Genomic DNA, 144,179 nt, shown 5'->3' with positions numbered 1-144,179 from the left:
AACTTTGTACAGTGAGGTGGGTGCACAATGACATGTGACAGAGCTATGCTTCAGCCTAGAGTGGCTTGCTTGTATTCACCCCGGTTGGCATTTTTCCGATTTTGTTGCCTTACAACCTGGAATTAAAGTAGATTTTTCGGGGGTTTGTATTTCGGGGGTTTGTTTTTCGGGGGTTTCATTCCTAATTTGATTTACACAACATGCCTACCACTTTGAAGATGCAAAATATTTTTTATTGTGAAACAAACAAGAAATAAGACAAAAAAAAATGAAAACTTGAGCGTGCATAACTATTCACCCCCCCAAAGTCAATACTTTGTAGAGCCACCGTTTGCAGCAATTACAGCTGCAAGTCTCTTGGGGCATGTCTCTATAAGCTTGGCACATGTAGCCACTGGGATTTTTGCCCATTGTTCAAGGCAAAACTGCTCCAGCTCCTTCAAGTTGGATGGGTTCTGCTGGTATACAGCAATCTTTAAGTCATACCACAGATTCTCAATTGGATTGAGGTCTGGGCTTTGACTAGGCCATTCCAAGACATTTAAATGATTCCCCTTAAATCACTCGAGTGTTGCTTTAGCAGTATGCTGGAAGGTGAACTTCCGTCCCAGTCTCAAATCTCTTGAAGACTGAAACAGGTTTCCCTCAAGAATTTCCCTGTATTTAGCACCATCCATCATTCCTTCAATTCTGACCAGTTTCCCAGTCCCTGCCGATGAAAAACATACCCACAGCATGATGCTGCCACCACCATGCTTCACTGTGGGGATGGGATTCTCGAGGTGATGAGAGGTGTTGGGTTTGTGCCAGACGTAGCGTTTTCCTTGATGGCCAAAAATGTTAATTTTAGTCTCATCTAACCAGAGAACCTTCTTCCATATGTTTGGGCAGTCTCCAATATGCCTTTTGGCGAACACCAAACATGTTTGCTTATTTTTTTCTTTAAGCAATAAAGCCCAGCTCTGTGGAGTGTACGGCTTAAAGTGGTCCTATGGACAGATACTCCAATCTCCGCTGTGGAGCTTTGCCGCTCCTTCAGGGTTATCTTTGGTCTCTTTGTTGCCTCTCTGATTAATGCCTTCCTTGCCTGGTCTGTGAGTTTTGGTGGTTGGCCCTCTCTTGGCAGGTTTGTTGTGACGCCATATTCTTTCCATTTTTTAATAATGGATTTAATGGTGATCCGTGGGATGTTCAAAGTTTTCAGATATTTTTTTATAACCCAACCTTGATCTGTACTTCTCCACAAATTTGTCTCTGATTTGTTTGGAGAGCTCCTTGGTCTTCATGGTGCTGCTTGCTTGGTGGTGCCCCTTGCTTAGTGGTGTTGCAGACTCTGGGGCCTTTCAGAACAGGTGTATATATACTGAGATCATGTGACAGATCATGTGACACTTAGATTGCAGAACAGGTGGCCTGTTTGGCCCTGTCCGGGGGTTTCATCGGATGGGGCCACAGTGTCTCCTGACCCCTTCTGTCTCAGCCTCCAGTATTTATGCTGCAGTAGTTTATGTGTCGGGGGGCTAGGGTCAGTCTGTTACATCTGGAGTATTTCTCTTGTCTTATCCGGTGTCCTGTGTGAATTTAAATATGCTCTCTCTAATTCTCTCTTTCTCTGTTTCTTTCTTTCTTTCTTTCTTTCTTTCTTTCTTTCTTTCTCTCTCTCAGAGGACCTGAGCAGTAGGACCTTGCCTCAGGACTACCTGGCATGATGACTCCTTGCTGTCCCCAGTCCACCTGGCCGTGCTGCAGCTCCAGTTTCAACTGTTCTGCCTGCGGCTATGGAACCCTGACGTGTTCACCGGACCTGCTACCTGTCCTAGACCTGGTGGAACCCTGACCTGTTCACCGGACGTGCTACCTGTCCCAGACCTGCTGTTTTCAACTCTCTAGAGACAGCAGGAGAGAGAGACTCTCAAAGATTGGCTATGAAAAAGCCAACTGACACTTACTCTTGAGTTTATGTCTTGTTGCACCCTCGACAACTACTATGATTATTATTATTTGACCATGCTGGTCATTTATGAACATTTCAACATCTTGGCCATGTGCTGTTATAATCTCCACCCGGCACAGCCAGAAGAGGACTGGCCACCCCTCATAGCCTGGTTCCTCTCTAGGTTTCTTCCTAGGTTTTGGCCTTTCTAGGGAGTTTTTCCTAGCCACCGTGCTTCTACACCTGCATTGCTTGATGTTTGGGGTTTTAGGCTGGGTTTCTTTACAGCACTTTGAGATATCAGCTGATGTAAGAAGGGCTATATAAATACATTTGATTTGATTTGACTGTTTTTTAACTAATTATGTGGCTCTGAAGCAGATCTTATTTAGGGGCTTCATAGCAAAGGGGGTGAATATATACAGTTGAAGTCGGAAGTTTACATACACCTTAGCCAAATACATTTAAACTCCATTTTTCACAATTCCTGACATTTAATCCTTGTAACATTCCCTGTCTTAGGTCAGTTAAGATCACCACTTCATTTTAAGAATGTGAAATGACAGAATAATAGTAGATAGAATGATTTATTTCAGCTTTTATTTCTTTCATCACATTCCCAGTGGGTCAGAAGTTTACATATACTCAATTAGTATTTGGTAGCATTGCCTTTAAATTGTTTAACTTGGATCAAACGTTTCAGGTAGCCTTCCACAAGCTTCCCACAATAAATTGGGTACATTTTGGCCCATTCCTCCTGACAGTTTTCAGTTCTGCCCACAAATGTTATATAGGATTGAGGTCAGGGCTTTGTGATGGCTACACCAATAACTTGACTGTGTTGTCCTTAAGCCATTTTGCCACAACTTTGGAAGTATGCTTGGGTTCATTGTCCATTTGGAAGACCCATTTGCGACCAAGCTTTAACTTCCTGACTGATGTCTTGAGTTGTTGCTTCAATATATCCACATACTTTTCCTGCTTCATGATGCCATCTATTTTGTGAAGTGCACCAGTCCCTCCTGCAGCAAAGCACCCCCACAACATGATGCTGCCACCCCCGTGCTTCACGGTTGGGATGGTGTTCTTTGGCTTGCAAGCCTCCCCCTTTTCCTCCAAACTTAACGATGGTCATTATGGCCAAACAGTTCTATTTTTGTTTCATCAGACCAGAGGACATTTCTCCAAAAAGTACGATATTTGTCCCCATGTGCAGTTGCAAACCGCAGTCTGGCTTTTTCATGGCGGTTTTGGAGCAGTGGCTTCTTCCTTGCTGAGCGGCCTTTCAGGTTATGTCGATATAGGACTCGTTTTACTGTGGATATAGATACTTCCTCCATATACCTGTTTCCTCCAGCATCTTCACAAGGTCCTTTGCTGTTGTTCTGGGATTGATCTGCACTTTTTGCACCAATGTACGTTCATCTCTAGGAGACAGAACGCATCTCCTTCCTGAGCGGTATGATGACTGCGTGGTCCCATGGTGTTTATACTTGCGTACTATTGTTTGTACAGATGAACGTGGTACCTTCAGGTGTTTGGAATTTGCTACCAAGGATGAACCAGACTTGTGGAGGTCTACAATTTATTTCTGAGCTCTTGGCTGATTTCTTTTGATTTTCCCATGATGTCAAGCAAAGAGGCGCTGAGTTTGAAGGTAGGGCTTTAAATACATCCATAGGTACACCTCCAATTGACTCAAATGATGTCAATTAGCCTATCAGAAGCTTCTAAAGCCATGACATCATTTTCTGGAGTTTTCCATGCTGTTTCAAGGCACTGTCAATTTAGTGTATGTAAACGTCTGACCCACTAGAATTGTGATACAGCAAATTATCAGTGAAATAATCTGTCTGTAAGAAATTGTTGGAAAATGACTTGTGTCATGCACAAAGTAGATGTCCTAACCGACTTGCCAAAACTATAGTTTGTTAACAAGAAATTTGTGGAGGGGTTGAAAAACGAGTTTTAATGACTCCAACCTAAGTGTTTGTAAACCTCCGACTTCAACTGTATACACGCACCACTTTTCCGTTTTTTATTTTTTAGAATTTTTTGAAACAAGTAATTTTTTTCATTTCACTTCACCAATTTGGACTATTTTGTGTATGTTCATTACATGAAATCCAAATAAAAATCCATTTAAATTACAGGTTGTAATGCAACAAATTAGGAAAAATGCCAAGGAGGGTGAATACTTTTGTAAGGTGCTGTATGCAATATTGTTATCAGATTGTTGTCAAAGACATTCAACGGCATCAGGACAAAAAAACACATATGCTACGACTCACTTCTGTAGGTAAAAATTGTCCTACAGTGTATGTATGGAGAGCTAGTTCTAGACCACGAAATTAGATACATAGATGAGACTCGTAGTTATAGTGAGAAAAAGTCAGAAAGTAGTTACAGTGCATTCGGGAAGTATTCAGACCCCTTGCCTTTTTCCACATTTTGTTACATTCCAGCCTTATTCTAAAATTGATCAAATACATTTTTCCCTCATCAATCTACACACAGATCCCCATAATGACAAAGTGAAAACAAGTTTTTAGAAATTGTAGCAAATGCATTACAATTTTTAAACAGAAATACCTTATTTACATACAGTACCAGCCAAATAGTATTTTTGCTATTTCCACATTTTACAATAATAGTGAAGACATCAAAACTATGAAATACCACATATGAAATAATATAGTAACCAAAAAAGTATTAAACAAAACAAAATATATATATATAAGTAGCCACCCTTTGCCTTGATGACAGCTTTGCACACTCTCGGCAACCAGCTTCACCTGGAATGCTTTTCCAACCGTTTTGAAGGAGTTCCCACATATTCTGAGCACTTGTTGCCTGCTTTTCCTTCACTCTGCTGTCAAACTCATCCCAAACCATCTCAATTGGGTTGAGGTCGGGTGATTGTGGAGGCCAGATCATCTGATTCAGCACTCCATCCCTCTCCTTCTTGGTCAAATAGCCCTTACACGGCCTAGAGTTTGGTCATTGTCCTGTTGAAAAACAAATGATAGTCCTAACTAAGCGCAAACCAGATGGGATGGCGTATCGCTGCAGAATTATATGGTAGCTATGCTGGTTAAGTGTGCCTGACAGTGTCACCAGCAAAGCACCCCCACACCATCAATCCTCCTCCTCCATGCTTCACAGTGGGAACCACACATGCAGAGATCATATGTTCACCTACTCTGCATCTCACAAAGACACTGCGGTTGGAACCAAAAATCTCAAATTTGGACTCATCAGACCAAAAGACAGATTTCCACCGGTGGGACCTTTCAACTGTGGGACCTTATATAGTCAGTTGTGTGCCTTTTCAAATCATGTCCAATCAGTTGAATTTACCACAGGTGGACTCCAATGAAGTAGTAGAAACATCTCAAGGATGATCAATGGAAACAGGATGCACCTCAGCTCAATTTTGATGCTCATAGCAAAGGGTCTGAATACTTACGTAAATAAGGTATTTCTCTTTTTCTTTTTTTTTGCAAAAATGTCTAAAAACCTGTTTTTGCTTTGTCATTATGGGGTATTGTGTGTAGATTGATGAGGTAAACAAATAATTTAATACATTTTAGAATAAGGCTGTAACGTAATAAAATGTGTAAAAGTCAATGGGTCTGAATTCTTTTGAATGCCCTGTACATAACACACAGTCAATAGCTAAAGACAGTGCTATTCAAGAAGTCTCACCGGGAATGTGTGGTAAAATTCCCTGCTCAAAATAAACAGCATTCTCAATCACAATTGTCGTCAAATTAACAGTCAAAAGAGGAGCACTGTCCCTGTTTGAATACTCTTACAATGCATGCCTCTTTCCTATCTTCCTTGTAGTAATTACTGATCTATAATGTAGTGACTTTAGTAAACACCTAACAACTTCATCAAGAGGTTCTGATCTTTTGGTGTAAATGCTAAGGTGTTGGACTGACCATCGCAATAACCTGGGTGTGTGTCCTTGTTGGGGCTTGAATACTTTGATAGGTGTGAGCAAAGCTTCCACCTTATGTCACCAATCATATATCAGATCAGTGATTACATCAAGGAAGGGAAGAAAGAAGGATACTCTTCAAGACTATTCCAACAGGGCCTGTAGTTTAATGTAAACAGTCCTATCTGCCCACGGCCCTGGAGATGATGTTACCCAGTCTGTCCGTCTGGGACACGTGCTGGGACGAAACGGAGCAACTAAATTTAACAAGTGGGTCAGCTTAGTCCAGTGGAGAGAGGGAGAGATTCTGCTGTAGGCGGCTAAACACAGCTGTGCAGAGCTCTTTATTCGGGACATCCTGTACTGTCCTGTCCTGTTCTGTGTTGTCTGGGCCCTAAAGGCATGTCCTAAATCTCTCTCACCCCCTCAAAAATCCTTGCTTTAGATTTAGCCAGGGGTATGAAGTTTGTGAGGCTCTTGGCCAGACGGGGTTTTCAACTCTGCTCCTGGAGGGCTACTGGAGTTTTTTGTTTCAGTCCGTCACTAACACACCTGATTCAAATAATCAACCTATCAGGTTTTCAGTTTGTGACTGTGTTTTAGGTGCATTCGGACGACGCAGGGCCAATTGTGTGCCGCCCTATGGGACTCCCAATCACAGCTGGATGTGATTCAGCCTGGATTCGAACCAAGGACTGTAATACCACCTCTTGCACTGAGATGCAGTGCCTTAGACAGCTGCGCCACTCAGGAGCCCAGTTGTCACAGGGAGGGGAATGATTGTCTGCTGATTTAGCTGAAAGTCAAACCCTGTTGAACCCTGTTGTAGAGACTGTAAATGAGTGGTGTGGAACATACCAGATGGACCAATTCTTCATCCACTTTACCATAATATTTTACATAAGCCAGTCCTATGCGATTGTATTGAATAGCGATTTTATAACTTCCATGTCCTCAAAGCATACTCAACATTCTGGACTCATTTATATACTATATATACAAAAGTATGTGGACACCCGTTCAAATGAGTGGATTCGGCTATTTCAGCCACACCTGTTGTTGACAGGTGTATAAAATTGAGCACACAGCCATGCAATCTCCATAGAAAACATTGGCAGCAGAATGGCCTGACTGAAGAGCTCAGTTTGTAAAATTTCTGCCCTGCTAGAGCTGCCTCAGTCAACTGTAAGTGCTGTTATTGTGAAGTTCAAACATCCAGGAGCAACAACGGCTCAGCCGCGAAGTGGTAGGCTACACAAGCTCACAGAATGGGAGCGCTATCGTCCGTAGCTTCATGAAATGGATTTCCATGGCCGAACAGCCACACACGAGCCTAAAATCACCATGCGCAATGCCAAGCGTCGGCTAGAGTGGCACAAAACTCACCGCCATTGGACTCTGGAGCAGTGGAAACATGTTCTCTAGAGTGATGAATCACGCTTCACCATCTGGCAGTCCGACGGACTAATCTAGGTTTGGCGGATGCCAGGAAAATGTTACTTCCCCCAATGCATAGTGCCAACTGTAAAGTTTGGTGGAGGAGGAATAATGGTCTGAGGCTGTTGTTCATGGTTCATGCTAGGTCCCTTAGTTCCAGTGAAGGGAAATCTTAATGCTACAGCATACAATGACATTCTAGACTATTCTCAGCTTCCAACTTTGTGGCAACAGTTTGGGGAAGGCCCTTTCCTGTTTCAGCATGACAATGCCCCTGTGCACAAAGCGAGGTCCATACAGAAATGTTTTGTTGAGATCGGTGTGGAAGAACTTGACTGGCCTGACCTCAACCCCATCGAACACCTTTGGGATGAATTGGAACACCGTCTGCGAGCCAGGCCTAATTACCCAACATCAGTGCCCGACATCACTAATGCTTTTGTGCTTAATGGAAACAAGTCCCCGCAGAAATGTTCCAACATCTAATGGAAAGCCTTTCCAGAGAGTGAAGGCTGTTATAGCAGCAAATGTGATATGTCACATAGTCGAATGCGTCACAGACTAACATTTTGGAGAGATGTTTGAGGAAGTTATATGTTGAAGCATTAAAAAGCCACAGGAGTTTCAAACCCCACAATAGTGTTGTTGGTGGTGTCTGCCTGTCTATCTATGGGCCTGCATGTTTGTGTGTGCGTACCTGTGCGTGTGTGCCAGTCTACAGTACTCTCTGTCCTAACCATGATTTTTTTGTCAAAGGCTTTCATGGCGCGTGCCATGTCCAGACCACAGAAGTCCCCTCTTCCCCTGTCTGTCTCTCACAAAACCTGTTTATTTTTTAATTCCCACCCATTTGAGCCACAGGAGGCTGTAGAACAATGTTGGTGGTATCAACATGTTACTGATCCTCTATTGGCACAAGGGCCAAGGCCTTATCGCACAACAGCCCCTTCCACTCGAATACTCAGCCTGGCCTCTGAGCCATACAAAACATACTTACATATTTCTAAGCACCAAGATGTATGGTACTACCTACTGTACTAATGGTATACAAAAGGGATATTGGCTGTCCCCAAAGGAGAACCCTTTTGGGTTCCATCTAGGTAGCCTAGCAATTAAGAGCATTGGACCAGTAACCGAAAGTTAGCTGGTTTGAATCCCTTAGCCGATTAGGTGAATAAACTGTTGATGTGCCCTTGAGCAAGACACTTAACTCTAATTGCTCCTGTAAGTCGGTCTGGATAAGAGTGTCTTCTAAATGAAAAATGATTGTATTTTTTACAAATGTAGAACCCTTTGTGGAAAGGGAACCCTTTTAGGTTCTAGATAGCATATTATTTTTCTAAATGTGTAGTTACTTTAGACAGAAACAAAAGTAGGGAGGTGGGTCGGGGCGGATGGGTTGGCGTAATCCGCGACTGTCTGGCAATCCAAAGGTTGCGTTTTCGAGTCGCATCGGGGGACAACTGTAGCATTTTAGCTAACCTTTCCCTTAACCCTTATTCTAAACTTAATCCAATTCACCTAACCTGCTACGTAAATTCACCTAACCTATGTCGTTTTAGTTCTCCTAACCTTTTACGTAATATTATCCTAACCTTTGTTGTTAGTTCCCCGAACCACCAAGGTACATTTTCTCCATAAATCTCTTTTTTTTTGTGCAACAAGCAACCTGGTCTTAGAGAAAGACGTGTAATAGTATTCGTCCTCCAAGATGTATGATACTATACGTCATAAACATTTTATGATATTGTATGACTGTTATTCCTATCATAATGTAACCAAACATAATGTAATATATCATACTAAATGGAATGTCACAGAATAATACGAATTGCCCTGAGACCACATTGGAATACTATACAAACGGTTCTGCAGTGGAAGATACCAATCAAGAGGCAGGTAAAGGGGTGAATCCTAAGTGCCACTCAAGTCAATTTTTCTCTTAGTTATGCATTGACGTCAAAGGGAGAGTAAGTACAAATTTGACTTAAGTGAAAGTTGGGATTCGCCCTCTTTAGCCTTTACTGGTATGCTAAACTCCCCTCTCTATAAAGTCATCATAGATCAGCTCTTGGCCCAATAGTGATTGGTCAAAACGGAGGATATGGGCTTATTGGTGAACATATGAATGGTATTACTCATACATCACTTCAACAAATTAATGTAAAACATATACAGTTCCTTCAGAAGGTATTCATACCCATTGATTTATTCCACATTTTGTTGTTACAGCCTCAATTCAAAATGCATTAAATGAATTTAAATTATCACCCATGTACACACACACACACATACCACATAATGACAAAGTGAAAACATGTTTTTAGATTTTTTTAGCTAATTGATTGAAATTCTAATAAACATCTCATTTACATAACTATTTCACACCCCTGAGTCAATACATGTTAGAATCACCTTTGACAGTCTTTCTGCATAAGTTTATTAGAGCTTTTCACATCTGGATTGTACAATTTTTGCACATTGTTCTTTTAAAATTCTTCAAGCTCTGTCAAGTTGGTTGTTGGTCATGGCCAGACAGCCATTTTCAAGTCTTGCCATGGATTTTCAAGAAGATTTAAGTCAAAACTTTAACTAGGTCCCTCAGGAACATTCAATGTCATCTTAGCAAGCAACTCCAGTGTATATTTGTGCTTTAGGTTATTGTCCTGCTGAAAGGTGAATTCGTCTCCCAGTGTCTGGTGGAAAGCAGACTGAAAAAGGTTTTCCTCTAGAACTTTGCCTGTGCTTAGCTCCATTGCATTTATTTTGATCCTATCCCAGTCCTTAACGATTACAAGCATACCCATAACATGATGCAGACACCACTATGCGTGAAAATATGGAGTGGTACTCATTAAAGTATTGGATTTACCCCAAACATAACACTTTGCATTCAGGACAAAAAGTTAATTGCTTAGTCACATTTTGTTCAGTATTATTTTATTGCCTTGTTGCAAACAGGATGCATGTTTTGGAATATTTTTAAGAATACTTCCTTTTTACTCTGTCAATTAGGTTAGTATTGTGGAGTAACTACAGTGTTGTTGATCCATCCTCAGTTTTCTCCTATCACAGCCATTAAATTCTGTACTGGTTTTAAAGTCACAATTGTCCTCATGGTGAAATCCCTGAGCAGTTTCCTTCCTCTCCAGCAATTGAGTTAGGAAGGGTGCCTGTACCTGTGTAGTGACTGGGTGTATTGATACACCATCCAAAGTGCAATTAATAACTTCACCATGCTGAAAGGGATATTCAATGTCTGTTTTTCTTTTTACTTACCCATCTACCAATAGATGCCCTTCTTTGCAAGGCGTTGGAAAATCTAACTGGTCTTTGTGTTTGAATCTGTGTTTGAAATTCACTGCTTGACTGAGGGACCTTACAGATAATCGTACGTGTGGGGTACAGAGATGAGGTAGTGATTCAGAAATCATGTTAAACACTATTATTGCACACAGAGTGAGTCCATGCAACTAATTATGTGACTTGTTAAAGATGCACTATGCAGAAATCCCTTTGGCCATTTCCTGGTTGCTAAAATTCTAATAGTTCGCATAATTTCAGTTTATGTGAAAAAATAAGCAAGTATAGTGTAGAGAATCATTGTAAAACCGCTGTGGAATATCTTTTCTATTATGAAAAATATTGTGTTTTCAGCTGGTGTACAAAAACAAAAGTAAATGTCGCAAAAACAAAACTTGAGAATGTGAAGCATAGAAATAGCACTCATAGAACAGATCTACCACTTCTTATACTTGCTTTAAATGAGAACTACAGATCTATAGCACATTTCTATGAGAATTTTGTCAGGTCGCCAAAAACGTTAAATATTGTAGCATTAAGCAACGTTCTACTCCTGGACTTATTTAGGCTTGCAATAACAAAGGGGTTGAATACTTATTCACTCAAGACATTTACTCTTTTCCATTTGAAATAATTTGTAAACATTTGTGTGTATGCCTGTGACAGAAAATCTCAATTTAATCAATTTTAAAGGTGGAAAAGGTCAAGGGGTGTGAATACTTTTTTACAATGCAAGTTTACATGGAAGCTTCCGTGTGCCACAGTACTATTATATCAGACACACGTTCTACAACTGTTATGACCTGCTGTGAGCAGTGGCGGTTCTAGACCATTTCAACTGGGGGGGCCAAGCTGGGGCCAGTTGTAGTGTTAGAGGGGCCAGTTACATTAGACGTTATTGTTGTCATATCGTTTTCTTTACTGCATTGCAGGCATTAGCAGGCAAAAGACCATGTTCATAATCATTTGTGTTCCGCGTTGCCACTGTCTAATAACGGATGTAAAAAAAAGAACGATAGCAAAAATCAGTTATGTAAAAATTATTTCATACTCCACATTTAGGGGGGCCACAAGGGGGTCCAAAGTTGTTGTCACAGGGGCACTGGCTGTGAGTGACAGGTGTTTTGTCACTTTCATAACAGTGCAGTGTAGCCTCTATATTGGGTGGCTTTACTGTACATCCCCTGATCTAACATGCTTCTCCTGCAGGGTATTTCATATGTGAGAACGTTACAGCCCTAGTAAGAGTGGGAACTTGAAACTCCCTACTCTAATTCCATTGTATTTATTCCCCTTCAGGTAAAGTATTTACTGTATGTATGGCCTGTATGCAACCCATACAAAAGCATACAGCGTGTAACCAACTGTAACCAATGTGTGCAGAGGTGGATGTGTGTGGTTGTGGTCCGTTAGTGTGTGTTATGCAAGCTTGTAAGTCTCATTGTTTCCATGAGTATGTGGGTTGGTGTACATGTGAAGATGTGTATGTCAGTATATCCATTGACATGTCTGCACATGCGTTTGTGAGAGTGTTTGCATTCCTACTGCGAGGGGGGTGGGGTGTGTATTCAACTACGTGTCACTGACATCACTGCGACCCAGACGATCTACTCAGCTGTCCTATACCTGCTTTTTGACCCTCTCTCACTCTCTTTCTCTCTGCAGCTCCATGGGGATAGCAAGATCCACTCTCACCCCTCCCCTCTCTCCTTTTCAAATACGGTTACGTATCTCTAGCGCTCGCTCTCTCCCCCTCCCATCCCTTCCTATAGCCCATGTTAAATTTCACGCTGTACACCGGCACGTTCCCGTTAAAGACTGCCCCTCTGTTTTATAGGCAACTCTCGCTTCCTGTTTTATCTCTCAGCTGTACACAGTCAAAGCTCTCTCTCTTCCCGACCTCTATTTTCACCCTTCTGAGTGCTGCTGAGTCATTAGCTTTCTCAACCAATTTCGTAAAAAAATTAAAATAAAAAAGAGCGGAAGATAGAATAGTTAATAAAATGGTGTGAACTCATTGACTCCTATGGTTTGTGGCAGTTTGTCTGATGAAAAAAATTGTAATTTGAATTAGAATGAAGAACAAAAAAAATATATTGCTTAAAAAGACAAATGCTTTCCCAAGCGAATTCTGATTACTTTACTGACTGATCAGACAATGTGAAAGTAGTTGCAATGCATATATCAAAATCAAAATCAAATCAAATTTATTTTTATATAGCCCTTCGTACATCAGCTGATATTCTCAAAGTGCTGTACAGAAACCCAGCCTAAAACCCCAAACAGCAAGCAAAGCATGTGAAAGAAGCACGGTGGCTAGGAAAAACTCCCTAGGAAAAACTCCCTAGAAAGGCCAAAAACCTAGGAAGAAACCTAGAGAGGAACCAGGCTATGAGGGGTGGCCAGTCCTCTTCTGGCTGTGCAGGGTGGATATTAAAACAGAACATGGTCAAAATGTTAAAATGTTAAAATGTTCATAAATGACCAGCATGGTCAAATAATAATAATCATAGTAGTTGTCGAGGGTGCAACAAGCACGTCCGGTGAACAGGTCAGGGTTCCATAGCCGCAGGCAGAACAGTTGAAACTGGAGCAGCAGCACGGCCAGGTGGACTGGGGACAGCAAGGAGTCATCATACCAGGTAGTCCTGAGGCATGGTCCTAGGGCTCAGGTCCTCCGAGAGAAAGACAGAAAGAGAGAAAGAGAGAATTAGAGAGAGCATATTTAAATACACACAGGACACCGGATAAGACAAGAGAAATACTCCAGATGTAACAGACTGACCCTAGCCCCCCGACACATAAACTACTGCAGCATAAATACTGGAGGCTGAGACAGGAGGGATCAGAAGACACTGTGGCCCCATCCGATGATACCCCCGGACAGGGCCAAACAGGCAGGATATAACCCCACCCACTTTGCCAAAGCACAGCCCCCACACCACTAGAGGGATGTCTCCAACCACCAACTTACCGTCCTAAGACAAGGCCGAGTATAGCCCACAACGATCTCCGCCATGGCACAACCCAAGGGGGGGGGGGGGGGGGGGGGCGCCAACCCAGACAGGAAGACCACGTCAGTGACTCAACCCACTCAAGTGACGCACCCCTCCCATGGACGGCATGGAAGAACACCAGTAGGCCAGTGACTCAGCCTCTGTAAAAGGGTTAGAGGCAGAGAATCCCAGTGGAAAGAGGGGAACCGGCAAGGCAGAGACAGCAAGGGCGGTTCGTTGCTCCAGCCTTTCCGTTCACCTTCACACTCCTGGGCCAGACTATACTTAATCATAGGACCTACTGAAGAGATAAGTCTTCAGTAAAGACTTAAAGGTTGAGACTGAGTCTGCGTCTCTCACATTGGTAGGCAGACCATTCCATAAAAATGGAGCTCTATAGGAGAAAGCCCTACCTCCAGCCGTTTGCTTAGAAATTCTAGGGACAATTAGGAGGCCTGCGTCTTGTGACCGTAGCGTACGTGTAGGTATGTACGGCAGGACCAAATCGGAAAGATAGGTAGGAGCAAGCCCATGTAATGCTTTGTAGGTTAGCAGTAAAACCTTGAAATCAGCCCTTGCCTTAACAGGAAGCCAGTGTAGGGAGGCTAACACTGGAGTAATATGATCAAATTTTTTGGTTCTAGTCAGGATTCTAGCAGCCGTATTTAGCACTAACTGAAGTTTATTTAGTGCTTTATCCGGGTAGCCGGAAAGTAGAGCATTGCAGTAGTCCAGCCTAGAAGTAACAAAAGCATGGATTAATTTTTCTGCGTCATTTTTGGACAGAAAATTTCTGATTTTTGCAATGTTACGTAGATGGAAAAAAGCTGTCCTTGAAACAGTCTTGATATGTTCTTCAAAAGAGAGATCAGGGTCCAGAGTAACGCCGAGGTCCTTCACAGTTTTATTTGAGACGACTGTACAACCATCCAGATTAATTGTCAGATTCAACAGAAGATCTCTTTGTTTCTTGGGACCTAGAACAAGCATCTCTGTTTTGTCCGAGTTTAAAAGTAGAAAGTTTGCAGCCATCCACTTCTTTATGTCTGAAACACAGGCTTCTAGCGAGGGCAATTTTGGGGCTTCACCATGTTTCATTGAAATGTACAGCTGTGTGTCGTCTGCATAGCAGTGAAATTTAACATTATGTTTTCGAATGACATCCCCAAGAGGTAAAATATATAGTGAAAACAATAGTGGTCCTAAAACGGAACCTTGAGGAACACCGAAATTTACAATTGATTTGTCAGAGGACAAACCATTCACAGAGACAAACTGATATCTTTCCGACAGATAAGATCTAAACCAGGCCAGAACTTGTCCATGTAGACCAATTTGGGTTTCCAATCTCTCCAAAAGAATGTGGTGATCGATGGTATCAAAAGCGGCACTAAGATCTAGGAGCACGAGGACAGATGCAGAGCCTCGGTCTGACGTCATTAAAAGGTCATTTACCACCTTCACAAGTGCAGTCTCAGTGCTATGATGGGGTCTAAAACCAGACTGAAGCGTTTCGTATACATTGTTTGTCTTCAGGAAGGCAGTCAGTTGCTGTGCAACAGCTTTTTCTAAAATTTTGGAGAGGAATGGAAGATTCGATATAGGCCGATAGTTTTTTATAATTTCTGGATCAAGATTCGGCTTTTTCAAGAGAGGCTTTATTACTGCCACTTTTAGTGAGCTTGGTACACATCCGGTGGATAGAGAGCCGTTTATTATGTTCAACATAGGAGGGCCAAGCACAGGAAGCAGCTCTTTCAGTAGTTTAGTTGGAATAGGGTCCAGTATGCAGCTTGAGGGTTTGGAGGCCATGATTATTTTCATCATTGCGTCAAGAGATATAGTACTAAAACACTTTAGTATCTCCCTTGATCCTAGGTCCTGGCAGAGTTGTGCAGACTCAGGACAATGGAGCTTTGGAGGAATACCCAGATTTAAAGAGGAGTCTGTAATTTGCTTTCTAATGATCATGATCTTTTCCTCAAAGAAGTTCATAAATTTATTACTGCTGAAGTGAAAGCCATCCTCCATTTGCGAAGGCTGCTTTTTAGTTAGCTTTGCGACAGTATCAAAAAGAAATTTCGGATTGTTCTTATTTTCCTCAATTAAGTTGGAAAAATAGGATGATCGAGCAGCAGTAAGGGCTCTTCGATACTGCACGGCACTGTCTTTCCAAGCCAGTCGGAAGACCTCCAGTTTGGTGTGGCGCCATTTCCGTTCCAATTTTCTGGAAGCTTGCTTCAGAGCTCGTGTATTTTCTGTATACCAGGGAGCTAGTTTCTTATGACAGATGTTTTTAGTTTTTAGGGGTGCAACTGCATCTAGGGTATTGCGCAAGGTTAAATTGAGTTCCTCGGTTAGGTGGTTAACTGATTTTTGTCCTCTGACGTCCTTGGGTAGGCAGAGGCAGTCTGGAAGGGCATCAAGGAATCTTTGGGTTGTCTGAGAATTTATAGCACGACTTTTAATGCTCCTTGGTTGGGGTCTGAGCAGATTATTTGTTGCAATTGCAAACGTAATAAAATGGTGGTCCGATAGTCCAGGATTATGAGGAAAAACATTTAGATCCACAACATTTATTCCATGGGACAAAACTAGGTCCAGAGTATGACTGTGGCAGTGAGTAGGTCCAGAGACATGTTGGACAAAACCCACTGAGTCGATGATGGCTCCGAAAGCCTTTTGGAGTGGGTCTGTGGACTTTTCCATGTGAATGTTAAAGTCACCAAAAATTAGAATATTATCTGCTATGACTACAAGATCCGATAGGAATTCAGGGAACTCAGTGAGGAACACTGCATATGGCCCAGGAGGCCTATAAACAGTAGCTATAAAAAGTGAGTGAGTAGGCTGCATAGATTTCATGACTAGAAGCTCAAAAGACGAAAACGTCATTGTTGTTTTTTTTTTTGTAAATTGAAATTTGCTATCGTAAATGTTAGCAACACCTCCGCCTTTGCCGGATGCACGGGGGGTATGGTCACTAATGTAACCTGGGGGTGAGGCCTCATTTAACACAGTAAATTCATCAGGCTTAAGCCATGTTTCAGTCAGGCCAATCACATCAAGATTATTATCAGTGATTAGTTCATTGACTATAACTGCCTTGGAAGTGAGGGATCTAACATTAAGTAACCCAATTTTGAGATGTGAGGTATCACAATCTCTTTCAATAATGGCAGGAATGGAGGAGGTCTTTATACTAGTGAGATTGCTAAAGCGAACACCGCCATTTTTAATTTTGCCCAACCTAGATCGAGGCACAGACACGGTCTCAATGGGGGAAGCTGAGCTGACTACACTGACTGTGCTAGTGGCAGACTCCACTAAGCTGGCAGGCTGGCTAACAGCCTGCTGCCTGGCCTGCACCCTATTTCATTGTGGAGCTAGAGGAGTTAGAGCCCTGTCTATGTTCGTAGATAAGATGAGAGCACCCCTCCAGCTAGGATGGAGTCCGTCACTCCTCAACAGGCCAGGCTTGGTCCTGTTTGTGGGTGAGTCCCAGAAAGAGGGCCAATTATCTACAAATTCTATCTTTTGGGAGGGGCAGAAAACAGTTTTCAACCAGCGATTGAGTTGTGAGACTCTGCTGTAGAGCTCATCACTCCCCCTAACTGGGAGGGGGCCAGAGACAATTAATCGATGCCGACACATCTTTCTAGCTGATTTACACGCTGAAGCTATGTTGCGCTTGGTGACCTCTGACTGTTTCATCCTAACATCGTTGGTGCCGACGTGGATAACAATATCTCTATACTCTCTACACTCGCCAGTTTTAGCTTTAGCCAGCACCGTCTTTAGATTAGCCTTAACGTCGGTAGCCCTGCCCCCTGGTAAACAGTGTATGATCGCTGGATGATTAGTTTTAAGTCTAATACTGCGGGTAATGGAGTCGCCAATGACTAGGGTTTTCAATTTGTCAGAGCTAATGGTGGGAGCCGTCGGCGTCTCAGACCCCACAACGGGAGGAGTAGAGACCAGAGAAGTCTCGGCCTCCGACTCCGACTCGCTTAATGGGGAGAACCGGTTGAAAGTTTCTGTCGGCTGAATAAGCGACACCGGTTGAGCATTCCTACAGCGTTTCCCTCCAGAAGCCATGAGAAAGATGTCCGGCTGCGGGGACCGTGCGAGGGGGTTTATACTAACGTTACTATCTGTACTTACTGGTGGCACAGACGCTGTTTCATCCTTTCCTACACTGAAATTACCCTTGCCTAACGATCGCGTCTGAAGCTGGGCTTGCAGCACAGCTATCCTTGCCGTAAGGCGATCGTTCTCCTGTATATTATAAATACAACGACTGCAATTAGAAGGCATCATGTTAATGTTACTTAGCTTCGGCTGTTTGAAGTCCTGACGAACCATGTCCAGATAAAACCTCCGGGGATGAATGAAAAAAGTTGAGTGAGGAAAAAAGTTGAGTGAGGGAAAAAGTAAAAATATACGGTAATGAAAAAGTAAAAAACCGTCAGGTATCAAAGTAAGATCGGCAACAAAAACGCACAGCAGCGTAAACAAGTCTGCAAGTTGTGACCGGAAACAGGAAGTATACTGTATGTATATCATACGCTGTTGTGTTATGCATCTCTATAGCCTACACTGTATATAGACACAGGTGACACAGAGGGAAATAAACTATTGCACCTGGTGAAAACATGCAAACCTGTGACACACAACTCCAGATGTCAGTTTCTCGCCCTACAACTTCTGTGGCTTCTGTACTGTTGACCGAACTGCAGTTGCTTTGTGACCACAATATTTATTTAATGTTGTACTCCTAGCAAGGTGTTTTAGGTAGAACTGAACTTGAACAGGACAAAATATACAGCAGCAGCTGTCTACATGATCTTAGAAATCCATCCCATATTGAACATAAATTAAGAATCCTCCCCAAATCCCTTTTTAAAAGCAACTTTTTGGGTGACCGACCAAATTCACATAGAAGTGTGTGTTATAGATCTGTCATTCATTGAAAGCAAGTCTAAGAAGTAGACCTGTTCTAAGTTCTCTATTCATATGCTTCCCGTTCTTAAGTTTTGTTTTTACGTCTTTATTTCGGTTTTGTACACAAGCTTCAAAAAGCTGAAAATACAATCTTTTTGGATATTGAAAATATATTTCACAGCGGTTTAGATTGTACAATGATTCACTACACTATAGATTGCCTAATTTCAGTTTGTGACAAAACAAGCCAACTATTAGAATTTTAGCAACCAGGAAATGGCTGAGCGATTTCTGCATAGTGCACCTGTAACCCGTTGAATGTAATCTCCTTTGTAAAGACATGTCACAGAAAACCACAATTTGACAATAGAATACCATAATTCTTCTAATCATATAATTAAATTGCACCACCACATAAATTGTAAAATTCCAAAGTATTACAAATAACTTTAAAAAAAGAATAATACCAACGGCTGCCCCATAACATGATGCATTAGTCTGTAATATCCCTGACAAGTGTATTCGGTGCTTTTGGACATGACGCTTTCTCGCCAGTCTTCCTATCGAGTCATTACCATGTCAGAGCTGCTGTGGTCTAAACATTAACTACCCCAGCCCTCTCTTCCTTCCCTGTTGAATGTCTCCCTCCCTCAATCCCCTTTAGCTCTATTTCACAGCCCCCGCCACCCTGCTGCGCCTCTCAAATCTCCCCCTCATCATCCCCGCTCCATATACAATACTCTCAATACATCGTGTACCCAGCTGAACATGGGAACATGAGACAGTGACACATTGTCTGCTGAGTGTGTGCACTCGTGTGTCTCATATACATTCTCAGAGACAGTGCGAGCCGGTTAGCATGTTCCAGGGTAATAGTGTGATAATAGCGCTCTACCTATGGGGCCAATTAGGGGAGTTCGGCAAGGTTCCCCACTACCCCAGTTCCTATTCTAATCTAAATAATACAGGTCAGACAGACAATAGGGCTGAGGAGAGGGAGGTCAAAGGTAGTCTGGTAGGCTTTCATTGGGTTTAGTTTTTTTACACTTACTGGGGGGTGGAAGTGACCTATGATCTGAGATAGGGTTAGTTCTCATTGTGACTAATTACTTTACTCTCATTCCTCTTATTCTCACCAGGGTGTCCTACCCCCTCTGGAACAAGCTTGAGACTGGATGCCGGTGGATGAAGATGTTTCCCGTCAATGTGAACTCTCTGGTTCAAGGAAAGTGGTGAATATGGCCCTTGGCTGTTCCTAGACGTAAATGTAGCTAAATGGCGCGGCTGTGAATATTGAGCTATACAGTACAGTCAACAGTTCAAGACGTCAGATAATATATCCCTATTGGAGACGTTTCAGTCAAAACTTCACAGGGATGAACCATGTTTACAACCGTGCCCCCTACATGACTATAAAAAAAAACATTAAGAACACCTGCTTTTTCCATGACAGACTGACCAGGTGAAAGCTATGATCCCTTATTGATGTCACTTGTTAAAACCACTTAAATCAGTGTAGATGAAGGAGAGGAGACAGGTTAGATAAGGATTTATTGAGACATGGATTGTGTATGTGTGACATTGAGGGTAAATGGGGAAGACAAACTATTTAAGTGCCTTTGAATGGGGTATGGTATTAGGTGCCTTTCAAATCACCCACGTGGGTATATGCTCCTAAAAACCAATGAGGAGATGGGAGAGTGTGTTAAACGTCACAAATAGAACCAAGTTCTATTTTAGCACCTGGCTATGCAGATGCTCGCGAGCAGTGTGGGAGCAATGATTGAATAACACGTGTGTGTACATTTATTTTGCAACGCGAGGGGTGTGGTCACCATGTTAGTGCATTATAATGGTGATATCGATGTGAACAGCTTCAGTTGTTAGTAAAAGTAGTCACATTTAATTGAATTCATACTGTATTTCGCTATTTCATGTAGTAGGCCATGTATGATGCAAATATATAGAGCTGTCCATGATGCTGAAGTTAAGAGATCAATGTACCATGAATGAGGAAGCCTATGATCGCCAACAGTCCACGTCAACATGGGTATGCAGACCTATGTTGTGCATTTTATTACGGGTTTGAAATGCTCTATAACAATGGGAATTCTAATTCTAAGCCCATCCATTGTATAAGTTGCATTTTTACATCTCAATAATAAAGGCTGTTGGCACCTCCATGAAAAAAAAAAAAAAAAAAAAAAACGGATTTGTTTTGGCGCTGATGCGTCTGTCTTTAGTGTTTGCAGTAATAAAGACTTTTAAAAAAAGTAGTTACAAGACTCTTTGGTACAATTATAATGTATTTAGTGTTCTTTACACTATTCCAAATGGTCCGATTTTTTTAAATATTGTATGCTTCTACAACTAAGTCAAATGTCTTCCATACATCGGACTTCCCCTTTCCTTCCTGCGCAACCACTAAACATTAAAGTTTATTTTCACGTCCTCCGCATCCATTATGCTATCACGTGTGTTACGGTGTAGGAGTTTGTTATAACAAATGTATTGATGTGATTATGATATGCTATACAGTAGGTCAGGCCCTATTGGTCACATGCATGCGATACATGTGCTATGTAAAAAGAGCAAGGGTTTAGGCAATGTTTTTCCAAAACAAACGAGGGATTTCGGTAACTTAAATGTTCAGTGAGAGAAAAAACAAGAAACTAGAAATTACTAATTATGTTGCCGCTTCAGCACCACAGACAGCGCAAAAACACTGTTGCTATGCTATGGTCCCTGGTCACCACAGCAGGGAGGAGAGGGAGAGAACGTGCGGCAGTCACACAGGGACTCTGCACATTTTGTTTTTTTAACACAGTCTGGCAAGTATGAGCCTGGCCCAAAATCAATGGCAGTCAGGCTCCCTCAAGTCATTTGTGTCTTAATTGTTTTATCAACACTGTGCTTAAAATATCAGGCAAGCTCAGTGCATATACTGTAGTTGATTTGATTAAAACACGCTGTTTTTATAAGCCTATGGAAAAATGCATATTTAAAAAATGTATTGGTCGAAAGAAAAGACAACTCTCGGTCGACCAAAACAGGGACAGCCCTAGTCCCTACCTTGTAGGCTCACCCAGTATCAAAGGCTTGGTTTGGCAATCTCGAAATGTCATTAAACTTTTTGGTGTTTTGAAACAGAGGTCTCTTTTCATTCATCAGATGGCTGCTGCACAGTTTGTACATACAGTATATAATACACAGTGTTCTTTTAGAGGAATACAATGGTGTTAGGGTAGTGAGGGATAATCCTTGAGGGAAAACAGCCGCTCTGATCGAAAGGATTATTAACGGCTGTGGGAAACAAGTTTGTCCATTTGGGCTTCTACTAAATATACAGTGACAGGGGATGGCAGCAGTAAAACCAATATATAGGCATCACAGTCTGATGCAGATCAGTTGTGCTCAGATGAGCACCAGACTAACAGAGACAGTTGGGGGCTCGATTAAGCTGGTTGACAGACAGCAAACATAATAGCTGGCACTGTCAGAGATGCTGACAACTACAATCATTTATTACATTTTTAAGACTAGGACCAAATTGGTCAGAATAGTTCTCAAATTGGGAGTAGCAAAAAAATCTATCACACCATCTAATATAATGTATGCCATTTATGAGATGCTTTTATCCGAAGTGACTTAGTCATGTGTGCAGGAATTGACTTTGGATCCCAGGAATTGGTTCCAGGAATTTAACCCACTATTGTAGCGTTGCTAGCGCCATTATCTACCAATAGAGCTGCAAAGGATCACTTCTCTACTGTTGTGCCATGAACTGGGTGGTTACTAAGTGGGGTTCAACCAGTTCATAAAAGGATCATCACTGCCTGGTATGGTAAGTGCTCGGCCTCCGACTGCAAGGCACTACAGAGGGTAGTGCATACGGCCCAGTACATCACCAGGGCCAAGCTTCCAGCCATCCAGAACCTCTACACCAGGCGGTGTCAGAGGAAGGCCCTAAAAATTGTCAAAGACTCTAGCCACCCGAGTCATAGTAGACTGTTCTCTCTGCTACTGCACGGCAAGTGGTACCGGGGCACCAAGTCTAGGACCAAGAGGCTTCTAAACAGCTTCTACCCCCAAGCCATAAGACTCCTGAACAACTAATCAAATGGCTACCCAGACAATTTGCATTGCCCCCCCCCCCCCCCTTTTTTTTTTTTTTACACCGCTGCTACTCTGTTATCTAATAACAACCTACATATTACCTCAATACCAGTGCCCCCGCACATTGACAATGTACCGGTATCCCCTGTATCTAGCCCCACAATTGTCATTTACCGCTGATCTAAATTATTTGTTATTCTTCACTTCACTTCTTAAAACTGCATTGTTGGTTAAGGGCTTGTAAGTAAGCATTTCACTAAGGTCTACTACACCTGTTGTATTCGGCGCATGTGACAAATACAATTTGATTTAAAGACTGCTAGCAGAGGTTGGTTGGAGGCCACTGTACAAGAACAGAAGTATTTGTTGGAGTAGATTACAAAAGCTACTTTTATCATGTCTAATGAGTGAATTGGGTTGATGATATTAAAACCAAACAAAGACTTGTATTTTGGATCATTTATTTCAAGAGAAACAGAAGTTGTCAAACATTATTTACAGCAAAAAAACAATACTTTGCTAAAACACAATGCTCCAGTCAGCTTCTTGAACAACAGAAAGCTCATATTTTATATGACATTGTAAAGACACGTACTGTATGAACACTAACATAATGTGATGAAAGAAAGTAGTAGTTCAGGAGAATAAAGCAGAGCAGAAATGCTGTGGTTCCTTACGCAATGTGTACAGTGAGAAGGTTGCATAGAGTGTTGGATTTTAAGTGGAATGAAGACGGTAATTTAACCTACACGCCAACATCTTCACTACTCCAACAAGATACGATGTCATGAATGAACAAGTAGGTGGCAGAAAGAGCTTCGTTGTGGCGGTGCTTCGACATTAAAGTAGGGTGGTCATGTGACAGTTGATGTTGCTATGTTGTTTAAATGGAGCGCTCACATACTTGATTACACTGTGAAAAAGGTCAGAGGTTACAAGAGGTTCTCCAGGTAACAAACTGGTCCAGTCGGTAAAGCTGAGTATGAGGAATCCTGGTTAATGTACAGGCTGTAACATTAAAACAGAGGTATCAAAGAGAGAGGTGTGTTACTCAAAAACATTTCTAAAAAGGCAAAAGCCAAATATTTTCTGCAGCTAAGCTTTAAGAAAGTATTCAAAATGTCAAAACGGCAATAAAAGTAGCTAAATGAAAAATCACATCGAGAAGCTTTTGAGGAGTTTGACCTGTGAGGTTGGATTATGGTAAAGAGAAACAAACAGTCTCAGGTCTAAAGCTTTGCAAATGCAACACAGGTCTAGACTGAAAACAGTTTAGAATGAATCTACTGAAACGATCTAGTGAAAGACAACTGTCAGAGAAGTAGAAGACTGCGGTAGGACCGGACTAGCAAATACAGATCGAGTTTGTCAATAGCTGTAAACTAAAAAAAGGTAAAAACAGGATGCTACACTAGGCTAATAAATAAAGAGAATGGATTGTCTCGACCGTGATGGGGCAGCACAAGCTGCTGTCTCAAATGAATCCTGGAAGCACGTTTACGAGTCAATCAGCAACTACCGTGCTCACTTCAAACAAAACAAAAGCTAGTAATTAGACAGTGGACAATATGCCCAATATACTGCGGTTCAACTCTTTGTTGAATAGTCCACATTCAGCAATCAAGAATGAGCTTTTGTAATGATCCAGCCCTGGTTTTAGACCGTCAACCATTACCTGAGGGGGTAAAAAGAAGAAAAAAATGAAAGAGACTTCATAATCCAGAAGGTAGCCTCCTCAAAGTGTAGTGTTTGAGAAACGTTGACGACAACTATCTGAGGGGGGGGGGGTTGTGTACATCTGGGGTGTATAATACCTGTCCATTCAACTGCGATTCCCCCACACCACCCACCCACACACACACACACACACACACACACACACACACACACACACACACACACACACACACACACACACACACACACACACACACACACACACACACACACACACACACACACCTCTTGTTTACCGTGTGAAGTGAAACAACTAAAACCGACTCAATGGTAAGCAAGGAACATGGCACCATGCATTATTCACTGAAAAGTTACATGACACAAATGGGCAAGAACACAGACAGGAAACCAACTGATGGCTCAACATGTAATACAGAGCATTACTGTGTACTGAACATGACATTCTGCCAGTTTGGAGACACTTTCATTAAGAGAAGAGGTTTCAGCTAGGCAGTTCTGGTGGGCTAAAGTGGACCCATTTTGGAAAGGTGTTTCTAACCTCGTCTTGGTCTTACTTGGGGAACTATTACCAATCCCATACAGACTTCCTAAACGGAAGTACCTCCACAACAGATATTCAATAACCACTCAAATCACAAAGATCAGATGATATTGATTCCAACTGTCCTTTCGATCCCATTCCATAGCATTATTTACACAATTTAATGGCTAATTTTATTCTAACAGTATCCAAAGTCAAATAAGTAAATGAGTTTTAAAAAAAGCACTCAAAAGGTTCCCGCTTTTCCCTTAACTGGCATTAGACTGCAAAGTGAGTCTGAGTAGCTAGAATACAATTCACTTGGTTAGGGTCCTGAATCTTCATGCACATCTCACATTGAAACCATAAAATGCTCACTTTAATAAATTCTTGTAGAAAATATGACTGTCAAGTTCAAAAACAATGGTACGTGACATACAATATACACGTCTAAGACTTCATAGTAATTACTAGCTACCCAGTCAAAAGTTGGGAGTTAATAATATAATCAATTTAGATTTAGCCCAATATTACATTGTGACACCAGTGTCCAAAACTCTTGGGACAATTTGGTTAAAGCAATGCCCCTAAAACCATTTTATAATCTCATATATAGAGAGAAACAGTTCTGTCTTCAAATGCACAACATATTATCAACTGATATAGGCCTGCTACCAGGGACAAATTATATTCTGCATCAAAACAGTTTTTTTTATAAAAATATGTTTTTTTTTTGTGAATCAAATGAGTTACCCCTCCATTTGATGAAGGTAAAATAAGGCACAAGGGTGTAGAGGGAGGAAAACAGGGGTGTTGATGCAGCTTGGTTGATACTAGGTCTGAGTCCACATTGAGGATGGGGAACTGCTTACCCAACCACCCAATAAAAAGGGCCTAACCCACCATTCTTAATTGTCTGTATAATAAAGTTGTATTGAATTTAATTCCCATTCCCAGTATACAAGTCATAGAGATCCTATTAAATTACTAGCGGGGCTATGTCATAAACTCTCAAAGTTACAGAATGGGGTGAAAATAGCAACCATATTGGCCAAACCAGTCTAATTGGAATGGATGGCAGTAGAGGAATAATCCTGATTTTACTTATCAAATGGCTTTTATCTTCCTGCATATCAGAAATTGTGTAATAGACTTGTCAACGTAAAATATAGTCATAATTATAAATGCCATTTAGGTTTAATAGCAATTTTCTGTATCAATAGCCTTTAAAAACAGACCATAAGTTTTCTTGGAAAGCTGGGAGTGCTATTATATGATACGATATCAGTCAATACCTGTTGCATTTACAACTTGTCTGAGTCCTATCATCAATTTCAGCCAGTGTATGGCTGTGGATTGACTGCATTGTATGAATGGAATATCGGCGTTTATAAACTGGGTAGTTCGAGCCCTGAATGCTGATTGACTGACAGCCGTGGTATATCAGACGGTAAACCACGGGTACAACAAAACTTACATTTTTAATGCTCTAATTACATTGGTAACCAGTGTATAATAGCAATAAGGTACCTCAGGGGTTTGTGGTACATGGCCAATATATCATGGCTAAGGGATGTGTCCAGGCACTTCGCGTTGCGTTGTGACTAAGAGCAGCCCTTAGTCGTGGTATATTGGCCATATACCTCACCTCTTCGAGCCTTATTGCTAAAATAGACCCAATTGTTATTAGAACCCAGCCCATCACAACCCAGCCCGCCTGAGGGGAAAACAACCTGTGGTTACCCCATTGGCTCACAGCAAATACTTGGCCTTTTCCAAACACAATTTTATTTTTGTCTGCTAGCTTCAGTCAATTACATTTAAGCAAAGTACACATCTAAAGATGACTTTTCAACATTGCCTGCTCCTGAGTGTTCTCACTACTTAATATTGTAGGGCTTCCCGCAAGCCCCTTTTCATGACGATGCTAGCAGCCACATGACCTTATGTCATTACATAATTACCTTGCAGGAGGGCTTCATTACTGATGAATGTGTTTGTTTTTTAATGACTGTCTTTCTGCTCGCATTTTGATGTGTATTTTCTGTAACTTATGTAATTCAGGGCTCATCTGTAAAGAGACCCGTGTCTCAGTATGACTCCGTGATAATATAAAGGTTACATAAATAGAGTGAGCGCTAGGTAGCTACCGACTGGAACATTAAGCTAGCCAAGACCAACAACACAAACAAACAGACGATACAGCTACAAGTAGTGAGTGGTGCTAAACAGACTATACTGAACAAGTTCAATGTCTTACCTGTGATGAAATGTTTTCCACACACAGATACATGTAGCCTACCTGGACACTGGGTCCCCACATTTCCCACGCCGAATAGCCTGAAGCCTCAGGGCTCCATTTCCCTACGTGGGAGCGTTACTAACCGTAGGCCGGGATTTCAGATCTGGTTACATGTACATTGAACAACACAGCAGCTTTTCGGCCATAGGAAAAACAAAGTTTGCTCCTTTACACTGGGGGGGGGGGGGTTGGAGAAGGATGTTTGTGGGGCGTGGTCGAGGGTAATTCCTTATTATTACATGAATAGATTCAGACTATTGGCAGTTAAATTATTCCAGAAATGTTTTTTAAAAAAATGGGTCTAAATCTGGCTGGCTAGCTAATAAACAGACAGTGCAGATACGTTATTGTATCGGCACTGTATGTTTGTCAGCAGTACAGTTAAATTCTATTTTCAGAATATCGTATCATAGTACTGGCAATCCATGGTTAACCAACTCCCTGACCAAAATGTATGACATTTATCCCATCATAAGGTTCATGTCCATCCTAGTACTAATTCTAAGTCCCTTCTTCTACATTATTATCATCGGTCATTTTAGGAATACTTTTTAAACCTCTTGGATAGAGGGTCCACAGCGCAACATGTTAGCCTCTCCAGTCCATACATGACAGATTATCCATTCATACTAGCCTGTGGCCCCATCCAACAACACGTCAACATTGGAGGAGAAGGAAGAACCCGTCCATAACCGGACCAAAGAAAAAACAAAAACATTGAGAAAAAAATGTATTTTGAAGACCAGCATATCAAATATAAATATAACTTAATGATTACTCCTTCGGGCCATTTCAAACCAGGTGTGCAAGGGAGCACTGTTCTGGCATAGCTGACCATCATACATTGGTGAATGTCTTTCGGGCTTTTTGGTGACAACCTTCCAAATTTAAAATAGAAGATGCGGGGAGAGAACCTGACTTTCCATACGACTTGATTGCATAGCTTCTCCTATGATGGTGTCCTGATTTTTGAAGTGCGGACCTCAATCACAGAGGTTTTACAGTTCAGAGATGATCAGAGTCCCTTTTTCCACCTCTGTATAGACTTGGGGTCCCACATTGAGTTCGTAAACATCTGGAGAGAGGGGAGAAAATAAGATGGTTGAATGTCAGCCAATATGAAATTAGAGGCTTACAGGTTATTAGTATCATTTTTCTTTAGGCAGTGCTATTAGTGTAGTGTGGAACTCCAGTGCATTTCACTGAACCAGCAAACAATATCTGTGCATACAAAATGAAGCCTATAGAATTGTGCCAATATGCAAGACCTTTCAGATGTGCATGATTGGTGGGATTCATTATGCGACCCCGACTGGCATGTCTGATGTCACGGATTGTTTCATGGTATAAATACCCTCAGGTTCACTACAACAAATTCTTTACGGTGGTCTCCACTGGGGCAGTCTACACAACCCCATTAAATCGCCCCTCTTATGCAGCAACCACTGCAGCGCCTGAGGTTCCTCAAGCAAAAGGGCCCCTTTCCTTCGTTAACCCTGCTCTCAGCTGCTGTAAGGGCCCTACAGCAGCTGACAAGGACAGGCTAAATGCCAGCCATTATTGATTGCTCTTAAGCTCGGCGGTGGTGGCCGACTTCACCTCCCACTCTAAGTCATGTGCAGGCTTGTTGAGGAGGATGCACGCTGCCATGAACCAGGGTCACGGTCCTTAGGACAAGCAACAGAAAATGCTTTCAAATGTTTTTCAACAAAAAAACAGAAGTGCGTTTCTTATTGAACAAGTTACACCAGTTCCTGTGCGGTTTCTTCTGTTTAGAGCCGAATGAACACGAGCCAGCTGAAAGGTCCTGTCCAGACTCTGGGTGGGAGACACCTACTCTGAGCACAGGGCCATTTAAAGACTGCTGAAACAACCTCCCCCATGCCACTAGCATGCTTCCCATACCGCCACTCAAACATGTAAGATTGCATAACTACAAAGACTCTTGCAACCTTTTGCCATTTTAGGCACCCAATTGAACCCCCCCCCCCCCCCCCCTTTTTTACACTAAGTGTCAAATTGAATCAAACAAATCCAAAGTCTAATGTTTTAAATTAGCTAACCTATTGTTGGTTTGATTGTTGTTGGTCTGGAAAAAGGGGTGCACAGTTTGCTAGAACCCGAGGCAAACATCACATGAACAAGAGGGGCTGCAGGGTGAAACTGAGCCACATTGTAATTCTTCAACCATCCCACTACGTGTTGCGTAACATGCTCCCCCAAAAGGGCTACCTTGTTAAAACCAGTAGAGACTGGTATCTTCAGTGGAGACGTGGGGGAAGAGGGCTTCCTCTAAGTCCGGGATACATGCAACTCTTTACCATTCGAGTTTAGGAAAATAACATTCATATTTTTACGAGTGGTTGTGTTAACCAAACCCATGCATGACCCTCGCTGGCTGGGTGTGAATAGAGTTGAAAAACAGTGGTAAATTTGGTTTGGTAGCACTGAACAATTCGTGTAGCTTTTACACAGAAAGCACTTCACTTGTACTCTATTAAAGATTGATACGATGATTTATGCAAGTAGGCCTAAGAATGCAGATGCCAACATGGGTCTATGCCGAATAACGGGGCTGTAAGCAACAGGTTGACCGCTACATTTTACACCATAGAATTACATGGGAAATCAAAGGAGTCACTTCCTAATAAACCAGTAAGTTCCCGTCTCATTTAAGCTTCTCTTTAGATACTCAACTAATTGGAATTATTCATGCTCCTGCATTTGAAAAGGCTGAAAAGCCTGAGTCCACCCACCACTGCCAGACAAGTTCAGTAATTATATGACAACAAGGCGTGACAGATAACATTTCACTCTTACGGCGTCAGTATGGTTCAGTTAGGCTGGCGGCTACCCGAACGAGTGTGGTCGCATACTCACTTAAAAGGACATTCTCTTGAAAAACGAGAAAAAAGAAGAAATAGTACTGTTCGTCCATTCTGAGATGCCGCAGCAAGTATACACTTTCTCCAAGAAATAACTCGAGAAATCTGTCATTCATTTGGACGTTTTTGCCAAGGAGATCTTAGTTGGATGTAAAAAAGCACAATTAAGATGTTTGGTGCAGTATTTCTAAATGATTTTTTTTTGCATGAAAACAAGTCGTCTCCCGTTGACTGAAAGACTTTACTGAAGTATCCCTACTGTTGACCAACCACTGGCGAAAGGGCGTAGACCTCGGTTAGCATGATGAAAAAATGTGCCCCCAAACAGCCGAAAAAAAAAAAAAAACTTACTGAAGCCCAAAACGAACAAAAACGTCACAAAATGTCATAATGTATGCACAAACTCTTTCAGCTGGGAAGCATACAGATGCCTTTACCCTCTCCAGAGAAAAAGAGAGGGGGATAGAGAGAAAAATGCAGGCAGGCCTCGTTCAGCATAGCAATTAAAACCAGGAGGGGAGTCTGGTCCTCACCAAAACCGGTTATAACTAGCTTTGTACAAACCACAACCGCACCATAGAAAAGCATTAAATAGAGCTTAAGGAATGGAAAGCGCAACAGAGAAACTGACACACTTATGCAATGCCCAAACTGACACCGAGGTTAGCTGTGCCTGTGTGTTTGATTTCAGGTTTGGGAGGAATTCATCTCAAGTAATTCACTCATCTTAAGTGATTAAATACTAGCGTGAGTTGAGGATTTGTGGGAAGGTGGTGGTGGTTTATGGCTTGGTTGAGGTTGGCAAAGTGTGTGGATCTTTGAGACTCTCAGTGAAGCTACCGCAGTGACACTTATCTAAAATGATCATAGTGGAAAACATCCTTGAGAGCAAGCTCAACTGCTTTTCGCGACAACATTAACTGATCATGCATCTCTCATCCATCAATTAGAGTTTAAAAGGCTCCAACCATAATCAGCAGAACAACGCTGAAAGACAGAGCTTCAGAAATAAGTGTTTGACAAAATAAAGTGATTTAAACCAAACATGGCACCAAAGAGCACTGATATGGTTGAGACTCACTACTCTATGCCTACGCAGAACCCTAGCACTGCCATAGCACTGGCGACCAGACAGTGATATAGACAGAGTCTAAGGCAACACGAGACTAGACCCTGAGGGGTGCGTACAAAAGCAGATCCATTAGAGTCAATTACATCACCAGCCAACCGTGCTGTTTGACTGGGGGCAGAGGAGCAGAAAGGCAAAGGCCCTCCAGTTATTACAGTGACACAGCAAAGGGGGTGGGGGGTGTAGCCAAAGAACAATGCCGAGGTGTGGATGTGCACAAAAAAATAAAATAAAAAAAATAAAATAGTTCCTAGTATTACTAGCACAACCAGGTGATTCGACTATCAGCTTTCATGGAAACCTGACTTTCCATACGACCTGTGAAGCTCACAACAAATTTATCTTTGGGTTGTTAACCCAAGTTTCAGGCAGGTTTCCTTAAAGACCCTTTCATTACAAGGGTCTTTAATCATTTTTACAACCCCTATTACTCAGTTCAACACACCCCGTTACATAACTAATCCAAAATGCTCTCATTCTTCAACACCCACCCTTTTCTCACCCAAAATCCGATATAAAAAAAAAAGTGCCCTCCTGCTGGCATTTCTCAGTCAACTCTAATATTGTGTTTAGCTTTTGCTGACTTCAGTCATCCCCACCCTCCCACTCCCTGACCAGTTTCCCCTGATAGCAAGCCTCTATCCATAGAGTAAGACACGCCCACAGAACACATATAGTACATACTGTACCATACAGCCAAACCACTGCGTTAAAACTATTTCCATAGAGACCATAGTAAAGTGTGTGAGCGAGTTCAAGTTTCAACACGTTCTTCTGCTCGCCTAAAGTGTACTGTGTGCCCTGGGCAAGTTTTGAACTAGACTCTGTATGGGACCCATACACCGCACATAAAAATACTTATGTAAAGCACTAGAGTCAGTGCTCCTTGTTGATGTCACGGACTTAGTTAAAACACATTCATTAGACAAGCCTTTTACGTGACATGTCACTTTGCACCATGTGCAGTACACTCTAAATCCCCCAGTTCATACAAAATCCTACTACAGTATTTACATCGTCAAAACATTATTTAAAAAGCTAATGCGCATTGGTCTGGTTTATCTGGGTACAGAGGCAGACAGACACACAGGCTGGCAGGCAGGTAGAGACACAGAGGACAAAATGTTCCAAACGTGAGCCTCAGTAAGCCCCCACCGAGAAGGAGCAGCAGCCTCATTGTCTACCAGTGGGAGAGGGGTGGTGGAGCGAGGGAGGGAGAATGGAGAGTGGAGGGCTCCTGAACCCTGCATCAGACTGGCAGCTGAAGTCTGTGCTGCTATCCAGAGGTGGGAGGGTGGGGGACGCTAACACTAACCATGGACTGCTCTCAGAGTGCGCAAGTGTAGTGTGTGTGTGTGTACACAACAACAGCGATGGAGGATGCCCACAGCAGTGGTTGGTGGAGTTGGTACTGGACTGAGATGATGATCTCACCTTCAGTTCTGCATAATCCTCTTGCACTAACTTGAGAGCAGTGAAAGGATTAGTATTTAACACAGGATTAACCCCCCATTTTCACCCCCTCTGGTTCAGAGCGACAGATTGGACGGTGCAGATGTAAAAGCACGGTGGCTAGGAAAAACTTTACAAAAAGGCAGGAACCTAGGAAGAAATCTAGAGAAGAGCCAGGCTCTGAGGGGTGGCCAGTCCTCTTCTGGCTGTGCCGGATGGAGATAAGAGTACATGGGCATTAAGGCCAGATCGTTCAAGATCTTCAAACGTTCATAGATCATCATAGATGACCAGCAGGGTCAAATAATAAGCAGTGGTTATAGAGGGTGCAACAGCACCTCAGGAGTAAATGTCAGTTTGAGTGGGCACAGATCAAGTATTTTAAAGAAGACAAAAAAGCAACTATTTGAACACTGGTGCCTTATGCCCAACCACACAGTCACTGGGAGTCATCCACTGAGATATAACAAGTCTTAATAGTCTCTTAGAGAAACAAGGTGAGGACAACCCCGGCCCAAAGACTGACATGGCACAATGCCCTACGAGGAATTAATCAGCCTACCAGGAAATGACCATATGTCATGATAAAAAAAAACAGGATTTAAGGAAGGAACAAGGTATAGTCCGCAGGGCAATGAGTTCAGGCCAACCCGTGGTGTTGAAAAAGTGAACATGGGTGGGGTGTGATGTAGTGTACCTGACAGGTAAGGCAAAGGGCGTCTGTCACTCAATTTAGCCCAGGAATAATAGGGCTTGTTTACAGATACCATCTCTCTCACAGAGGAGGAGGAAGGGCTGGGTTTGGCTGGGCTGGGTTTGCCTTGGGAAAGGTGATGAGCCCAGCTGATCTGCTCATCTACAGGCATACAAAGTGCTAAACTAAAGGCCCCTGCGGTGATGATCTGTCAGAGTAGGAGAGTGTTATGAAAGAATGAAAAGTGGGCCAGAGAGAGAGGGGGGAGGGGTGGAGTTTGGACGGGTACTGGCAACTTTACAGGGTACATTTTGGCCCTTGGGCAAGTAGCATGGTTTTGATTAAAGCCAGAGAGCAAAAGAGAGCGAGAAAGAGGGTGAGGGGTTGGCTGAATAAGCAGACAAACAACGAGTGGTAAGAGACTGAGCTAGGGGTCTCTAGTTACCTGTCTGGACTCTGCATGTTCGTATTTGAAAACGGCAGACAGCGCATCAAGGCATTACCAGCCTACTAGTCCCTCTCCTACTCCTGTGTTGCTGTGCTGGCTGACTGAACAGAGAAGGGAGGCCAAAGCCTCTACTGAGTCAAAAACAGTTTACCTCAGATTAAAGTCAATCTGGCAGTGAGGAGAATAGCTCATGTTTTCCCATGGTAGAAGTTCTCAGAAAGTGACTTTTTAGACTTGAATGCCAAAACATTCAGGAGCTTGAGGTTCTCCAACTTTACCCATTTTGCATTCCCTACCCTACCATGAGACATCCAGGTCTTCATCACTGAAATAGATAAACGGTTGAGTTTGATATACATTTGAAAGTTTACAAACAGGGTTGTCAAACTGTTTTATTGAAGAACAATAATCTGATGTGTACCAGCTAAATTGCAAGGGTCTGAAGGGATAGGTCCATCCTATAAATTATATTTCTATGATCAGAATGACACCCACCCTGAATTCAAGAGTATAGCATGTCTCAACCGATGACGGGCACAACAAACACTTCAGATTATGTAAAATAGGGTCTAAACTACAACATTTGTGAAAATGAGACAAATATGAGTTTACGCATTTTAAGATCAATGACGTTGAACTTAACTTTATTTCATGAAATCATAGAATAGTTTGACAACCCTGTTTGCAAGCTTTCAAAGTATATAAAATTCTACATTTATCAATTTCAGTGATGAAGACATGGATGTGTCATGGTAGCGTGTGGTATGGAAAATGGGTCAACTTCAAGCACCTCTATGTTTTGGCATTCAGGTCCAAAAAGTTACTTGGGCAAACATTAGGGCCAGGTGAGACCAGTATCGCGATACTCGTTAGTATCATGGCAAGGAAACAAAACACGGAGCGAATTTAACTTCTTCAGGACAACAGCCCTAATGTTATAAACATCAGTATGTTGTTATCGAGAGTCACATTTATGGGGGAGTATGCTTCATGATTAACGACTCATGGTGTAACCATAACATACAGGAACTGAAGTCCTTCTGTTCACCTGACCTAGAATTACTTAATCAAATGCCGACCATATTATCTCCCAAGAGAATTCTCTTCAGTTATCGTCACAGCTGTGTATATACCCCCTCAAGCAGATACCCTGACGGCCCTCAAGGAAATTCACTGGACTCTATGTAAACTGGAAACCATATATCCTGAGGCAGCATTTATTGTAGCTGGAGATTTTAACAAAGCAAATTTGAGAACAAGGCTACCTAAATTCTATCAGCATATTGATTGCAACATGGGCAATATACTGGACCACTGCTACTCTAACTTCCGCGACGGATACGCGGCATTCCCTCGCCCTCCCATCGGCAAATCCGACCACTACTCCATCTCGCTACTACCGTCCTATAGGCAAAACTCAAACAGGATGTACACGTGACTATAACCATTCAACGCTGGTCTGACCAATCTGAATCCTCGCTGGTCTGACCAATCTGAATCCTCGCTTCAAGATTTTTTTAATCACACGGACTGGGAAATGTTCCAGGAAGCTTCAGAGAATCGATGTATGCTGACTCAATGAGTGAGTTTATAAGGAAGTGCATTGGAGATGTTGTACCCACTGTGACTAATAAAACATACCCAGACCAAAAACCACAGATGGCGGCATTCGCACAAAAATTAAAGTGCGAACCACCGCATTTAACCTCTTACATCTAGACGTTCCACTAGCGGAACACCTGCTCCAATATCCAATGATGGGCGTGGCGCGAATTACAAATTCCTCTAAAATCCGAAAACTTCCATTTTTCAAACATATGACTATTTTACAGCATTTTAAAGACAAGACTCTCGTTAATCTAACCACACTGTCCGATTTCAAAAAGGCTTTACAGCGAAAGCAAAACATTAGATTATGTCAGCAGAGTACCCAGCCAGAAATAATCAGACACCCATTTTTCAAGCTAGCATATAATGTCACAAAAAACAAAACCACAGCTAAATGCAGCACTAACCTTTGATGATCTTCATCAGATGACAACCCTAGGACATTATGTTATACAATGCATGCATGTTTTGTTCAATCAAGTTCATATTTATATCAAAAAACAGCTTTTTACATTAGCATGTGACGTTCAGAACTAGCATACCCCCCGCAAACATCCGGTGAATTTACTAAATTACTCACGATAAACGTTCACAAAAAACATAACAATTATTTTAAGAATTATAGATACAGAACTCCTCTATGCACTCGATATGTCCGATTTTAAAATAGCTTTTCGGTGAAAGCACATTTTGCAATATTCTCAGTAGATAGCCCAGCCATCACGGCTAGCCATTTAGACACCGACCAAGTTTAGCCCTGATCAAACTCCGATTTACTATTACAAAAGTTTCATTACCTTTGTTGTCTTCGTCAGAATGCACTCCCAGGACTGCTACTTCAATAACAAATGTTGGTTTGGTCCAAAATAATCCATCGTTATATACGAATAGCGGCGTTTTGTTCGTGCGTTCCAGACACTATCCGAAATGGTAAATCAGGGTCGCGAGCATGGCGCAATTCGTGACAAAAGATTTCTAAATATTCCATTACCGTACTTCGAAGCATGTCAACCGCTGTTTAAAATCCATTTTTATGCCATTTTTCTCGTAAAAAAGCGATAATATTCCGACCGGGAATCTCCGTTTAGCTAAACAGAGGAAAGTAAACAAAGCTTTCGGTCGACGCGGGCACGAGCCTGAGTCTCACAGTACTGTAACCAGCCACTACCCAAACGCGCTACTTTGTTTCAACCAGAGCCTGCAAAGCCACGATTCAGCATTTTGCCGCCTTCTGAGAGTCCATGTGAGCCGTAGAAAGTGTCACGTAAGAGCAGAGATCCCCTGTAATTGATAGAGATAATCAACAAGGCCAAGAAATGGTCAGACAGGGTACTTCCTGTACAGAATCTTCTCAGGTTTTGGCCTGCCAAATGAGTTATGTTATACTCACAGACACCATTCAAACAGTTTTAGAAACTTTGGAGTGTTTTCTATCCAAAGCTAATAATTATATGCATATTCTAGTTTCTGGGCAGGAGTACTAATCAGATTAAATCGGGTACGTTTTTTATCCATCCGTGAAAATACTGCCCCCTAGCCATAACAGGTTAACCATGGAAAGAGGATTGGGAATATGGCCGAATACACAGTGTAGTTATTCCCGCCGCAAGGCAATTAAACAAGCGAAATGTCGGTATAGGGACAAAGTGGAGTTGCAATTCAACGGCTCAGACACGAAACATATGCGGCTGGGTTTACAGGCAATTACGGACTACAAAAAGAAAACCAGCCACGTCACGGACAGACGTATTGCTTCCAGACAAACGAAACACCTTTGCCCGCTTTGAGGATAATACAGTGCCACCGACACGGCCCGCTAACAAGGACCACGGGGCCCCCCCCCCCTCTCCTTCTCCGTGGCCGACGTGAGCATGACAGTTAAACGACCTAACCCTTGCAAGGCTGCCGGCCAAAACGGCATCCCTAACCGCGTCCTCAGAGCACGCGCAGACCAGCTGGCTGCTGTGTTTACAGACATATTCAAATCGCTCCCTATCCCAGTCTGCTGTCCCCACATGCTTCAAGATGGCCACCAAGACAAAGGTAACTGAACTAAATAACTAATGCCCCGTAGCACTCACTTCTGTCATCATAAAGTGCTTTGAGAGACTAGTCAAGGATCATATCACCTCCACCTTACCTGCCACCCTAGACCCACTTCCGTTTGCATACTGCCTCAACAGGTCCACAGACGATGCAATCACCAACACACTGCCCCCTGTCCCATCTGGACAAGAGGAATACCTACGTAAGAATGCTGTTCATTGACTACAGCTCAGAATTTAACACCATAGTACCCTCCAAGCTCATCATTAAAAGCTGGAGGTCCTGGGTCCCAACCCCACCCTGTGCAATTGAGTCCTGGACTTTCTGAAGGGCCGACCCCAGGTGGTGAAGGTAGGAAACAATACCTCAAAAGTGGGGCCCTACAAGGGTGCGTGCTCAGCCCCCTCTTGTACTCCCTGTTCACCCATGACTGCGTGGCCAAGCACGCCTCCAACTCAATCATCAAGTTGGCAGACGACACAACATTAGTGGGCTTGATTACCAACAACGACGAGACAGCCTACAGGGAGGAGGCGTGGTGTCAGGAAAACAACCTCTCACTCAACGTCAACAAAACAAAGGAGATGATCGTGGACTTCAGGAAACAGCAGAGGGAGCACCCCCCTACACACACATCGAAGGGACAGTAGTGGAGCTAGTGGTTTTAAGTTCCTCGGCATACACGTCACAGACAAACTGAAATGGTCCACCCACAAAGACAGTGTGGTGAAGAACCAACAGCACATCTTCAATCTCAGGAGGCTGAAGAAAATGGGCTTGTCACCTAAAACCCTGACAAACTTTTACAGATGCACAATTGAGAGCATCCTGTCGGGCTGTATCACCGTCTAGTACAGCAACTGCACCGCCCTCAACTGCAAGGCTCGCCAGAGGGTGGTGCGGTCTGCACAACGCATCACCTGGGACAAACTACCTGCCCTACAGGACACCTACAGCACCCGATGTCACAGGAAGACCAAAAAGATCATCAAGGACAACAACCACCTGAGTCACTGCCTGTTCACCCCACTACCATCCAGAAGGCGAGGTCAGTACAGGTGTAGCAAAGCTGAGACAGAGAGACAGAATCTGTTTTTCAATCTCAAGGCCATCAGACTGCTAAACAGCAATCACTAACTCAGAGAAGCTGCTGCCTACACAGAGACTCACTAGTCAGTTTGAACTAAACACTTTAATAATGTTTACATATCTTACATTATTCATCTCATACGTACAGTTGAAGTTAGAAGTTTCCATACACTTAGGGGTTGGAGTCATTAAAACTTGTTTTACAACCACTCCAAATTTCTTGTTAACAAACTCTAGTTTTGGCAAGTCGAAGAGGACATCTACTTTGTGCATGACACAAGTGATTTGTCCAACAATTGTTTACAGACAGATTATTTCACTGCATCACAATTCCAGTGGGTCAGAAGTTTACATACACTAAGTTGACTGTGCCTTTAAACAGCTTGGGAAATCATGTCATGGCTTTAGAAGCTTCTGATTGACTCAAATTATGTAAATTAGCCTATTGGAGGTGTACCTGTGGATGTATTTCAAGGCCTACCTTCAAACTTAGTGCCGCTTTACTTGACATCATGGGAAAATCAAAAAGAAATCAGCCAAGACCTCAGAAAAAAAATGGTTCATCCTTGGGAGCTTTTTCCAAACGCCTGGAGGTATCACACTCATCTGTAAGCAAGTATAAACACCATGGGACCACACAGCCGTCATACCGCTCAGGAAGGCGACACGTTCTGTCTCCTAGAGATTAACGTACTTTGGTGCGAAAAGCGCAAATCAATCCCAGAACAACAGCAAAGGACCTTGTGAAGATGCTGGAGGAAACAGGTACAAACGTATCTATATCCACAGTAAAATGAGTCCTATATCGACATAACCTGAAAGGCCGCTCAGCAAGGAAGAAGCCACTGCTCCAAAACCGCCATAAAAAAGCCAGACTACGGTTTGCAACTGCACATGGGGACAAAGATCGTACTTTTTGGAGAAATGTCCTCTGGTCTGATGAAACAAAAATAGAACTGTTTGGTCATAATGACCATCGTTATGTTGAGGAAAAAGGGGGAGGCTTGCAAGCCGAGGAACATCATCCCAACCGTGAAGTACAGAGGGGGCAGCATCATGCTGTGGGGGTGCTTTGCTGCAGGAGACTGGTGCACTTCACAAAATAGATGGCATCATGAGGCATGAAAATTAGGTGGATATATTGAAGCAACATCTCAAGACATCAGTCAGGAAGTTAAAGCTTGGTCGCAAATGGGTCTTCCAAATGAACAATGACCCCAAGCATACTTCCAAAGTTGTGGCAAAATGGCTTAAGGACAACAAAGTCAAGGTATTGGAGTGGTCATCACAAAGCCCTGACCTCAAACCTATCGAAAATTTGTGGGCAGAAGTGAAAGCATGTGCAAGCAAGGAGGCCTACAATCCTGACTCAGTTGCACCAGCCCTGTCAGGAGAAATTGGCCAAAATTCACCCAACTTATTGTAGAAAGCTTGTGGAAGGCTACCCGAAACGTTTGATCCAAGTTAAACAATTTAAAGGCAAAGCTACCAAATACTAATTGAGTGTATGTAAACTTCCGACTTCAACTGTATATACTGCACCTTATACCATCTATTGCATCTTGCCTATGCCACTCGGCCATCGCTCATCCATATATTTATATGTACATATTCTTATTCCATCCCTTTAGATTTTTGTGGATTCAGTAGTTGTTGGGGAATTGTTAGATTACTTGTTAGATATTACTGCACTGACCAATACAATTTGATTAGATTTATGCATTCATTTTCCAGGCTATAGCACATGTTTTACATACAGCAGGTTTTTAAAAAGTCCAAAGACTTGTCTCCGTCGTGGTTTCATATTTGCCATGGGGAGAAAAAAAAAGTGATACTGGTATCGTCACAGCCCTAGCAAACATGTATGAAAGGTCTTGTTCAAATCAAAAGGGGTCCAGTCAGAAAGTGATTGAAATCATATGGAACAACCCATGTCGTCCATGTGAGGAAAACCTACCTGGTAAAAAAGCAGACCCTTCTCTTACTGGCCATGGTTTGGAAAGGGGAATGGGAGGGGAGCGGTGTCACGCTGCACACGTGACTAGGTTCACCAGCACCTCCAGTTGGAAGGCGTCGGGCCGGTCCAGGGGGTTGACCGCAAGCATGTCCTGCAGAAGCTTCTTCACCCCCTCAGACATGGTGCTGCGTGTCTTCTGCGGGATGTGGAGCACCATCTTGGGGTTCCCCAGGAGCGCCTCACCCACTGGCACAATCTCAGTGCCCCGACGCACGTAGGTGCCCAGCAGCTCGCGCTTGGACTCGGCATCGATGAAGGTGATCCGCTCCAGCATGGCCCAGATGATGATGCCCAGGGCAAAGATGTCTGCCTTGGCCGTGTAGTGGCCCTCCCACACCTCAGGTGCCATGAAAAAGTCTGAGCCACATGTTGACGACAACCAGAACTTGTTCACGTTGTTTCCGCCGCCTCCAGCTTTGGGGTGCTCATTGCCGTCTTTGCCCAAGCCTGCGCAGACCTTGCTGAGGCCGAAGTCAGCCACTTTGAGCACAGGCAACCCTGACTTCTGGGAGATGAGGATGTTGTCGGGCTTGAGGTCACGGTGCACAATGTTGTTCTGGTGCAGGAAGGCCACGGCACTGGTCAGCTGGCGCATGAAGCTCTTGTTGGTGCGCGGATCGGGCCGTCGCGAAAGGATGTACTGGTTCAGGTCCCCGCCCTCGCAGAACTCCATGATGAACCACAGGTAGCACGGCTCCTCCGGGTAGCCCAGAATTCGCTCACCTAGGGAAAGAGACAGACAAAACAGCATTTAAGAGTGGCAAAACCAATGGAACCTCGCCAATCTTAAAGGCTGTCATCTTGGCCGCAGACTAAATCTGGATGTTTTAAAGCCAATTTCCTGCAATTCTACGCATTTTGCCATGACTTATGCCATCTGAGTGCCTCAAACATTATAAAATCAATGGAGGCCCATTGCCATGTTTTTAATTTTAGATTCTGTCTAGCTCCTTTATCTTTTCTACATACTTTATATCAGGTTTTAGTCGTTTAAGTTTGCACAATAAAAAAAAATAAAAAAAATGTAAGTATATATTTTGGACAGTCGGCAAAGAATATAGGAGTCCCGTTTGTTTTCATAGCCATCATTGCACATGATGTGGAAAGGGGGTTTCCACATCATGTGCAATGATGGCTATGAAAACAAACGGGACTTGTTTCTCAAATAAACTGTGGCAATCTACACACATGAACATTGCGCTGTTGCACACAGCCTAATCATCAATGCACAGATCTTGGCTAGGGTCTCTGGGACTGTGTCCAAAGAGCACAGCTAATCTGTCTGTGCCCCACAATGTTCCCAGAATTTCTCATCTACAATGTTTGTTTGGTTAGGGTCATTTCTGTTAATAATAATAATAATAATAATAATATTATTGAAAACATTATTACTACTACGACGGTCTTACTGTTGTCATCGTAGTAGTTGGACACGTTTGCAGAGCTCACAACCTAGGCTACACTTGTGAGAAAAAACAAGTTGGTTTATTTCATTCCATTTACTAGTTGTCAATTTATTCATTGTCTTCTGTTTGGAGCGCGCCTGTCAATCTTGAGTAAGAACACTCACCTGATTACGCATATAGAAGTAGGACTAGTCTACCAGGCCTTCGGGAAAATGTAGGTCTATAAGTGTGCCCATTTGGGGATCTGATAAGACAATCAGAAATCGTAACTCACCGTCTCTGTTGAGCTTCTTAAAGAAAAATGTTTCTTCGCCTCAAACAGCAAGTAAACATCAATTGAGAAAGGCTATATTGAGGAACTATTGTCAATTTGAAAAATCTTCCCAGCTTTCTTTGTTTCGATTACCACTCAGCATGAAAGGGGGAAGAAAAAAATGTAATGCTCTGATCCAGTGGAATCGTGATAAAATAGGCCTACCTGATTACTTCTTAGCCCCTGTGCAAAATAGCCTACAGCTGTGTCTTTATGGAGCTCAATGGCAGGGGAAACTAACGCCGCAGAATATTTTATACAAACTTATACGTTTTCTAGCACGAGCTTCGGGTCGGACCAAGTTAATGCAATAGTCCATACAATGTTTCAAGTTCCTTGCAGACAGGCCATGCATAGCCAATGTGATTTATAGGATATTTATTTTCCTCAGGATATTTTCTACCTGCAGGCTGCAATGTTTTTATTTGTTGGCTTTATGTAGGCTATTTTTACATATTGGCAATGGCAATAGAAATAACATTTTCATTTAGATTAACCACATGACATTGATTGAGATATGAAGACTATCAATTAAACTGTTCCACAAAAATGTGCATATGAAAATCATAACTGGCACGCAGATCACTAGAAATGGTAGGATAACTTCTCACTCTAAATTGAAAAAGTTGCCGACCGCTGGTGTAGTCCATTACCTGCAACTTCAGGAGCGTACTGGCAGAATCTGCAAAGGCCAGCAGCAGAGAGCAACTGGCGCAGGAGGGTCCGGAACAGGGTTATTTTTCTTCTGGTTAGGCTATATTGATCTCTGGCTCCTTCTCAATCAATTTATAACATTTTTGACATGCGTTTTTCTGGATATTTTTGTTGTTATTCTGTCTCTCACTGTTCAAATAAACCTACCATTAAAATGATAGACTGAGCCTTTCTTTGTCAGTGGGCAAACCTACAAAATCAGCAGTGGATCAAATACTTTTCTCCCCCACTGTATGTAATGACTAACATGGAAAGAGGAACTGATGATACACTACCCAATTTCTTAATTGCACCTTGTGCATTCTACTATTACAACTTTCAAGAGAAACTTAAAAAAAATACTGGGTGGGCACGACCCCCATGCCGACACCTAATTTGGGAACCACTGGCCTAGACAAGTTAAGACAGTGCTGAAGTGTTAACTGAGCATTATTGTCCAACAAACTTTCACAGATAAACAAAAAAGGGTCCTGAAAAAGGGACCTGTCTTTCAAAGATAATTCATAAAAATCCAAATAACTTCAGATCTTCATTGTAAAGGGTTTAAACACTGTTTCCATGCTTGTTCAATGAACCATAAACAATTAATGAACATGCACCTGTGGAATGACCGTTAAGACACTAACTGCTTACAGACGGTAGGCAATTATGGTCACAGTTATGAAAATTTAGGACAGTAAAGAGGTCTTTCTACTGACTCTGAAAAACACCAAAAGAAAGATGCCCAGGGTCCCTGCTCATCTGCGTGAACGTGCCTTAGGCATGCTGCAAGGAGGCATGAGGACTGCAGATGTGGCCAGGGCAATAAATTGCAAAGTCCGTACTGTGAGACGCCCAAGACAGAGCTACAGGGAGACAGGACGGACAGCTGATCGTCCTTGCAGTGGCAGACTACGTGTAACAACACCTGCACAGGATCGGTACATCTGAACATTACACCTGTTGGACAGGTACAGGATGGCAACAACAACTGCCCGAGATACACCAGGAACACATAATCCCTCTATCAGTGCTCAGACTGTCCGCAATAGGCTGAGAGCGGCTGGACTGAGGGGCTTGTAGGCCTGTTGTAAGGCAGGTCCTCACCAGACATTACCGGCAATAACGTCGCCTATGGGCACAAACCCACTGTCGCTGGACCAGACGGGACTGGCAAAAAGTGCTCTTTACTGACGAGTCGCGGTTGTGTCTCACCAGGGGAGATGGTCAGATTTGCGTTTATTGTCGAAGGAATCAGCGTTACACCGAAGCCTGTACTCTGGAGCGGGATGGATTTGGAAGTGGAAGGTCCGTCATGGTCTGGGGTGGTGTCACAGCATCATCGGACTGAGCTTGTTGTCATTGCAGGCAATCTCAATGCTGTGCATTACAGGGAAGACATCCTCCTCCCTCATGTGGTACCCTTCCTGCAGGCTCATCCTGACATGACCCTCCAGCATGACACTGTCACACTGCTCGTTCTGTGCGTGATTTCCTGCAAGACAGGAATGTCAGTGTTCTGCCATGGCCAGCGAAGAGCCCAGATTTCAATCCCATTGAGCACGTCTGGGACCTGTTGGATCAGAGGGTGAGGGCTAGGGCCAATTCCCCCCAGAAATGTCCGGGAACTCGCAGGTGCCTTGGCAGAAGAGTAGGGTAACATCTCACAGCAAGAACTAGCAAATCTGGTGCAGTCCACGAGGAGGAGACGCACTGCAGTACGTAATGCAGCTGGTGGCCACACCAGATACGGACTTACTTTTGATTTTGACCCCCTCTTTATTCAGGGAAACATTATTCAATTTCTGTGGAACTTGTTCAGTTTATGTCTCAGTTGTTGAATCTTATGTTCATACAAATATTTACACATGTTAAGTTTGCCGAAAATAAACGCCGTTGACAGTGAGAGGACGTTTCTTTTTTTGCTGAGTTTAGGATGATCACCATACAGTATATTCATTCTAGGCTTCAAAACACCATGCTTTCAAAGCTGTGCAAAAAGTGACAAATATTGATGATTAAATGTTAATCAAAATGTTGACTGTATAGCCTAGAGAAGCTCCTTTAGTTTTTTAAAAAAATGATGGATATTGGCTAAAATGATGTCAAGTCAAGATTAATAATTAATTTGTTGACAAAAGAAATGGCCTGAAATGATGACACTTACATAACTAATTATAAAAAGATGGCCAGCAAAGGCAGTACTGAGGCTAACTGCTCTGAACAGTGAGCCTAGAGATTAAAAGCAAGATTCAGCAGTATCTGTGGGCCTCAAAACAAAACAACAATCTAATCCTAATTAATATTGGCATATTTCACATTTAGCTCAAATAAGCTTGACTAGGGAAAAAAAGGTCAAGTGACGTACATTTCATACTAATAGAAAATATAATAATAAATAAGAGGCAATAGCTTGGGTTAATACCATCAATTGCAAAAAATATTGATTGCTTGATTCAGTCATGTATGCAAATTTGCAGCCAACCAGGAAAGGGTTTATTGATGGCCAACTAGAACAATGTTCTCAAGTGCTGGGAATAGCACACTGTGCCTACAGCGCATTATGGCAGTTAACCTATACGTGGCACATGGGCATTTCGAAATCTTGTTCCTAAAAACAAATGTATGAGACTGAGCAACCTGGAAAATAAAGCAAAATATAGCATTATGACTGTACATTGTGTGCCCCCCCCCAGACATTTACCCTGCCCCCAATTGACATGTATCATTGCCACAGCTGTTCATATGTATATATTATTTCCATTGTTTTGTTCACTTTGTCCTGCATTGCCAGAGCTCAGAGTGCAACAATTTCACTGTACCCTATAATTACGTCTGCAACCCTGTACATGTGACTATTAAAACGAATCTAATAACTGCCCATCTATTCTGTTTGCCATTCAAAGTAACCAAAAAGAAACAATAGGTAACATAACATGTTACACAATGCTACATTTGGTTAAAAAAAGTTTAGGTTTATTTCGCTTATCTACCTCGTTTGTATGTGCTGATCAGCAACTTCGAAAAATGTGCCTCCTTTTTGCAATCAATGGATCAAACACCGAGTTAGCAGCAAAGTTAATAAGGACAAATGTTGTTTTGATTGGCCTGCTCTGTACTGATCAGAGCGAGCTAATTTAGCAAGCAATTTTATTGTTTCAATCTAGGTAGTTATAGTAGCTACTAAAGAGTGACAACAAGAACCAATCAGGCAGTGGATTTCATCGAGGTAAAAATGAGCTAAAAGGTACCTTTCAGTGAAGTCTCCACCAACCACAGGTATTGTTTTGACCTTTTATTTCCATGACTCATTTTCTGGGCCATTCCATTCCTTTGTAGCACACATTCCTCGAGTTGCACCACATTCTCGTGCTTCTTCTCCAGGCTTGCCAAAGCCCAGAATTCTGACAGAGCGAGTTCCACATTTTCAGGTGCGTTACATTGGAGTTTTTTAACCGCTACCCTTGCCCCTGTCCTCCGTGCAATTGCTTCGAACACTACCCCATAGCTGCCCCTTCCGACCTCTCGCAACAGACTGTAGCGTGGTGCCATAACCATAGCATGCTCCTCGAGGTTTTCGTTCTTACTAAAGTTCATAGAGAAACAGTGCTCCTCCATGGGGCCATCGATGTCCACGTTGTTGTTCTCTACCGCTAGCGACCTCAGGACTTTGCACACCTCTCGTTTCACCTCCCGTTTCGTCATGTTGGCGGTAGCGTTCTGTGCTTCAACCAGCCTTTTGTAAGCCCTCAGACTCCTTGGGGTTCTTATCTTTCGCCTCCTCCCGTTGCATATATCCATGACTTATTTGACAATAACAATCAAACAAACTTATGACGCGTAATTGTTATAGATTAACCGTTAGATAACCCTCCCTATCTTCAACTACTGTAAATCTGTTTAGCTGGCTAATGACCCCATGACGCCGCTCTAAAAGAAATGTGATGAATTAACCACTGTCTGCATAGCCTCCAATGTATAAAAGGAGATGGGATTGGTCCATCTGACTGGTCCATCTGATTGGTCCATCTGACAGATAAGCAGGTAAGACGACCGCGACTAAGTTATAATTCTCCGCTGTTACTCAACATTTAACGTAAACAATGATCATACTAACCCATTATATCACACGTTATGAATAACTTTTAAAGTCAAATATGTAATGTAATAATAACGTACACATACAATAACATAAGTAATACACTTTTAAGTTAGCGCGGTACCATTGATATGCAAATGAGGGAGAGATAACTATGGTCGTAGGTGGAACTTTAGAGGACGTCAGTATATTCCCACAATAAAACAGATTTTATATTCAACTTGGAGGTTTAAAAACACGTTCTCATAAAATCATAGTGCTTATTGCATTTATCTTGTGTATTTGGCCATATTTCTTTCTTTCTCGCCATCCCATTGCCTTGCTATGTTGTCTTAGGTCTCTCTTTATGTAGTGGTGTCTCTCTTGTCGTGATGTGTGCCCAACCCCCCTCCCCGCAGGTCTTTTGCCTTTTGGTAGGCGTCATTGTAAATGAGAATTCGTTCTTAATTAACTGACTTGCCTAGTTAAATAAATAAATAACAATTCTGCTCATTGTAAACATGGTTTATCCAGTACAGCATGTACTTTCAAGTGTGCTCAAGCCTGGTACTGAGTGCACCTGGACAAGGCATGTGATTGGACTGGGAGGGGCGTGGCACCTAATCAATAATGAAATAATAAAAACGAGTTCATTAATCAATTTCAGAGTTAAACCATTGAATAAACATCTTATTATATGCCTAATATATTATAACACTTATAACACATTTAATAGGCTGTTATTTAAACATGTGGATCATGTTTCATGTCAGATGGCGTTACTCCTCCGCCCTCAACAGATCTGTCTTGTAGGACATGGAACTCATATTCAAATTAAAATTTTGAGCATCCTCAATTCAAAATTGTTTAACATAATTCCTCATTTGTTATCACTGCGCTCACGTATTATTTTTCGTGAAAGAGACAGAATAACTAGAAGGCTAAATTATCACAAATGTTGTGACAGTTATATAATAGTTTGCAATTGTGTGAAAATAAACACAAAACGGTGGCTATGTCCTGCACAAATTCTGTGCAGTGCAGTGATTTGATCAACTGTGTAGCTAAATGTTGTAGCTAGCTAGCTTACTGACATAGCCAGATGGATATAGCTCTTTCACTGACATAAAAATCTTGCTTATTCTGTTTAAATTAACCTGAAGTTTTAGACATGCAGCCCCACAATTAAGAGGAACTGACTTATCTCAAATCAATCCGTAGATCAGATTGTTTCTCTGCAATCGTATCATTGGGTCAGCTGTGCACAGCAGCTGACTCGTGACAGAAGAACAGCTGCTTCATGAAAACTCATAATAATTTAAGCATTAGCACTATTAGCTACTGTAGCTTGCTTGCTAGCTTTTGTTGGAAGATTCAACATTGTGTGTGCAGCACTAAGTAGCTAGCTTGTTGGTTAGCGACATCGTTTAAAGGGAAAATCCACCCCAAACCACTCATTCCGGTAATTTACAGTGTTAAATAGTAATTACTAATATGTGAGAACAATATTTTTTGTGAACAAATATTTAATTTTGGCATTATAATAAAGTTGGAAGCACCATGGAAAATCGTTCTCGAAAGTTTGCAGCTCAAGTAGACTACAAAATCCACAATACAATGCTCTCTCTATGGGGTAGCTAGCTAGCAAACGTAGCTACACACAGTAATACCAAAGACAATATCAGCCTGTAACATAGCTAGTTAGCTGTAAAATCACCTAAACAAACTGCACTATCAATTTAGGAGTCTACAATCTCACCATGTTCAACCTGCAAAATAATGTGCCTCACAGAGTGGAATCTACATTCGCAACGGCAGATATACTTTTGAGGAGATGGGGAAACGTTGTCCATGCTACGGCAATGGTTTGCGTGGTGTATTCTGGGATATTCGGGACTCTTGGGCGCTAGCTCAAAGACCCAACATTAGCACGAATTTCGTACAACAATACAAATCCTTTCTGAGATGTGAGATAATTAACTTGCTCTCTGTAGTATCGTATATATAGATTTTTTTAGTTGTTGCTTTGGAATCGTGACATTACACACTTTCGAGGAAAATAGCTTGCTGGATCGGATCTAATCCCCGAGCTGTTTGTTCTTAACTGACTTGCCTAGTTAAATAAAGGTACAATTAAAATTAAAATTAAATAAAAACGTCTGCTGGGTGGAGCGTTATACGTCCCTTCATTCATTGGATTCCTATCTCCTTTCTATAATATCTCTGGCAACGGCACAATGCAATGCACCCTGGACTAAAGAATTAGACAAATAGGAAAAATGTGTTAGCCCCTCTGTTAAATTATACATTTCTCGAGGTAGGAATATCACAAAAATATGCTCATTCGAGAGAAGACATTATCCCGAGTTATGACATCGTCCAGTAGTGAAATCTGACGTATGAAATAAGTTTTCTGGATCTAAATGTTGTGTTCATATTAACTTCCAGAGAGTGACTTTATCACGGTACTAAATCATACTGACCGGATTTCTGCCTGCTTGAACGCCAATAACTCAGATACATGAAAACATTGAATGACCCAGGGAATCAATAGAACATCACTCAGAGATGCACAAAAACAATATACCATTCAAAATGTGTGAACTTTCCTTTAATTCAAAGATGATTTCAGTGACAGGCTCAGCTTGGACAAATTTATGTTAGCTTTTGTGCCCAAAGTCAATCTACAGAAAGACTGCTCATTGAAGCCCAATAATCCTTTGCTAGGTGTATATAAAATGGGGCGACTAAGGTTCCTCACCAAAAGAAAAAAACATTATTGACATATTTATTGTTTTAGTTTAGATTAAGTTTTGAGGCAGAAATGGGGTTCAGCAGACAATGTCACCTCCGTAACATGTTTGAATGTTAGACAGCAAATTGTAGCCAAACTACTTTCGAGTTATCCCATTACCCTTTACGAGACCGATCAGTACAAGGTGGAATCAACGCGCTATCTGACGTATTACAATGCATGTGGATAGATTAATTTACTTATTGTTATTGTGGGACTTGCGAAGCAAGAGCCCCCACCTAAATCTTCCAAATACTTATTATTATTATTATTTAGCACTCAACTCCTATTACACTGTTTAAGCTAAAAATGCCATTCAAACTTTAAAACGTGTAGACTGGTCTGGATTGAGTTGCTTGTATTCAACTTTTTTATATATTTTATACTTCTTAAACTATTCAACTTTTTTGGCTTATTTTTGCCCATGTTCATTCATTTTCATGACATTTCCTCAAGATTCTTAAAGGCCCCAATGTGACATCATCACTTCCAACATTCCATTCATTGTAAATACAAAAATTCAACTTTTGACAAAATCAGATACTTTGACCACAATGTTAACAACTTAGACAAAGTTAGAGCGTATGAAATCTTCCTCTGCTTTTCAAATCTGACTGCTAAACAAAAATACAGCACAGTGCCTTCAGAAAGTATTCAGGCCTTATTCTAAAATGGATTAAATAAAACATTTTTCTCATCAATCTATACACAATACCCCATAATGACATAATGACAAAAAAACTGTTTTTTAGAAATGTTAGCAAACTTATTACAAATAAAAAACATAAGTATTCAGACCCTTTGCTATGAGACTCAAAATTGAGCTCAGGTGCATCCTGTTTCCATTGATCATCCTTGAGATGTTTCTACAACCTGGTTGGAGTCCACCTGTGGTATATTCAATTGATTAGACATGATTTGGAAAGGCACACACCTGTTTATATAAGGTCCCACAGTTGACAGTGCATGTAAAAAACAAACACCAAAAAACAAGCCATGAGGTCAAAGGAATTGTCCGTAGAGCTCTGAGACAGGATTGTGTCGAGGCACAGATCTGGGGAAGGGTACCAAAAACTGTCTGCAGCATTGAAGGTCCCCAAGAACACAGTGGCCTCCATCATTCTTAAATGGAAGAAGTTTGGAACCACCAAGACTCTTCCTAGAGCTGGCCACCCGGCCAAACTGAGCAATCAGGAGAGAAGGGCCTTGGTCAGGGAGGTGACCAAGAACCCAATGGTCACCATGACAGAGCCCCAGAGTTCCTCTTTGGAGATGGGAGAACCTACCAGGACAACCATCTCTGCAGCACTCCATCAATCAGGCCTTTATGGTAGAGTGACCAGACAAAAGCCACTCCTCAGCAAAAGGCACATGACAGCCCGCTTCGAGTTTGCCAAAAGGCACCTAAAGGACTCTCAGACCATGAGAAACAAGATTCACTGCTCTGATGAAACCAAGATTGAACTCTTTGGCCTGAATGCCAAGCATCAAGTCTGGAGGAAACCTGGCACCATCCCTACGGTGAAGCATGGTGTTGACAGCATCATGCTGGGGGGATGTTTTTCAGCGGCAGGGAGACTAGTCAGGATCGAGGGAAAGATGAACAGCGCAAAGTACAGAGACTGGGGCGAAGGTTCACCTTCCAACAGGACAATGACCCTGATCACACAGCCAAGACAACACAGGAGTGGCTTCGGAAAACAAATCTCTGAATGTTCTTGAGTGGCCCAGCCAGAGCCCGAACTTGAACCCAATCGAACATCTCTGGAGAGACCTGAAAATAGCTGAGCAGTGACTCTCCCCATCCAACCTGACAGAGCTTGAGAGGATATGCAGAGAAGAATGGGATAAACTCCCCCAAAACTATTTTTAATACATTTGCAAACATTTCTAAAAACCTGTTTTTGCTTTGTCATTGTGGGATATTGTGTGTAGATTGATGAGGGAAAAAATTATTTAATCCATTTTAGAATTAGGCCGTAACGTAACAAAATTTGGAAATAGTCAAGGGGTCTGAATACTTTCCGAAGGCACTGTTCTGCTAAAAACTTACAGCTGTTTTAGTAACTGCATCAACAACATTTTCTCTAACTTTTTATAAACTACTGACTATTTACCCGAAACAAGTTAGATAGAAGTTAGAGGGTATCAGAACTTCATCTACGTCTTTGTTATTCTAATCTGTTTCACGGAACAAAAATATCCGCTACTGATCTAACGATACAGCTGTTTTAGTATCTGCATTAACACATTTTCCTGCCATTTTTAACAATCCCCGAACAAGTCAGACAAAAACTTAGAGCATATAAAATCTTCATCTCCTTCTCTGCTTTTCAAATGTAGGAATAGCTTTTACCAATACATAGATAGAGATATTTTAGTAGCCATCAACTTTTCTCTTTATAGTAGCCTGGACACATGACATTTTTAACAATGCTTTTTTTTCTGATAAAAACTAGTTCATTGCATCCACTGTGGAGCCCAGTTTCATAATATTACCATATGTCCCAGCTGCTTGCGATAGTTTTGAAGTAATCACGAAAAAACAGGCCTTATTTTAGGGCATTTTTCACCCTGCCAGCTCCTACTAGTTCTATTGAGCACCGTGGCACCAATTTCCTTACTTCCTCATTATGCAGACCTAAGCACAATGCTTTTGTTACTTCTAGGCTGGACTACTGCAATGCTCTACTTTCAGGCTACCCGGATAAAGCACTAAATAAACTTCAGTTAGTGCTAAATACGGCTGCTAGAATCCTGACTAGAACCAAAAAATTTGATCATATTACTCCAGTGCTAGCCTCCCTATACTGGCTTCCTGTTAAGGCAAGGGCTGATTTCAAGGTCTCAACCTCAACCAAGTCAGTCTCAACCTTTTAAGTCTTTACTGAAGACTTATCTCTTCAGTAGGTCCTATGATTAAGTATAGTCTGGCCCAGGAGTGTGAAGGTGAACGGAAAGGCTGGAGCAACGAACCGCCCTTGCTGTCTCTGCCTTGCCGGTTCCCCTCTTTCCACTGGGATTCTCTGCCTCTAACCCTTTTACAGGGGCTGAGTCACTGGCTTACTGGTGTTCTTCCATGCCGTCCATGGGAGGGGTGCGTCACTTGAGTGGGTTGAGTCACTGACGTGGTCTTCCTGTCTGGGTTGGCGCCCCCCCTTGTGTTGTGCAATGGCGGAGATCGTTGTGGGCTATACTCGGCCTTGTCTTAGGACGGTAAGTTGGTGGTTGGAGACATCCCTCTAGTGGTGTGGGGGCTGTGCTTTGGCAAAGTGGGTGGGGTTATATCCTGCCTGTTTGGCCCTGTCCGGGGGTATCATCGGATGGGGCCACAGTGTCTTCTGATCCCTCCTGTCTCAGCCTCCAGTATTTATGCTGCAGTAGTTTATGTGTCGGGGGGCTAGGGTCAGTCTGTTACATCTGGAGTATTTCTCTTGTCTTATCCGGTGTCCTGTGTGAATTTAAATATGCTCTCTCTAATTCTCTCTTTCTGTCTTTCTCTCGGAGGACCTGAGCCCTAGGACCATGACTCAGGACTACCTGGTATGATGACTCCTTGCTGTCCCCAGTCCACCTGGCCGTGCTGCTGCTCCAGTTTCAACTGTTCTGCCTGCGGCTATGGAACCCTGACCTGTTCACCGGACGTGCTTGTTGCACCCTCGACAACTACTATGATTATTATTATTTGACCATGCTGGTCATTTATGAACATTTTAACATTTTAACATCTTGACCATGTTCTGTTATAATATCCACCCTGCACAGCCAGAAGAGGACTGGCCACCCCTCATAGCCTGGTTCCTCTCTAGGTTTCTTCCTAGGTTTTTGGCCTTTCTAGGGAGTTTTTCCTAGGGAGTTTTTCCTAGCCACCGTGCTTCTTTCACATGCTTTGCTTGCTGTTTGGGGTTTTAGGCTGGGTTTCTGTACAGCACTTTGAGATATCAGCTGATGTACGAAGGGCTATATAAAAATAAATTTGATTTGATTTGATTTACTGAACACAACTCCTGACCACAACCACACAACTACTGAACAAAACTACTGAACACAACTCCTGACTACAACCACACAACTACTGACCAAAAAACTACTGACCACAACTACTGACCACAAACACAACTATTGGCCAACTACTGAACACAACACCTGACCACAACCAGACAACTACTGACCACAACAACTGACCACAACACTTCTGACAACAATTACTGACCACAACTACTGACCACAACTACTAACCACAACTACTGACCACACAACTACTGAACCACGCAACTCATGACTACAACCACACAAATACTGACCACAACTACTGACCACAAAGACATAACTCCTGACCACAACCACTGACCACACAACTACTGACCTAACCAACTGACCACAACCACACAACTACTGACCACAACCAATCAACTACTGACCACAACTACTGAACCACACAACTACTGACCACTACGACTGACCAAAACTACAGACTAGGGATGGGCATTTGAAATTATTTAACTATTCGAAAAATATAATTAAAGTCAAACTATTTAAACTTTTTCTACTACCACAAAAAATATTTTAAAGTGCTTTAGCAAGCCCCACAACTTTACTTGTAAAGTTATCATCTAGTTGGTAATAATTAACAATAATAATAATTAAATTCAGCTATCCATATGTCATATAATTATTACTATTGCTATTATTGTTAGAATATCATAGTCATGTTTTGTTGATGTTGTTATTGTAGTATCAACTGTAACCAAGTAATAGCTTATAAACTTTTAACAGCATTAAAATGGACATTGAAAGTGTAACTTAACCACATTCTAGACACTTTTTTTATCAGGTTTGCCAATCAACAAACTGATGGATCTGGCAGGAGAATGTGTTCAGTCTGTGTCGTTGTACCCTCCTGGCATGCCATAGAGTGCATACCAAACACATAAACAAAGAGCTTACTGGGCATGTTGTCTGGCAGCTGGGCCATTGTCATTGCTTATTGGTCAGTGCAGGGTTTTCTGCAACTGCAATCAAAAGGGGTATTCAGCGGGGCTTAGGAGAGGCCACTGTGGTCAGCAGGAATATAATTGGACGACCAATTATGTCTCATTGAAGATCTAAATAACTTTTCTGGCCTCTCTGGACTAAAACCCAATTAGTGTACAATATTACGTATTGGATCTTTAAAAGGCAGAACTTGTACATTACCCTGCAATTTACCTATACAATGGGCTGATGGTGAAGGAGACATATATTCATATGGTATTGGTATTGGTATCGCAAAATATATAAATGAGCTCTCCAAAATAAATTTCAATAGAACATTAAAAAAAGACCAGATCCTGCAACCATGGAGAGGTAAATACCTGTCCATTTATGGAAAAATTACACTAATAACTAATAGTAATATCTGAGTTTACTCACTTACTTATGGCGCTGCCTACCCCTGATGACTACTTTTTCAAATCATATGAGCCAAAAATATTTCACTTTATCTGGGACGCTAAGCCAGACAAGAAAAAGCGTGCCTATCTATATAATGAATTTGAACTGGGTGGGCTGAGATTACTAAATATTAAAGCACTAAGCCTCTCACGAAAAGCTGCACAGTTTTAATTAAACAGAAAATGGTTCTCAAGGAGATTACTAAGAAAAGCCCATCCGTTGTTGCCTTTATGCAGATTGCCACTTCTCATTTTTGGTTAATTGAAAATAAAACCTTGTTCAAAGTATCTCTTTTTCTCAAACAGGAAATACAGAGCTGGTTACAATTTAAATGTCATCCCCCAGAAAAGACAGAACAAATATTACAACCAATATTATGGTGGAATTCAAATGTAGTGGTTGATAAAATACCTGTATTTATGGGAAATATGTTTGAGAAGGGTATTACAAAAAAATTATATTGTAAATTTGAATGGTGGAGTTATGTCTTACATGGAGCTATCGGAAATGTATAAGGTCTGCTCAATCCAAGATTACAACCAATTGATTATAGCACTACCCCAAAAATGGAGGAGGCAAGTGGCAGTGGGAGGCAGGGAACTGGTCTGTCTGCCCAATATAAAGGATCAAAACTGGCAGAGGAATGAAAGTTGCATAAATAGGAAAGTATACCAGTTTAATTTTAGGACCAGGATGTTGACAGCTGTGCCATACAGATTGCAAAATAGCTGGAAGAGATTTTTGATGTACCGATTCCATGGAATAGGGTGAGCAGATATATAAAATTATGCAAGATTCAACACTTTGTGCTTTTCAGCTCAAATTATTGGACAGAATTCTTGCCACCAACAGAATGTTGAATAGTTGGGGCATACAGCCATCGCAGCTGCAGATTTTGTTGTGAGGATACAGAATCAATAGACCATTTGTTTTGGTATTGCCCTCAGGTAGGCTGCTTCTGGTCTTCAGGAATGGCTGAAAAAAGCATAACACTAATTTAAAATTAACCCATAAAATAGCATTGTTGGGAGATTGAGAGACCTTGTCAATCTATAATATATTAATACTCTTAGCAAAACTATTTTTCTACAACTCACAATCAGTGAATTCGATTAGATAGATTTCAATTGTATGTTAAACATCACAGCATAGTTGAAAGATATATGGTGCGTAGAAATCTGAAGAGGGTGACCAGCAGAGAGGGGTAAATTAAGGTAAAAAATAAACCAAAAAAACTAAAATGTAATAGAAAAACAAATAATATATATATTTTTTTAAGACTGTGCTTCACAGATTTCATTGATATTTACATGTGTTCCCAATTACCATGACCTTTAAATGGAGAAAATAATTTAAAAAGGAATTACCATGATTAGCTCTCAATAGAGACAGCCACTGGCTAGAATATGACTATAGTCAAGTTGGCATACCTGACACATAAGATGCCTAAAAGTTTCAAATGTATTTTTAGCATTGGCCAATATTGGAATATATCATTGCTCTTTCCTTTCAATATTCATTGTCATTCAAGTTCCCAGACAGCACTTACAGGTGGCAGTAAAGGTCTACATTACATCTGATGAACCCTATAGCTCAATGGATGAACCATCACCGTAAATTATTGAGATTAGATAATATTGGTTACCAATATTATGTTTAGTTACGTCCCTTTGAGGAATGTACAGTTGAAGTCGGAAGTTTACATACACTTAGGTTGAAGTCATTAAAACTTGTTTTTTCAACCACTCCACAAACTTCTTGTTAACAAACTATAGTTTAGCAAGTCGGTTAGGATATCTACTTTGTGCATGACACAAGTAATTTTTCCAACAATTGTTTACAGACAGATTCTTTCACTTATAATTCACAGTATCACTATTCCAGTGGGTCAGAAGTTTACATACACTAAGTTGCCTGTGCCTTTAAACAGCTTGGAAAATTCCAGAAAATTATGTCATGGCTTTAGCAGCTTCTGATAGGCTAATGGACATCATTTGAGTCAATAGGAGGTGTACCTGTGGATGTATTTCAAGGCCTACTGTCAAACTCAGTGCCTCTTTGCTTGACATCATGGGAAAATCTAAATAAATCAGCCAAGACCTCAGAGAAAAAATTGTAGACCTCCACAAGTCTGGTTCATCCTTGGGAGCAATTTCCAAATGCCTGAAGGTACCCCCGTTCATCTGTACAAACAATAGTATGCAAGTATAAACACCATGGGACCATGCAGCCGTCATACCACTCAGGAAGGAGACGCATTCTGTATCCTAGAGATTAACGTACTTTGGTGCGAAAACTGCAAATCAATCCCAGAACAACAGCAAAGGATCTTGTGAAGATGCAGGAGGAAACAGGTACAAAAGTACCTATATCCACAGTAAAACGAGTCCTATATCGTCATAACCTGAAAGGCCGCTCAGCAAGGAAGAAGCCACTGCTCCAAAACTGCCATGAAAAAGCCAGACTACGGTTTGCAACTGCACATGGGGACAAAGATCGTACTTTTTGGAGAAATGTTCTCTGGTCTGATGAAACAAAAATAGAACTGTTTAGCCATAATGACCATCGTTATGTTTGGAGGAAAAATGGGGAGCCTTGCAAGCCAAAGAACACCACCCCAACTGTGAAGCACGGGGGTGGCAGCATCATGTTGTGGGAGTGCTTTGTGCACGTCACAAAATAACTTTCCTGCTTCATGATGGCATCTATGTGGATATATTGAAGCAACATCTCAAGACATCAGTCAGGAAGTTAAATCTTGGTCGCAAATGGGTCTTCCAAATGGACAATGACCCCAAGCATACTTCCAAAGTTGTGGCAAAATGGCTTAAGGACAACAAAGTCAAGGTATTGGAGTGGCCATCACAAAGCCCTGACCTCAAACCTATAGAAAGTTTGTGGGCAGAACTGAAAAAGCATGTGCGAGCAAGGAGGCCTACAAACCTGACTCAGTTACACCAGCCCTGTCAGGAGGAATGGGCCAAAATTCACCCAACTTATTGTGGGAAGCTTGTGGAAGGCTACCCGAAATGTTTGACCTAAGTTAAACAATTAAAGGCAATGCACCCAAATACTAATTGAGTGTATGTAAACTTCTGATCCACTGGGAATGTGATGAAAAAATAAAAGCTGAAATAAATCGTTCTCTCTACTATTATTCTGACATTACACATTCTTAAAATAAAGTGGTGATCCTAACTGACCTAAGACATGGAATTTTTACGAGGATTAAATGTCAGGAATTGTGAAGAATTGAGTTTAAATGTATTTGGCTAAGGTGTATGTAAACTTTCGACTTCAACTGTAAATGACAAGGAAAATGTATGATAAAACCATGGTAACTTTTACATTGAACCCCTGTCAGTCATGACAAAAAAAAACTACTTATAAAACGATCTTAAAGAGAAATATAGTTGAATTAATTAACTAAAGTTGCTTTGAAAAAGTAGATGATTACATAAAATTACCTTATGAAAAATTATATCTAAATCTGAAATGTCATATCTACAGGGCATTCGGAAAGTATTCAGACCCTTTGACTTTTTCCACATTTTGTTACGTTAGAGCCTTATTCTAAATTGGATTACATATTTTTTTCTCTCAACAATCTACAATACACACAACCCCATCATGACAAAGTGAAAACAGGTTTTTGTAGGAGAAAATTGGCTCCAATTAAGCACCGTCCACGGGGTATGGCATGGCGTTGCAAAATGGAGTGATAGCCTTCCTTCTTCAAGATCCCTTTTACCTTGTACAAATCTCCCACTTTTCCACCACCAAAGCAACCCTAGACCATCACATTGCCTCCAACATGCTTGACAAATGGCGTCAAGCACTCCTCCAGCAGCTTTTCATTTTTTCTGCGTCTCATGAATGTTCTTCTTTGTGATGCGAACACCTCAAACTTAGATTTGGCTGTCCATAGCACTTTTTTCCAATCGTCCTCCGTCCAGTGTCTGTGTTCTTTTGCCAATCTAAATCTTTTCTTTTTATTGGCCAGTCTGAGATGTTTTTTTTTCTTTGCAACTCTGCCTAGAAGGCCAGCATTCCGGAATCATCTCTTCACTGAAAAGCCAACTTCTATGAAAAGTCAAATTAATTTTACTCCTGAGGTGCTGACCTGTTGCACCCTCTACAACCACTGTTGACCCTGCTGGTCATCTATGAACATTTGAACATCTTGGCAATGTACTATTATAATCTCCACCCGGCACAGCCAGAAGAGGACTGGCCAGCCCTCAGAGCCTGGTTCCTCTCTAGGTTTTTTCCTAGGTTCCTGCATTTCTAGGGAGTTTTTCCTAGCCACCGTGCTTCTACATCTGCATTGCTTGCTTTTTGGGGTTTTAGGCTGGGTTTCTGTACAGCACTTTGACACCGGCTGATGTAAAAAGGGCTTTATAAATACATTTGATTGTAATTTGATTGATTGTTGACGTTGAGACTGGTGTTTTGCGTGTACTATTTAATGAAGCTGCCAGTTGAGGACTTGAGGCGTCTGTTTCTCAAATTAGACACTAATGTACTTGTCCTCTTGCTCGATAGGGCACTGGGGCCTCCCACTCCTCTTTCTATTCTGGTTAGTGCCAGTTTGCGCTGTACTGTGAAGGGAGTGGTACACAGCGTTGTACGAGATCTTCAGTTTCTTGGCAATTTCTCGCATGGAATATACTTATTTTCTCAGAACAAGAATAGTCTGATGAGTTTCAGAAGAAAGTTCTTTGTTTCTGGCCGTTTTGAGCCTGTAATCGAACCCACAAATGCTGATGCTCCAGATACTCAACTAGTCTAAAGAAGGCCAGTTTTATTACTTCTTTAATCAGAACTACAGTTTTCAGCTGTGCCAACATAATTGCAAAAGGGTTTTCTAATGATCAATTAGCCTTTTAAAATGATAAACTTGGATTATGTCACGTCCTGACCAGTTAGAAGGGTCATTTTGCCATAGTAGTATGGTCAGAGCGTGGCAGGGGGGTTGTTTTGTGTGTTTTGGGGTTGGTTTGTTTCTAGGGGATTTGTTCCAGTTTTCTGTTTCTATGTTTCATTTTCCATGTGTGGCCGAGTATGGTTCCCAATCAGAGGCAGGTGTCTTTCGTTGTCTCTGATTGGAAGCCATACTTAGGCAGCCTGTTTTTCTTTGGGTTTTGTGGGTGTTTGTTTTCCGTATAGTCTGTGTACCTTACGGAACTGTTTGTCGTTTGGTTATTTTGTTTAAGTGTTCTCTCAAAATAAATGAAGATGAGCACTATACACGCTGTGCCTTGGTCTAATCCTTTCGACGCTTGTGACAGATTAGCTAACACAACGTACTATTGGAACACAGGAATGATGGTTGCTGATAATGGGCCTCTGTACGCCTATGATGATATTCCATAAAAAATGTGCTGTTTCCAGTTACAAAAGTCATTTACAAAATTAACAATGTCTACATTGTATTTCTGATCAATTTGATGTTATCTTAATGGACAATTCTTTTTTTCAAAAACAAGGACATTTCTTAGTGACCCCAAACTTTTGAATGGTAGTATATATTTGCCAGCCCTTTTGTACTACAAAAGATTGAGGTAATTGTAAAATAGCCTGCTGCTTCACTTCCTGTGCCAATTCTTATTTTGATCCTGTTCCAAGTCGTTGCCGGAAAAAAAGATTCAGTCTCGAGAAGTAAGAAAACAGCAAAAAATGCTTTTAGGCAGAGCCACAAAGAGGAAATGTGCATAATTTATCATTAGTCTCCCGAACAACGGCGGCCGCTTTTTGAGCCAAGCCCGGGGACTGGATGCCAAACAGAAGTTGATTCCTAATGTGCATCATCCATTTTGAAAGCCTAGTTTAGAGTGGATCCAAGCCAGCACTGCTACATGGTTTGCAAACAACGTCATTAATATTACCATTCATAGAAATTGTATATTCTGTATTTACTGTATACAAAAACTTTTACTCAAATCCAATTTACTGGTAAGCTCTGCTCTACAGTGCTCTGTTCTCTGGGGACAGAATGGGAAGATATACTGTACAACCACATGGTAATAGAAAATAGGGCATGATTTTATGTTCGTAGTCATACAATGAAAACTTACTTTCAGATTCAGTATTAAATTACTGTTGCCGTGACATGACTATCATTAATGTGATGACTGCTATTTATCGAATAATTACCTACTACGTTTAATTATTACTCATGTAACAATTAACTCATTAGGAATTTGGGGCACCACGGGAAAAGTTTGTTTAATGAGTTACCGTCCAGAATTAACTCAAGAATATATAGATATCATACCAGTCATTAATAAATAATTTCCTCATATCAGGAAATATCCTCTTATGGGTAAGAAGTAATGTATGTATTTACGTGTTGAAGGTCTTCGTATCTCTGTTGGGCCCAGGCCTTCGTGGGCCGGGTTCCGCTTGGTGAGACGGGTTAGATTGGGCCTTATTCTTTGGATGGCCTTCTCTTTCGTTCTCACGTGTAAGTCTCTGATTGTCCACAAGATGTCACACTATCCTTCTTAGTTGTCTGTTTACTTGCACCCGTTCTGGAAGAGTGGTCTCCTGAGGACGGCTAATCAGCAGTGTCAATGATCCCAGAGTGGTGATGAAAGCCGCGTAGATAAACTATGATTTGAAGAGAATAACCGGATGGTCCTGCTTAAATTCACTGTCTTAAATACACTACTTAGAACAGCTACTCAACCGTAGCATTGATTGTTAACTTCTTTGGGATAGGGGGCAGTATTTTCACGGCCGGATAAAAAAACTTACCCGATTTAATCTGGTTACTACTCCTGCCCAGAAACTAGAATATGCATATAGAAAACACTCTAAAGTTTCTAAAACTGTTTGAATGGTGTCTGTGAGTATAACAGAACTCATATGGCAGGCCAAAACCTGAGAAGATTCCATGCAGGAAGTGCCCTGTCTGACAATTTGTTGTCCTTCTGTTGCATCTCTATCGAAATTACAGCATCTGTGCTCTTACGTGAAACTTTCTAAGGCTTACATTGGCTCTCTAAAGCTGCCAGAAAGTGGAATGGGGTGTCTGCTGTCTCTGGGCAAAGTATAGGAGCAGAGTTTGTAAGTGGTCAGCCTGGGGACAGTGAGACTGGAGATGCGCAGTCACGAGAACTCGCCATTTTTTGCTTTCTCTCTTTGAATGAATACAACGTTGCCCGGTTGGAATATTATCGCTATTTTACGAGAAAAATAGCATAAAAACAGCGTTTTAAACAGCGTTTGACATGCTTCTTAGTACAGTAATGGAATATTTTGAACTTTTTTGTCTCGAAATGCGCTCGCGCGTTACCCTTCGGATAGTGACCTGAACGCACGAACAAAACAGAGGTATTTGGATATAACTATGGATTATTTGGAACCAAAACAACATTTGTTGTTGAAGTAGAAGTCCTGGGAGTGCATTCTAACGAAGAACAGCAAAGGTAATCCAATTTTTCTAATAGTAATTCTTAGTTTAGGCTGCCCGACGTTGGCGGGTCTGAATAGCTAGCCTTGATGGCCGAGCTATGTACTCAGAATATTGCAAAATGTGCTTTCGCCGAAAAGCTATTTTAAAATCGGACATAGCTGTAACATCCGTTGTCAAGAATGGACCAAGGCGCAGCGGGAATGTGGATACTCATAGTTTATTTTAATAAACTTAAGTAAAGCATCCACAGGCAAAACAATAAACAAATACTCACGCCGGCAACAGTGTAGCCGGCTCACAAACGCAGTGCTCACAAACAACTACCCACAACCCCAAAGAAAAACACACACTCCTATATAGGACTCCCAATCAAAGGCAACTCAACACACCTGCCTTCAATTGCGAGTCCAATCACCCACACAACATTTAACAAACACAAACCCCCTGCCACATCCTGACCAAGACTAACACAATTACGCCCTCTGCTGGTCAGGACGTGACAATAGCGATTGCATAAAGGAGTATCTATAATTCTTAAAATAATTGTTATGTATTTTGTCAACGTTTATCATGAGTAATTTAGTAAATTCACCGGATGTTTTCGGTGGGTATGCTAGTTCTGAACATCACAGGCTAATGTAAAAAGCTGGTTTTTGATATAAATATGAACTTGATTGAACAAAACATGCATGTATTGTATAACATAATGTCCTAGGAGTGTCATCTGATGAAGATCATCAAAGGTTAGTGCTGCATTTAGCTGTGGTTTGGGTTTTTGTGACATGTATGCTTGCTTTGAAAATGGCTGTGTGACTATTTTTGGCTGGGTACTCTCCTGACATAATCTAATGTTTTGCTTTCGCTGTAAAGCCTTTTTGAAATCGGACAATGTGGTTAGATTAACGAGAGTCTTATCTTTAAAATGGTGTAAAATAGTTGATTGTTTGAGAAAATTGAATTGTGGCATTTTAGTTGGTTTTGTATTTCGCGCCGTGCGATGCCATTGGCTGTTGGCTAGGGGTTCCGCTGGCGGAACGGGGTTCCGCTAGCGGAACGTCTGTCCTCAACAGGTTATGAGGTTCCTTCCTTCCTGCCACACTCATTGCCTGAAGTCAGCTCTGCCTGCCCCGGGATGTCTTCCTGGGGGCTTGGAAATTGCCACGGACCTCTCCGCCAGCTCTGCAGAGTACCAGGACCTCCGAGAGGGGTTCACTAAGGCCCGGGCCACTTCGCTTTTGCAGCCCCGACTGGCATCCAAGAAGGTCAAGTCTGAGCCACTGGCACATTGCTATTCTGTGTCTAGAGCCAAAACCAGGTCTGACTGCCCCTTCTGTTTCTAGGCCCATCCCTCCCCCCGTGTCATCGATGGACAGCCAGTGAACACGATGTGCGCCTCCTGAAGTTTCAACCACGGGGCAGGGGTTTCCAGTACCTGGTTGACTGGGAGGGCTATGGCCCGGAGGAGAGGTGCTGGGTTCCTGCTAAAGACATCTTGGACCCGGCCCTCACCGCCGGCACCTCAGTCAACCATGTATCCGCCCAGGTGGAACGCCAAAAGGTGGAACGTGTCAAAAGCTGCACTGAAGTCTGACAAGACAGCCCCCACAATCATTTTATCATGCATTTCTCTCAGCCAATCATCAGTCATTTGTGTAAGTGCTGTGCTTGTTGAGTGTCCTTCCCTATAAGCATGCAGAAATTCTGTTGTCAATTTGTTTACTGTGAAATAGCATTGTATCTGGTCAAACACCATTTTTTCCAGAAGTTTACTAAGGGTTGGTAACAGGCTGTTTGGTCAGCTATTTGAGGCAGTAAAGGGGACTTTACTATTCTTTGGTAGCGGAATGACTTTAGCTTCCCAAATAGGAGTGGCAATATCGTCTGCTATTATCCTCAGTAATTTTCCGTCCAGATTGTCAGACCCCGGTGGCTTGTCATTGTTGATAGACAATAATTTTTTCACCTCTTCCACACTGACTTTACGGATTTCAAAAGTACAATTCTTGTCTTTCATAATTTGGTCCGATATACTTGGATGTGTAGTGTCAGCGTTTGTTGCTGGCATGTCATCCCTAAGTTTGCTTGTCTTGCCAATGAAAAAGTAATTAAAGTAGTTTGCAATATCAGTGGGTTTTGTGATGAATGAGCCATCTGATTCAATGAATGAAGGAGCTTTTTTCCCCAAAATTTCATTTAAGCTTTTTACTATCATTCTTTATATAATTTATCTTTGTTTCATAGTGTAGTTTATTTTTATTTAGTTTAGTCACATGATTTCTTAATTTGCAGTACGTTTGCCAATCAGTTGTGCTGCCAGACTTAATTGCCATACATTTTGCCTCATCCCTCTCAACCATACAATTTTTCAATTCCTCATTAAAACCTGTTAGGGCTAGGGGGCAGCATTTGCACGTCTGGATAAAAAAAATGTACCCGATTTAATCTGGTTACTAATCCTACCCAGTAACTAGAATATGCATATACTTATTATATATGGATAGAAAACACTCTAAAGTTTCTAAAACTGTTTGAATGGTGTCTGTGAGTATAACAGAACTCATTTGGCAGGCAAAACCCTGAGACATTTTCTGACAGGAAGTGGATACCTGATGTGTTGTATTGACTTTAAACCTATCCCATTGAAAAACACAGGGGCTGAGGAATATTTTGGCACTTCCTATTGCTTCCAGTAGATGTCACCAGCCTTTAAAAAGTGTTTTGAGTCTTCTGGAGGGAGATCTGACCGAACAAGAGCCATGGAACGATGATGTCCCATTAGACACCTGGCGCGCGAGTTCATGTTGGGTACCCTCGTTCCAATACGTTATAAAAGAGTATGCATTCGTCCACCTTGAATATTATTCATGTTCTGGTTAAAAAAGGCCCTAATGATTTATGCTATACAACGTTTGACATGTTTGAACGAACGTAAATATATTTTTTCCCCTCGTTCATGACGAGAAGTCCGGCTGGCTTAGATCATGTGCTAACAAGACGGAGATTTTTGGACATAAATGATGAGCTTTTTTGAACAAAACTACATTCGTTATGGACCTGTGATACCTGGAAGTGACATCTGATGAAGAGAATCAAAGGTAATGGATTATTTACATAGTATTTTCGATTTTAGATCTCCCCAACATGACGTCTAGTCTGTATCGCAACGTGTATTTTTCTGGGCGCAGTGCTCAGATTATTGCAAAGTGTGATTTCCCAGTAAGGTTATTTTTAAATCTGGCAAGTTGATTGCGTTCAAGAGATGTAAATCTATAATTCTTTAAATGACAATATAATATTTTACCAATGTTTTCTAATTTTAATTATTTAATTTGTGACGCTGACTTGACTGCCGGTTATTGGAGGGAAACGATTTCCTCAACATCAATGCCATAGTAAAACGCTGTTTTTGGATATAAATATGAACTTGATAGAACTAAAAATGCATGCATTGTCTAACATAATGTCCTAGGAGTGTCATCTGATGGAGATTGTAAAAGGTTAGTGCATCATTTTAGCTTGTTTTATGGTTTTGGTGACCCTGTCTTTGACTTGACAAAACATTACACACAACTCTTGTAAATGTACTGTCCTAACATACTCTAAATTTATGCTTTCGCCGTAAAACCTTTTTGAAATCGTAAAACGTGGTTAGATTAAGGAGATGTTTATCTTTCAAAGGGTGTAAAATAGTTGTATGTTTGAAAAATTTGAATTTTGACATTTATTTGGATTCAAATTTGCCGCTCTTGAAATGCACCTGCTGTTGATGGAGTGCACCACGGGTGGCACGCTAGCGTCCCACCTAGCCCATAGAGGTTAATCCAAGGGGATTTCCAGTAACAGTTTTTCCAGTAATTTTCTTAACGGGTGCGTGCTTATAAGTAGTTTCATAAATGCGTCAAGTGCAGCGTCTGGTTGCTCCTCATTACACACCACAGACCACCAAATATTCTTTACATCATCAAGATATGAATCACAACAAAACTTCTTGTATGACCTCTTATACACCATATTTGTCACTCCGCTGATCTATTTCACCTGTCGTTGTGCTTGTCTCCACCCCCCTCCAGTTGTCGCCCCTCTTCCCAATTATCCCCTGTGTATTTATACCTGTGTTCTCTGTCTGTTTGTTGCCAGTTTGTCTTGTATGTTTTTCAAGTCAACCAGTGTGTTTTTCCGTACTCCTGCTTCTATTCTCTTTGCTATTCCTCCCAGTCTTGACCCTTGCCTGTCAAGTCTCTGAGCCCGCCTGCCTGACCACTCTGCCTGCCCCCGACCCTGAGCCTGCCTGCCGACCTGTACCTCTGCCTCCATCTGGATTACCGACCTCTGCCTGCCTTGACCTGTCTACTGCTTGCCTCTGTTGGAACATTAAACAGTGTTACTTCGACAGTCTGCATCTGGGTCTTACCTTGATCTCTGATAATATTAGGCCCAGCCTTTGGAACTTTCGTTTCCTAGATATGGCTATTATATTGTGATCACTACATCCTATGGATTTGGATGCTGCTTTAAAGCAAATTTCTTCAGCATTAGTAAAGATGTGATCAGTACATGTTGATGATTTAATTCCTGTGCTGTTTGTAACTACCCTGGTAGGTTGACTGACAACCTGATCCAGGTTGCAGGCACTGGTTACAGTTTGACGTTTTTTTCTTGAGTGGGCAGCTTGATGATAGCCAGTCAATATTTAAAATCACCCAGAAAATATACTTCTCTGTTGATGTCACATACATTATCAAGAATGGGCTTTAGGTGAGGCAGATGAACCTGTAGCCATATTACTTTAACAGTATTTAACATTAGATCCTCTCTAGGCTTTACAGGAATGTGGTTCTAAATATAGACCGCAACACCACCTCCGTTGGCATTTCTGTCTTTTCGGTAGATGTTATAATCATGTATTGCTACCACTGTATCATCAAAGGTATTATCTAAGTGAGTTTCAGAGATAGTCAGAATATGAATGTCATCTGTTTCAAGCAAGTTATTGACTTCATGGACCTTATTTCTTAGGCTACATATGTTAATATGGGCTATTTTTAGCACTTTTCTGGGTTGCTTGATTGTTTTTAATGCTTTACTTGGAAGCTTATCAGAGGTAGACTTGCTCATGTTATTTACATTGGAGCTGATAGTGTAGGGTGAGCTGCATAAGGTGGTCTTCCTACTGTTGCACACCACCTCAGTGCTAACAGCGTAACTCTGGTTTATAGGCTCATGATTACTGCTTACAATAGCTGTAGGATAAACAGATGTATTCGGTGCAATTAAGGGTACATTAAATTACTTACATTGTGTTTGCCAATGCCCATAAGATCATTGAAAGAGCTTGGATGCAGCAGGGTCCCCCTTAGATTATCTATTTGAATGGGGGGAGAAACCTTGGAGTTGCAACCAAGGTAACAAACAGTCAGGAGCACAGCTGAGCAAAATACACCTGAAGACCATCAACTGAATTGGACTCTCATGTTTTGATATAGGCCTATCTTTTTTTTGCTAGCCTATACCAGAAGAAATAGGCCAAATTCAATAGCATGATCTTAACCTTTTTTTGTTAGAAATAATTGCATGATTAAATAAAATTCCCAAATACATATTTAGTGAAATGTAAGAAACAAAATGCTTAGTGATATAGACCTATGAGTTATTAACCACATTATCATAAACATTCTCAAATACATGGATCCAAAATACATTTCTTGAACAATAATAATGATTGAATGACATTTAATAGGAAATGAATTGTGTAAATCCAAGCAAGAAGTTAACGTGTTACCTTCAATATCTGACGATAGAACTAGGTTAAAAGCAGAGAAGTACTTGAAACATGAGAACTTTGTCTTGCCAGAGAAGGATGCCAAGTGTAAATTAATATGTGGCAGGTGGGAATTAATGTGATTCCTTGTTATACTTAGGAAATTATTTGTGGCAAACGTTATTTTGCACCATTTCATATTGGATTTTTAGAAGAGTACATTTTTAACTTTGATTTTGTATGAAGTATGAGAATGAATTCTGAGCAGGATTAACCCTTTAACCCAAACAACATGACCCTGAGCCAAACAATGAGTACAATATTAATCATACAAACATCAAATGATAGCTTTACCCTTCTACAGAATGACAATAACATACAGTACCAGTCAAAGGTTTGGACACACCTACTCATTCAAGGGTTTTTAAAATTTGTACTATTTTCTACATTGTAGAATAATAGTGAAGACAGCAAAACTATGAAATAACACATATGGAATCATGTAGTAACCGCTCAGCAAGGAAGAAGCCACTGCTCCAAAACCGCCAAAAAAAGCCAGACTATGGTTTTCAACTGCACATGGGGACAAAGATCGTACTTTTTGGAGAAATATCCTCTGGTCTGATGAAACAAAAATATAACTGTATGGCCATAATGACCATTGTTATGTTTGGAGGAAAATAAGTGTCGAGCGGCCTAGTCATATAACTGCCTACCTCAACTCCTTCTACTCATGAGACCAAGCCCATGCATATACAGTTATACAAACTTGCAGGAGAAAACAATAGTCCAGTGTTTTCTAAGGCCTCAGCAGTAATTTTACATTTCCGTGTTGCTTACAGTGGTATGTCTGACTTGTCTCTTATCTATTTACTCCCCTGCAGGGGTCTGTGTCTTGGTATCCCTTTTAGCCTTGAGGCGCTTTCTCACAGACACCCTGTTTTGACTGCAATGGCTCACACATCTGCTCAGACCGGTTCTTATAAGAGGCAGAGACTAGAAAAGAACTGTGGAATAGTATTAAACCTTATAATGCATATATTGCTACTCCGTGGTCCAGTACCCTATAAATGTAGTGGGGGAGGTTCTTATAGCCCTTCCCTTTCTATTAATACAACATAAGCATAATCAGTTATTATAATACATCAATCCTTTGGTGCAGCCCCTATCATGACCCCAAGGTGACCCCTATCACAACACTGAACCATACATGAGAGCATCAGCTGTTCCGGACAACTGTGTGTGATCATGCTCTCTATAGCCGATGTGAATAAGACCTTTAAACAGGTTAACATTCACAAGGCCGTAAGGCCAGACGGATTACCAGGACGCGTACTCAGAGCATGCGCTGACCAGCTGGCAAGTGTATTCACTGACATTTTCAACCTCTCCCTGACCCAGTCTGTAATACCTACCTGTTTCAAGCAGACCACCATAGTCCTGGTGCCCAAGAACGCCAAGGTAACCTGCCTAAATGACTACCGCCCTGTAGCGCTCACATCTGCAGCCATGAAATGCTTTGAAATGCTAGTCATGGCTCACATCAACACCATCATCCAAGAAACCCTGGACCCACTCCAATTCGCATACCGCCTAACAAATCCACAGATGACGCAATCTCTATTGCACTCCACTCTGCCCTTTCCCACTTAGACAAACGGAACACCTACATACGTGAGAATGCTGTTCATTGACTATTTCTCAGTGTTCAACACCATAGTGCCCTCCAAGCTCATCACTAAGCTAAGGACCATGGGACTGGACACCTTTCTCTGCAACTGGATCCTGGACTTCCTGATGGGCCGCCCCCAGGTGGTAAGGGTAGGCAACAACACATCCGCCACACTGACCCATAACACAGGGGCCCATCAGGGGTGCGTGCTTAGTCCCCTCCTGTACTCCCTGTTCACACACACGACTGCATGGCCACGCATGACTACAACACCAAGTTTGCAGAAGATACAACGGTGGTAGGCCTGATCACCGATGACGATGAGACAGCCTATAGGGAGGAGGTCAGAGACCTGGAAGTGTGGTGCCAGGACAACAACCTCTCCCTCAATGTGAGCAAGACAAATGAGCTGATCGTGAACTACAGGAAAAGGAGGGCTGAGCACGCCCTCATTTACATCAACGGGCTGTAGTGGAGCGGGTCGAGGGCTTTAAGTTTCTTGGTGTCGTGATAACTATGGACCTACCATGGTCCAAACACACCAACACAATCGTGAAAAGGGCACGACAACACCTATTCCCCCTCAAGAGGCTGAAAAGATTTGGCATGGGACCTCAGATCCTCAAAAGGTTCTACAGCTGCACAATTGAGAGCATCCTAACTGGTTGCATCACTGCTTTGTCCGACTACAAAGGGTAGTGCAGACAGCCCAGTCCATCCCTGGGGCTGAGCTTCCTGTCATCCAGTATCTCTATACCAGGTGGTGTCAGAGGAAGGCCCTAAAATTGTCAAAGACTCTAGCCACCCAAGTTATACACTGTTCTCTCTGCTACTACACGGCATGCGGTACCGGAGCGCCAATTCTGGGATCAAAAGGCTCCATAACTGCTCGATACCTCCAAGCCATAAGACTTCTGAACAGTTAATCAAATGGATACCCGGACTATTTGCATTGACCCCCTTATTTTATTCTTATTTGTTATTATCTTTTGCACTAACTCTCTTGCACAGGTTCAATGTACACTCACTGGACTCAAACGGTACGTTTCAAACAGAAGCAGTGCCTACGCTTGACAACACTTCGCTTCAAAAGATTGGCCTCTTCGTGGGCATAGGTGTGAACCTATTCAAGTAAGTAAATAGATTTGGAAAATGTAAATAAAATGTGTTATTAGCAAGCTAGCTACAGCAGGCCACTGTGTGTAGGCTAATGAGCTGCTTGTTAGCTAGCTAGCTAGCTAGCCAACTTGACATACTATAGCTATGTGAAATATCATCAGCTACTTCAAAGTAGCTCGTTATCTTGATGTAGGCCTATTTATCATTATAAATTAAACACATGCTCCAAATGCATTTGTAGATAACAGCATTGGAAAAGGTTGAAAGGATTTTCTACTCCAGCTGTCAGAAAAGGGAGTAGGTGTACTAGTTAGATAGGGTTGTGGGATGACATTATGAAAATATTCTCCAGTTTGAGACCCTAGAGAGGAAAACTATGAAGACAGACAGAGAGATTATGGTCAGGGCTGTCTAATTGTAATGAAGTGAAGCCTGTTCCTTTGTGATGTCTGTTATCAGATATGGAGAGCTGCGAAAGTCTGTCTGCAGATGAAGAGGTCCCAGTGAATGTCCCAAGAGACTTCTGGCACATCCTTATATGCCATGGGTTGTATGTGTGCCTATGTTAGCAAATGTTGTATACAAAAATACAGTAGAAAAGTCACACACAATTTAGGCTACAAACGTATTACAACTGTAACAAGCCAATCCTTCTGCTGGAGCACATGAGGTTGGTGGCACCTTAATTGGGGAGAATGGGTTCATGGTAATGACTGGAGCCGAATTGGTGGAATGTAATCAAATTCATCAATCACATGGTTTCCAGGTGTTTGAAGCCATTCCATGTGCTCCATTCCGGCTATTATTATAAGCCTCCGGTGTGCTGGAGGTATGCTGGGTGTGTAGGCTTCTGTTCCAGCCCAGCACTAACACACCTGATTCAACTTATCAAACCTAATGAGTTGATAATAATGTGTATTATTGTTGGGCTGGAATAGAAGTCTGCTCACCCAGTAGATTAGGAACAGGAGTGAGGTTGGCCACCTCTGGTATGGACTTTTTTGTTCACGTGAAATTAGGCTTTAGTAATAAGAGCCTACTTACTAAGATGTCTAACATTTACAAACAGGTTAGACTATTTGTACGTTTTGAAATTATATTTTGATTAATTCAATGTTGATTCATTGAGGTGTTTAAACTTATTTCAGTTGTTAACTTAAAAACATTATTCAAGATGAACTACTGTAGTCAATGTTCTATCATCACAGATCACATTTCTGCAATAAAAAGGTGTGAAGGGTATCTGTCTCTAATTTGTCTGTTTCTGTTTCCTTTCTCAAATAAGCATTACCTTATTGTCCAGTTGTCAGCGCTCCAATAGGCTTTATTTGATTGTCACTGTCTCAGGATATCAGCCATTTGAACCCATTTTGCAGTCATAGGCCTACAGTATGATGGCATTATTGGCCTAATGGGCATGTGCAATCAATGTGCCCCTTGTCGTTGTACATCTGAAGCAGAGAATAGCTAAACTCACACATCATTTGCATATTGATGAGCTAGCTATATGTTCTCAATTTAAAATGATACCAGTAGATAATGTATATGAGGCTGACCATAAGTCACATTTTCGACATTACCTTTCTGACATTAAATTGTTTAGGGCAAATCCAACCCTTGCATTCTAGGTAGAGTATTGTACATGAAAATAAGGAGCTGGCAATTTGTAGGCTAATTAAAAATGTCAGAAAGGGAAAATAACGTCACTACCTTGTTTATTTGCTGAGATGATTTTAGAATAAAGAGACAAAATCAAAAGGAAAGTGGCATGGAGGAGGATTGTAGAGATGCTGGTGGGTAAAGAGAGATTTGCACTTACAATGTTTGCAAGTCAAAGCCACAATTCATGTCCATGTAGGCCTATGTATTTTACAGGAAGTGAGCTATAGTCATCAATGTCGTCATCACACAAGCATAATGAAAGAGCCATAAGCTATAATATGTGAATTATAATGTTAAGATACCATAATCCAATTGATAGCATATTACATGGGACATTCATGCTTAGTGTATCATTTACAATGGTATAATGCATGTTACTGGGGATTTCGATCCTTTGGTGGGCAAATGTCACAATTTCATTTACTCAACACATGAACAAATGGTGGCTTTGATCACAGTTATGAGATTTAGATTGCTTAATGTTCATAGCTAACAGGCAACACAAACATTGTTGTGCAAATCTCTCTTCACCCACCATCAACACCAACAATCTCTGCAATCCTCCTCCATGCCATTGACCTTATGATTTTGTCTCTGTTTTCTAGAAAAGCAAAATCATATAGAATTGGAAAACTAGACACGACGATCGTCTTTCCTCCATCTTTTTATGGTTGTGCTTGCCCGGAACTAATGACAAGCGGAACTACACCACCAGTCAAAAGCTTTAGAACACCTACTCATTCAAGGGTTTTTCTTTATTTTTACTATTTTCTACATTATAGAATAACAGTGAAGACATCAAAACTATGAAATAACACATATGGAATGTGAAAGGTGTTAAACAAATCAAAATATATTTTATATTTGAGATTCTTGAAATGACCACCCTATGCCTTGATGACAGCTTTGCAAGTCGCTAGGTGCAGGCAAGGCCATAAGCAAATAGGTCAACTTGGATATGACAAAAGATAGACAGGTGTTTTCCTTTCCAAAGGAACCTCTTAACAATCAATGCTACGGTTGAGTAGCTGTTCTAAGTAGTGTATTTAAGACAGTCAATTTAAGCAGGACCATCCGGTTATTCTCTTCAAATCATAGTTTGTCTACGCGGCTTTCATCATCACTCTGGGATCATTGACACTGCTGATTAGCCGTCCTCAGGAGACCACTCTTCCAGAACGGGTGCAAGTAAACAGACAACTAAGAAGGATAGTGTGACATAAGGTGGACAATCAGAGACTTACACGTGAGAACGAAAGAGAAGGCCATCCAAAGAATAAGGCCCAATCTAACCCTTCTCACCAAGCGGAACCCGGCCCACGAAGGCCTGGGCCCAACAGAGATACGAAGACCTTCAACACGTAAATACATACATTACTTCTTACCCATAAGAGGATATTTCCTGATATGAGGAAATTATTAATTAATGACTGGTATGATATCTATATACTCTTGAGTTAATTCTCCCTGGCATATTACATAATTTATGCAGCAGCATACAACACATTTTTGGACACTGATGTGCTGTGCTCACTTGAACAGGAAGGTGGCACGGCAGTCCTTCTTGTGGGCAAATGTTATCAAACTTTGTCATCAAAGTCTGGTATTCTCTGGATTTATGGTGCTTTCAAGACAACTGAGAACTGGAAAAAAACAAGGTCAAATCATGACATCAGTGATCTTCGGGTCAGAGCTCTAGAAAGAAGCACGAGTTCCCAACTTGGAATTTTGAGTTGGATGACCGTAGATTGTTTTTTTCGAGTTCCCAGTTGTCCTCAACTCACTGAAGTCTGATATTACTCAGTTCCGAGTTTGTAGTTGTTTTGAACGCGGCGGAAGTTATGTTGGACTAACAGCATGGCCAATGTATTCAACCTTTTCTGGCCCGTGGTGTTGCGTGTGAATGTTTATCCTATTAAGCTAGGAAAAAAATACACTTAGACCCAGACTTGGACCACACACCCTCTCCCCCAAATAGCAGGCAGGGGAAGCAAAAGTGATTTCTTTGCAACGCTTTAAGTTAACCACTGATTCCTTCCAAACCACTCATTGTTGAATTTGAGATTTCCAACATGTGTAATGTTTATGTCCACTGGCCAATGAGCACTGATACGTTAGATCTATAATTTTCTCTTCATATGACATGGATTGAAAAGGATTTGCCAGTAGATTGTCGACATGATTCACGATGATACCATAGACTTACATTAGAAGTGCCCATCCAAGAAGGCTCAAGGTCATTGGCCACAGATACATATACAAAGTCACATATCTACCGTAGCTTTGATTTGACTGACCATGTCAACATCAGACACGCATGTCTAGCTTGCTAAGATTTTGAAAGTATGATGTTGACATGGACAGTCATATTAAAGCTATGGTAGATATAACATGATTTTATGTAATTTTATCTGTGGCCAATGACCTTGAGCCTTCTTGGATGGGCACTTCTAATGTAAATCTATGGTAGCACCCAAGGGACTTAACTTTCTACCTCTCCCTGTAGATTTTGCATTGATGTGTTCTCATGGTTGACAGAACACTGAGCCAATCACGGCACAACTAGAGAACATTACCAACCCGTACGCTGTGTATTTCTGCTGTCTGACCCTGCACCACAGAAAGCATGGAGCTAAGTTGAAACGCCTGCATTTTGGAGCTGCCTTACTCAAGAAAGCAAAAAAGAGACCATGTTTGTATGCAGCTTTATTAACTAAATGTTTCTTTTTTTTACATTGTTTGCAAACTGATGTGTGACAAGTATTAATGCCAAATTAACATGCAAAAACAGGCAACACATTTTTTTTTTGCTAAGCCCTGAATGACGGGTCGCCACTGGCTACCATACAAAAAGCCCCATAAAAATGGAATCCAATGGACACCTTGCCATTCACCTTGTAGTGCCAAAAGGTGACCAAAACGCGTAAAATACGCACACACATCTTTGGGCACCGCCAACGACCCGTGACCCTAAACGTCTCTAGGTGTCAAAGTTGATAATCTCATTTGATATATATATATTTTTTAATAGACTTGTGGTTCTGAGACAACTGCAATATTTCAACAAACGAAAAGAACACCAACATCAGCAAAAACATGGCCTACAGGCCTGCAGCATAGCAAACAGAGGATGACAACCTTTGGTGTTTTCGTTTTTAAATCGATGTTTAACAATACGTTTCTTAAAATCAATCACCCAACTAAATGGAATGCTGATGAGTGAAATTGGACTAGCACCATCTTGTGGACAAGTAGCCCAAGAGTAGGCCTACATTGCCAAGAGGACAGCGTGGAGCGTTGAACATTGGAGTGCCAATGCACATAGGCTCGTGGTGCATTTCAGCATCATGGAGAGCGCCTCTCATTGCAAAATAGGACCTTTCATTGCATTCACAATCAGGAGTCAGCTAGAATGATTCACATTGAATAAACTGTTGTAGTCTTTGAAGTTCACTGATTGATTATTAAAACTGGCATTACAATCAAAATGTTTTGAACTTTGAACATAAATGTTCCCATCAACTTAAATTACATGGACCACGAAAGGGCAAATCAAACTCAACATTGACCGGTTATTCACGGTTGATGCCATCTGATTTAATTTTCTGTGCACAGTGCACCCAAAACCAAGTGCAACGCACCTGTCGGCAGTCACTGGCCAAAGATGAGTATCTGGATAACAAGAAAACAAATGTAAAATATACTGTGTCTGTAAAATGCATATAGGTTCAGAACTTTTGTGAAACTGCAAAGTTGAAAAATATGGCAAACAGAAATCACAACTGGATGGTCTTCAGAGATAGATGGAGGGGTTGAGGGTAGCTGAAGGATGGGACTAAAAATAAACAAAAGATAACTATTGTAAATTCTAAACTGGGTGGTTCGAGCACTGAATGCTGATTGGTTGACAGCCGTGGTATATACCTGTATACCATGGGTAGGACAAAACATTTATTTTTACAGCTCAAATTACAATAAGGTACCTCGGGGGTTTGTGATATATGGCCAATATATGGCTAAGGACTGTGTCCAGGCACTCCGCGTTTTGTTGTGCATAACAACAGCCCTTAGACGTGGTATATTGGCCATATACCACTCCTCCTCGGGCCTTATTGCTTAAAATATACTGCGTCCGTAAAATGTATATAGTATGTCAGCTGGACATGCATCAGCTGGAAGTTGAAGCCTAAGTGTTGTTGTCCATTAGTTTACTCCAATTAGTGGAGGTAGGGTTAGGGGACAATAATAAAGGACTATCTGGAGAAGAAAAAGAAACACTTCAGCACTCCCTACCGGCACGTTCTGATATCAAGGTGTGGGGCTAGTGGCATATTAGAGACAGGTCTGAAAACATGCATAGTAAACATTGGCAATTGTAACAGACCGATGCATTACAATAACAGCTTTCAGAGCGTGTAACGAGCATGAGTAAGTTTAAATAGAAAAACATTGTGTAAAAACAGGGCCATATTTCAACATACAAACTTAAATCTTACCTACAGTATTTCATTGCAGCACGACCATACTGTGAGGTTTACGAGTCATGTAGCCTAGCTTGTATGCTTGCCCATCAAGCGATGGTCATGATCATGTGGACTCACTGTTCAAGGTTGCATTTGAATTGCCCTTTCATGATCCATGTCATTTAAGTTAATGAGAAGACTGGTGAAATTCACAACTCAACGCCCTTTCTGGTCAGAAGAAATGTTACACAAAGCTATTAAAAGTATTGACTCATGATGAATTGAACAACTGGTTTAGAAATAAAAAGAAATGCCAAATACTTCAAGTTTTCCAGTAATGGCTAGATTTAAGAATTTATACAATTAATTTACAAAGTACACTGACAAGTTCAACAAAACCACCAGTTTGTTCACTTTTCATTTGTTCAAAAATATTAACTATTTAATAAAATGCATTGTAATACTCAAAAAGTTATATATAGTTATTAAATGTTGAAATGGAAAAACATTCTGATGTTGAAAGATGAGCATTGTAGAAATTACATTTTTAGCACAATGTAAAGAGATAATGTGACCGTGGCACCTACACCCCAGTGAAAATGGACACCTGAGAAAAACTAAGATCATGGCTTTTGAGCAGAGTCGGCATCTACTTGCATGGTTATAAAAATATACACCGTTTTGAATTCCAAACTCAATTCTGCCCAGACATTTTCACCTCTACACACACACGCTGGTGCTTTGAGTAAAATGAGCAGTGCATGTAGTTATACATTTGAAGTAATCTTTACTGATATGGATCATTCATAGTTCAACACCACTAGACCTAGGCACTGGTTCCAGTACTTGCACTCCAAACCAGTGAGGACAAACAGGGCCTCCGTCCCTGACGTGTTTTTAACACTATAGGAGGAGTACATCTCTCTAACTCTCAACCGTCTCCTTTGCCTCCTGCTCCTCAGTCTCTGGTGCCACACCCTCCTGCACATGAACTTCCACCCGTCTCCCCAACGCTTTGACCACTGCCGCCGTGCTCTGCAGTGCGTTGTTACCCATAGGCACTGCCACCATGGTAGTGGTGCCCTGGGCCGTGCCCCCAGCCAGGCCCTGTAGCTGGGTGCTCAACGCGGCAGGCAGTGTGATCAGCTGGTAGCCTGGGCTGACCATCTTGACGAAGGCTGAGGTGGCGGGTGCGCCCTCCTGAACGGCGGCGGCCGTGGAGAGTACCGTCAGATTGGAGGCATCTGGCCCCAGCTCACCCGTGGGGGAGGTCAGCACCGTGTAGGTCTGCTGGCCGGCACCGGCTCCCCCCACCGAGAGCACTTTGCACCCAGCAGGCAGGCCTGCCAGCTGGGTGAGGGGCAGGGTGATCTGGGTGGGGGCACTGGACATAACGGCAGGTCCCGAGACAGCGCGGGTGAGGCGTGGGCGTTTGGGTGTGGACGGCACGGCCACGGGAGTTAGGGTCATGAGGACGTTGTTGAGGTGTTGGGATTTGCTCTTTAACTCCTTCGCACGTTTCCTGTGCTCGTCACATTGCTGCTCCAGAGCTACGGCAAAAGATGGGCCAAACTTAATACACAACGCAAAACACTAACATTTCACATTATTTGCAAAAGGAGCTGCTTCTAAGCCAGCTGCAACGAAAATAATAAAACATTTAACTCACCGACAAGACTGCGTGAATACTGCTCTCTATAGCGGTCCATCTGGCTCTTGTGACTGGCTAGCACCTTCTTAACCAAGTCGAGCATGCCAAAGTTCTGCACTATATTGTTGAGCAGCACAGCGTCTGAGAAGACATAGTCCAACGCAGAGAATAGGAGCATGAAAAGACAGGATTGAAGTGAGAATGGCATTAGGACAGCAGAAAAACACATCCCACATGACTATGTTCAACGAATGGGGGAAACATTTCTGAACAAAATCCTGGTTGAAGTTAAAATGTTGTATTAGCACATAACATACAATCAGAACCATCTTTGTTTATTTTGTCTTATTATAAGACCCTCCCAGGGGTTAAAACAAAAGTCCCATGACTGAAACTTAAGGTTGATCTCAGATCAATTATCTGTGGGGCCAAGTTAACCTATCCCTTCATGTAAAAAAAAAAGTAATGACCATCAAATCATGCTTTAAGGGACTTGTTAGGGCTAGGGTCCTTTTTTCAGAATTTCCACCTGACTGACGTTACTCGGGCCCAGAAGCCAGGATATGCATATAATTGGTAGCATTGGATAGAAAACACTGAAGTTTCTAAAAATGTTAAAATAATGTCAGAGACTAACAGAATTGATATGGCAGGCAAAAATCCGCAGAAAAACCAACTGGAAATCTTTTTTTTTTTTTTTAGGTCCCAGGCTCTTATAATGGAAAGCTATGAGTCCTATGTAATTCAGTCTCCCAGATTGCAATTCCTATGGCTTCCACTAGATGTCAGTCTTTATTCAAGGTTTTAGGCTTGTTTCGTCAAAAACAAGCAAGAATTTGGAGTTTTGGTGAAGAGACCACTGGAACAATATCAATCTTTCGGCACGCGAGGAAGAGGGCGTGCGCTTACTAAATTTACTTTCCTATTGAACATACTACTTTCCGTATGAAATATTATAGTTTTATTTACATTTTAGGGTATCTGAGGATTAAATAGAAACGTCGTTTGACTTGTTTGGACGAAGTTTAGCGTTAGCTTTTTAGATTCCTTTTGACTGCATGTTGAACAAGTGGATTACTGAAATCAATGGCGCCAACTAAACAGACTTTTTGGGATATGAAGGATTTTATCTAACAAAATGACCATTCATGTTGTAGCTGGGACCCTTGGGTTTGCAAACAGAGAAAGATTTTCAAAAGTAAGTGATTTATTTAAAATCGCTATTTGTGATTTTGTGAAGCCTGTGCTGGTTGAAAAATATGTTGATGTGGGGCGCCGTCCTCAGACAATCGCATGGTATGCTTTCGCTGTAAAGCCTATTGTAAATTGGACAACGCAGTTAGATTAACAAGAATTTAAGCTTTTAAAATTATATAAGATACTTTTATGTTCATGAATGTTTAATATTATGATTATTTATTTGAATTGCTTGCCCTCCAATTTCGCTAGCGGGACGCCTATCAAGGGAAAGAGGATAATTTTGTACAGGTATTGCGAGTTTAACGAATTCCAGTCTTTTTCAATATAGAAAACAAAATTTAAATCGATTGAACAAAAACAAAACAATTTCAAAGATTTTGTTAAGTTACAGCATTATTCTTATTTTATTCATCAAATCTACACACAATACCGCATTATGACTAAGCAAAAACAGGTTTAGAAATGTTTGCCAATTTCTTAAATTTAAAACGTCACATTTACATATGTATTCAGACTCTTTACTCAGTACTTTTTTGAAGCACCTTTGGAAGCGATTACAACCTCAAGACTCCTTGGGTATAAAGCCACAAGCTTGGCACACCTGTATTTGGGGAGTTCCTCTCAAGCTCTGTCAGGTTGGATGTGTTAGCGTCGCTACACAGCTATATTCAGGTCTATCCAGAGATGTTCGTTAAAGTCCAGAATCTGGCTGGGCCCCTCAAGGACATTGAGACTTGTCTCAAAGCCACTGCTACGTTGTCTTGGCTTTGTGCTTAGGGTCATTTTCCTGTTGAAAGGTGAACCTTTGCCCCAGTCTGAGGTCCTGAGCGCTCTGTAACAGGTTTCCATCAAGGATCTCCCTGTACTTTGCTCCATTCATCTTTCCCTCGATCCTGACTCTACTCCCAGCATCTGCAGCTGAAAAACATCCCACAGCATGATGCTGCCACCACCATGCTTCACCGTAGGGATGGTTTCCTCCAGATGCGACGCTTGGCATTCAGGCCGAAGAGTTCAATCTTGGTTTCATCAGACCAGAGAATCTTGTTTCTCATGGTCAGAGTGCTTTAGGTGACTTTTGCCAAACTCCAAGTGGGCTGTTATATGCCTTTTACTGAGGAGTGGCTTCCATCTGGCCACTCTACCATAAAGGCCTGATTGGTGGTGTTCTTCAGAGATGGTTGTCCTTCTGGAAGATTATCCCATCTCCACAGAGGAACTCGGAGTCAGAGTGACTGTCGGGTTCTTGGTCACCTCCCCGACCCTTCCCCAGATCTGTGCCTCGACAAGATCCTGTCTCAGAGTTCTACATACAATTCCTTTGACCTCATGGCTTGTTTTTTGCTCTGACATGCACTGTCAACTGTGGGACCTTATATAGACAGGTGTGTGCCTTTCCAAATCATGTCCAATCAATTGACTTTACCACAGGTGGACTCCAATCAAGTTGTAGAAACATCTAGGGCCTCCCGAGTGGCACAGCGGTGTAAGGCACTGCATCACAGTGCTTGAGGCGTCATTACAGACCCGGGTTCAATCCCAGGCTGTGTCACAGCTGGCCGAGACCGGGAGACTCATGAAGTGGTGCAAAATTGGCCTAGCGTCATCCGGGTTAGGAGAGGGTTTGGCCAGCCGGGATATCCTCTTCCCATCATGCTCCATTGACTCCTTGTGGCAGGCCGGGCGCCTGCAAGCGGACTTCGGTCACCAGGTGGACAGTGTTTCCTCCGACACATTGGTGCGGCTGGCTTCCGAGTTAAGTGAGCACTGTGTCAAGAAGCAGCACGGCTTGGCAGGGCCGTGTTTCGGATGACGCATGGCTCTCGATGAAATTGGGGAGAAAAATGGGGTAAAAGTACCAAAAACTAAAAAGAAAAATACATATGTAAAAACAAGGATGATAAATGGAATCAGGATGCACCTGAGCTCAATTTCGAGTCTCATAGCAAAGGGTCTGAATACTTATGTAAATAAAGTATGTTTTTTTAAATTTTTAATACATTTGCAAACATAAAAAAAAGGTTTTCGTTTTATTATTATTATGAGGTATTGTATAGAAAAATAATATTAACTTATTTTAGAATAAGGTTGTAGCTTAAAATGTGGAAAAAGTCAAGGGGTCTGAATACTTTCCGAATGCACTGTATACACAAAAGTATGTGGACACCCCTCCAAATGACTAGATTTGGTTATTTCAGCCACAACCTTTGCTGACGTGTATAAAATCAAGCACACAGCCATGCAATCTTCAGACAAACCTTGGCAGTAGAATGGCCTTACTGAAGAGCAGTGACTTTCAATGTGGCACTGTCATAGGATGCCACCTTTCCAACAAGTCAGTTCATCAAAATTCTGTCCTACTAGAAGTGGTAGGCCACACAAGCTCACAGAACAGGACTGCCAAGTGCTGAAGCGCGTAGCTCATAAAAGTAATCTGTCCTTGGTTGCAACACTCACTACCAAGGTCCAAACTGCCTCTGGAATCAACGTCAGCACAATAACTGTTTGTTGGGAGCTTCATGAAATGGGTTGCAATGGCAGAGCAGCCGCACACAAGCCTAAGATCACCATGCGCAATGCCAAGCATCGGCTGGAGTGGTGTAAAGCTCGCTTCCATTGGACTTGGCAGCAGTGGAAACGCTTTCTCGAGTGAATCACGCTTCACCATCTGGCCATCCGACAGACGAACCTGGGTTTGGCAGGTGCCAGGAGAACGCTACCTGCCCCAATGCATAGTGCCAACTGTAAAGTTTGGTGGAGGAGGAATAATGGTCTGGGGCTGGTTTTAATTAATTTGGGCTAGGCCCCTTAGCATTAATATTTCCCTTCACTGGAACTATGGCATACAATGAAATTCAAGATTATTCTGTTCTTCCAATATTGTGGCAACAGTTTGTGCACAAAGCGAGGTAAATAGAGAAATGTTTTGTCAAGATCTTGACGAGGTAAATAGAGAAATGTTTTGTCAAGATCTTGACTGGGCAGCACAGAGCACTGACCTCAATCCCATTTAACACCTTTGGTATGAATTGGAACCCCAACTGCAAGCCAGGCCTAATCGCCCAACATCAGTGCCGACCTCATTAATGCTCATGGCTGAATGGAAGCCAGTCCCCGCAGCAATGTTCCAACATCTAGTGGAAAGCCTTCACAGAAGTATGGAGGCTGTTATAGCAAAAGAGGGGAGGGGAGGTGTGGAGACCAACTCCATAGTAATGCCCATGATTTTGGAATGAGATGTTCGGCAAGCAGGTGTCCAAATACTGATCATTTAGTGTACCTTAACAACAAAAAAGGTAGGGGCGTAGATCAGAAAACCAGTCAGTATCTGGTGACCACCATTTGCCTTATGCAGCGCAATACATCTCCTTCGCATAGAGTTGATCAGGCTGTTGATTGTGGCCTGTGGAATGTTGTCCCATTCCTCTTCAAATAGCTGTGCGAAGTTGTTGGATATTGGCGGAAACTGGAACACGCTGTCGTACACGTCGATGCAGAGCATCCCAAACATTCTCAATGAGTGACATGTCTGGTGTGCTTCCCGGAATTATGTACAGATCCTTGCGACATGTGGACGTGCATTATCATCCTGAAACATTAGATGATGGCGGTGGATGAATGGCACGACATTGACACTCAGGATCTCGTCACGTTATCAGAAAATGGCTCGCCCACCCGACACCATCCACAGTGTCTGCCATCTGCCCGCTACAGTTGAAACTGGGATTCATCCGGCGTGCCAGTAGCCATCGAAGGTGTGCATTTGCCTATTAAAGTCGGTTACGACACCAAACTGCAGTCAGTTCAAGACCCTGACAGTTTGTGCAGAAATTCTTTGGTTGTGCAAACCTACAGTTTCATCAGCTGTCCAGGTGGCTGGTCTCAGATGATCCCACAGGTGAAGAAGCCGAATGTGGAGGTCCTGGGCTGGTATGGTTACATGTGGTCTGCGGTTTTGAAGCTGGTTGGACGTACTGATAAATTCTCTAAAACAATGTTGGAGGTGGCTTATGGTTGAGAAATTAACATTCCATTATCTGGCAACATCTCTGGTGGACACTCCTGTAGTCAGCGTGCAATTGGCATGCTCCCGCAAAACTTGCGACATCTGTGACATTGTGTTGAAAACTGCACATTTTAGAGTGGCCTTTTGTCACCAGCACAAGGTGCACCTGTGTCTGTTTTTTATTTCACCTTTATTTAACCAGGTAGGCTAGTTGAGAACAAGTTCTCATTTGCAACTGTGACTTGGCCAAGATAAAGCAAAGCAGTTAGACATACAACACAGTTACACATGGAATAAACAAACATACAATCAATAATACAGTAGAAAAATCTATATACAGCATGTGCAAATAAGGTAGGATAAGAGAGGTAAGGCAATAAATAGGCCATGGTGGCAAAGTAATTACAATATAGCAATTAAACACTGGAATGGTAGGATGTGCAGAAGATGAATGTGCAAATAGAGATACTGGGGTGCAAAGGAGCAAGATAAATAAATAACAGTATGGGGATGAGGTAGATTGGATGGGCTATTTACAGATGAGCTATGTACAGGTGCAGTGATCTGTGAGCTGCTCTGACAGCTGGTGCTTGAAGCTAGTGATGGAGGTAAGAGTGTATAGCTTCAGAGATTTTTGCAGTTCGTTCCAGTCATTGGCAGCAGAGAACTGGAAGGAGAGGCGGCCAAATGAAGAATTGGCTTTGGGGGTGACCAGTGAGATATACCTGCTGGAGCGCTTGCTACGGGTGGGTGCTGCTATGGTGACTAGTGAGCTGAGATAAGGCGGGGCTTTACCTAGCAAAGACTTGTAGATGACCTGGAGCCAGTGAGTTTGGCGACGAATATGAAGCGAGGGCCAGCCAACGAGAGCATACAGGTCGCAGTGGTGGGTAGTATACGGGGCTTTGGTGACAAAACGGATGGCACTGTGATAGACTGCATCCAATTTGCTGAGTAGAGTGTAGGAGGTTATTTTGTAAATGACGTCGCCGAAGTCAAGGATCGGTAGGATGGTCAGTTTTACGAGGGTATGTTTGGCAGCATGAGTGAAGAATGCTTTGTTGTGAAATAGGAAGCCGATTCTAGATTTAATTTTGGAATCGACATGTTTAATGTGAGTCTGGAAGGAGAGTGTACAGTCTAACCAGACACCTAGATATTTGTAGTTGTCCACATATTCTAAGTCAGAACCATCCAGAGTAGTGATGCTGGATGGGCGGGCAGGTGCAGGCAGTGATCGGTTGAAGAGCATGCATTTAGTTTTACTTGCATTTAAGAACAGTTGGAGATCACGGAAGGAGAGTTGTAAATGGCATTGAAGCTCATCTGGAGGTTAGTTAACTTCTTGCGGATTAGTGGGACGCTACCGTCCCATTTCGACAATTTCCGGTGAAATTGCAGAGCGTCAAATTAAAATTACTATAAATATTAAACTTTCATGAAATCACAAGTGCAATACAGATTGTCTAGCCCGGCTGATTTGTACGGGTCCAGATTTTGCAGCTCTTTCAGAACATCAGCGATCTGGATTTGGGTGAAGTGGGGGAGGTTTGGGATGGACATTTCGGGGGTTTTGGTGGACTTCATAAGCCAGGATTCAGACACGGCTAGGACATCCAGGTTGGCAGAGTGTGCTAAAGCAGTGAATAAAACAAACTTCGGGAGGAGGCTTCTAATGTTAACATGCATGAAACCAAGGCTTTTACGGTTACAGAAGTCAACAAATGAGAGCACCTGGGGAGTAGGAGTGTAGCTAGGCACTGCAGGGCCTGGATTAACCTCTACATCACCAGAGGAACAGAGGAGGAGTAGGATACGGGTACTGCTAAAGGCTAACAGGACTGGTCGTTTAGTTCGTTCAGAGCAGAAAGTAAAAGGAGCAGGTTTCTGGGCGTGAGAGAATAGATTCAAGGCATAATGTACAGACAGAGGTATGGTAGGATGTGAGAACATTGGAGGTAAACCTAGGCATTGAGTAATGATGAGAGAGATAGTCTCTAGAGACGTTTAAACCAGGTGATGTTACCGCATATGTGGGAGGTTTAACTAAATGGTAGGTTAAGGCATATTGAGCAGGGCTAGTGGCTTTACAGTGAAATAAGACAATCACTAACCAGGACAGTAATGGACAAGGCATATTGATATTAGGGAGAGGCATGTGTAGCCGGGTGATCAATAGGGGTCCAGTGAGTGGTTGGGCTGGCTGGAGACACGGCAATTCAGACAGCTAGCAGGCCGGGGCTACCAGCTAGCAAAAGGGCCTTAAAAGGACATCTCGACAAAGTAAAGTCTGTTTTGGTCTCCACGTTGGTGACATCGATAGACCAGTCGTGATGGATTAGTAGGGTTCCGAGTAGCAGAGGGTTCCAAGTCCAATTGGCAAAAAAGGTATAGTGGCCCAAGAAATTGCCCGATGGATCTATACAGCTAACAGTCCAATATGCTCTAGACAGCTAGCGGGCCGCAGCTTGCGGATGGGCATTCAGGGGTGGTCGCTATGTAGAGGCCAGTTGAGTACCCCCTCGAGTAGATTAAGTCGTAGTCCAGTCGTGAAGGATCAGCGGGGTTGCGTGCCCCATACCGGCAGTAGAAGGGGTTCGGGTATTGTAGCCCAGGAGTGGCTGATGGGCCTCTAGCAAGCCGGGAGAAAGGGCAGAGAATGGACTCCAGGCTAATTGGTGCTTGCTCTGGGACCAACGTTAGCCAGTACTCGGATAGCAGCTAGCTAGCTGCGAAGATCCAGGTGAAAATGTCCAGAGCTTGCGGTAGGAATCCGGGGATATGGAGAGAAAATAGGTCCGGCATGCTCTGGTTTGAGTCGCGTTGTACAAACTGGCGAGAGCTTTCCGAGTTAAAGGTTAGCTGATGACCGCTAGCAGTGATTAGCTGACTGCTAGCTAGTAGCTAGTGAGCTGGCTAGCTTCTGTTGTGGGATTCCTTATTTCGAGGTGAATAATACTTTACAAAAAAACAGATCCGCCCCACATTGGGTGAGGCGGGTTGCAGGAGTGTTTTGAAGTTGTGTTTTGAATATTAAAAAAAAGATATGCGAAGAAAAAGATATATACACGGGACACGATAACATTTACATTTAAGTCATTTAGCAGACGCTCTTATCCAGAGCGACTTACAGTAGTGAATACATACATTTCATGCATTTTTTCCCCTTTTCTTTTATTTGTACTGGTCCCCCGTGGGAATCGAACCCACAACCCTGGCGTTGCACACACCATGCTCTACCAACTGAGCCACAGGGAAGGCTAACGATAAGACGAGGACGTCTGACTGCTACGCCATCTTGGATTTACCATCTTGTGTAATGATCATGCTGTTTAAACAGCTTCTTGATATGCCACACCTGTCAGGTGGATCAATTATCTCGACAAAGGAGAAATGCTCACTAACAGGTTGTTTCCAAGATGGTGTAGCAGTCAGACAGATGTGTGTGCTTGTCTTGTCCCGTCCCATGTATATATAATTTTCATATATATATATATATAAAAAAATATCACTTTTCATCTACGGACTGAATATACTCTCCTGCAACCCGCCTCACCCAATGTGGCACGGATCTGCTATTTTTATACTTTAGAACCGGTACCCCCTTCAGCAGCTAGCCAGCTAACTAGCTAGTAGTCAGTTAGCCGCTGCTAGCGGTCCTCACCGTTAACTCGGACATCAGCCAGCCTCAACCCCGGTCAATTCCTGCCAGTCTGCACAGCGCAATATAGACCCAGAGCAAATCGGACTGCTTTTTCTCTACCACATCTCCGGATTCCTACCGCAAGCTCTGAACCTTTAAACTGGATCACCACAGCTAGCTAGCTGCTATCCGAGTGGCTACTCCTGGCTAACGTCTCTGTCCCGAAGCAAGCACCAGTTAGCCTGGAGCTAGGCCCATCTCCCGGCTAGCCAAAGAGGTCCACCAGCCAATTCTTGGGCTACAATACTTATTTTGCCAATTGGCCTGGACCCTTTACTGCCGACACAGAGCCCCGCTGATCCATCGCCGTGCCTCCAGCTCGCCTAGCGTAGCAGCGACTATGGAATTGGCTCCCTGACTCATGTAGTGCTACTCATTGGATCCTATGATCACTCGGCTACACATTCCTCTCCCTAATGTCAATATGCCTTGTCTATTGCTGTTTTGGTTAGTGATTGTCGTCTTATTTCACTGTAGAGCCCCAAGCCCTGCCCAATATGCCTTAGATAGCCGTTTTGTTCCACCCCCCAAACATGCGGTGACCTCCCCTGGCTTAACTGGTGCCTCCAGAGATGCAACCTCTCTCATCGTCACTCAGTTGCTAGGTTTACCTCCACTGTACTCACATCCTACCATACCCTTGTCTGTACATTATGCCTTGAATCTATTCTTCCATGCCAAGAAATCTGCTCCTTTTACGCTCTGTTCTGAACGCACTAGTCAACCAATTCTTATAGCCTTTAGCCGTACCCTAAACCTACTCTTCCTCTGGTGATGTAGAGGTCACCCCAGGCCCTGCAGCCCCCAGCACCTCTCCCATTTCCCAGGCGCTCTCATTTGTTGACTTCTGTAACTGTAAAAGCCTTGGTTTCATGCACGTTAACATCACTGCTTTAGCACACTCCACCAACCCTGATATCCTAGCCGTGTATGAATCATGGCTTAGGAAGGCGACCAAAAATCCTGTCACAGAGTTCTGTCACACTATCCAGGTCTGTGCTCAAACAATTCTAGCTTCTACTTTTAAAAATCCACCTTTCCAGAAACAAGTCTCTCACCGTTGCCGCTTGTTATAGACCCCCTTCAGTCCCCATCTGTGCCCTGGACACCATATGTGAATTGATTGATGATAGATGGGGGGGCAGAGTTCGTGCTGTTCGGTGACCTAAACTGTGACATGCTAAACACCCCGGCCGTCCTACAACCTAAGCTAGATGCCCTCAATCTCACACAAATTATTAAGGAACTTACCAGGTACAACCCTAAATCCGTAACCATGGGCACCCTCTTAGATATCATCCTGACCAACTTGCCCTCTAAATACACCTCTGCTGTCTTCAACCAGGATCTCAGCGATCACTGCCTCATTGTGTGCGTGATGGGTCCGTGGTCAAACGACCACCCCTCATCACTGTCAAATGCTCCCTAAAACACTTCAGCGACAGGCCTTTCTAAATCGACCTGGCCCGGGTATCCTGGAAGGATATTGACCTCATCCCATCAGTAGAGGATGCCTGGTAACTCTTTAAAAGTGCTTTCCTCGCCATCTTAAATAAGCATGCCCCTTTCAAAAAATGTAGAACTAAGAACAGATATAGCCCTTGGTTCACCCCAGACTTGACCTCCCTTGACCAGCACAAAAATCCTGTGGTGTTCTGCATTAGCATCGAATAGCCCCCGCGATAAACAACTTATCAGGGAAGTCAGGAACCAATATACTCAGTCAGTTTGAAAAAGCTAGCCTTAGCTTTCCTAACAGAAATTTGCATTCTGTAGCACTAATTCCAAAAAGTTTTGGGACACTAAAGTCCATGGAGAATAAGAGCACCTCCTCCCAGCTGCCAATGCACTGAGGCTAGGAAACACTGTCACCACCGATAAATCTACAATCGATCATTTCAATAAACATTTTTCTACGGCTGGCCATGCTTTCCACCTGGCTACCCCGACCAACAGCTCAGCACCCCCTGCAGCAACTTGCCCAAGCCCCCCCCCCCACACCGCTTCTCCACCACCCAAATCCAGATAGCTGATGTTCTGAAAGAGCTGCAAAATCTGGATCCCTACAAGTCAGCTCGGCTAGACAATCTGTACCCCCTCTTTCTAAAATGATCCGTCGAAATTGTTGCAACCCCTATTACTAGCCTGTTCAACCTCTTCCGGATCATCCGAGATCCCCAAAGATTAGAAATTCAAAGGGGGACACACTCTAGACCCAAACTGTTATAGACCTACAGTGAGGGAAAAAAGTATTTGATCCCCTGTTGATTTTGTACGTTTGCCCACTGACAAAGAAATGATTAGTCTATCATTTTAATGGTAGGTTTATTTGAACAGTGAGAGACAGAATAACAAAAATCCAGAAAAACACATGTCAAAAATGTTATACATTGATTTGCATTTTAATGAGGGAAATAAGTATTTGACCCCTCTGCAAAACATGACTTAGTACTTGGTTGCAAAACCCTTGTTGGCAATCACAGAGGTCAGACGTTTCTTGTAGTTGGCTGTCTTTTTTTATTTTTTGTACTGGCCCCCCGTGGGAATTGAACCCACAACCCTGGCATTGCACACACCATGCTGGCATTGCAAACACCATGCTCTACCAACTGAGCCACAGGGAATCCATTGGTGATGTGGACACCAAGGAACTTGAAACTCTCAACCCACTCCAACACAGCCCCGTTGATGTTAATGGGGGCCTGTTCGGCCCACCTTTTTCTGTAGTCCACGATCAGCTCCTTAGTCTTGCTCACATTGAGGGAGAGGTTGTTGTCCTGGCACCACACTGCCAGATCTCTTCTCCCTATAGGCCGTCTCATCGTTGTCGGTGATCTACCACTGTTGTGTCGTCAGCAAACTTAATGATGGTGTTGGAGTCATGTTTGGCCACGCAGTCGTGGGTGAACAGGGAGTACAGGAGGGGAATAAGTTCACACCCCCGAGGGGCCCCAGTGTTAAGGATCAGCGTGGCAGATGTGTTGTTGGCCACCCTTACCACCTGGGGGCGGCCCGTCAGGAAGTCCAGGATCCAGTTGCAGAGGGAGGTGTTTAGTCCCAGAGTCCTTAGCTTAGTGATGAGCTCCGTGGGAACTATGGTGTTGAACGCTGAGCTGTAGTCAATGAACAGCATTCTCACATAGGTGTTCCTTTTGTCCAGGTGAGAAAGGGCAGTGTGGAGTGCGATTGAGATTGCGTCATCTGTGGATCTGTTGGGGCGGTATGCGAATTGGAGTGGGTCTTGTGGACTTGTTTATGTGCTGCTGTGCGGTTTGTTGCTAACCTTACTTTGCTACCTACCAACTTTACGGTTTTACTTTTTAATTACCGTTACAAATTTTTATTCCCCCCCCCCCCCCCGCTCAACTTATTTCATTAAACGTTTTCACCCAGGACGCTTTATCTGGACGCGTTTCGTCAGGACCTCCAACAGCCGAAGCTAAGTAGTAACATTATGCCTTCTAATTGCAGTCGCTGTAGTCATAATATGCAGGAGAACGATCACCTTATGGCGAGGATAGCCGTGCTGCAAGCCTAGCTTCAGACGCAATCATTAGGCAAAGGTAATTTAAGTGTAGGAAAGGATGAAACAGTGTCCGTGCCACCAATGAGTACAGATAGTAGTACAAATCCCCTCGCACAGTCCCCGCAGCCGGACAATTTTCTCATGGCTTCTGGAAGGAAATGCTGTAGGAATGCTCAACCGGTGTCGCTCATTCAGCCGACAGAAACTTTCAACCGGTTCTCCCCATTAAGCAACGGGTCGGAGTCCGATGCCAAGCCTTCTCTGGTCTCTCCACCTCCTGTTACGGGGTCTGAGACGCCGAAGCCTCCCACCAATAGCTCTGACAAATTGAAAACCCTAGTCATTGGCGACTCCATTACCCGCAGCATTAGACTTAAAACGAATCATCCAGTGATCATACATGTTTACCAGGGGACAGGGCTAATGACGTTAAGGCTAATCTGAAGATGGTTCTGGATAAGGCCAAAACTGGCGAGTGTAGAGAGTATAGGGATATTGTTATCCACGTTGGCATCAACGATGTTAGGATGAAACAGTCAGAGGTCACCAAGCGCAACATAGCTTCAGTGTGTAAATCAGCTAGAAAGATGTGTCGGCATGGAGTAATTGTCTCTGGCGCCATCCCAGTTAGGGGGAGTGAGGAGCTCTACAGCAGAGTCTCACAACGCAATCGCTGGTTGAAAACTGTTTTCTGCCCCTCCTATTTGGCCCTCTTTCTGGGACTCACCCACAAACAGGACCAAGCCTGGCCTGCTAAGGAGTGACGAACTCCATCCTTGCTGGAGGGGTGCCCTCATCTTAGCTACAAACATAGACAAGGCTCTAACTCCCCTAGCTCCACAATGAGATCGCCAGCCTGCCACTGGAGTCTGCCACTAGCACAGTCAGTGTAGTCAGCTCAGCTATGCCCACTGACACCGTGTCTGTGCCTCGATCTAGGTTGGGCAAAACTAAGCATGGCGGTGTTCGCATTAGCAATCTCACTGGAATAAAGACCTCCATTTCTGTCATTATTGAAAGAGATTGTGATATCTCACATCAAAATAGGAATACTTAATGTTAGATCCCTCACTTCCAAGGCAGTTATAGTCAATTAACTAATCACTGATCATAATCTTGATGTGATTGGCCTGACTGAAACATGGCTTAAGCCTGATGAATTTACTGTGTTAAATGATGCCTCTCCTCCAGGTTACACTAGTGACATATGCCCCGGAGGTGTTGCTAACATTTACGATAGCAATTTCAATTTACCAACAACAACAAAAAAAGACGGCATTTTCATCTTTTGAGCTTCTATTCATGAAATCTATGCAGCCTACTCAATCCCTTTTTATAGCTACTGTTTACAGGCCTACTGGGCCGTATAGAGCGTTACTCACCGAGTTCCCTGAAATCCTATTGGATCTTGTAGTCATGGCAGATAATATTCTAATTTTTGGTGACTTTAATATTCACATGGAAAAGTCCACAGACCCACTCCAAAAGGCTTTCGGAGCCATCATCGACTCAGTGGGTTTTGTCCAACATGTCTCCGGACCTACTCACTGCCACAGTCATACTCTGGCACCAAGTTTTGTCCTGTGGAATAAATGTTGTGGATCTTAATGTTTTTCCCTCATAATCCTGGACTATCCGACCACCATTTTATTATGTTTGCAATCGCAAAAAATTATCTGCTCAGACCCCAACCAAGGATCATCAAAAGCCATGCTATAAATTCTCAGACAACCCAAAGATTCCTAGATGCCCTTCCAGACTCCCTCCACCTACCCAAGGACGTCAGAGTACAAAAATCAGTTAACCACCTAAATGAGGAACAAATTTAACCTTGCGTAATACCCTAGATGCAGTTTCACCCCTAAAAACATTTGTCATAAGAAACTAGCTCCCTGGTATACAGAAAATACCCGAGCCCTGAAGCAAGCTTCCAGAAAATTGGAACGGAAATGGCGCTACACCAAACTGGAAGTCTTCCGACTAGCTTGGAAAGACAGTACCGTGCAGTATCGGAGAGCCCTTACTGCTGCTTGATCATCCTATTTTTCCAACTTGAGGAAAATAAGAACAATCCAAAATGTATTTTTGATACTGTTGCAAAGCTCACTAAAAAGCAGCATTCCCAAAGAGAGGATGGCTTTCACTTCAGCAGTGATAAATTCATGAACTTCTTTGACGAAAAGATCATGATCATTAGAAAGCAAATTGCAGACTCCTCTTTAAATCTGCGTATTTCTCCAAAGCTCAGTTGTCCTGAGTATGCACAACACTGCCAGGACCTAGGATCAAGGGAGACACTTTATACTATATCTCTTAACACATTGATGAAAATAGGCCTCTGAACCTTCAAGCTGCATACAGGACCATATTCCAACTAAACTACTGAAAGAGCTGCTTCCTGTGCTTGGCCCTCCTATGCTGAACATAATAAACATCTCCCTATCCACCGGATGTGTACCAAACTCACTAAAAGTGGCAGTAATAAAGCCTCTCTTGAAAAAGCCAAACCTTGACCCAGAAAATGTAAAAATAAAAAATACAAATGTTTTAAATGTTTTTTTTTTTTTTAAGATTTGAAGAAGAAGAAAAAAATACCAGAAAAATAAAAAAATAAAATAAAATTAACGGCCTATATCGAATCTCCCATTCCTCTCAAACAGTTTAGAAAAAGCTGTTGTGCAGCAACTCACTGCCTTCCTGAAGACAAACAATGTATACACAAATGCTTCAGTATGGTTTTAGATCTCATAATAGCACTGAGACTGCACTTGTGAAGGTGGTAAAGGACCTTTTAATGGTGTCAGACCGAGGCTCTGCATCGGTCTTCGTGCTCCTAGATCTTAGTGCTGCTTTTGATATCACCGATCACCACATTCTTTTGGAGAGATTGGAAACCCAAATTGGTCTACACGGACAAGTTCTGGCCTGGTTTAGAGCTTATCTCTTGGAAAGATATCAGTTTGTCTCTGTGGATGGTTTGTCCTCTGACAAATCAACTTTAAATGTCAGTGTTCCTCAAGGCTCAGTTTTAGGACCACTATTGTTTTCACTATACATTTTTCCTCTTGATGATGTCATTTGGAAACATAATAGTTAACTTTCACTGCTATGCGGACAACACACAGCTGTACATTTTGATGACACATGGTGAAGCCCCAAAATTACCTTCCCTGGAAGCCTGTGTTTCAGACATAAGGAAGTGGCAAATGTTCTACTTTTAAAAACTCGGACAAAACAGAGATGCTAGTTCTAGGTCCCAAGAAACAGAGATCTTCTGTTGAATCTGACAATTAATCTTGATGGTTGTATAGTCGTCTCAAATAAAAAAAACTGAAGGACTTCGGCGTTACAATGGACCCTGAGCTCTCTTTTGATGAACATATCAAGACTGTTTCAAGGACAGCTTTTTCACATCTACGTAACATTTAAAAAATCTGAAACTTTGTCCAAAAATGATGCAGAAAAATGTATCCATGGTCTTGTCACTTCTAGGTTAGACTACTGCAATGCTCTACTTTCCGGCCAAAAGTTTGTGTCGGGGGGATAGTAGGTCTATCTCCCCCCTCTTCCTACCTGGCCTGATGACTCCTTGCTGTCCCCAGTCCACCTGGTCGTGCTGCTGCTCCAGGTTCAACTGTTCTGCCTGCGGCTATGGAACCCTGACCTGTTCACCGGACATGCTACCTTGTCCCTGACCTGCTGTTTTCAACTCTCTAGAGACAGCAGGTGCGGTGGAGATACTCTGAATGATTGTCTATGAAAAGTCAACTGACATTTACTCCTGAGGTGCACCCTCTACAACCACTGTGATTATTATTATAATACCCTGCTGGTCATCTATGAACATTTGAACATCTTGGCCATGTTCTGTTATAATCTCCACCCCGGCACAGCCAGAGGAGGACTGGCCACCCCTCATAGCCTGGTTCCTCTAGGTTTCTTCCTAGATTCCAGCCTTTCTAGGCAGTTTTTCCTAGCCACTGTGCTTCTACACCTGCATTGCTTGCTGTTTGGGGTTTTAGGCTGGGTTTCTGTACAGCACTTTGAGATATCAGCTGATGTAAGAAGGGCTATATAAATACATTTTATTGAAATTTGATTGGTCTAGGGTGTCCTGGAGGATGCTGTTGATGTGAGACATGACCAGCCTTTCAAAGCACTTCATGGCTACCGACGTGAGTGCCACAGGCGGTAATCATTTAGGCAGGTCACCTTCACTTCCTTGGGCACAGGAAGTATCAGTGAAGACACTTGGTCTGCACATGCTTTGAGTACACGTCCTGGTAATCTGTCTAGCCCAGCGCCTTTGTGAATGTTGACTTGTTTTGTTCACATCGGCTACCAAGAGCGTTATCACACAGTCATCCAGAACAGCTGGTGCTCTTGTGCATGCTTCCGTGTTGCTTGCCTCGAAGCGTGCATAAAAAGGCATTTAGCTCATCTGGTAGGCTCGCGCCGCTGGGCAGCTCGCGTCTGGGTTTCCCTTTGTAGTCCGTAATAACTTTCAAGCCCTGCCACATCCGACGAACGTCAGATGTAGTAGGATTTAATCTTAATCCTGTATTGACGCTTTGCTTGTTTGATGGTTCATCAGAGGGCATAGCGGGATTTCTTATAAGCGTCCGGATTAGTCTCCCACTCCTTGAAAGCGGCAGCTCTAGCCTTTAGCTCGATGCGGATGTTGCCTGTAATCCATGGCTTCTGGTTGGGATATGTACGTACAGTCACTGTGGGGACGACATCATCGATGCACTTATTGATGAAGCCGATGACTGAGGTGGTGTATTCCTCAATGCCATTGGATGAATCCCGGAACATATTCCAGTCTGTGCTAGCAAAACAGTCCTGTAGTGTAGCATCTGCATCATCTGACCACTTCCATATTGAGCGAGTCACTGGTACTTCCTGCTTTAGTTTTTTTCTTGTAAGCAGGAATCAGGAGGATAGAATTATGGTCAGATTTGCCAAATGGAGGGTGGGGGAGAGCTTTGTATGCATCTGTGTGTGGAGTAAAGTTGGTCTAGGATTTTTTCCCCCCGGTTGCAAAAAAATTAAATAGTAAAACTGATATAAGTTTGCCTGCATTAAAGTCCCTGGCCACTAGGAGCGCCGCTTATGGGTGAGCATTTTCTTCTTATTCTCATGGCCTTATAGAGTTGGTTGAAAGCAGTCTTAGTGCCAGCTTCGCTTTGTTGTGATAAATAGACGGCTCCGAATAATACAGATGAGAACTCTAATGGTAGATAGTGTGGTCTACAGCTTATCATAAGGTAGACATCGCGCACCAGCTGTTATTGACAAAAAGACACACACCCCCACCCCTTGTGTTACCAGAGGTAGCGCATCTGTTCTGCCGGTGCATGGAAAATCTCGCTAGCTCTACATTGTCCGTATCTTCGTTCAGCCACGTCTCGGTGAAACATAAGATGTTACAGTTATTAATGTCCCGTTGGTAGGATAATCTTAATCGTAGGTCATCAATTTTATTTTCCAATGATTGCACGATAGTAAGAAGAATGGAAGGCAATGGGAGTTTATTCGCTCACCTCCGGATTCTCAGAAGGGTGCCCAATCTGCGGCCTCTTTTTCGGCGTCTTTTCTTCACGCAAAAGGCGTGGATCTGGGCCTGTTCCAGTGAAAGCAGGATATCCTTCTCGTCGGACTTGTTAAATGAAAACGTTTCTTCCAGTCCACAGTGAGTAATTGCTTTTCTGATGTCCAGAAGTTATTTTTGGTCATAAGAGACGGTAGCAGCAACATTATGTACACAATAAGTAAAAAAATAAGTTATACAAAATGCAAAAAACCCCTACAAAATAGCACAATTGGTTGGGAGAATGTAAAACGTCAGCCATGTTCTTCGGCGCCATCTTATATTATCCACACACACAGAGATAATTTAATTGAGAGAAGCCCCACTGACCGTTGACCTGCAGGGGAGGCTCGGTGATGCGCTCCTGCATTCCCTTTAGTACCTCCTGGATCTCCTTCTGGAAGTCCTCCACCACTTCCTCCAGCAACCCAGCCTCCTTCAGACCCCTCCAGAAGGTCACAGAATCCTCTGGAACAAAGCAAGCACACACACACACACACACACACAAAGTCGCTTCTAAACAACGTACTAAATACTCTGAAAGAGATATTCAGAGTTAGATAAAACACTGTAAGTTGTGACTTTCCAGTAAATCAGTGGTTTTCAAACCTCTCCCTGGGGACTCCCAGAAGTTTCACAATTTTGTTGTAGCCCTGAACTAGCTCACCTGATTTATCTATTCAAGGACTTGATGACACACTACATGACCAAAAGTATGTGGACACCTGCTGGTAGAACATCTTATTCCATAATCATGGGCATTAATATGGAGTTGGTCCCCCCTTTGCTGTTCTAAAAGCCTCCACTCTTCCACTAGATGTTGGAACATTGGAAAGAAGTCCCCCGCAGCATTCAGCCACAAGAGCATTAGAGAGGTCGGGCACTGATGTTGGGCAATTAGGCCTGGCTCGCAGTCAGCGTTCTAATTCATCCCAAAGGTGTTCGATGTGGTTGAGGTCAGGGCTCTCAAGTTCTTCCAAACCGATCTCAGGAAACCATTTTCTGTATGGACCTCATTTTGTGCACAGGGACATTGTGTTGCTGAAAAAGGAAAGGGCCTTCCCCAAACTGTTGCCACAAAAGTATCTATATCACTGTATGTTGTAGCGTTAAGATTTACCTTCACAGGAACTAAGGGGCCTAGCCTGAACCATGAAAAACAGCACCAGACCATTATTCCTCCTCCACCAAACGTTACAGTTAGCGCTATAAATTGGGGAAGGTAGTATTCTCCAGGCATCCGCCAAACCCATATTCGTCCGTCGGACTGCAGGGAAGGCGTTTCCACTGCTCCAGAGTCTAATGTCGGCGCGCTTTACACCACTCCAGCCGACGCTTGGCATTGCGCATGGTAATCTTTAGCTTGTGCGAGGCTGCTTGGCCATGGAAACCAATTTCACGAAGCTCCCGACGAACAGTTCTTGTGCTGACGTTGCTTCCAGAGGAAGTTTGGAACTCGGTAGTGAGTGTTGCAACCGAGGACAGCACTATGCGGACGCGTTTTGTGAGCCTGTGTGGCCTACCATTTCGCGGCTGAGCCGTTGTTGCTCCTAGAAGTTTCACAATAACAGAACTTACAGTTGACCGGGGCAGCTCAAGCAGGGTAGAAATTTGACGAACTGACTTGTTGGAAAGGTGGCATCCAATGACGGTGCCACGTTGAAAGTAACTAAGCTCTTCAGTAAGGCCATTCTACTGCCAATGTTTGTCTATGGAGATTGCATGGCGGTGTGCTCAATTTTATACACCCGTCAGCAACAACTATGGCTGAACTAGCCAAATTCACTTATTTGAAGGGGTATCCACACACTGTGTGTGTGTGTGTGTGTATGTATGTATGTATGTATGTGTATATATATATATATATATATATATATATATATAGATAGTGTAGGTTGACAAGTTGAATTAGGTGGGCTAGCTGTGGAATAGTTAAAATACATGGAACGTCTGCGGGTGCCCAAAGAGATTTGAAAACCTCTACAGTAAATAGAGATTGATTAAGAGAGTAAGTGTACATCATGATCACAATTATAACTGTCAACAGATCTAAGTGCACTGTCATGTGATTGGAAAAGCAGTGGCGCCATTACACGATTAAGTATCTGATTATTGAACGTTGAACGTCTAAAGTAATCTATCCTAATTTCTAAGCAAAGTGGTCAGTTCAAACTCACCTCCTATCGCTGTGACCCATTCCGTGGTGTCTTCTGATGATACCTCTGTTGGAAACTTGGCCGGTGAGCCGTTTACTAGAATGACATCATGGTAAGCTTTGAACACCTCAAATGTTACACAATTCTTTCCACAGACTAGGATGTGAGTGGATCATGGTGTGCACCTGTGTGTTTACCGTCAGATAAGGAAGGGGTGACAGGAACGTATTCGGTGGACTGCTGGCTGCTGAGTGACACTCTGGTCCCCACCAGGTCAATCTTAGTACTGCGGCAGGTGTTGGAGCACACCTTGGAGTGCTGGTAGAAATCCAGCTCGCCTGAGTCCATGATTTTCCTATGGGGAATTATCATACACCATTATTCAGCTGCCAGACAGCATCAGAGAAAGTCTTATCTCCCGACAAAGTGCAGGGTCGCGTTCATTAGGGCATGCAATGGAAAACTATTTAAAACATTTTGCAACCGAAAGAAAAAATAAGCATTTCTTATTCAGTCCAGGTAGACCCTTCCCTGTTTCAGTCCATTTGAAACGTGTTTCTTTCATTTAGTGGCTATTGAACATGACCCAGGCCTTACTAAACTAGTGCCATGGAAGCACACTTCATTTATTTTATGTTACAGTGCCATCGTGTGGCACATTTCAGAACTGCAAAATGATTGATAATCTATTTTGCAGACTGGCAGTGTGAACTTAGAGAACTCTACTCAATTATTTGCATGGAGAACCATATGGTTCACATTGTAAATTCTTTGTGCAAACCCAAGTGTGCATCCCTTCGAAGCCACTGACCTGATCATAGTGCCGTTCACACGAATGGCTCTCTTCCAGTCCTTCAGTGTAGATTTCCCAGCCAGATAGACAAATTCCTTGGGACTGATGAGATGCTCATTGAACTGGAACAGAGATTGACCCTGATGATGTCGGTCTTATTCATGAGTGCACATCGTAGCAAAATGGGGTGTAAAAGAAAACAAGCGTTTCTTATTGGACAAGTTCAGCCTGTTTTATTTCTTTGTTTAGGGTCAAATGAACATGACCCGGTACCTCCATGGTTCCTTTCTTTGTGCGCATATCATGGGGATAATAAACCTCAAAATGATGATTCGATAGGACTGTGAAAGACTGAGTTGAACTTGGCTAAAATGGCTAAAAGGTGAGTTAAATCAGACGTACTTGGACACATTTGATGTTGATGCCAGGGCAAACAAACTTCTTCCAGACCAGGGTGCCCTTCACGTCCCCACAAGTGATTGGGTAGACCAAATCAGCTTCCACATCCATCTCCTCTGACAGCTTCACTGCTCAGACAGAGAGGCAGATTACAAGCCAGCATTTAATTCATTTGATCATTTAAGACATGCACACAGCCACTTAACAAAAACTAAGTGATGGTTTAGGGAAGTAGAATGGCGCCAGAGGGAATGGCTGACGTTTTACAACTGTGCTATTTTGTTTTTTTGCAACTTATTTTGTACATAATGTTGCTGCTACCATCTCTTATGACCGAAAATAACTTCTGAATATCAGAACAGCGATTACTCCCCTCGAACTGGAAGAAACTTTTTCCATTAACGAGTCCGACATGAAGGATATACTGCTTTCTCGGGAACAGGCCCAAATCCCCATCATTTGCATGAAAAAAAAGACGGAGAAAAGGGGGCGGAGGTCGGGCTGCCTTCTGAGAATTTGTAGGCGAGCGAGTAAACCCTCACTGCCATCCGTTCTATTGGCCAACATGCAATCATTGGAAAATAAAATCAATGACCTACGATCAAGTTTATCCTAAAAACGGGACATAATATCTTGTGTTTCACAGAGTCGTGGCTGAACGAGGACAGAGATAATATAGAGCTGGCGGGATTTTCCATGCACCGGCAAGACAGAGAAGCTACGTTTGGTAAGACGAGGGGTGGGGCTGTGTGTCTTTTTGTCAATCACAGCTGGTGTGCGATGTCTAATATTAACATCTCTAGGGTCGCCGGGACGAAATCGTCCCACCTACTCAACAGCCAGTTGAATCCCGTGGCGCGTTATTCAAATACCTTAGAAATGCTATTACTTCAATTTCTCAAACATATGACTATTTTACACCATTTTAAAGACAAGACTCTCGTTAATCTAACCACACTGTCCGATTTCAAAAAGGCTTTACAACGAAAGCAAAACATTAGATTATGTCAGCAGAGTACCCAGCCAGAAATAATCACACACCCATTTTTCAAGCTAGCATATAATGTCACATAAACCCAAACCACAGCTAAATGCAGCACTAACCTTTGATGATCTTCATCAGATGACAACCCTAGGACATTATGTTATACAATACATGCATGTTTTGTTCAATCAAGTTCATATTTATATCAAAAACCAGCTTTTTACATTAGCATGTGACGTTCAGAACTAGCATACCCCCCGCAAACTTCCGGTGAATTTACTAAATTACTCACGATAAACGTTCACAAAAAACAAATTATTTTAAGAATTATAGATACAGAACTCCTCTATGCACTCGCTATGTCCGATTTTAAAATAGCTTTTCGGTGAGAGCACATTTTGCAATATTCTGAGTAGATAGCCCGGCATCACAGGGATAGCTATTTAGACACCCACCAAGTTTAGCCCTGACCAAAGTCAGATTTACTATAAGAAAAATGTTATTACCTTTGTTGTTCTTCGTCAGAATGCACTCCCAGGACTTCTACTTCAATAACAAATGTTGGTTATGTTCCATAGTTATGTTCAAATATCCTCCGTTTTGTTCGTGCGTTCAAGACACTATCCGAATGGTAAAGAAGGGTGACGCGCACGACGCATTTCGTGACAAAAAATGTCTAAATATTCCATTACCGTACTTCGAAGCATGTCAACCGCTGTTTTAAATAAATTTTTATGCCATTTTTCTCGTAAAATAACGATAATATTCCGACCGGGAAAGCGTGTTTACGTTCAAAGACGAAAGAAAATAAAACATGGGGTCGACTCGTGCACGAGCCTCAGTCTGATGGTACTCTGACCGGCCACTATCCAAACGCGCTAATGTTTTTCAGCCAGAGGCTGGAATTACATCATTCAGCTTTTTCCCGGGTTCTGAGAGCCTATGGGAGCCGTAGGAAGTGTCACGTTACAACAAAGATCCTCAGTCTTCAATAAACAGAGCCAAGAAGAACAAGAACTTGTCAGACAGGCCACTTCCTGTAAGGAATCTTCTCAGGTTTTTGCCTGCCATATGAGTTCTGTTATACTCACAGACACCATTCAAACAGTTTTAGAAACTTTAGGGTGTTTTCTATCCAAAGCCAATAATTATATGCATATTCTAGTTACTGGGCAGGAGTAGTAACCAGATTAAATCGGGTACGTTTTTTATTCGGCCGTGCAAATACTGCCCCCTATCCCCAACAGGTTAAATAAGTCTCTAGGTATTGCTTACCTGAGGTAGAGTAACTTATGATAAGCTGTAGACCACACTATCTATATTATTCGTGGCTGTCTATTTACCACAGGAAAAAAAACGATGCTGGCACTAAGACAGTACTCAACCAACTGTATAAGGCCATAAGCCAACAAGAAAATGCACATCAAGAAGCAGCGCTCCTAGTGGCCGGGGAGTTTAATGCAGGCAAACATAAATCCATTTTACCTCATTTCTACCAGCATGTCACATTTGCAACCAGAGGATCACCTTTTCTCCACACAAAGAGATGCATACAAAGCTCTCCCCCGCCCTCCATTTGGCAAATCTGACCATAATTCTATCCTCCTGATTCTTGCCTACAAGCAAAAACAGGAAGTACCAGTGACTCGCTCAATACGGAAGTGGTCAGATGACGCGGGTGCTACGCTACAGGACTGTTTTGCCAGCACAGACTGGAATATTTTCCAGGATTCATCCAATGGCATTGAGGAGTATACCACCTCAGTCACCGGCTTCATCAATAGGTGCATCAACGACTTCGTCCCCACAGTGACCATACGTACATATCCCAACCAGAAGCCATGGATTACAGGCAACATCCTCATCGAGGTAAAGGCTAGAGCTGCCGCTTTCAAGGAGTAGGAGACTAATCCGAACGCTTATAAGAAATCCCGCTATGCCCTCAGATGAACCATCAAACAAGCAAAGCGGCAATACAGGATTAAGACTGAGACCTACTACACCGGCTCTGACGCTCGTCAGATGCGGAAGGGCTTGAAAACTATTACGGACTACAAAGGGAAACCCAGATGCTTCCCTGACCGATTCTGTAATACCTACATGTTTCAAGCAGACCACCATAGTTCCTTTGCCCAAGAAAGCGAAGGCAACCTGCCTAAATGTTTACCGCCCTGTAGCACTCACGTCGGTAGCCATGAAGTACTTTGAAAGGCTGGTCATGCATCACATCAACAGCATCCTCCCAGACACCCTAGACCCACTCCAATTCGCATACCGCCCCAACAGATGTCACCATCTCAATCACACTCCACACTGCCCTTTCTCACCTGGACAAAAGGAACACCGATGTGAGAATGCTGGGGCGGCAGGTAGCCTAGTGGTTAGAGCGTTGGACTAGTAACCGAAAGGTTGCAAGATCGAATCCCCGAGCTGACAAGGTAAAAATCTGTCATTGAGACAGCCTATAGGGAGGTCAGAGACCTGGCAGTGTAGTGCCAGGACAACAACCTCTCCCTTAATGTGAGCAAGACAAAGGAGCTTATCGTGGACTACAGGAAAAGGCGGGCCAAACAGGCCCCCATTAACATCGACGGGGCTGTAGTGGAGCGGGTCGAGAGTCTCAAGTAGAGGTCAACCGATTAATCAGCATTTTTGGACGCCGATTACATTGCATTCCACGAGGAAACTGCGTGGCAGGCTGACCACCTGTTACGCGAGTGTAGCAAGGAGCCAAGGTAAGCTGCTAGCTAGCATTAAAGTTATCTAATAAAAAACAATCAATCTTCACATAATCACTAGTTAACTACACATAGTTGATGATATTTCTAGGTTAACTAGCTTGTCCTGCGTTGCATATAATCAATGCGGTGCCTGTAAATTTATCGAATCACAGCCTACTTCCTCAAACGGGTGATGATTTAACGAAGGCGCATTCATGAAAAAAGCACAATTGTTGCACGAATGTACCTAACCAATGCCTTTCTTAAAATCAATACACAGAATTATATTTTTTTAAACCTGCATATTTAGTTTAATTTCTTTGATGTTAGCAGGCAATATTAACTAGGGAAATTGTGTCACTTCTCTTGTGTTCATTGCACGCAGAGTCAGGGTATATGCAACAGTTTGGGCCGCCTGGCTCGTTGCAAACTAATTTGCCAGAATTGTATATAATTATGACATAACATTGAAGGTTGTGCAATGTAACAGCAATATTTAGACTTAGGGTTGCCACCCGTTTGATAAAATACAGAACGGTTCTATATGTCAAAGAATAAATGTTTTGTTTTCGAAATGATAGTTTCTGGATTTGATCATATTAAATGACCAAAGGCTCGTATTTCTGTGTTTATTATAATTAAGTCTACGATTTGATATTTGATAGAGCAGTCTGACTGAGTGGTGGTAGGCAGCAGCAGACTCGTAAGCATTTATTCAAACTTTACTGCGTTTGCCAGCAGTTCTTAGCAATGCTTGATCACAGCGCTGTTCATGACTTCAAGCCTATCAACTCCTGAGATTAGGCTGGCAATACTAAAGTGCCTATTAGAACATCCAATAGTCAAAGGTATATGAAAAACAAATGGTATATAGCGAAATAGTTGACGTGTCATAATTCCCATAATAACTGCAACCTAATATTTCTTTGCTGGGAATCTTGAAAAACTGGGAATATTGAACCACCAGCTTTCATTGGTTCTGAGCAAGGAACTTAAACATTAGCTTTTTTACATGGCACATATTGCACTTTTACTTTCTTCTCCAATACTGTTTTTGCATTATTTAAACCAAATTGAGCATGTTTCATTATTTATTTGAGACTAAATAGATTTTATTTATGCATTATATTAAGTTAAAATAAGTGTTCATTGTTCATTCAGTATTGTTGTAATAATCCGTATCTGCTTTTTTTGGTCCTCCAATAATCGGTATCGGCATTGAAAAATCATAAATCGGTCGACCTCTAGTTTCAAGTTCCTTGGTGTCCCCTTCACCAACAAACTATCATGGTCCAAACACACCAAGACAGTCGTTAAGAGGCCACGACAACACCTTTTCCCCTTCAGGAGACTGAAAAGATTTGGCATGGGTCTCTAGATCGTCAAAAAGTTCTACAGCTGCACCATCAAGAACATCCTGACCGGTTGCATCACCGCCTGGTATAGCAACTGCTCAGCATCTGACCATAAGGCGCTACAGAGGGTAGTGCGTACAGCCCAGTACATCACTGGGGCCAAGCTTCCTGTCATCCAGGACCTATATACTAGGCGGTGTCAGAGGAAAGCCCCCCCCCCCCAAAAAAAATGGACTGTTTTCTCTGCTACTGCACGGCAAGTGGTACTGGAGCGCCAAGTCTAGGACCAAAAGGCTCCTTAACAGCTTCTACCCCCAAGCCATAAGACTGCTGAACAATTAAATCAAATGGCCACCAAACTATTTACATTGACCACCCCCCCCATTTGTTTTGTACACTGCTACTACTCGCTGTTTATTATCTATGCATAGTCACTTCACCCCTACCTACATGTACAAATTACCTTGATTCACCTGTACCCCCGTACATTGACTCGGTACCAGTACCCCCTGTATATAGCCGTGTTATTTTATTATTGCTTTTATTCCTTTTTACTTTAGTTTATTGGTAAATATTTTCTTAACTCTTTCTTGAACTACACTGTTGGTTAAGGGCTTGTAAGTAAGCATTTCACGATAAGGTCGACACGTTGTATTCGGCGCATGTGACAAATAAAGTTTTATTTTAATTTGATTGTTACTTTGATAGGCCTGCCTCGAGGGACAATGAATGAGTTAGAGGAATTTGTACAGCAGAACTAGCTGTGCCCTTTGGTACAGGGGATATTATTTATTATAAATACAATATGAATACCGCTAGAGAATCTCCAAACAGTCTGTCACAAACATCACAGAGTTATGTTTAGATTCATCATCAAGCGCATGGCAGTGACAATGTCCTGATCAGCATATAACTTCACACTTTACCTTAGGCTCCTTCAGTCCATTATTAGGCAAACATTATTCCTTATAGTCCAAGGACCTTACATGTTCTGTTTAGAGGCGAATTGGCTCTGGCAGCCAAAAACTCCATCGAAGCATTAATTGATTCTCAAATTGCGGTACGGTTCTAGAACAAAGTCATATGCTTTCATATCACATCAAAATTATTTAAAATGTTAAATATACACTCACTGTACACTGTTTTAACACAGTTGCAGCTGACAGTGGTTCAGTGACAACACGTTTGTGGTGTCAGTCTTTGGTTTACACACAGGTGTTCGGAGACACAGATAGCTAATTAGCACAGGACTGTCTTCCATTTGTTTTCCGTAAACAAGCGCTGCAACATGGAACTACGGCAGTGTGGGAACCCTATAAAAAATGTGTAGTAACATAACCTTTTTATTTATTGCTGCTGATATGAAGGAGACGTTCCTTTGGTTTCCAAAACCGTACCGCAAGTGATGAGTGTTAATGTTTAGAGCAAGTGTCGGGGATCTTAACTTCTCTAGGGTAGGGGGCAGTATTTTCACAGCCGGATGAAAAACGTACCCAAATTAAAACGGCCAACTACTCGGGCCCAGGAACTAGAATATGCATATTATTAGTAGATTTGAATAGAAAACACTCTGAAGTTTCTAAAACTGTTTGAATGGTGTCTGTGAGTATAACAGAACTCATATGGCAGGCAAAAACCTGAGAGAAATCTAACCAGGAAGTGGGAAGTCTGGTGCTTGTAGTCCTTTCAAGTCATTGCTTATCGAACACACAGTGACTTAGGGTTCATTTTGCACTTCTTAAGGCTTCCACTAGATGTCAACAGTCTTTAGAAAGTTGTTTGAGGCGTCTATGATGAACAGAGAGCGAACAGAGGAAGTTGGAAGTTGTTGACTCAGGAAAGGACATGAGTTCATTGGCATTCACGTGAGAGTTAGCGGTGTTCCAAAACGTTTTTCAAGACACTGGAATCGTCCAGTTGGAATATTATTGAAGTTCTAAGTTAAAAAGGCCCTAAAGATTGATGCTATACAACGTTTGACATGTTTGAACGAACGTAAATATAACTTTTTTTGACCGCGCTTCCTACACTTGGAGTAGCTTACAGAATGCGGAAACAACAAGGAGTTATTTGGACATAAATTATGGACTTTATCGAACAAAACATTTATTGTGGACCTGGGATTCCTGGAAGTGCCTTCTGATGAAGATCAAAGGTAAGTGAATATTTCTAATGCTATTTATGATTTTAGATGACTCCAAAATGGCGGGCATCTGTATTGCCTGGTGTATTTTTCTGAGCGCAGTACTCAGATTATTGCAAAGTGTGCTTTCCCCGTGAAGCTTTTTTGAAATCTGTCACAGCGGTTGCATAAAGGAGATGTTCATCTATAATTCTTTGAATAACAGTTTAATATTTTATCAACGTTTATGATGAGTATTTTTGTAAATTGTTGTGCCGATTCACCGGCAGTATTGGAGGCAAAATATTTTCTGAACATCACGCGCCAATGTAAAAGGCTGTTTTTGGATATAAATATCAACTTGATCGAACAAAAAATGCATGTATTTTGTAACATGATGTCCTAGGAGTGTCATCTGATGAAGATCGTCAAAGGTTAGTGCATAATTTTAGCTGAATTTCTGGAATTTGTGACGCCTGTCCTTGCTAGGAAAATGGCTGTGTGGTTTTTCTTGTGTTGAACTGTCCTAACATAACCTAACTTTATGCTTTCGCCGTAAAGCCTTTTTGAAATCGGACAACGTGGTTACATTAAGGAGACGTGTATCGTTAAAATGGTGTAAAATAGTCGTATGTTTGAGAACTTTGAATTATGACGTTTTGTGGTTTTGAATTTGGTGCTCTGATTTTTCACTGGCTGTTGAATAGTGTGAACCGTGGGTGCTAGTGTCACACGTGCCCGAAGGGGGGTTAACAAACCTCCCCGGCCAGAAGATACTATCGTCAATAGGCGCTAAAGGTAGTTTGCGTGAATGGGTTAACTTTACCTAGGACTGCCTCCTTTGTCACAGTGCTGGTGGCGTCGGTTTCTGACTCCACGCTTCCATCTGTAAGTTCCTCCCTGAATGGCATAGATAGAGAAACTCCAATAAGTCAATAAGCCATAGACAAAGCTCAGTGAGTGTTAAATCAAAGACAATATGCAGCATGCCAGATGAGAGGGGACAGATACCATCAAGCGTACCACTACCAAAGACTAGACTATGCCCTAGTAGGGCATAGGCTACCAAGACTTGACTATGCCCATCTTTGGTAGTGGCACGCTTGATTACAAACCTACTACCACCACTAGGGTTGACCTTTTGAATATATGTAACCTGATGAGGAAAAACTCATCAAATAGTCTTATGTAACATAAGGTATAGGCCAGTGGCGGCTGCCAATGGGAGGACGGCTCATAATGGCCGGAACAGAGCAAAACGGAGTATCAAACACATGAAAAAAAATATGTATTTGATACAATTCCACTCACTCCGTTCCAGACATTACCATGAGACCGTCCTCCTCAATTAAGGTGCCACCAACATCCTGTGGTATAGGGCTAGGGGGTATCACTGACTCAAAGTAACTGAGATTTGTGTGTATGGTAAACACACAATTAACTCACTCCGTTTTAGGCTTTAATACTTCCCTGGTTGGTCTGGAGAAGCTGTGATGGGACTTCAATCTCAATGTGTGTGTGTACCACCACTCACCCTGCCTGGGTCAGCTCTGTAGCCACCAGCACAGTCTTCACCTCCTCTGCAGCCAAGCCCTCCCCTGCTCCATCCGGCGTTGTCACGACTACCACCTCCTCCACATTAACATTGACCTCAGATGATGCCATGGGGAGGGGGGGCGGGGATGGGGGGGGCTCAGGTCTCACTGAGTGAAACAGACACAGTTCTGTGCTAATGATGACATTTGACATTCTAGAGCACATCTCCCTTCAATGTCTTTTAGGCTGGTTTAGCTTGCATGATATATGGGGTGGGCTATTATTGGTAATTGACAGAAGTGTACTAGGTCTCTTCACTATGGCTACCACCAACTGGCCTTTCAGGGGTGATTGATCATACTTTTGCTTAGGCTGCCATTTGGCAATGTAAGCTAGTTAGTAGGGACGTAACGATTCACCAATACGCATCGGTCCCCGGTTCAAATGTTTAAGATATGAGTACATCAGTCTACGGTCCCCGAACAGATTTAAAATGTAGCATGCGGTCAAAAAAAAAATAACATCGATTCAAAAGTTACAAGTCACCAGTTCACAAAATAATTATCCTATTTGGCATACTTTTAACCATCCAAAAATAGCTAATCTTTTGTGACAACTGATGCGTTCTCTCCTTCAGCGTCAAACTGAGCATGTAACGGTGCTGACAGTCATAGAGCAATAAGTCATTTTGCATTCCAAACAATCCCAGGCAATATCAGTAGCCTAGTAAAACTGTGCACTGTACGCTCTGCTGACCATCAAGAGGTAGGCCGTGCGTCACCTTGAGCATTCAAATGTTTGTAAAATGGCTTGCGCAATATTAGGCTTTATTAGTTGAGTGACAACCAAGGCAATTTGTTAGGCTATTATCAGATGCACTGTTAAAGTGTTTTACCAGAATAAAGTATCCTAAGCAACCTTCTGATTGGGGCTTAGTTTAGTTTTGCTTTAAACCATAAAGATGGGCAACTTTGATGGGGGTGGGGGCCAAAGAAAATCTGAACTCAATATGAGGGGCTGCAGTTGCTCACAAGTCTGAGTGAGACCGACTAACGATGATTATTATATTTTATTATAATTTTTTTTAAATGGGGGCCCCCCCGACCAGTAATTCCGCCATGATAACAAGTTTATATAGCTGGCCACTAAACTAACTTTGCAATAAATAAAATGTTGCTGACATGGGCTAATTGACTGACTGTCAGTGACTGACATAAGAGAGAAACTGCTAATGCACAACCCAATTTCGAATTTGCGTATTTTACTTTTCTAACTCGCAACAGTTAGAACAGACTCCAACTGAGTTCCTAAATAAATAAGTGTTTGTGGAGATTTATCTGAGGGTTTTCAAAAGGGGGACCAGTTGCCCATCCCTGCTTTAAACAATCAGTGTATACATGTTATTTGTTCTATATTCAGGGTAAAGTTGATCATTTCATAACGAGGACAGCAATCACTTTTGCTAGCACGGTGAAAGCAAGAGGAGAAAAGTTCACTCCGTAAAAGCTTCCAAACGGTCTAAACCAAGGGTGTCAAACTCATTCCATGGAGGGCCTAGTGTCTGCTGGTTTTATTTTCTTCCTTTCAACTAGACAACCAGGGGAGGGCAGTTTCTTACTTAACAGTGGCCTTAATTCATCAATCAAGTACAAGCGAGTGAAAACCCGCTGACACTCGGCCCTCCGTGGAACATGTGTCAAACTCGGTCTAAACCATTTGATTTTGAGACTGGATGAAATCCAAAGTTGTGCTACACACAAAAATATAAAAATGCAACAATTTCAAAGATTTTACTGAGTTACAGTTCATATAAGGAAATCAGTTAATTTAAATGAATTCATTAGGCCCTAATCTACGGTTTTCACGTGACTGGGAATACAGATACCTTAAAATTTTAATTTTGAAAAAATTTAAATGTATAAAAACGGGCCTCAGGAACTCGTCACGATATATTTCTGTGCATTCAAAATTGCCATCAATAAAATACAATTGTGTTGATTGTCCGTAGCTTATGACTTCCCATACCATAACCCAACCGCCACAATGGAGCACTCTGTTTACAACGTTGACATCAGCAAACCGCTCGCCCACACGGCGCCATACGTGTGATCTGCGGTTGTGAGGCCAGTTGGACATACAAATTCTCTAAAACGACATTGGAGGCAGCATATAGTAGAGAAATGAACATTCAAGTCTGGCAACAGCTCTGGACCTTCCTGCTGTAAGCATGCCAATTGTACACTTGTACAAAACTTGAGACATCTGCAGCACTGTGACAAAATTGCACATTTTAGAGAGGCGTTTTGTCCCCAGCACAAGGTGCATCTGTGTAATGATCATGCTGTTTAAATCAGCTTCTTGATAATCATCCACCTGAGAGGTGTGGCATATCTTGGCAAAGAAGGAATGCTCACTAACAGGATTTACATTTCTGCACAAAATCAGAGAAATAAGCTTTTTGTGTATGGAACATTTTTGGGATCTGTTATTTCAGCTCATGAAATATGGGACCAACACTTTACGTTTATAATTTTTGTTACGTGTATATTCATTGGCTATGTCAAAGCTCATTTTTGAAGATAAATATTGACACATTACTAGCTCAAAAACACAATCTGCAAAACATTGCAAATGAACTAGTGGCTCAGCTCAGGTGCCTACATCAGAGGTTCCCAAAAACGTTTGGCCCACAATAGGCCTGGGCGGTATACCATAAACCGATATTGATGCACAGACCGGTTTTGGTTTTTATTTTACCTTTTATAAAATGGTATTTTAATGTTTTATTTTTTAATATGATGAATGTGTCCCTTTTTATAGTTTACTTCGCTACTTGAGTCATCTCTCTCCGCTCTCGCTATATGCCGCTTTCCACACAGAACTAGCCCTGTCCCGTCACTCAAGGAGCACATTTGTTGTTCCGCCTCGCGTTCAGTCTCTGCAGCACGCCTTTTTTTAGTATGTTGGCCCTAAATCTTGTTAGCCGCTAATGCTAATCACTAGCTAGCTTATAAATTTACTAAATCAGAGCAAACGTAAATAGCTATACCGCCTGATAATACCAGTGATGGTATAGACCTACCTCTGCATGTTTTAGGTGCAACAGTATCTTCTAAATCAAAAGAATAGACAAAGCAAGAATATGTTAGCTACATGACGTAGCTAAGAGAAACCATCCAATGTAGCCAAAGATTATAGGTCCTCTAGGAAACACTTGTCAACACTTTGGTTCCTACCCTGTCACAATAACTCCTCCCTGGCACTGTATTCAAAGTAGAGGTCGACCGATTATGATTTTTCAACGCCGATACCGATTATTGGAGGACCAAAAAAGCCGATACCGATTAAAATCGGCCAATTTTTATTTATTTGTAATAATGACAATTACAACAATACTGAATGAACACTTATTTTAACTTAAAATAATACATCAATAAAATCAATTTAGCCTCATAAAATGAAACCTGTTCAATTTGGTTTAAATAAATGCAATAACAAAGTGTTGGAGAAGAAAGTAAAAGTGCATTATGTGCCCTGTAAGAAAGCTAACATTTAAGTTCCTTGCTCAGAACATGAGAACATATGAAAGCTGGTGGTTCCTTTTAACATGAGTCTTCAATATTCCTAGGTAAGAAGTTTTAGGTTGTAGTTATTATAGGAATTATAGGACTATTTCTCTCTATACAATTTGTATTTCATATACCTTTGACTATTGGATGTTCTTATAGGCACTTTAGTATTGCCAGTGTAACAGTATAGTTTCAGTCCCTCTCCTCGCTCCTACCTGGGCTCGAACCAGGAACACATCGACAACAGCCACCCTCGAAGCAGCGTTGCCCATGCAGAGCAAGGGAAACAACTACTCCAAGTCTCAGAGTGAGTGACTTTTGAAACGGTATTAGCGCGCACCCCGCTAACTAGCTAGCCATTTCACATCGGTTACACCAGCCTAATCTCGGGAGTTGATAGGCTTGAAGTCATAAACAGCGCAATGCTTGAAGCACAGCGAAGAGCTGCTGGCAAAACGCAGTAAAGTGCTGTTTTGAATGAATGCTTACGAGCCTGCTGCTGCCTACCACCGCTCAGTCAGACTGCTCTATCAAATCATAGACTTAATTATAACATAATAACACACAGAAATACGAGCCTTAGGTCATTAATATGGTCGAATCCGGAAACTATCACGTTTATTCTTTCAGTGAAATACGGAAACGTTCCGTATTTTCTCTAACGGGTGGCATCCATAAGTCTAAATACTCCCGTTACATTGGACAACCTTCAATGTTATGTCATAATTCCATAAAATTCTGGCAAATTAGTTCGCAACGAGCCAGGCGGCCCAAACTGTTGCATATACACTGACTCTGCGTGCAATGAACGGAAGAGAAGTGACACAATTTCACCTGGTTGATATTGCCTGCTAACCTGGATTTCTTTTAGCTAAATATGCAGGTTTAAAAATATATACTTCTGTGTATTGATTTTAAGAAAGGCATTGATGTTTATGGTTAGGTACAGTCGTGCAACGATTGTGCTTTTTTCGCAAATGCGCTTTTGTTAAATCATTCCCCGTTTGGCGAAGTTGGCTGTCTTTGTTAGGAAGAAATAGCATTCACACAGTTCGCAACGAGCCAGGCGGCCCAAACGGCTGCATATACCCTGACTCTGTTGCAGAGGTGACACATTTTCCCTAGTTAAAAGAAATTCATGTTAGCAGGCAATATTAACTAAATATGCAGGTTTAAAAATATATACACTTGTGTATTGATTTTAAGAAAGACATTGAGGTTTATGGTTAGGTACAGGTTGGAGCAACCTTTTTCGCGAATGCGCACCGCATCGATTATGTGCAACGCAGGACAGGCTAGATAAATTAGTAATATCGTCAACCATGTGTAGTTAACTAGTGATTATGATTGATTGATTGTTTTTTTATAAGACAAGTTTAATGCTAGCTAGCAACTTACCATGGCTTCTTACTGCATTCGCGTAACAGGCAGGCTCCTCGTGGAGTGCAATGTAAAGCAGGTGGTTAGAGCGTTGGACTAGTTAACCCTAAGGTTGCAAGATTGAATCCCCAAGCTGACAAGGTAAAAATCTGTCGTTCTGCCCCTGAACAAGGCAGTTAACCCACCGTTCCTAGGCCGTCATTGAAAATAAGATGTTCTTAACTGATTTGCCTAGTAAAAAAATATTTATATAAAAAATAAAGGCAAATCGGTGGCCAAAAATACCGATTGTTATGAAACCTTGAAATCGGCCCTAATTAATCGGCCATTCCGATTAATCGGTCGACCTCTAATTCAAAGTGCCCACTATTATACTACTACCCTGTCTTTCTAAGGTCTTCGAAAGCCAAGTTAACAAACAGGTTACCAACCATTTCGAATCCCACCGTACCTTCTCCACTATGCAATCTGGTTTCAGAGCTGGTCATGGGTGCACCCCAGCCATGCTCAAGGTCCTAAACGACATCATAACCGCCATCGATAAGAGACATTACTGTGCAGCCGTATTCATCGACCTGGCCAAGGCTTTCGATTCTGTCAATCACCACATTCTTATTGGCAGACTCGACAGCCTTGGTTTCTCAAATGATTGCCTCGCCCGGTTTACCAACTACTTCTCTGATAGAGTTCAGTGTGTCAAATCGGAGGGCCTATTTTCCGGACCTCTGGCAGTCTCTATGGGTGTGCCACAGGGTTCAATTCTCGGGCCGACTCTCTTCTCTGTATACATCAATGATGTTGCTCTTGCTGCTGGTGATTCTCTGATCCACCTCTGCGCAGACGACACCATTCTGTATACTTCTGGCCCCTCTTTGGACACTGTGTTAACTAACCTCCAGACGAGCTTCAATGCCATACAACTCTCCTTCCGTGGCCTCCAACTGCTCTTAAACACAGGTAAAACGAAATGCATGCTATTCAATCAATCACTGCCTGCACCTGCTCACCCGTCCAGCATCACTACTCTGGACGGCTCTGACTTAGAATACGTGGACAACTACAAATACCTGGGTGTCTGGTTAGACTGTAAACTCTCCTTCCAGACTCACATTAAGCATCTCCAATCCAATATGAAATCTAGAATCGGCTTCCTATATCGCAACAAAGCATCCTTCACTCATGCTGCCAAACACACCCTCGTAAAACTGACCATCCTACCGATCCTCGACTTCGGTGATGTCATCTATAAAATAGCCTCCAACACTCTACTCAACAAACTGGATGCAGTCTATCACAGTGCCATCCGTTTTGTCACCAAAGCCCCACACACTACCCACCATTGCGACCTGTACGCTCTCGTTGGTTGGCCCTCGCTTCATACTCGTCGCCAAACCCACTGGCTACAATTTATCTACAAGTCTCTGCTAGGTAAAGCCCCGCCTTATCTCAGCTCACTGGTCACCATAGCAGCACCCACTCGTAGCATGCGCTCCAGCAGGTATATCTCACTGGTCTCCCCCAAAGCCAATTCCTCCTTTGGCCGCCTTTCCTTCCAGTTCTCTGCTGCCAATGACTGGAACGAACTGCAAAAATCAGTAAAGCTGGAGACTCATATCTCCCTCACTAGCTTTAAGCACCAGCTGTCAGAGCAGCTCATAGATCACTGCACCTGTACATAGATGGGCTATCTACCAACCTCATCCCCATACTGAATGTATTTATCTTGCTCCTTTGCACCCCAGTATCTCTACTTGCACATTCATCTTCTACACATCTACCATTCCAGTGTTTAATTGCTATATTGTAATTACTTCGCCACCATGGCATATTTATTGCCTTAACTTACCTCATTTGCACTCACTGTATATAAACTTTTTGTTTTCTTTTGTTCTACTGTATTATTGACTGTGTTTTGTTTATTCCATGTGTAACTCTGTGTTGTTGTATGTGTCGAATTGCGGCGCTTTATCTTGGCCAGGTCGCAGTTGCAAATGAGAACTTGTTCTCAACTAGCCTACCTGGTTAAATAAAGGTGAAATAAATAAAAAAAATTATATATATATATATATATATACACACACAAACACACTCTCTCCTCTCATCCGTCTCCGTGAATCCGTCTCCGCACCACGTGCTCTCACCCCTGGTGTCCCCCAAGGCTCAGTTCTAGGCCCTCTCCTATTCTCGCTATACACCAAGTCACTTGGCTCTGTCATATCCTCACATGGTCTCTCCTATCATTGCTACGCAGACGACACACAATTAATCTTCTCCTTTCCCCCTTCTGATAACCAGGTGGCGAATCGCATCTCTGCATGTCTGGCAGACATATCAGTGTGGATGACGGATCACCACCACAAGCTGAACCTCGGCAAGACGGAGCTGCTCTTCCTCCCGGGGAAGGACTGCCCGTTCCATGATCTCGCCATCACGGTTGACAACTCCCTTGTGTCCTCCTCCCAGAGTGCTAAGAGCCTCGGCGTGACCCTGGACAACACCCTGTCGTTCTCCGCTAACATCAAGGCGGTGACCCGATCCTGTAGGTTCATGCTATACAACATTCGCAGAGTACGACCCTGCCTTACACAGGAAGCGGCGCAGGTCCTAATCCAGGCACTTGTCATCTCCTGTCTGGATTACTGCAACTCCCTGTTGGCGGGGCTCCCTGCCTGTGCCATTAAACCCCTACAACTCATCCAGAACGCCGCAGCCCGTCTGGTGTTCAACCTTCCCAAATTCTCTCACGTCACCCCGCTCCTCCGCACACTCCACTGGCTTCCAGTTGAAGCTCGCATCTGCTACAAGACCATGGTGCTTGCCTACAGTGCTGTGAGGGGAACGGCACCTCCGTACCTTCAGGCTCTGATCAGGCCCTACACCCAAACAAGGGCACTGCGTTCATCCACCTCTGGCCTGCTGGCCCCCCTACCTCTGCGGAAGCACAGTTCCCGCTCAGCCCAGTCAAAACTGTTCGCTGCCCTGGCACCCCAATGGTGGAACAAGCTCCCTCACGACGCCAGGACAGCGGAGTCAATCACCACCTTCTGTAGACACCTGAAACCCCACCTCTTTAAGGAATACCTGGGATAGGATATAGTAATCCTTCTAACCCATACCCCCCCCACAAAAAAAAGATATAGATGTACTATTGTAAAGTGGTTGTTCCACTGGATATCATAAGGTGAATGCACCAATTTGTAAGTCGCTCTGGATAATAGCGTCTGCTAAATGACGTAAATGTAACCATATTCTCATTCACCCCTTTAGATTTGTGTATTAGGTAGTTGTTGGAGAATTGTTAGATATTACTGCACTGTCAGAACTAGAAGCACAAGCATTTCGCTAAACTCGCATTACCATCTGCTAACAATGTATGTGACCAATAACATTTGATGAAACACCTTAGGGATGAATTGGAATGTCGACTGCGAGCCAGGCCTAATCAACCAACATCATTAGACTCCACTCTACTGGGAAGGCTTTCCACTAGATGTTGGAACATTGCTGAGGGGACTTGCTTCCATTCAGCCACAAGAGCATTAGTGAGGTCGCAACTGATGTTGGGCGATTTAGGGCGTTCAAATTCATTCCAAAGGTGTTCGATGGGGTTGAGGCATGATCTACACTAAAGTATCTAGAATCGTCTTGAAAGGGAAATATACACATGCCTACTAATCGCTTGAAAGGGAAATATACACATGCCTACTAATCGCTTGAAAGGGAAATATACACATGCCTACTAAGTAGTTAGGGATGAATATTATGTGGAGGGCCTGACTAACAAGCTAAGACATTTGGAATCAACACTATTGAACTAACTAGATGTTACGTATAACGTTAGTTCTTCTCATTGCAGTTTTTGTGCTGTAGGTACATTATTCATGGTATAAGAAGCTAGTGGGGTGGCTAAGTTTAGCATGTCAAGCCAGGCCCAAACAAGGCAGAGATACATGTACTATAGCTATGGCGCACTAGCTGGATAGTTCACTAAGTTAGCGGAACCATACACTGGCATTTCATTTTTTAATTTTTTTTTTTATATATATTTTTTTTAACTGGCATTTCATTTTAAACTGAGCTTCACAGTTAACGCACAGCAAGCCAACGCCAGCTAACTACGCCGTGGGGATGAAATAACGTAGCAAGTTACGACGGCCCGACCGAAGCGTCCAGTGTTTACGTTCTGCTGCGTCGTGAGGAGCAGTTGCTTGCTAACAACAGAGGCACATATATGGCTGTTTTTTAGTACTGTGAAACTTGCTCATCTTACCTTTTTCAGAAATGGCTGCTGTTGTAGTGGTCAAGAATAACGCTAACGTTGCTCAAAGTTCAAGAGCGTAGGTTATGCGCAGTCACTGGATGGTTACGTCACAAATAGAGCAATGAGCCAGATGTTTCACCGGATGTATAAAGCTGAAGCATCCGGTTGACGGTTCCACTTACCATCAAATATGGTAAGGAGAGGAAGCCCAGTGGCCGGCAGTGGGAGAAGATGGAGCGAGATTGAACTGGGCCGACATTCTGCTGATTTTCTCATCGAAGAAAAGTCCGATCTGACTAAATGTTTCTGTTCCCAAATCTAAAAGATGTTACGAACAGAGTGCATTAAGTTCTGTATACGTGACCCTTTGCCAAAATAAAAAAAAATGGCGTTGTTTACAAGAAGTGGAAGAGCGAATTGAGTTATTGCACCAGATACTCAACATGTCTATTGCTTCTTTAATCAGGACTACAGTTTTCAGCTGTGGTAACATAATGGCAAAAGGTTTTTCTAATGATCAATTAGCCTTTTAAAATTATAAACTTGGATTAGCTAACACAACGTGCCATTGGAACACAGGAGTGATGGTTGCTTATAATGGGCCTCTTTACGCCTGGGTAGCTGTCCCATTAAAAATCATCAGTTTCCAGCTACAATAGTCATTTACAACATGAACCATGTCTACACTGTATTTCTGATCAATTTGAAGTTATTTTAATGGACAGAAAATGTGCTTTTCTTTCAAAAAGGTCATTTCTAAGTGACCCCAAACTTTTGAATGGTAGTTTATATGTTTATGGAGCTGTGCTAAGTCACTCATAACCAACACTTTATAGTTATGGTCGATGACCTACATTCTAAGTAATCATCCTACCCAATTTCCAAAGGAATATAAAGGAATATGTAGGACATGACCTGTAAGATTTCTTTGCCACATTCAACATAAACAACTCCAACCACAGGCCAATTAGGTGTTGGAAAGATCTAAGATCTGTTTGTGACAGCCCTTTCACAGACTCTCCTTCACAACCAGTCAACCAACCATTCCACTACTGGAGTATCCCCAGCATCATTCAGGATGAGATAACATTCCAGTAAGTCAATGGTCTCGTTGCTATGAAAGCTATAAAATGGAAACTGATCACCACACAGCCCTGAATACCCTGCCTGTCATATAGGAAGGATATTGGCCTTGTTGCTGCAGCTTGTCTAGTATGACCAGTTAGCTGTGCAACCTGGACAGGCCCCAGAACTACAACCACTACAGGCTACTTTGTCTCCTCACCCTGTTTGGACACACTCATGTCCTGGTCACCTCAAATGCTTTGAATCAGTCTTGCACACTTAGTTTCGGTGGGTAAAATAGGGGAAATGTTAGATCTGTACATACAGTACTAGTCAAAAGTTTGGACATACCTACTCATTCAAGGCTTTTTCTTTATGTTTACTAATAGTGAAGACATCAAACTATGAATAACACATATGGAATCATGTAGTAGCCAAGAAAGTGTTAAACATGAAAATATATTTTATGTTTAAGATTCTTCAAAGTAGCCACCTTTTGCCTTTGCGGACAGCTTTGCACACTTCTGGCATTCTTTCAACCAGCATCATGAGGTAGTCACCTCAAATGCATTTCAATGAATAGATGTTCCTTGTTAAAAGTGAATTTGTGGAATTTCTTTCCTTGATGCGTTTCAGCCAATCAGTTGTGTTGTGACAAGGTAGGGGTGGTATACAGAAGATAGCCCTATTTGGTAAAAGACCAAGTCCATATTAGGGCAGAAACAACAGTCCATCATACTTTAAGACATGAAGGTCAGTCAATCCGTAAAATTTCAAGAACTTTGAAAGTTTCTTCAAGTGCAGTCGCAAATACCATCAAGAGCTATGATGAAACTGGCTCTCATGAGAACCGCCACAGGAAAGGAAGACCCAGAGTTAACTCTGCTGCAGAGGATAAGTTCATTTAGAGTTACCAGCCTTAGAAATTGCAGCCCAAATAAATGCTTCATAGAGTTCAAGTAACAGACACATCAACATCAACTGTTCAGACGAGACTGCTAGAATCAGGCCTTTATGGTCAAATTGCTGCAAAGAAACCACTACTAAATGACACCAATAAGAAGATGGGACTTGTTTGGGCCAAGAAACATGAACAATGGAAATTAGACCGGTGGAAATGTGTCCTTTGGTCTCATGAGACCAAATTTGAGATTTTTGGTTTCAACCGCTGTGTCTTTGTGAGACGCAGAGTAGGTGAACGGATGACCTCCACATGTGTGGTTCCAACTGTGAAGCATGGAGGAGGAGGTGTCATGGTGTGGAGGTGCTTTGCTGGTGACTCTGACTGTGATTTATTTTTAATTCAAGGCACACTTTGCAATTATGTTAACACAGCTGATTACAGAAGAAATAAAACTGGCCTTCTTTAGACTAGTTGAGTATCTGGAGCATCAGCATTTATGGGTTCGATTACAGGCTCAAAATGACCAGAAACAAAGACTTTTCTTCTGAAACTCATCAGTCTATTATTGTTCTGAGAAATGAAGGCTATTCCATGCGAGAAATTGCCAAGAAACTGAAGATCTCGTACAATGCTGTGTTCTACTCCCTTCGTAGAACAGCGCAAACTGGCTCTAACCAGAATTGAAAGAGGAGTGGGAGGCCCCGGTGCACAACTGAGCTAGAGGACAAGTACATTAGAGTGTCTAGTTTAAGAAACAGACGCCTCACAAGTCCTCAACTGGCAAATTCATTAAATAGTACCTGCAAAACACCAGTCTCAATGTCAACAGTGAAGAGGCAACTCCGGGATGCTGGCATTCTGTGCTCTCTCGTTAGGACACTGTTGTTCAGACGAGCTAGCCGACAACACAGCTAATAGAATAACTTCAATCTGAAGCTGGAAAGACTGGGCTTTGTTTCGTTTGACAGTTTTTCAATTGACATTTCTTTGTATATGTCCATAAAAATGATGCCAGCTGATTAATGATTTCGATTGCCTGAGAAACGCTGTCTGCCTCTCTCTCTCGTCCTGACTCCCATACCTTACACGTTCATTACTATGGGACAGTTGGAGATTGAATTTGAATATTGAGATAATGTTGCAACAATGTCAGAGACAGATAGCAAGGTTTATGTTAGTCTAGAAAATGTCTAGATGTATGTGTGTGTGGGAGTGCACAGTGCATTTGGAATTCCAGCAATTAGAATTCATTACAACCATTTAAAAATGTGAAAATCTTCTAGTTGAAAAGCTGGAGGTGTTGATGTTTTAGTGAAAGAAACGTTATTCTGTAGAGATGTGTTTAGAGATGAAGAATTATGGCAGTTGAGATATATTGTAGGTAAACGTGTTCCTCTGTTGAATGACAGATGATATAGCAGGGTGCAGGGCATAATTATGACACAAAAGTGTAACCTTTCTAAAAACACACTTCACACAAGCCGGAAATTCCTTTCAGGAAAGCTTCCTTATCCGAAAAGGTCTGCTTGTTCCGGCGCACTTTGGCAGCATGCATCTCCTAGGAAGACCAAAAAGACCTCAAACAGAAACCAGTCAAGACGTAGGTGACAGGCTGTAGTCTGTTCGCCTCACCTTTCCCCAGAGAGAACTTACTGTTCTGAGGACAGATATTTATTTATCTGAGGAAGAAATAGAGGAATGGCAGAGAGAAAAAAAACAGGTCCTTACCTTCTTGCAGAGCCGCTGCTTCAGAGAGTTCAGGTACGTCTCCCGGTTCGCTTTCTTCGCCTCCATTTTGGAGTTGAGCTTCTCTTCTGCCATCTTGCTGAAGTTGTTGTTCTCTTCCATGGCCTTGTGTAGCACCTACCTCTCGTGCTCCCTCCGCTCAGCCAAATGCCTCAGCACCTGAGCTTCCTGGGACTATGGAGCAGAGAGAACAAGTACACTCTGAAGCAACATTCGATAGTCTACTAGAAACTATTATGTTAGGGCTGTGACTACCTTTTTTCATCCACTCTAAATAGCTTGATATTCAATGCAGACTTGTACTGTATCTAAATCAGAATTGTAGATGTGCAAATTGTGCGTGTATGATTATATAATTGATTATATAATTTCCCCAATAATTCAAAATGGTAATTATTTGTCTCATTTATTGTCAAATGAGTCAACCAGATTTTGAAACAATAATTTGGGTTTCGGTTTGAAGCCTGGGGGCTTGTTTCGCCCCCAGGCTTCCACAGACACATTTCTCTCCTCTCTTTGGTACATTATATTCCAGCAGCGATGACAGGTCCTCCCCATTCATGACTGCTCCTTCCCCCAGGGAAGTGACTGTGTGATACGCAACCAAGAAATGAAGCAGTTGTCACTCAACAATGCTAGTTAGTTCTCAGTTTTTCCACTGAAGTGAAAATGCACAGTAGAAAAAGGTGAGGTGAAAAATGCTTACAGAAAACACAGGAAAACCCCCAAACTAGAATGAAGCCATGTTGCTAGTTATTTCTGTCTGTCTGAAATGTAAACTATCCGCCTCTTTTTTTCAAGGTTGTGTTCATTAGGGCATGTGACAGAAAAGGTTTTGAAGAATGTTGGAAAAAAAGGACAATAAGCATTTCTTATTGGACAAGTCCATATAGTCCCTCCCTGTTTCAGTTTGCTTTCTTACATTTGATACCTTATGAACACAACGAAGCTCATTCATGTGTGACCGCTCTGGCATTTCAGTAGAGGTTCTGGATGTCTAAAGGGAGACTTGTATTTGTTACCCCATATCATTCATCTTCCCTTATACAGTGCATTCGGTATTCAGTATTCAGACCCCTTTACTTTTTCGACATTTTGTTACGATACAGCCTTATTCTAAAAAGGATTCAAGATTTTTCCCCTCATCAATCTACACAGAATACCCCATAATGACAAAAACTGTTTTTTATAAATGTTTGCAAAAATGGAAATATTACATTTACATAACTATTCAGACCCTTTACTCATTACTTTGTTGATGCACCTTTGGTAGCAAATACAGCCCCAAGGGGTATGATGCTACAAGCTTGGCACACCTGTATTTGGGGAGTTTCTCCCATTCTTCTCTGCATATCCTATCAAGCTCTAAGGTTGTATGGGAAGCGTTGCTGCACAGCTATTTCCAGGTCTCTCCAGAGATGTTCGATTGGGTTCAAGTCCGGGTTCTGGCTGGACCACTCAAGGACATTCAGAGACTTGTCCGGAAGCCACTCCTGCCTTGTCTTGGCTCTGTGCTAAGGGTCGTTGTCCTGTTGGAAGGTGAAGTCTGAGGCCCCCAATCTGAGGTCCTGAAGCTGCTCCAGAGCGTTTTCATCAAGGATCTCTCTGTACTTTGCTCCGTTCATCTTTTCCTCGATCCTGACTAGTCTCCCAGTCCCTGCCACTGAAAAACATCCTAGACATGACGCGTGGCATTCAGGCCGTAGAGTTCAATCTTGGTTTCATCAGACCAGAGACTCTTGTTTCTCATGGTCTGATAGTCCATTAGGTGCCTTTTGGCAAACTCCAAGCGGGCTGTCATGTACCTTTTACTGAGGAATAGCTTCCGTCTGGCTACTTCACCATAAAGGCTGGATTGGTGGAGTGCTGCAGAGATGGTTGTCCTTCTGGAAGGTTCTCCCATCTCCACAGAGGAACTCTGGAGCTCAATCAGAGTGACCATCGGGTTGTTGGTCACCTCCCTGACCAAGGCCCTTCTCCCCCGATTGCTCTGTTTGGCTGGGCGGCCTGCTCTAGGAAGAGTCTTGGTGGTTGCAAATGTCTTCCATTTAAAAAAAGTTAATCAGGCTAGGGTGTATTTTTCTCCACTTCCTGTCTGACTGATGTGCTCAAAGTAAACTGCCTGTTACTCAGGCCCAGAAGCCAGGATATGCATTTAATGGGTACCATTGGATAGAAAACACTTTGAAGTTTGTAGAAATGTTAAAATAATATATGAGACTATAACACAATTGATATGGTAGGAGACAATCCAAAGACAAAACAACCGGAAATTTTATTTTTTTGAGATCCCATGCTCTTACAATGGAAAGCTATAGGGCATATGCAATTCCAGCTCCCAGATTGCAATTCCTATGGCTTTCACTAGATGTCAACAGTCTTTGTTCAAGGTTTCAGGCTTGTTTCTTCCCAAATGAGGAAGAATTTTGAGTTTTAGTACTGGGAGTCAGTTGGAAATCAGTCTGTGCACGCGCGATGAAGAGGACGCACACCTGCTAATTTTGCTTTCCTATTGAACATACTTCTTTCTGTATGAAATATTACAATTTAATTACATTTTAGGGTAAAATATAAACGTATTTTGACTTTTTTTAACAAAGTTTAGAGGTAGCTTTTTGGATTCCTTTCTCTGCAAGTTGAACGAGTCGATTACTCAAATCGATGGCGCCAACCAAACTGATTTTTTGGGGATATAAAGAAGGATTTTATCTAACAAAACGACAATGCATGTTGTAGCTGGGACCCATTGGATTGCAAATCAGAGGAAGATTTTCAAAAAGTAAGTGAATATTTAATCGCTATTTGTGATTTTATGAAGCCTGTGCTGGTTGAAAAATATTTTGATATGGGGCGCCGTCATCAAACAATCGCATGGCATGCTTTCGCTGTAAAGCCTATTGTAAATCGGACAATACAGTTAGATGAACAAGACTTTATGCTTTTAACCGATATAAGACACTTTTATGTACCTAAATGTTTAATATCCATAATTTTTACGATTATTTATTTGAATTGCGCGCCCTCCAATTTCCCCGTAAGTTGTCGACAGGTGACCCGCTGGCGGGATGCCTAGCCCTAAGAAGAAGGCTTCTTGGGGACCTTCAATGCTGAAATATCTGCATACATAGGCGTACGGAGGCCCATTATCAGCAACCATTAGTCCTGTGTTCCAATGGCATGTTGTGTTAGCTTATCCAAGTTTTTCATTTTAAAAGACTAATTGATCATTAGAAAACCCTTTTGCAATTATGTTAGCACAGCTGAAAACTGTTGTACTGATTAAAGTAGAAATAAATCTGGCCTTCTTTAGACTAGTTGAGTATCTGGAGCATCAGCATTTGTGGGTTCGATTACAAGATCAAAATGGCCAGCAACAAAGACTTTTCTTCTGAAACTCGTCAGTCTATTCTTGTTCTAAGAAATGAAGGCTATTCCATGCGAGGAATTGTCAAGAAACTGAAGATCTCGTACAACGCTGTGTACTACTCCCTTCACAGAACAGCGCAATCTGGCTCTAACCAGAATTGAAAGAGGAGTGGGAGGCCCCGGTGCATAACTGAGCAAGAGGACAAGTACATTAGAGTGTCTAGTTTGAGAAACAGACGCCTCACAAGTCCTCAACTGGCAGTTTCATGAAATAGTACACGCAAAACACCAGTCTCAACGTCAACAGTGAAGAGAGGACTCCGGGATGCTGGGCTTCTCGGCAGAGTGGGAAAGAAAAAGCCAAATCTCAGACTGGCCAATAAAAAGAAAAGATTAAGATGGGCAACAGAACACCGACATTGGACAGAGGAAGATTCGAATTTTTTTAATGGACAGACAAATCTGTTTGAAGTGTTCGGATCACAGAGAAGAACATTTGTGAGACGCAGAAAAAATGAAAAGATTCTGGAGGAGTCCTTGACGCCAACTGTCGAGCATGGTGGAGGCAATGTGATGATTTGTACAGGGTAAAGGGATGTTGAAGGAGGAAGGCTATCACTCCATTTTGCAACGCCATGCCATACCCTGTGGACCAGCTCTTAATTGGAGCCAATTTCCTCCCACAACAGGACAATGACCCAAAGCACAGCTCCAAACTATGCAATAACTATTTAGGGAAGAAGCAGTCAGCTGGTATTCTGTCTATAATGGAGTGGCCAGCACAGTCACCGGATCTCAACCCTATTGAGCTGTTGTGGGAGCAGCTCGACCGTATGGTACGTAAGAAGTGCCCATGAAGCCAATCCAACTTGTGGGAGGTTCTTCAGGAAGCATGGGGTGAAATCTCTTAAATTTACCTAAACAAATTGACAACTAGAATGCCAAAGGTCTGCAAGGCTGTAATTGCTGCAAATGGAGGATTCTTTGACGAAAGCAAAGTTTGAAGTACACAATTATTATTTCAATTAAAAATCCTTATTTATAACCTTGTCGACGTCTTGACTATGTTTCCTATTCATTTTGCAACTCATTTCATGTATGTTTTCATGGAAAACAAGGACATTTCTAAGTAACCCCAAACTTTTGAATGGTAGTGTGATTGATTGCCATTTTTTCCTCCCTATCTTTCTTTCCCTGCCTTCTGTCTCCCTTTTCATCCCATCCTCCTCTACCTTCCTCTCAGCAAACTCCAAGAACTTACTTCACCAGCTTTTTCCCTCTCCCATCCTCCCTCATTTTTTGCTCAATACACTTGTATCCTCCTTCCTTTCTGTCATCTATTAGCAACCTCTCCTCAGCAACCTCCATGAACTCCATGAACCTGACCTGCTTTTTCCTGCCTTGCTCCCCCCTATTCCTCATTCCATTTTCTGTCACTCTCCTTTATCTCTGTTCTCCTCTCTTACCTTTTACCTCTCCTCAGCAAATCCATGAACTTCTATCTCACAATATTTTCCCCTATTCTCTTTTCCCCCCTACATCTCTTTCTCCCTCCCTCCTTTCCCTCATCTTCCTCTCTTACTTTTCTCCTCTCCTCAGCAGCCTCCAGCCTCCTCTGCAGTTCGTCCAGGGAGATGTTCCTCTTGGGAGGAGACGCCTGGGCGGGGGGAGAGGCCAGGGTACTGGGACTGCCTGGGAACAGGTCGGTGGGGGATTTCAGGATCACCTCAAAGGACTGGCCCGACAGTCGCTTGTTGATGGACTTCACCTCCAAGTCTACGTAGAGACACAAGACACATAAGACACAAAATGGCTGCTGTCCATTACCTCAGATGGGTGGGTGATACACATTGGTGGTGGATAGGATTTATTACCAGCCATCCGATGTACAGTAAAAAAAAATGAGCCAAAGACAAAAAAAATTACATACAAAGCACAATGTTCACATCAAACATGGGCTGACCTCCAAATTGGTTGTTGGTGGTGGGGTATGATGTCTGGGGGTATAGGCAGGAGCAAATGAGAGACATCATGGACATCTCCTTGATCTGCTCTGTATAGGCTGTAAGAAAAAGGAACAAAGAAAGAAAAAGAGAGACATGGTAAAAGTAGCAAAACGCATGGCCCGCCCACCTGAGGAGCTGTATTTTTCAGCCAACTATGTCCTGTGTTTGAACGGTGCAAAAATCCACTTGTCACTTTAATCTCCATGGATTGATTGCTTTCATTTTACTTCTGCGGCTATTTCATACTCTTGCTTGTACCTGTCTTTTTTTTCTGTTAACGCTACGACTACAGGAATGTTTGTAGGACCTGTCAAACACACCCCGTAATGGCTGAAATGGGTTCAATGGAATACATTGGCTTTCTGAATCTATAAGAAGGCTTAAGCTTGACAATTACATAACAAGAAAGAGTAGAAAGATACATTCATTGGTGTTCACTTTTTTTGTGAAATTGAAAACTTCTGAAAATTAATACTAGGATTATAGTGATATTATGTCTGATCTCGCAAACAATGTAAAGTGTTTTCTGGTTAAAGCCCTGTTTCACCCCTTTATGTTAATTTATCCATATATCCAAATGAGGCACACATAATTTTCTTGTCTTTTAACACAATATATAAAATATATCTTCATCCATTGTCTAACTGTTACATTTATTAGAATTGTCTTTAAAAACGTTCAACAATTTTGATGACCGTTGCTACAAGACACTACGTCACCGCAAAATCTACGGGTAGAGCTCGAAAATTCAAGCCACTTGGGTACTGCCATAGACTTACATTAGAAGTGCTCATCCAAGAAGGCTAAAGGTCATTGACCACAGATACAATTATGTCAAATCACGTTATATATACCTTAGCTTTGATTGGGCTGATCATGTCAACATCATACTTTCAAAATCTTAGCTAGCAAGCCAGATAAGCAGTCATCATCATGCATCAAGTCGGCAATCTACTGGCAAATCCTTTTCGATCCTTGTCATATAAAGAGAAAATGTAGATAAAACGTATCGGTGCTCATCGGCCATTGGACATAAACATTACACAACAAGTTGGAAATTGCAAATTCAACAATGAGTGCTAAGGCGGCACTGCAGCCCCGGGTTTGATCCCAGGCTGTGTCACAGCCGGCCGTGACCGGGAGATCAATGGGACGGCACACAATTGGCCCAGCGTGGTCCGGTTTAGGGGAGGGTTTGGCTGGCCGGGATGTCCTTGTCTCATCGTGCTCTAGCGACTCCTTGTGACGTTCCGGTCGATCGAATTCGGTCCTCAGTTCAACAGTGTTTCCTCCGTCACATGAGTGCGGCTGGCTTCCGGGTTAAGCAAGTAGTGTGTCAAGAAGCAGTGTGGCTTGGCTCTCGACCGTCGCCGAGTCCGTAGGGGAATTGCAGCGATGAGACAAGATCGTAACTACTAATTAGATATCATGAAAAAGAAGGTAACTCCATGGGCCAGAAATATTTGAATACATTGGCCATGCTGTCGATCCAGCATGACTTCTGCCATGTTCAAAACAACTGGAAACTCAGATCTGGGAAATCTCAGACTTCAGTGAGTTCAAGACAAATGAGAACTCGGATAAAACTAACTCCAACTGGGAAAATACAGAAAATAATTTTTAACGGTCATCCAACTCTTTCTAGAGCCCACAAGAAGGACTGCTGCGCTACCTTCCTGTTCAAGTGAGCACAGCACAACAAGGTGAGTTCAAAAATGTATTGTACGTAGCTAAAAAAGTAATACTAAGTGTATGTTGTGTAGTAAGTTAGTAGCTCATGTGCCTCAACCTAAAAATGTGCTCTCCTTTCACCTAACTTAGCCTACTGTTCTGCACATTTAGCCTATAGCCTGTTTTAGAGAAATGTCATCATCGAATACTGTAAGAGCTTTCCTTGTCTGCTTATATGCCCCCTTTATTTATCTTACAGTTCTGACTTGGTGTACAGGGGAGAATACTGTACAAACGGCCCATGTTATGAATTCTGTCGCCGTACATTTCAAAAGTGATTATCGTTCCACATATTTTATTATTAAACTCTGAAACTATGCAATACATACAAATAAACTAAAGAACAAAACCAACAAACTGTGACGCAGAGGTGAAACATACACTAACTCAAAAACAATCTCCCACCAACCCAGGTGGGAAAAACCCCTACTTAAGTATGATCTCCAATTAGACACAACGGATGATCATCTGCCTCTAATTGGAGATCATCCCAAACAAAACCCAACATAGAAATACAAAAACTATAACATAACAACATAGAAAATCTAAACTAGAAAAAAAAACTGCCATGCCCTGACCTAAAATAACAGCTTTCTATGGTCAGGACGTGACAATTACAGATTGCTTTTTCTACGCTCGTCGTTCCCTTATGCCATAGTTTGTACATCTCAATTGTCAGTAGAAACCACATTTGTTTAAGCAAATCAGCCGTGTCAGCTATGTGTTTTTAAATGAGGCTGAATGAACTGTTTCGCTGCCAGACAAGACTACGCTGATAGCCAGGTGTATCAGTAGTAAGGGTTTGGGACTGCTGTTGGGACAGCTTTATGTAGGCCCTAACAGTTTGTCGGCACCTTTTGTCACTGTTATAGTGCAATTAATGTATTGTTTAGTGTAGTTTCTTTGTGCCATGCATCTAAAAAATTTTTTTTTGCATTTGCCCCACTAAGATTTACATGCTAAAATTGCCACTGTACAACCATGAGTCAAAACATGTTAGAATCACCTTTGGCAGGGATTACAGCTCTCTAAGAGCTTTGCACACCTGGATTGTACAATATTTGCACATTATCATATATATATATATTTTAATTCTTCAAGGTCAAATTGGTTGTTGATCATTGCTAGACAAACATTTTCAAATTGGGCCATATATTTTCAAACTGATTTAAGTCAAAACTGTAACTACGTCACTCAGGAACATTCAATGTCGTGTTGGTAAGCAACTCCAGTGTATAGTTTGCCTTTCAGATTTTAGGTTATTGTCCTGCTGAAAGGAGAATTTGTCTCCCAGTATCTGTTGGGAAGCAGACTGAATCAAGTTTTCCTCTAGGCTTTTGCCTCTACTTAGCTCTATTCCGCAAAATTTAGGCAGTTTATACAATTTTAAAAACATTACAATACATTCACAGATTTCACAACACACTGTGTGCCCTCAGGCCCCTACTCCACCACTACCACATATCTACAGTACTAAATCCGTGTGTATGTATAGTGCGTATGTGTTTGTGTTGCTTCACAGTCCCCGATGTTCCATAAGGTGTTTTTTTTACCTGTTTTTTAATCCAATTTTACTGCTTGCATCAGTTACTTGATGTGGAATAGAGTTCCATGTAGTCATGGCTCTATGTAGTACTGTGTGCCTCCCATAGTCTGTTCTGGACTTGGGGACTGTGAAGAGACCTCTTGTGGCATGTCTTGTGGGGTATGTATGGGTGTCTGAGCTGTGTGCCAGTAGTTTAGACAGACAGTTCGGTGCATTCAACATGTCAAAACCTCTCATAAATAAAAGTAGTGATGAAGTCAATCTCTCCTCCACTTTCAGCCAGGAGAGATTGACATGCATATTATTAATATTAGCTCTCTGTGTACATCCAAGGGCCAGCCGTGCTGCCCTGTTCTGAGCCAATTGCAATTTTCCTAAGTCCTTTTTTGTGGCACCTGACCACACGACTGAACAGTAGTCAAGGTGCGACAAAACTAGGGCCTGTAGAACCTGCCGTATTTGATAGTGTTGTTAAGAAGGCTTTACTATAGACAGACTTCTCCCCATCTTAGCTACTACTGCATCAATATGTTTTTACCATGACAGTTTACAATCTAGTGTAACTCCAAGCAGTTTAGTCATCTCAACTTGCTCAATTTCCACATTATTTATTACAAGATTTAGTTGAGGTTTAGGGTTTAGTGAGTTTTGTTCCAAATACAGTATTTAGAAATATTTAGGGCGAACTTATTCCTTGCCACCCACTCTGAAACTAACTGCAGCTCTTTGTTGAGTGTTGCTGTCATTTCAGTCACTGTAGTAGTTGGCGTGTATAGTGTTGAGTCATCCACATACATAGAAACTCTGGCTTTACTCAAAGTCAGTGGCATGTCATTAGAAAAATGGAAAAAAGCAAGGGGCCTGAACAGCTACACTCCCAGCTACACTGGGAATTCCTGATTCTAACTGGATTATATTTGATAGGCTTCCATTTAAGAAATCCCTGTGTGTTCTGTTATAGAAGTAACTCTTTATCCACATTATAGCAGGGGGTGTAAAGCCAAAACAGTTTTAACCAGCAGCAGACTATGATCAATAATGTCAAAAGCTGCACTGAAGTCTAACAAGACAGCCCCCACAATCATTTTATCATCAATTTCTCTCAGCCAATCATCAGTCATTTGTGTAAGTGCTGTCCTTGCTGAGTGTCCTTCCCTACAAGCATGCTGAAATTCTGTTGTCAATTTGTTTGCTGTAAAATAGCATTGTGTCTGGTCAAACACAATTTATTCCAGAAGTTTACTAAAGGTCGGTAACAGGCTGATTGGTTGGCTATTTGAGCCAGTAAAGTGGGCTTTACTATTCTTGGGTAGTGGAATCACTTTAGTTTCCCTCCAGGCCACGCTCTCTAGTAGGCTTAAATTGAAGATGTGGCAAATAGGAGTGGCAATACCGTCTGCTATTATCCTCAGTAATTTTTCATCTAGATTGTCAGACCCTGGTGGCTTGTCATTGTTGATAAACAACAATAATCTTTTCACCTCTTCCACACTGACTTTACAGAATTAAAAAGTACAATTCTTGTCTTTCATAATTTGATCTGATATACTTGGATGTGTAGTGTCAGCGTTTGTTGCTGGCAAGACATCCCTAAGTTTGCTTATCTTGCCAATGAAAAAGTCATTAAAGTAGTTTGCATTATCAGTGGGCTTAGTGATGGATGAGCCATCTGATTCAATGAATGAAGGAGCCGAGTTGGCTTTTAAGGTGCCCCAAAGATTTTTACTATGTTTCTTTATATAATTTATCTTTGTTTCATAGTGTAGTTTCTTTTCTTTTTATTTAGTTTAGTGACATGATTTCTTAATTTGCAGTATGTTTGCCAATCAGTTGTGCTGCCAGACTTAATTGCCATACCTTTTGCCTCATCCCTCTCAACCATACCATTTTTTGATTCCTCATCAATCCAAGGGGATTTAACCGTTTTTACAGTCATTTTCTTAACGGGTGGGTGCTTATTAGTAACTGGAAAAAGTAGTTTCATAAATGTGTCAAGTGCAGCGTCTGGTTGCTCCTCATTACACACCACAGACCAGCAAATATTCTTTACATCATCAACATATGAAGTGCTGCTCAGTTGTTGTGTTTTAAGAAACTCATGCCAGCCTACACATTGTATATGAAAGACATCCTATGCTATAGTATTTTACAGCAGTAGTTCTCAACCCTGGGGGTCCGTGTGTGAAAGTGGTAATGTCAGCATTTCTTGAAGGAGTCATCCAAGCACTTGTGTTGAAAAACCTTGTCAATGGAATCTGAGGATGCCTCTCTGCATTCACAGGTTCCGATACAGAATACAAACAAGCCAATCTAACACATTCATTAAATCTGCTTGAAATCCTCCTGAAGTGTGCACTTGTTCACCACAATTCCACACATTTAAAAGCATTGGATTAGTATTGACATGGGCTAGAAGAAGTTTCCATATACCAGTCATTTCCTTTCAAATCCATGAAGGGAAGTGAACAAGTGAACACTTTAGGAGAAAGAAGATAATTTGGACGTACCCCATGACTGCCTGTGTGTTTGTCCCGTATGAAGTCAGTCTTCCTATAATGCTAATGAGGCAGGAGCCTGAGCATGTCTAGATGATTAGCCTCCAGAAAATAATACTTCCTCTTAAAGATCAATACCTTTTAAGGTAGCTTGCTGCTGCTGAATAGATAAGCAGGCTGTGGCCTTCATTGTGGGAGCAGAGATACCGAGGTGCCCTACCTCGTATGGGTAAATGAGGAAAGTGGGCACAGCTCGCACTCTGGAGTTTAAAACATGTCCTTTATCAAGAAGCATTGTTAAAAGTAGTGTTAACATGTTGGCCTTCATTAGAACGCACACGTCGTGTTACGTAGTCTCTGAGATTATCAGATCGTTAAGTCATATTCATGGGGTTCACGCAATGTTAAACACTACTTCGTAATTTGCAGAGATCTGCTACAGATTTGATTTGTCTCAGATCTCTTCTAATTACAATTTGGTGTGTTTGGTTTGAGTCGGGTGTAAGCATGGAGAAGATAATATCTTTAGTTGGACAGTGCTACGGTGCTGAAATTTCTCAAGCCCTGTAGGAACTGAGCAGGGTTGAAGTAATTGCCCAACTGCTCATTAAATGGTGTAACATTTATAGTGTAAATGGAAAAACTAGAGTGGTGAGGCATCGTTCAACTCTAAAGGGGGAAAGGTTATGTGTGTTATACCATGCGGTCAGCATTTGACCATTGTTCTTCTCAAAATTCTTCAAGCTCTGTCAAATTGGTTGTTGATTATTGCTAGACAACCATTTTCAGGTCTTGCCATAGTTTTCACGCAGATTTAAGTTAAAACTATAACTCGGTCACTCAGGATCATTCACTGTCTTCTTGGTAAGCAACTCCAGCATCTTTTTTAATCCTTAAAAACTCCCAATACCTTAACGATTACAAGCATACCCATATCATGATGCAGCCACCCCTATTCTTGAAAATATGGAGAGTGGTACTCAGTAATGTGTTGTATTGGATTTGCCCCAAACATTACACTTTGTATTCAGGACAAAAAGTTAATTGCTTTGCCACATGTTTTGCAGTATTACTTTAATGCCTTGTTGCAAACAGGATGCATGTTTGTAATGTTTGTATTCTGTACAAGCTTCGTTATTTTCACTCTGTCAATTAGGTTAGTATTGTGGAGTAACTAAAATGTTGATCCATCCTCAATTTTCTCCTATCACAACCATTAAACTCTGTAACAGTTTTAAAGTCACCATTGGCCTCATGGTGAAATCCTTGAGCGGTTTCCTTCCTCTCCAGCAACTGAGTTAGGAAGGACGCCTGCATCTTTGTAGTGACTGGGTATATTGATACACCATCTAAGTGTAATTAATAACTTCACCATGCTTGAGTGGCTATTTTATTTTTACCCAGCTACCAATAGATGCCCTTCTTTGCAAGGCATTGGAAAACCTCGCCGGTCTTTAAAGTTGAATCTGTGTTTGAAATTTACTGCTCGACTGAGGGACCTTATAGATACTTGTATGTGTGGGGTACAGAGATGAGGTAGTCATTCAGAAATCATGTTAAACACTATTATTGCACACAGAGTGTGTACAGGCATCTTATTCTGTGACTTGTTAATTAAGAAAATGTGTAGGCTTGTCATAACAAAGGGGCTGAATACTAATTGACTCAAGACATTTCAGCTTGTCATTTTTTATTAATTTAATTGAAAAAAATTGAGAAACATAATTCCAATTTGACATTATGGGGTATTGTGTTTGGGCCAGTAACCCCAAAAAAGCACAATTTAATCCATTTTAAATTCAGGCTGAAACACAACCAAATGTTGAAAAAGTCAAGGGGTATGAATACTTTCTGAAGGCACTGAATCTAAATCAAGTGTATTTATAAAGCCCGTTGTACATCAGTAGATGTCATAAAGTGTTATACAGAACCCCAGCCTAAAACCACAAACAGCAAGCAATGCAGATTTAGAAGCACTGTGGCTAGGGAAAACTCCCTAGAAAGGCAGGAACCTAGGAGGAAACCTAGGCTCTGAGGGGTGGCCAGTCCTCTTCTGGCTGTGCCGGGTGGAGATTATAAGAGTACATGGCCATTAAGGCCAGATTTTTCTTCAAGATGTTCAAACGTTCATAGATGACCAGCAGGGTCAAATAATAATCACAGTGGTTGTAGAGGGTGTAACAGATCAGCACCTCAGGAGTAAATGTCAGTTAGCTTTTCAAAGCAGATCATTCAGAGGTCGAGACTGCAGGTGCAGTAGAGAGAGAAAGAGAGACGCGAAAACAGCAGGTCCGGGACAAGGTAGTATGTTCGGTGAACCAGTCAGGGTTCCATAGCCACAGGCAGAACAGTTAAAACTGGAGCAGAAGCACGATCAGGTCGACTGGGGACAACCAGGAGTCATCAGGCCAGGTAGTCCTGAGGCATGGTCCTAGGGCTCAGGTCCTCCTGGAGGGGAGGGAGAGAGAGAATTAGAGGGAGCCTACTTAAATTCACACAGGACACCAGATAAGACAGAAAAATTACACCAGATATAGCACTGACCCTAGCCCCCCGGCACATAGACTATTGCAGCATAGATACTGGAAGCTGAAATGGGGGCGGTTGGGGGGGCATTGTGGCCCCGTCCAACGATACCCCCGGACAGGGCCAACCAGGCAAGATATAACCCCACCCACTTTGCCAAAGCACATCCCCCACACCACTAGAGGTATCAACAGACCACCAACCTACTACCCTGAGGCAAGGCTGAGTGTAGCTCACAAAGATCTCCTCCACTGCATGAGCCCGAAGGGGCACAAAAATGGACAGGAAGATCACGTACAGTGGCTTGCAAAAGTATTCACCCCCCTTGGCATTTTTCCTATTTTGTTGACTTACAACCTGGAATTAAAATTGATTACATTTGATTAACACAACTTGCCTACCACTTTGAAGATTAAAAATATTTTTTATTGTGAAACAAACAAGAAATATGACAAAAAAAACTGAACTTGAGCGTGTATAACTATTCACCCCCCCAAAGTCAATACTTTGTAGAGCCACCTTTTGCTGTAATTACAGCTGCAAGTCTCTTGGGGTATGTCTCTATAAGCTTGGCACATCTTGCCACTGGGATTTTTGCCCATTCTTCAAGGCAAAACTGCTCCATCAAGTTGGATGGGTTCCGCTGGTGTACAGCAATCTTTAAGTCATACTGCAGATTCTCAATTAGATTGAGGTCTGGGCTTTGACTAGGCCATTCCAAGACATTTAAATATTTTCCCTTAAACCACTCGAGTGTTGCTTTAGCAGTATGCTTAGGGTCACTGTCCTACTGGAAGGTGAACCTCCGTCCCAGTCTCAAATCTCTGGAAGTATGAAACAGGTTTCCCTCAATAATTTCCCTGTATTTAGCGCCATCCATCATTCCCTCAATTCTGACCAGTTTCCCAGTCCCTGCCGACGAAAAACATCCCCACAGCATGATGCTGCCACCACCATGATTCACTGTGGGGATGGTAGTCTCGGGCCGATGGGAGGTGTTGGGTATGCTCCAGACATAGCGTTTTCCTCGATGGCCAGAGTACCTTCTTCCATATGTTTGGGGAGTCTCCCACATGCCTTTTGACGAACACCACATGTGTTTGCTTTTTTTTCTTTAAGTAATGGATTTTTTCTGGTCACTCTTCCATAATGCCCAGCTCTGTACAGTGTATGGCTTAAAGTAGTCCTATGGACAGATACTCCAATCTCCGCTGTGGAGCTTTGCAGCTCCTTCAGGGTTATCTTTGGTCTCTTTGTTGCCTCTCTGGTTAATGCCCTCCTTGTCTGGTCTGTGAGTTTTGGTGGGTGGCCCTTTCTTGGCAGGTTTGTTGTGGTGCCATATTCTTTTCATTTTTTAATAATGGATTTAATGGTGCTCCGTGGGGTGTTCAAAGTTTCTGATATTTTTTTATAACCCAACCCTGATCTCTACTTCTCTACAACTTTGTCCCTGACTTGTTTGGAGAGCTCATTGATCGTCATGGTGCCACTTGCTTGGTGGTGCCCCTTGCTTAGTGGTGTTGCAGACTCTGGGGCCTTTCAGAACAGGTGTGTATATATATATATATATACTGAGATCATGTGACACTTAGATTGCACACAGGTGGACTTTATTTAACGAATTCTGTGACTTCTGAAGGTAATTGGTTGCAGCAGATCTTATTTAGGGGCTTCCTAGCAAAGGGGGTGAATACATGTGCATGCACAGCTTTTCCATTTGTCATTTTTTGACATTTTTTGAAAAGTTTTTTTTTCACTTCACCAATTTGGACAATTTTGTGTACGTCCATTACACGAAAATCCATTTAAATTACAGGTTGTAATGCAGCAAAATAGGAAAAACGCCAAGGGGGATGAATACTTTTGCAAGACACTGTATGTGACTCAACCCACTCAAGTGACGCACCCCTCCTAGTGATGGCATGGAGGAGCACTAGTAAGACAGTGACTCAGCCCCATAATAGGGTCAGAGGCACAGAATCCCAGTGGAGAGAGATGAGCCGGCTAGGCAGAGACAGCAAGGGCGGTCCGTCGCTCCATTGCCTTGCCGTTCACCTTCGCACCCCTGGGCCAGACTACACTCAATCTTAGGACCTACTGAAGAGATGAGCCTTCAATAAAGACTTAAAGGTTGAGACCGAGTCTGTGTCTCTCACATGGACAGGCAGACCATTCCATAAAAATGTAGCTCTATAGGAGAAAGCCCTGCCTCCAGCTGTTTGCTTAAATTGTGACCATAGCGTACGTGCAGGCATGTACGGCTGGACCCAATCGGAAAGTATTTGTGCCTGAAATCTGTATTGAATCACATTTTTTGGAGCAAAAGCATGCGGCTGAGATGATGGGAGAGAGAGAGAAGAAGAAGAGAAGGAGAAGTGTCTGCACATGCACTCGTCCCCAGACATTCAGTATTTCACATATTTCGCAGTTCTATTCAGGAGGAAATCTCCGGCGTCCTGCAGACATCTTAGTCTCAGCAGGAGGCCTCCATCCTCTCTTTAAAGTTTCAAGTTGCCCCTAGTTATGGGTCTAGGATAAGTTTTTCCCTCCCCAAATCCTAACCTTTAACCATTAGTGGAGGAAATATAAAACTGACCCAAGACCAGTGTCTAGGGGAAACTTCATCCTACTCCTTATACAACACTGGGGCTGAGCTGCTTTTTAAATCCTGCCAGGAAACAGCAGAGGATTGTGGGTGCAGCTATGCATACACCTCTCAGATGCATTCTTAAAGAGAAGGCACATTCTCGACCATGAGGCTGGGCAAAACCAGCAACTGGAGTAATCTCAGTTTTGCCCGGTCATGTGCTGAATTTTTAAGGTGTGCTGTCAACTTCCACACTCCTCTTCCTCCATCCATTTGCACGTGTGTGGACACCGCACAGACACACACAGTTAAACTACACTTACACGCACAGGTAGCCTAGTGGGGCGGCAGGTAACCTAGTGGTTAGAGCGTTGGGCCAGTAACCGAAAGGTTGCTAGATCGAATCCCTGAGCTGACAAGGTAAATATCTGTCGTTCTTAACTGTTTTGCCTAGTTAAATAAAACAAATATACACATACAGTATGCTCACACCAGAGTTTGGCTCAATTTGATCTGAAAGCAGTCAATTAAAAAGGAAGTAAACAAAAATTACAATTTGCAATGGAAAAGAAATTGCATTTATTTCAATGACTTGTCAATAAACTGAAAAGTAGAAGCTATTTATTTAAAATGTTTTAACATTTCTGAAATCACTTCCTGAATTGACTGCCTTCAATTCGAATTGTGTTTGTTGTCTGGTACTATTTAATAAAGCCACCACAGGAGTGATGGTTGCTGATAATGGGCCTCTGTACGCCTATGTAGGTAGATATTCCATCAAAAATCTGCCGTTTCCAGCTACAGTCATCATTTACAACATTAACAATGTCTACACTGTATTTCGGATCAATTTGATGTTATTTTAATGGACAAAAAAAATTCTTTTCTTTCAAAAACAAGGGCATTTCTAAGTGACCCCAAACTCTTAAACGGTAGTGTATGTCCCAGAGACATCCAACTGTCCCATATATCTGTTTTAATGCTCATTCTAGAATGCCCTTCTAGTCAATTAGAAAGAGTCTTCATCCATGCTGTGGTATAAATCCATCATATAATGCAGCTATGTACCAAGGTGCGGATTATGTCGATTGTGTATGGTGCTGTCTATGGTGCTGAATCTGTATGATGGAGAAAAAGGTTTTTGATTCTATGGTGCATTGTATGGTACTGTTCATGGTGCTGAATCTGCCTTGTGTACTTCCCTCTGGCCCTGAATTTGGATCTGTCTGATACTGATCTGTTGTGCTTCTGACTCCTGATTTGGTCTATTGAACTAATTCCCTCTGTCAGTAAAGCTGTCCATGGCCCTGATTCGAAATGTTCCATGAAGGGGAATTCAAGGGAAGCAATATAGTCTATTCTACTACCTGAGCCCCCCAAATACACACACAACACAAGCAGGCAGACACACACACCGCTTTTTTTGGTGAATTTCTGGCGAGTAAAAAGGTATTCCCATTCAAAATCCTAACACTAACCCTCAACCTTAACTCCAAACCACCAACCCTAAACCTAACTCCTAACCCTAAAATGAACCCTAACCCTTAACCCTAGCCTTAACCCTAAACCTAACCCTTTAACCTAAAATAGCCTTTTAACAAATTCAGGGCATGACAAAAGTCCTTTTCTAAAAATGTCTTATTTTCCTACCTCGTCAGGACATTCTGTTGACACACACGCACACACGCACACATCAAGTTTATGCAACGCAACCCCTATAAACGATTGGCTTCACTGTTAGCTAAGAGGAGAACAGTGGCACAGTTTCAGGAAAAGGAAAAACAATTACTTTAATCCTATCTATTTTACTGTATCCCCCATCCCCATAAATGTGCAAAAAGCCCCCCCACTACAGTAATGCAATATTATCTCATCCAATAGCACTGCCCGAATAACTGGGTGCCGCTAGGAAATTACAGTAGGTTGAGGCCCTCCATATTTCATGTCAATGCTTCCAGATTAAATCGTAATATGATTTATCCTTTGGCTCACCAGCAGCTCCCCTCTCAAACCTCTCTCTCCCTCCCTCCCTCAAGCTGTAATTATCAAATCAAATTGTATTGATCACATACACATGGTTAGCAGATGTTAAGCGAAATGCTTGTGCTTCTAGTTCCGACCATGCAGTCATATCTAACAAGTAATCGAACAATTTCACAACAACTACCTTATACACACAAGTGTAAAGAAATGAATAAGAATATGTACATATAAATATATGGATGAGCGATGGCCGTTCGGCATAGGCAAGATGCAGTAGATGGTATAGAGTACAATATATACATATGAGATGACTAAGGTAGGGTATGTAAACACTATATAAAGTGGCATTGTTTAAAGTGACTAGTGATACATTTATTACATCCCATTTTTGATTATTAAAGTGGCTAGAGATTTGAGTCAGTATGTTCGCAGCAGCCACTCAATGTTAGTGATGGCTGTTTAACAGTCTGATGGCCTTGAGATAGAAGCTGTTTTTCAGTCTCTCGGTCCCCTCTTTGATGCACCTGTACTGACCTCGCCTTCTGGATGGTAGCGGTGTGAACAGGCAGTGGCTCGGGTGGTTGTTGTCCTTGATGATCTTTTTGGCCTTCCTGTGACATCGGGTAGTGTAGGTGTCCTGGAGGGCAGGTAGTTTGCCCCCGGTGATGCGTTGTGCAGACCTCACTACCCTCTGGAGAGCCTTACGGTTGTGGGCGGAGCAGTTGCCGTACCAGGCGGTGATACAGCCCGACAGGATGGTCTCGATTGTGCATCTGTAAAAGTTTGTTGTGCATCTGTTGCGCCTTCTTCAATACGCTGTCTGTGTGGGTGGACCATTTCAGTTTGTCCGTGATGTGTACGCCGAGGAATTTAAAACTTTACACCTTCTCCACTACTGTCCCGTCAATGTGGATAGGGGGGTGCTCCCTCTGCTGTTTCCTGAAGTCCACGATAATCTCCTTTGTTTTGATGACGTTGAGTGTGAGGTTATTTTCCTGACACCACACTCCGAGGGCCCTCACCTCCTCCCTGTAGGCCGTCTCGTTGTAGTTGGTAATCAAGCCTACCGCTGTAATGTTGTCTGCAAACTTGATGATTGAGTTGGAGGTGTGCATGGCCACGCAGTCATGGGTAAACAGGGAGTACAGGAGAGGGCTGAGAATGCACCCTTGTGGGGCCCCAGTGTTGAGGATCAGCGGGGTGGAGATGTTTCCTACCCTCACCACCTGGGGGCGGCCCGTCAGAAAGTCCAGTGTCTCGAGCTTAATGACCAGTTTGGAGGGTACTATGGTGTTAAATGCTGAGCTGTAATCGATGAACAGCATTCTTACATAGGTATTCCTGTTGTCCAGATGGGTTAGGGCAGTGTGATTGGGATTGCGTCTTCTGTGGACCTATTGGGGTGGTAAGCAAATTTGAGTGGGTCTAGGGTGTCAAGTATGGTGGAGGTGATATAATCCTTGACTAGTCTCTCAAAGCACTTCATGATGACGGAAGTGAGTACTATGGGGCGATAGTTGTTTAACTCAGTTACCTTAGCTTTCTTGGGAATAGGAACAATGGTGGCCCTCTTGAAGCATGTGGGAACAGCAGACTGGGATAGGGATTGATTGAATATTTCCGTAAACACACCAGCCAGTTGGTCTGCGCATGCACTGAGGACGCGGCTAGGGGTGTCGTCTGGGCCGGCAGCCTTGCGAGGGTTAACACGTTTAAATGTTTTACTCACATTGGCTGCGTTGAAGGAGAGCCCGCAGGTTTTGGTAGTGGGCCGTGTCAGTGGCACTGTATTGTCCTCAAAGTGAGCAAAGAAGTTGTTTAGCTTGTCTGGGAGCAAGATGTTGGTGTCTGCGACGGGGCTGGTTTTCTTTTTGTAATCCGTGATTGACTGTAGACCCTGCCACATACGTCTCGTGTCTGAGCCGTTGAATTGTGACTTTACTTTGTCTCTATACTGATGCTTAGCTTGTTTGATTGTGATAAAGGAATTTATATGTTTAAAGTAATGACTAAAGAATTCCACCCTGAAACGTAATTGACTATCTGAAATGTGTTAGAATTATAAGACTATGTGAAATGTATTAGAATTATAAGACTATAATCCAATAATGTATACGAGAGAAAAGTTAAGGGTGAGAAATGTATGACTGAGAAAAAAAGGACAATTGACCTACACATGACCTGGTTGGAACTCTGAAAAACTGACGACAGGAAGAGGCCCTGTCAAGGCCCCTCTAATCTAGGGAGGAAAGGAATGGCGAGAAACTGCCAAGGCTGGTAGAAAAGTGATAAAACTGTGTGTGTGCGTTGGTGGGGGTGAGAGTTATAAAATGACTGTGTATGCATTTTTGACTTCAGAACTTTCTCTGAATAAACTACTACGAACCTTTTGCAGAATCTGAGACTTTGCCTAATTATTATTAAACCCAGGGTCTTACAAACCTCGGGGAATTAGTCAAAGCTTAAATGATTGTTTAGTTATCATCATTGGGATTGAACATTTTCGTGACAGATTGCCTTGCGGAGGGAATAGCTACACTGTTTGTATTCGGTTGTAACGCCCTGGCCATAGAGAGGGGTTTTTTGTTCTTTATTTTGGTTAGGCCAGGGTGTTACATTGGGTGGGCGTTCTATGTTCCTTTTTCTTTGTTTTTGTATTTCTTTGTTTTGGGCCGTGTGGGGCTCCCAATCAGGTACAGCTGAAGCTCGTTGTTGCTGATTGGGAGTCACACATAAGGAGCATGTTTTTCCTTTGGGTTTTGTGGGTAATTGTTTCTGTTTAGTGTGTTTCACCTGACAGGACTGTGTTGGCTGTCAGTTCCTTGTTTTGTTTGAATAGTGTTACGGCAATAATTAAATATGTTGAACACTAACTCCGCTGCATTTTGGTCCACTCTCTCTAAAGGCAGTCGTTACAGAGGTCATGTTTCCGGTCGCCTTGCCATGATTAAAAGCAGTGGTTCGCGCTTTCAGTTTTGCGCGAACGCTGCCATCTATCCACGGTTTCTGGTTGCGGAAGGTTTTAATAGTCACCGTGGGTACAACATCACCGATGCACTTGCTAATAAACTCAGCCACCGAATCAGCATATACATCAATGTTGTTGTCTGAGGTTATCCGGAACATATCCCAGTCCACGTGATCGAAGCAATCTTGAAGCGTGGAATCAGATTGGTCGGACCAGCATTGAACAGACCTGAGCACTGAAGTTTCCTGTTTTAGTTTCTGTCTATAGGCTGGGAGCAACAAAATGGAGTTGTGGTCAGATTTGCAGAAAGGAGGGTGAAGGAGGGCTTTGCATGCGTCGCGGAAATTAGAGTAGCAATGATCCAGAATCTTGCCAGCCCGGGTCGCACATTCGATATGCTGATAAAATTTTGTGAGCCTTGTTTTCAGATTAGCCTTGTTAAAATCCCCAGCTACAATAAATGCAGCCTCAGGATATGTGGTTTCCAATTTACATAGAGTCCAATGAAGTTCTTTCAGGGCCTTCGAGGTGTCTGCTTGGGGGGGACATACACGGCTGTGATTATAATCGAAGAGAATTCTCTTGGTAGATAATGCGGTCGGCATTTGATTGTAAGTTATTCTAGGTAAGGTGAACAAAAGGACTTGAGTTCCTGTATGTTGTTATGATCACACCACGACTCGTTAATCATAAGACATTCACCCACGCCCTTGTTCTTACCAGAGAGATGTTTGTATCTGACTGCGCGATGCGTGAAGAAACCGGGTGGCTGTACCGACTCTGATAATGTATCCAGAGTGAGCCATGTTTCCGTGAAACAGAATGTTACAATCTCTGATGTCTCTCTGGAAGGCAACCCTTGCTCGAATTTCGTCTACCTTGTCAAGAGACTGGACATTGGCGAGTAGTATACTCGGGAACGGTGAG

General features: G+C 42.3%; 2 protein-coding genes and 1 pseudogene across 6 annotated transcripts; all 3 read right to left on the bottom strand.

The window, feature by feature from the left end:
* Positions 1-23,119: 23,119 nt before the first annotated feature.
* On the bottom strand, positions 23,120-46,917 carry LOC106566942 (serine/threonine-protein kinase 35). Its single transcript, XM_014135608.3, has 3 exons — positions 46,227-46,917; positions 40,504-41,286; positions 23,120-28,270 (listed from the first exon to the last, which is right to left on the bottom strand). Exons 1-2 carry the CDS (start codon positions 46,774-46,776, stop codon positions 40,571-40,573), a joined length of 1,266 nt encoding a protein of 421 aa, XP_013991083.1. The 5' UTR covers positions 46,777-46,917; the 3' UTR covers positions 23,120-28,270; positions 40,504-40,570.
* Positions 46,918-75,604: 28,687 nt separating this feature from the next.
* LOC106566943 (glucocorticoid modulatory element-binding protein 2) lies at positions 75,605-118,475 on the bottom strand. 5 transcript variants are annotated; one of them, XM_014135614.3, is made up of 10 exons: positions 118,339-118,475; positions 109,118-109,286; positions 108,410-108,483; positions 100,405-100,529; positions 100,021-100,142; positions 99,407-99,564; positions 99,231-99,275; positions 97,384-97,521; positions 79,044-79,166; positions 75,605-78,924 (listed from the first exon to the last, which is right to left on the bottom strand). In XM_014135614.3, exons 2-10 carry the CDS (start codon positions 109,246-109,248, stop codon positions 78,299-78,301), a joined length of 1,542 nt encoding a protein of 513 aa, XP_013991089.1. In that variant the 5' UTR covers positions 109,249-109,286; positions 118,339-118,475; the 3' UTR covers positions 75,605-78,298. The 5 variants fall into 5 exon arrangements, with proteins under 5 accessions (XP_013991089.1, XP_013991086.1, XP_013991088.1 ...); XM_014135611.3 differs by having other exon boundaries at positions 99,231-99,305; positions 118,339-118,474; XM_014135613.3 differs by having other exon boundaries at positions 99,231-99,305; positions 100,021-100,124; positions 118,339-118,474.
* Positions 118,476-121,757: 3,282 nt separating this feature from the next.
* Positions 121,758-133,205, bottom strand: LOC106567297 (stathmin-3-like; annotated as a pseudogene).
* Positions 133,206-144,179: the final 10,974 nt, after the last annotated feature.

This window comes from Salmo salar, chromosome 13 (genome assembly GCF_965601325.2).
Source record: "Salmo salar chromosome 13, fSalSal1, whole genome shotgun sequence".
NCBI lineage: Eukaryota > Metazoa > Chordata > Actinopteri > Salmoniformes > Salmonidae > Salmo > Salmo salar.
The sequence above is the reverse complement of the archived record's forward strand: the minus strand, read 5'-3'. Positions and strand labels throughout refer to the sequence as shown.

Coding starts and splice junctions, on each gene's coding strand:
- LOC106566943 (XM_014135611.3), bottom strand. CDS start 109,248: ATGGCATCATCTGAGGTCAATGTTAATGTGGAGGAGGTGGTAGTCGTG. Junction 108,484..109,117: donor ACAGAGCTGACCCAGGCAGG/GTGAGTGGTGGT, acceptor TATGCCATTCAG/GGAGGAACTTACAGATGGAA. Junction 99,306..99,406: donor CACCCCTTCCTTATCTGACG/GTAAACACACAG, acceptor ATGTCATTCTAG/TAAACGGCTCACCGGCCAAG.
- LOC106566942 (XM_014135608.3), bottom strand. CDS start 46,776: ATGGATATATGCAACGGGAGGAGGCGAAAGATAAGAACCCCAAGGAGT. Junction 41,287..46,226: donor GGTGGAGACTTCACTGAAAG/GTACCTTTTAGC, acceptor CTCTTTCCCTAG/GTGAGCGAATTCTGGGCTAC.